We start from the raw sequence: 140672 nt of genomic DNA on the forward strand, positions 1-140672 counted from the left end.
TGCAGAGGCATTCACATGTGGCAGCAGCTTTGGTTTCAGCACATGCAGACAGAAGGCAACAGAGTGCCACTTCCCCCATCACCTGGCTTTCCAAGGTCTCCATTCCCTGTTTTGTCACACCTCAGCTCACCAGGATTTCTGAAAAGCAGCAGCTCCTCCCAGGCAGCTGGCCCCACTCCCAGCCTGCACCCTTTCTCCACCCCAGCCATTCTTTCACAGGGTGGAGTCACTTTCACACACTTCCTGCCCAGAGCATTGCTCTACCAAGCTCTTGGAAACAATCTGCCATCTGCTTCATCAGCACCCTGTTATCACCTCTCTCCCCCAACACAAAAACCTGCTACTCCAGCTGCATCTTCCAGCCCTGCCTCCAACCACGCTGGGCAGGACCAAGCACCTGGAGCAGCTTCTGAGCACAGCAAGCCAGGAAAAGAAGGGGGCAGAGACATTTCTCCTTCTGTCTGTTTATTTGTAATAGAAGAGCAGCCCCATCTGACAGGGCCTAGCTCCTTCACCTCCTCAAGGCCATCAGTAATGTTTTGGTTACAGCCAGAGCCAGCAATGGGCACCAGGCCCAGCAGAGCTGCTGCACTGCCCTGCTGTCCATCTTCACCCAGGCCCATGCAGATCCAGAGGCAAGAGGTGCTCGCTGTTACACCACAGCAGGGCATGCTACAACCATCCTCTGCTGTGCTCATGCTGGGCCAGACCAGGTCTGGGCCCAAGCAGGAGAGAGCCCAGGAGGTGATTCTAGCAGCAATTATTGCAAGTCTTGAGTTTGCAGGAATGGAAACGGTCCAAGACAAGGCTGAGCTTGGCCTCCCCGACTCTGGAACAAGACACCAGCTGCCCTAGAGGATCAGCTAAGTGTGGCTAAAGCACACAGTGAGCACCCAGCTTGGGCAGAGGAAGGCAAGGCAACCTGGGCTTGTTGTGTGGGGAAGGCATTTCAGGCTGTCACAGCCCCTGCTAGGCACAGGGTATGTTGTACTGTACTAGGCAGGTCTGGGCCCTCAAGTCCCACACTCACTGCCACTAACATTCTCCACAGCCCCACTTGAGCACAGCTATGCCAGAGCAGAAACTCCCACCTGGGTGCACAAGAACCAGAAGGGGCATGCAGCACTGTGGCATGGCACAAAGTGGCACAAGGCATGGTAGAGCAGGAGCACTCACACTTGAGCTGGCAGCAGCAAGCAGCCAGGGACAAGTCTGCTCATCCCTGCAGACTGATGAGACAGGGAGAAGAGGACACCAGGACAGGAATCATTATCTTCTTTTGGTCCTACTCAGAAGGAAATGGCCTCCAGACAGAAGGGCCAGATGTAGGCACTTGGGGGAAGTTCCTTTGGAAACACTGGAATGGGACTGAAGACCCACAGCTGTGATGCAGGCAGCTGCCTCTCTGCTCAGCAACACTGAGAAACAGCACAAGCCCTCCTGGGAGAAGTTGCCCATGGCTGCTCAGAGCAGAGGGGCTGAGCATGCAGACAGGACAGCAGGGCTGGGCACAGGGGTACAACAGTCTGTAGGCACTTGACTTGGCTAGTGACACCCAGGAACAGGGGAACAGGTCCCAGCTGCCTCTGCCCCTGGGCTCTCATTGGCTCTGGGAGGGCCTTGCCCTCTAGTTGGCTTTGACCTTGCCATTGGTGATATGGATGCTGCTACCATTGTGCTGTGCTGCTTGCTGAGCCACTCTAGGCAACCGTTTGCCCTTGGTGTAGGACTGGTACCAAAAGTTGGAGAACAGGATGAAGAAGATGGTCCCATAAATCCAGATGAGGTGGATGAAGATGGGGAACTGGTACTGGCAGCTGGGCATGAAGTAATACTGAGAGATGTGGACGGAGACAATCACAAACTGTGCCTGGGAGCAAGGCAGAGCAGAAACAAGTTATTCATAGGAGCAGGGTCAGGGATTCCACTGAGACCTGAGTGAAGCCAATAGGCTTCTCTCCCACTCTGAAGTAGAGATCCTTATAGTGAGGCACAGGCAGCAGCAGCTGGCAGAGAAGCACAAGTCTCCAGGCAGCGTGCACCTCCCACTCTCCCAACATGGCTCCAGCCCCAGGGCAGCAAGCTGAGCAGTACCTACACCCTAACAAGGATGGTAGAGATGTCAGAGGCCCACAGTGAGCCAGAGCTGCTAAAAACCCAGAGTGAGAGGCTAGGGAAGAGAACTACAGCTTCTGGCTGCACCTTTCATAGGTACAAGTGCTGACCTGACAAGCAAAGGCAATGCTCTGCTCCACAGCAGACTCACCAGCTGGATTGCTGTGATGTGTTTCTTCCACCACAGGTACTTCTGAAAGGCAGGTCCGGCAGCCGAGAGCCCATAATACAAGTACATGACAACATGCACCATGGAATTGATCATGGCATGGAATGAGCCCATTCCTCCTGTAAAGACAGACTGTCATCAGCATAAGTTGATCCTCTGCAGCAGTCAAGCATTACAACAGACCCCCAGGAGCCCAGCAGGGCACAGCACGCTGGGGCTACTCTGACCCTTTCCCCAAGCTGTGCACCAGGACAGTTTCCATCTTACCTGGACCAAACTTTGCTCCCCACCACCAGCTCCAAGGCAGAACAGAGTGGTGGAAGAGGTGAAGGAATGTGACCTGTTCGTTCTTCTTCCTCAGGACAAAGATTATCTGCAACGAGAGCCCAGCAGCATCAAGGACATGCAGCCCTGGAAGAAGCTAGAGCAGGCTAGGCCACTAATTCAGTGTCTGATTTCAGTGACACTTCCTTCCCATCCAAGCTCACTGCCACCACACACTAGGCCACCCTACAGCTTCCAGAGATACAACATGCCAGTAGTGACCCAGTGCAATAGCCCAGAATGGCCTCTTTGGCAGGGATGCCAGACAAGCCCTACCAGATAAGACTGGAAAGGCTGAAGAAAGCACCTATCTCAAAGTCACTGAGCCCCAGCTCCCTACCCAGCCAGCAGTGACACAGCCTCAACAACTCACCGTATCTGTCAGTTCGATGAACTTGGAGAAGACAAAGAGCCAAGCAACACTGACCATCTGTAACAGAACAGGTTAACGTTAGAATCCCATCTCAATCTGAACATGCCCAGTAACCCCAGGCTGAAACCAAGAGCCAGAGACTGTTAAGTCCTCCACCTCAAAAGAGAGGCAGATAGCTGCAGCCTTGCTATCCAAACAGAAATGCTAAAGGCCATTCCCATCTATCAGCAGGGATACAAGAACTCACCCTGAGGGCCTTGGGGTCCTGTGAGAAGTCCACAGGGTCACATCGCCAGGTGTACCCAGTAAGCCACCCTGCCATCAGGAACTGCAACAAAAGCATCATCAGGGTGAGACCTGACATCACTGTACTTCCCAAATCTGGTGCAGAAGGGTAGGAAACAGCCTGCAAAAGGGCTTCCCATCACCCATGCACCTTGCATGCACTGCTTTATATATGCCAGATAAAGCCTACTGCCAGCAACTCACCTCATAGACTATGTAAAGTGAGAGTCCCACTAGAAAGAAGTTGTATAGCACCATGAACTTCTTCAGGTTTAAAGGCTTCCTGTTGGCCATTATCCGAGGACCCAAGGACAGTACAAAGTAGACATATGCCAGTAAGATGCCCAGCACAAGGAATGGGGACTGCATCAGTGGATAATCAGCGATGCGGGGGTCTGCAGAGACAGCACAGAGCAGTTAGCACTTTTACCCCAAGCTGCTGCCAGAGTGGAGGCAGGGACATGGCAATCCTGTTCTCTAGGAAAAGAGTGGGGTAGGGAAGGCAGTCTGGGAGTTCAGCAGAGGCTGATGAAGGGAGCCAAGCTCTGCAAGGTACAGGCTGAAACCACTTGCAGGGTAGCCTGAAGATCTGCTCAGGAGGGCACAAGTGCCCCTAAAGGGCCTGCAGAGGCACCAAGGCAAGACAGCCTTGGAACAGGCAGCTCAAAAACCCCAGAGCTGCATCTGCGTCAGGTATAGGCAGGATGCAGCTAGACCCAGACTTCAGGGATGGGCAAGTTCTGTGCCTGTGGCAGTAAAGCATGTAGTACTACCTGCCCTGCAGCTGGGCAGAGCCAAACATTCACCTGCTTTCTTCATGAAGTCCTGATACATGGTCACAAACCCCTCCATGGTGGTGGTAGTATCTGTGTGGAGAGATGAAAGGTAGATCAAGGCAGTCATCTTCTCAGAAGGACAGCCTGCAGAGCACAGTCCTGCAGACCAGCAAATTTCAAGCACAGCTTCAGAGATACAGTCATGTGTATCTGGCAGGCATTGCTCTCAGATTGCACCAGCATTCACTTCCCAGCTGTGCCACATGGTCCCAGCCTCTGTCTGAGCCCAGTCCTGTCTCCCTAGCACTTCCAGGAACAACACCAGCAGTCATTCCAAGGCAGGATCCTAACATTCCAAAACAGCTAAGAAAGCTTCCAGCCTCAGCACTGTCATCTCCAGCCCGTAAAGCCTTGCTCCTACTGTACAGGCTCAAGCATTATCACCCACAACCACCATGATGTTGCCACCAGCCCTGCCACCCATACCCACCCAGCACACTGTTCTTCCTGACCCTGGTATGAGGTCTCCAAGGGAGATGCAGAGCTGGTCCACAGAGCAGTGCTTTTGTGATCAGCACTTTTATGATCAGCTCTGGGCTCCTTCCCCTGATCCTCATCAGGGAAGCAACACAACATCACTGGAAGACCCACTGTATGAGAAAGGAAAGCTTTATGTTCAGAAACACACACCAGTTCCTGGTGTCAAGAGTTCCCAATTTCACATCCTTGCACAACACCCTCCTGACAAGAACTACCACCCTACCTGAAATGAAATTTGCACTCCCCTTTCTGACAGAGGATAGTATCCCCAGGAAGAAGCAGAAGGGTATAAGGCTGAAGGAAGGACTGGGACTCCTCACACCTGCTCAGGCTCACTATGAGCACACATCAGACAGTGATTCAGATGAATGCTCTTCAGAAGAGCAGGAAAGGCCTAGGCTCTTGCTGCTGCAGGCAAGTTTAAAACATCCTTGCCCGGATCCCTGTGCTCCCCAACCTATCCTGAGCCCACATGATACCGGAGCAGTAGGAAGAGAGGCAGAGCACAGGCCCAGCTTCACCTGACTCACCCACCTATGAGGGAGGCATTCCTCACAGCTGCTGCCAGACACTCCACCTACCCCTTCCTCCAGAAGATGCACAGAATCACTGCCCAGACACAGGCCTGGGGCAACAGGCCCTCAGCCCAGTTTCCCCAGAAGGCTTACTGCTCACAGCCCCTCCCAAACCAACAGCCAGAAGGCTGAAACCAGAGTAATCTTCTCAGTAAGGTCCCAGCTCAGAGTGTCCAGCAGCCACTGCCACCTCAAGCCTTCACCAGCCAGCACCAGCATTATTCCATCTTCACTGCAAGGGGTTGTGCTCAGAAAAGTCCTCTTTGCTCTATCACGCATGACAGCAGCGGACACTACCTGTGTAGTGCAACCAAGCACCTGCATGACAGGCTTTGCTTGGAGCAATCACCAGAGCAGCCTGGCACACCATTCTCTGTAAATCACTTCAGTGCAGCAACAGTGCTGGCTCTGTGCCTGCCCAGTCATACCCTTTGTGCTCCTCCAAACTGCGGAGTGTCATTCAGCCTCTCCACAACAGCAGCAGCAGGGTTAAACAGGTCTCCCCCTTCACCCCCATCCACCCAAGGTACCCATTCCTCCAAGAAAGACTCCAAAGCAGCCTGTACAGCCATGTACCCCAAGGACAGAGCCCAAGTAGTTTTTCTGTGCTTCAGAAAGCACAGAAGGTGGTTCCTCATGCCACCTTGGAGGCAGCTGCAGCATCAGGGCAAAGCCCACTCTGGACTTAGACCCATTATCTCCAGGGCACCAGATCACCTTGCCAACTCAAGGTTTCCAAAAGTTTCATAGCAAGTAATACTCACTTGTAATATCACTGTGACACTGTTTAAAGTCCTAGGCACTTCCAAGATTATCCAATCTCCACAGACACAGCAGAGGCCAGAAAAGTGTATCAGAAACTACAGCATCCTTGAGAGCCGCTCAAGGCTCCAGCTGCATGAAATGCAGTAAGAACAAGTCCTGAAAGCTGCTGAGCTTTATGTTGCTTTAATGGCTAAGAGCAAGCACCAAACTTGTCTGTCTAGTTTCAGCTTTCAACCACTAAATCCAGCTACACCTTTATTTGCTAGATTGAAGAGCCCTCAAGAGCTAGTTCCCAGCACAGGTACCTGACTATTCAAGCTCCATGTTTATCTTATCAAGGTGGATGAGTCAGTCTTAATACAGGTCCAGGGCAAAGACAGAATTCCTGTGGAGCCTATTTTGGGCAGGCTAGGATGAGACAAGAGCATCAATTGCCCACAAGCTCAGAGCTGTACCTCACACTTCAGGGAAACTTGTGTTTGTGCACTACAGATTATTTAGCTGACCCAGATACCAGCAAGGCTCCAGCATCACTGGCCGACTAGGACCCCAACTCTAAACAAGCTGGGAATCCCAGGACACTGGGGACTGGGGTGAGAAGACTCTCAATACAGCCTGACAGATCTGCTGAAGGCTGCACAGCTCAAGCATCATCCTGGAAACAGCCTTTAGCACCCATCTCAAGCAGCAGAAGAAACTCACTTCAACCCAGCACTAACACAAGCCCCCACCAGTGTGAACACCAACAAGCTCCTCTTACTGCTGTGCCCTGTGAAGCACCTCCAGCACTCTTACAGCCATGCATGTCACAGGAAGACATGAAACATTAGATGTGTCCCAAACATGGGCTCTGGGAAAGTACTAGGACCACTAGCTGTGCCCTGGTAAAAGAATTGTGCTACAGGCCTTCACACAAAGGACCTATGCATTATCCACAGCTTCTCTAGACAGAACATCCTGCTGCATTCAGCTAACAGCCACCCCATCATCTCCACGGAACCCCAAAGGTCTTTAGGTCTTCACAAAATCTGGTATCTACCCTGGCCTGTATGAGAGGCTCAGGGCCTTGCCAAGTTCACTCACTTATCTATGCCTCAGCCAGGCACCTGCTCTTACTGCCCTCCATGCTACAATACACATCACACTGCAAGTGTTTAGAGCTCAGTGGCTGTTATCTGTTCTCTCTGTGTAGGGGAGACATTCTCCTTTGGCTCCTTCTGAATCCTGATCCTTTTGGGCAAGGAGATGGGAGGAGATGGGGAACCCAAAGTTGAGACTTCAACAGCTGAAAAGTCAAGCACACATTCAAGCATCCCAAAGCACTGGGAGCCCTTGGGGCCCAAACACACCCTGCACAACACTTAGACCTTGCAACACACCTCCTTCCACTTCTCACCAACAGGGTGTCATTTCCTCCTTTCAGTGAGTTCCTACTATTTGCAAACCAGAGTATCAGGCCCCATTGTCCCAGCATCAAGGATTAGATACTTGCTTACGCCAAGCAATGTGTACACTGCCTATTTCAAATGAGCTATACAGCTAATTAGTGCAACTTCAGCAAGAACAGCAAGGCCCTTTATCACCAGCCCTAGCAGTCCAAGAGCAGCCAGACCACAGCATTGTGAACCACACAACACTGAGAGACTAGAGCTCAACCAACTTAGTTTTGTTAGCCTCACTGTATGCCTCTCCCCACATCTGCAAGTAGCAGACTCAGCCCCAGCCATTCAACACCACTCTCATCCCATCAGCATTCAAGTCAGAAATCAGTCCTGTAATAAATGTGATAGCAAGCCACACTAATCTCCCCACTAGTTTAATTACAGACAGCACCAAAACAGCCTGGTAGGTGGCCAGAGAGCTGTCTCTTCAGGGAGAGCTGGCACAGAGACCTGGCTGAACTGGCTAAAGCAGGCCCAGCCCCTGCAGGGCTCCCAGGGGAGTAGCAACCCTCAAAGGTCAGGAGATAATCAGTTGGCCAAATATGACACTAGCCTGTATCCCTGATCTATAAGCTGGCAGCAAAGTTTTGTGCCTGATGCAGCTCTGAGCTCCACAGCCTCTCAGGAAGAGGCATCTGCCTTTCACAGGTCCTCACCACAGCATGTGTACAGCTTCCTGGAGCTCCAGAAAGTCACTGTAGGGTTCAGCAAGGCCTGCATGCAGGTCCATGCACCCAGGGAGTCTTTTTCTCAGCAGAGCTATGGGGATGTGTAGTTCAAAAGCATCTGCCAGCAGCACATGTCACCATGAAGAGTGGGACTGAACAACTCAAGGTCTGGTGGCCCCAGACCAGGTATAGACAGGGCTGTGCACAGTACACAGAGGCTGGCACCTCAAACCATCACCAAGAGCTGCCAGTCACAGCTCCAGAAGAAGCTTTCCTGAACTTATGTGCAAATCCAGCAATATGAGGAGAACAAAACCGTATCTGCCCTGAACAACACAGGAATAGAAAGGCAGAACAAGACAAGAGGGAAAAGGAGCTCAGCCAACCTGGGGCAGCAAAACCCTGTCTGTTTAATCAAAGATGCTGCAGGATAACTCTAAGACTAAAGCTTACAGCAAAGCATGGGAAACTGGATTTGGATCTCATTCTTCTGCCACTGTGCCCAGATGAAAGGGAGAGATGCCTATAAGACTGGGCACACTTGCTTCACACAGGGCATATTGGGACTCCAGCTCAAGGACATGAGGAGAGCACTCAATAGGACAGCTGTATTCTAGGCCACCTTATAGTACTGCTAACATGCCAGCCATCTGACTGAAAGCTCAGTTGAGACACTTGTCCACATGCTAAAATCATGTTTTTTCCTCAAGAGAAATCACATCCTGAAGAGACACCTGGGCACTACCTCAAAGGGCACACAAGACCAGTCCAGCAGGAAAGCATAAGCTGCTCTTTCAAATATAGAAAATGATACCAGCAGATGAGGGCAGAGCAGAAAATTAGTTTTTAGCCTTGGCTCTGAGAATTCAGGAGAGATTCTAATGAGAGTTTGAGGAAAACCAGTCCCCGAACTCTCAGCTCACAATATAAGTCTACAAGGAAACCTCTGCTGAGTGCTAGGAAGCTGCTAACATCACCAGATAAGTGTTCCCAGTTGAATCACATCCATTTGTCACTTCCTCTGACATTCAGCATGAAGTAGTTGAGACAAAGGACATAGCTAACAGCCTGGTACCATACGCCCTGCATCAGCATACTTTGAAGTCAGTAGAGGATGATTTGCACTCAGAGAAGGGCTGCAAACTCTCAAACCCTTGATATGTAACAACTCTTACAAGAGCTGCCATTGCAGATGGTGCAGGAATCACACTGGTTCCAAGTGGCAGGAAGTGACCTGTCTGAAGCTGAGGAGTTTCCCCATCCTTACCAACTGTGTGTCAATACCCTACCAGTATCTCACACAGTAGCTGTAAAACCCTTAGATTTCTGGATAGCATCCTACTAACAGAATAAAATTCTCCCCTTCCCATGCTCCCTGGAAGCAGGGATAGCAAGAGAAGACTCCCAGATTAGCAGGAAAAGCTCTGCAGAGCCTAAGCAGTCAGTGTGATACCTCACAAGCTTTCAGGGAAGGAGTGAGCCCACAGCAACACTGGTAACCTTGTGCAAAAGTGAAGGCAGGTAATCAGACTTCAAGGTCTCACAAGAGCTCTCACGTGTTGCAGTAAGGTCTATATACACAGCACCGTCCCCAGCTGATCAGGCAAGCTTAGAGCCTGCTTACACCCTATGACATTCAAAACCAGCAGCTGCATATTCAAGGCAGGTACCTGAGAGCACTCAGGAAAAAAGATAGGGAAAAGGCAACGCTAGGCAGAAAGTCTGGCAAAGCAAGGAACAAAAAAGTGAAGGAATAACAGAGGATGAGATACCCACAGAAGTTGTATTGCCTTTCCAAGCTAACCACACTGAATGCCACTCAGCACCAGGTGAGGGGGTAAGGAGGCAGAGATGGCTGAGCTCCCTCTGAAGGGATGGCACCCAGCAGCACCCCAGGGTACACAGGGGAGCACACTGAGTGTGGTGGTTTGAAACTGTCTTTTTAATTTTTCCTTGCAAAGTTCAGAACAGAGAAAGTGAAAGAATGTAAATAAGTCACTATTGGGTGTAAGAAAGCAAAATAACGATTGTTCTAAACACTTCCATTGGATAGATAGACATGTTTAAGAACTATTACCCAAAACAAAGTAGGCATTCTGCACATTCTGCGTTCGGCAGTGGGGGCAGTTGCTGGGCTGTCTGGCTGCTGTTTCTTCTTCTCTTCTGGCTGAAGATAACACGTACTGACCTTGGCAGCTAAGTTAACAACTTTCTGCTCTAACTAAACTCTGCTTCTCTGTCCAGGGGGGTCTGGGGGGAAGCTCTTGGGAGAGGGAGGCCCCTTTGGGAGGGTCTCCTTGGGGGGAAGCAAAGGGAGATCGGTTGTGCTTTTTCTGTTGATTGTATATATTTGTGAATGTTGTGAATTTTGTATATTTGTACATATTCATTGCATTTCATTGTAGATTTTAGACTCTGCTTGTAAATACAGCTTTTCATTTGCTTCCAGACTGGGCTAGCCTGGTTATTGTTGGTGGGGGGGGGAATTTCAGCTCACACCGACACACTGAGGAAGGACAGAACTAGGCAGGAGACAGGAGGGGAAGCAGGGCTAGGCCAAGCACAGCCAACTCCTCACACTTGCTTCTAGAAATAGGTCAAGGCTTCTAGCAGAGCAACACAGAGCACCCTTATCTGGAGGTCAGACTGTACCAGAACTTTCATCTCTGTTGTTTTAATCATTACATGAATGCCTCACTACTCCTTCATTCCCAGAGCAGTGTCTTGTAATCATTACACAGTAATGACTACCATGCTCTTTTATCCTGAGCTGCATCAAAAGTGTGGCCAGAAGGTCAAGGGAGGTGATTCTGCCCTTCTACTCCAGTGAGATCCTCACCTGGAGTCCTGTGTTCAGCTTTGGAGTCCTCAGCACAAAAAAAAAAAACCCAAACCAATAAACCATGAACCTCTTTGAGCAGGTCCAGAGGAGGGCCACAAAAATGAGCAGAGGGTGGAACACTTCTATGAAGAAAGGCTGATAAAGCTGAGGTTGTTCAGCCTGGAGAAGGTTTCAGAGACACCTTATTGCAATCTTACAATACTTAAGGTGGCTAAAAGAATGATGGGGACAATCTTTTTAGCAGGGGCTGTTGCAACAGAGCATGGGGCAATGGTTTTAAACTGAAAGAGGGGAAATTTAGACTAGATAAAGAAGAACTATTTTATGATGAGGGTGGTGATACACTGGAACGGGTTGCTCAAAGAGGTGGCAGATGCCCCATCCCTGGGGACATTCCAGGTCAGGCTGGATGGGGCTCTGAGCAACCTGATCTAGTTAAAGATCCTGCTCACTGCAGGGGGGTTGAATTAGACCTTTAAAGGCCCCATCCAATCCAAAATATTCTATGATTCTACATTCTGCCCCACCCAGGCCTGTGCATTAATTGGACAGGCACATCAAGACAAGATAGACATTAAAAGTCCACAAGGCAAGACGCAGAAAGGAGACTACTAAAATCACTTCAACATGTTTGTTTAGACCATTAAAAAAAATCTCAACCCAGAACCACTTCTCACTGAGACAAGGATTCACTGCCTGGAATTGACCATTACATCAGCTTTGGGCCTGCCACTCCCTGCACCAAGGCAGCAGTGCAGTCACACAGCCACCCTCCAGCAGTACAGTATATGCACCACAGATCCCAGCAGGCATAAGCTTCAATAGGTATCACACCTTTAGGAGGATTCACAGCCCTCCACACACAAAAAAGCATTAGACCTGATTATCACTACACAGATGTAGATGGGCCACTCCAAACTACAGCTGTTGCTCCTACTGCTAATAGTGTACAGACAGGAAAAGCCTCTTAGGGTTAAATAGAAGCAACATTAGACAAATCTCTGTGTATACAGAGCAGATTCATTACCAAATCATGAAAGTAAGCTACCTGATCTGATCCAGAAGGGAAAACCACTGCTTGCAGCAAGGCTTACCACCCTGATCCATCCTACAGGGAAGAATCAAGAAGAAACTAAATATGCTGAGAGGCAATCAAGAACCATCAGACCCAGTTACCACCTCCACCATCCCCAAGCCACTGAAGTCTCAAATAGCATCCAGACAGGCCTGCTGGCAGAGACCTGTGACAGCTGTCATCTGAGCAACAGCAGCCTCAAAACTCCTGCAGGGAAGAATCCTGGCTCTTGGGGACCAGCTCCTCCCTGCAGGAGCCCAGGCTGCCTTACCTGTTTGACTGGCAAGAACCAGACTTTCCAGCCCAAGTACTCCCACCATCTGACAGCCAGTAGGACACATACTAGAACAAACCCAATAAACGACAGGAACACATAAGAGCCCTTGGGCCATCACAGGCACCACTCAGTATCTCCTATAAACTTCTTCCTAAAGAAAGGATCCCAGCCTTAGTGTTGTATGCTGTAACCTCACTAGTAAAGGGGAAAGCGTTCACCTACAACCTCCAAGGACAGCACCAAGCCAAGCATGCAGCAACACACCTGCTTCTGATGTCAGCTTCAGAACTTTCTGGGGATGCAAAGCTTTTCTCCATGAGGAGAAAGGAGACACTATGCACCTTGAATATGCTTATTTTCAACTACAAAACATGGTGAAAGAAATCTAGGGAATATTTTCTACTCCACTAGCCTCAGTTTTAACAATGCTTTCTATCGTGTTATATTCCTGTGCTGAAGGACCATGTAATTTCCCCTAACAAGCTTTCAAGAAACTGAGGTGAGAATATGATACGGGGCAAAACTGCAGAGACACAGGCTGTGTGGGAGGCATAGTTTAATCCCCACAGCAAGGAGATGCTGCAACAGCTGGCATTGCAATACTTCTCATAGGAACAGACTACCAGCAGCAGCTCATACCCATGAGCTAGAGGGGTTTCCTCAGAAAGATAAGACATCAGCCAATTGCTTGACTCTAGGCCCTCACAGAACAGCTGCCCAGTGGACCTGGTGGGAAGGTCAGCTCCATCCAGCTAGGATGCCTGGCTGCGTTCTGGCAGAAAAGAAGGTGGTCAGCAGGATGGATGCCCAGGCAAAGCTGGCCTTTGAAAACAGAAGAGATGCTCTGAGAGAATGCACTAGCAAGGAAAGTGCCTGGTGTTAGCCCACACTTCCCACTGAGCACAGAAAGAGGTATTCACTCCACTAAGTCCTGACCTTAGGACACCAGAACCAGGGTGGTCAGTCATGGAGAGAGTACTTGACCATCTTCCTCTGGGAAACGGCTGAGACAAAGACTGCAGCCCCCAATGCCTGTCCTCCTGCTGCCATGCCTATGTATTTACACTGTCTTATGTTAAAAGACCAAAAAAGATCAGCTTTCCCAACTGTCTCTATTACAACACAGGCACAGGCTCACATAAGAAACCTACAGACCAAGTCTGGCACTGTCTGTGGAAGATCAGATGAGCACCTGGCTATGGTTAATAAAACTGCAGTTTCCCAGCAAGTGCAGACCCCCGTGCATGACAACACCAATCCACAGTGAGCCTTCGACCGGGCTACTGCTGCCACCAAGAGGGTGACAGTGACCTCCTCCTCCTCCTCCCACTGGCGTTCCAGAGTCAGGGCCAAAGGGAGGCCAAGCACCTACACGAGCCAGCACTCAAAGCTAACATTGTGTCACAGCAGCGGGGGAGGCCTGGTACTGCCACCCTGCCCAGAGGAGGAGGGAAGAGCCATCTCAATGGTACATTGATGCTGAGTGCTGTGTAAGAGAAAACTCTTCGGCTGGAGCAGACAGCACTGCTACTGACCGAGGCAGCTCTTGCACTGCTGTGGTGAAGCCCCGGCAGGCTGCAACCCTCCTCTGCTGTTCAACAGCCCCGCAGCTACACCAGGATGGAGCAACCAGGGCACCGAGCACAACCGGGGCTCTTGGGAAGGGCCTCACATGGGCCTGACTCCCGGCCTCAGCAAGCCAGCGCCAGCACAGGCCCCAGCCCCGCGTCCTGCCGCTGGCCTGGGGGCCCTAAGCGCCGCAGGGACCCTCGCCCGCCGTCCCCCAGCCTGGGAGAGGGAAGCGCGGGCTGCTGGCAGGGCCGGCAGGGCCTCGGGGTGGGGCCCCTCTGAGGCCTACCGCTGCTCCCGGTCCCGGAAGCTGGGTGCCGCGGCCCGTCCGGACCTCGGAATTGCTGCCTGTACGTCCAGGCCCGAGGGTGTTGCGCGGCAGGCGCCGCGGGGAAGGGCCACTGCGTGACACCACGGCGGCTGCCGGGCCCAGGGAGGTCCCGTGCCACCGCCGAGGTGGCTGAGGAAGTTAAGACACCTTCCAGCGAGCCTTGGCCTGCCCTGCTGGACCAGCTACATCAGCTGTCCCCAGCCCCACCAGAAGCATCAGCACAGCGATGCCGATCCCCTTCCTTGACGTTGTGCAGGCTCCAGATCTTGACACGAAGAGGAAACAAACCAGTTACTCGCGGCCTACCTCTGCCAGAAGCAGAACCCTTTTCCCAGAACATCCATGAGGCAAAGACCTGTCAGGCAAAGGTGTTTGTACCCTGGTGCACACCTATCGAGGAGAGGCAGTCCTTTCTCCCAGCAGGCTAGGAAACGTCCCAAGCATCAGACTGAGACAGTACAAATGGGATGGCTCTGTCATACAATTGCCCCAAATACAGTAAGCCTGGCTGAAGGAACAGAATTGTGCCCTTCCATGGGCATCCCATAGGGTGCTCCAGGGCAGCAGCACCAGGCCACAAACTGAGGAGCACTGAAGCTCCTCACATCATCAGGACCCAGCAACTGTTATGAAACACTTCCGCAACCCAACTCAGACTCCACTTATCTTCCTCCCTCTGGCCCAGGTTTTGCATACTGCTAGCCTGTCACAAGGATCCACACTACTGTATGGGTTATTCCCCCACTCTGGGAGACGACAACCTCTGTTAGCGCCATCCCACCTCCCTGGTGGCTGCCACACTCAGTCCCACCACCTGCCAAGAGCATGTTGCAACACCAATTCCGCCCATCAGGCCACAGTCTCCCCAGACTTATCCCTCCATCACTATGGTAAGGTGGACACCACCCACCTCCTCCTGTGCCCCGGAGCATCTCGGGTGGCAGGGACAGAGACATACGCAGGAGCCTCCTCCATCCTCTTCCACTCCTACAGGCTGTTTATAGCCAACGCCAGGCCAGAACACGGTCTCACCAGGCAGGACCACCACCCATGACAGGCAAAGCTTCAATATGAAAGAAGCTAAACCCCACCTAAAACTCAGCACTCTCCTACTCTGCAATCGCCTTCAGTAAACAGCCTCAAAAGCCCTTCCAACACACACCGACCGCAAACCCCAACCCACCACCACATCTCACACTTCCCCAACTCTTCCCTCCCCCCCGCCCCCCCTCAACCTCTTCCCAAAAAAAATCCAAGAGGACCCTGGGAAAGATCAGGCAACCCCAGCCCTACCAGGCAAGTCAGGGCTACTTCCGCGCGCCCTCTCCACGTGCAGGCAGCACCCCACAACCCCAGAAACTCACCACCAGCCGCACCCCGCTCTGCCCGCCACCACGGCGGCCCCCTCCTTAAATAGCGCTGCCCTACCCCCTTCGGCGCTGCCGATTGGCCTCGACGAGTGAGCTCCGCTTCGGAGGGCTGAGACCAGCCCCCGGGACCAATCGGCGCTGGCGCCGCGCCCGCCCATTGCGTGCCCACGCCCACGCCGGCAGCATCGCGGAGGTCTGGGGCGCGCGGAGCCTCGGCGTTTGCTGCCGGCGTTTGGCGCGGGTATTGCTGAGTTCCAGGATCGGGGCAGCTGTCTAGGGAGGCCGAGGGTGTGGAGGGGCAGTAACAGGAGGCGGAAAATGGCTACTGGTTGAAAAAAGGTTATGGATTTGGGCAGCCTCTGGGTGGAGTGTGGAGGGTTGTTTCAAGGATAGTAGAGAGGGTGTCAGGGAAGTGGCAGAAGGATTGCCCTGGCATTGCTCCAACACCGACCTTTACTTTCTCTGCTGCTCCTGAGGTGGGTCAGGCCTGTTGCAGTCCAATGTCATCTCGATATCTACTTCAGGTGGGAGTCCTCCTGCAGTCTCAAAGTCTGGCCATGATCCACCTCAGCAGGTGAAACAGCATCATCGTGGGCATAGAAGCCTGGCAAAGCCTGGGTCATCATCTGTAGCCAAGATACAGCTTCCTGGTGATTCACAGGTGGTGGAGCACGCAGCTTCATAAGAGCTCAGTGTCAACAAGAGGCCTTCAGCTTAGGTGGTTTAGATGTACTCTTCCAGCCTCACACTTTAAAGAAACAAACAACTACAGATCAATAAACAAAATTTCCCCCCAGTGATACCACAACAGCAGCTGCAAGCATTTGGAAACACAGGACGGAAGGAAACCCCAGAGACAGTAAGTCTGACTGCATGTTGTTTCCAGCACAACTTCATCCTATGTTGTCTTCACACACTTACCAAGCTTCATCTTAAAAAGTAACTGGGCTTTGACTCTTGCTCATCTGATCTGAAGGTGGTTTCAGAATTCACTTCTCTAATTGCTAGGAATCGTCTTGTTTCCAGTTTAATTTGATGCACAGCCAGCTAATATCGATTTGTTCCTGTGCCAGTGTTGTCTTTTATCTCATGTAGGTCCCTGCCTTGGTATTTATGCTCCAAGGTGTTTGTAGACAGCAATTATACCCCTCTCAGCCATTATGTGGAAGACTAAACGAGTTTTTCCAGCATTTTCTTACCAGCCAGCCTCTCCCTGCACCTAATGCCACAGTAACTCTTCTGCCCATGCTGCTGCTCATGTTCTCTCATCTAAAGACAGACAAGAAGATTGCTCAGAGACTTTGCTCTCACCTGGAGAGTATTCCCTGTCCGGGTGCAGCCACAGCTGCATTTGCCCTTCTCAGCTGCACTTCGAAGTGACAGCTCAGAATCACTCTGTGGCTGGTAACTTCCTTAACTCCTTGTCTTCAGGTGTTTGCAGTTCATAAAGTTTACAAAATGAAGTAAAGAACTTCACTCATGGTGACTTTCATGCCTTTTTTTGGTAGAACAGCATTCCTTTACTTTCCCCTACAGTGCCAATACCACACATTCTGATTTCATCGGATTATACCTAGTGGTTTTGTCAGTCCGTAAGGACATCAGTTTATAAGAACATCCACAAAGTACCTCAGCAGTAACCTTCTGCATGTCCTGATGTGCTCCCTTTTGTCAGGTTTTGCTTTCATCTTGACCTTAGCCATTCCTTCCCACAGGAAATTCCCATGCTCATTTCTGCCCCAATATCTACCAAAGTTCCCAGCTGGTGCCAAGTTTACCAGCTGCTTCCCTGGAGTCTACACAGCTTTATAGAAAGTTGGTTTTTTTTTTTAACTATCAGGTTTGTCAGACACAATAGTCTGTATTTTATCCCACTTTCCATTTCCTGTCCAAGTACTGCATTACTGTTTAACTAACTACCGTTAACATCAGACTGGCAGGTTAGCAGCTGTCTGGATTACTCTTTATCTCTCATTAAGTGTACACATAAGTCCCATTTGCCATTCTTCACTTCTCTTTTTTGTCCTCCTCCCATTACTCTTATTTTTACTTGATTTGTGGTCCAATTCAGTGGAAATCTTGCTATATTGTTTGTCATGAAATAAGAGATGACCAGTGGATTCTTTCACACTCCCCTTCTAGATATATTTCCACCTTGTACCATATCCCATAGCTTTCTCCAAGCATTCCTTCTCCTGGATCCACCCTTGTTGGCAGGCTTGTGAGGCTCTAACAATGAGCACCAAATTGCACAGCCCAACCTCTTCCTGCTGTTGGAATAAGTTTCCAGGTCACTCTTTTCTGCTCTGAATGCAATTTTTCTCCTCTCTCAGTCCTGGACTCTACTTCCCTGTTATCTGCTGTTTCCATCATTTTTCCTGTGCAGTATCTGCTCTTTAGTTTTCCCTTGCTACTGCATCTTCTGTTTCTCTCAATCCTCTAACACATCAAATACATCTTTCCTGTTTAATTTCTCCTCCATTACTTGGTTTTCACACTGACTTGCTTGAGTTACCTTTGTCTGCATGTTTGCCTTTTTTTTACTTCTCATGCTCAGTGGGTATTTGCAGTTCCTCAGTGTTCCCCCTTCCCATCAGATCCCTGGAGCTCCAGCAGCCTGGGCAGGAGCTCCAGCAGCCTGGGCAGGAGCTCCAGCTGGCACAAAGACCCTGATCTGCTAGAGCACCCTGGCTGCAGATGAGTGGATCCAGCACTGTACTGGCCCAGTTATGGCTTACTGAGGGATGATGCAGAGTCCCCTCTTAACCCTTAGGGACAGACCTCCAGGAAGAGCTTGACTAGTCTGCTGCGTGTTGTGGATCTGGGTTTCTGCCTTCCAGCCTTTTTAGAAGCAGGGTAGCATGAGCACATGTTGCAAAGAAAAACTCTCATAATAAAGGAGGTGAGGGTAATGGAGAAAAGGCCAGAGTAATGTTACCTGTTGTGTACAGCCTCATGTTCTCAAAGCACCTGGAGAGAGACTTACAAATGGATATGCTTCTGCTTCTATCTTGAATCCTGCTTGCATGACCTGAAGTCTGAGAGAGAAGCTGTTGCAGACAGCTGAGCATGTAGCAGACCGCAGTCTGAAACGCCCAGCCAGGGATGATCATATCACACAGCTGCATGAGGGTGTCCTTCCTGCACCAACCCCACCTGCACATGGTGAAGTCCTGTGGGGTCACTGACCCTTCACCTGCAGTTCAAGAGACAACCTGACTTTTGTGCTCTTGGTCTGCAGCAGGCTCCAGTGTGGCAGAATGGCTCCCTCCTCCACTCTTGAAGAACAACGCGTGATTTTCACTGCATCTTTAGTGAGAATCTGGCTGATCCTTCTTAACATGGAGACCTGATCAGATGCAGGTGGGTGTGTCTGCACTCCTTTCAGTTTTACCCTCCACCAGTCCTTGTCTTCTGCTTTCTCCTTGAGTCTTGCAGAGCTAGGTGTGCCTCTCTTTGCTGCTCTGTCTTAGTGCAAAAAGCAGGCGTGCACTAATGTAAGTGGCTGAAGGCACAAAGATGGAAGGCATCATCAGTGCAGAGGATTATCAGACTATCAGATGGGAAGGTCTGGAGGAACTAAGCAATGAAAAAGGAACAAAGTTCAATGCAAGGTTATGACCTTAGGGATTAGTAACATTAATTTCTTCTTTGTGTGATGAGAGATGCTGGTGCAGTTTCTCACTGTTGCACCTTTCCTGGTGTCAGTCTTGAAGAGTGGCTTAGGATCACTGTGTAGCTGGGTTTTCAGCCCCTTCCAGGTGTTAAGTTTCTCTGTTTTTCTGTCAGAGATAGAAACTCTCAGAGTCCTGACTTTGGCTCTGTAATTTTTCAGTAATGTATTTGATATACATATTTAGCTAACTCATCTACCTTATTACACTTGGTAAGTGAAAAGACAGTTTCCAGATTCTCCCTTTTATTTTTAATCCTGAAAAGCCAGAATTTTTGCCTGTGATCAGATAAAAACACTGATTGTAAATTGGTTCTCTAATGTTGGTTGCTCCTTCTCCCTTTCTCCTGAGGTCTCCCTAAAGCACTACCAACCTCACATCACTGCTGCACAATGTCTTTGTGAATCCATGACAAAAAACCAAGCTGATTATGTTGACAACTGCAAAACAACCAAGAAATGCTCTTACACCACCTCTATTTATACTGAGAGAACAAAACAAGGCTTTTGTGGCCACTGAAAGCGTAGACAGGTGACATTAAATGCCATAACGTGAGTTTGCAATGGGAGATGAGCAGACTGTCCACATCCAAGCACCCCTGCTTTACTAAGCTCAGCCTGATGGGTTGCCTGCTTCCACAGTCACTACCAACAATAAGTGACTCATCTTGTGCAAAATCTTCCCTGTTATTTATGCTGATTAAATCATCCTGGCAGTAAAAGAAATTATCCCCTCGATATCAGAGTTGTCCTCTTCCCCTTCAGCCAGAAGAAATACCTTCAGTCCTGGCATTTGAAGTCCACAGAACCTCCCCAAGCTACCAGGAAACAACTCACAGACATTTCTATAGCCAGCAGGCATGAATCACCCTGCTGAAATCTTTGCTGTAACATGATTGCTATAGTTTTACTTGCCAACATCATCTGAAAAAAGGCATACTGTGAGATAAAAGCATCACCCAGAAGCTTGCAGGCTCCATGGTGGTGAGCTGAAGCACATACACTTTGATGGCAGACTTTCAACCTGCTGGACTTTCCCTGCCAGCCAGATGGACAGCATGTGTTTTCCTGCCAGAACAATAATTCTTTATCAGCTGCATAAAAACCAGTAACCTCTCTGTCCTGAGCCCTGACATCCACCTCTTTGGGCTGGTAACACCACCCCAGCAATGTGTGACACCCTGTGGTCCTCCACAGACATACTAGAAATCTCAGCCAGCTCTGGAACTGCTAATGCATCCTCATGTGTTTCTGTGACCTGTAGGATAATAACCTTACAGAATAATGGTGCCTGTTCCAAATCCACAGAGATCCTGAGTGGGGAACAGGCAGCAAAGCCATGGTGCAGCAAGGTGCCTGAGGAGACTAAAAACCTGGAGAAATGTGTTCTTCAGTGTCTCTCCCTGGTAGCAGGCACAGCAGGGCCAGCTTAAGGTTCAGAAGGGACTGGAAAGGGTCAGGACATTTAGGGGCTTCAACAGGTGTCCTTGGTCATCAGTGCAAGCATTTGTGACTGTCCACATGCAGCATGCCATTGCAGAAGACCATGGCAGCTCTCTGGGCTCTGTCTCCTGTAGGGACCTGAAAACTACCTGTCTGAGGGAGATTTCAAGGCTGTCTCCAGCGCACATGCTCCTGAAGAGAGAAAAAGCAGGTGGTGGGAAAGCCTTGGTTCTGTTCAGTCCCAGAATCTCCCTTTCCATCTGAAGCCATTTCATATTATCTCTGTGATTTAGAGCCCACAGGATCTTCTTCAGCAACCTGTCCCAGACTGCCTGGAACCTGAGAGAACAGCTTGGCAAAACTAGGTGACTTCTCCAGCCCCAGTAGGTTACAGTCAGATTTGGTGACTTGACATCCATAATTTCTTCCCAGGACTGCTCTCCTAATGTATGGTGTAGCAGCACCATGCAGCTCCATGAAGTAAACAACACCAGATGAAAACCCCCTCCCATGTGCTTCAGGCTTTGTTGGAGTCTTTCCTGGGAAGACTTCACCTTGACCTGAAATGGCCACAGAGTTCCAAGCAGAGGCTGCCCTGGCCAGGGGGTCCAGGTGCTCTCCCTTGGCTGTGGGGCAGCAAGGCTGTAGGCAGGCACTGGTGCAAAGCTGCCAGGCGTCAGGCTGAGCACACTGCTGGTCACTCTGCAGAGACTAAGCAACAGAAAGGACATTGTCAGAGTGGAGGATTGTTCTGGGAGAACAAGCCACACAAAGGGGGATTGTTTTGCTGTGAAATGAGGCCGTGTTTTAAGCTTTAGCCAGGGCCAGGCTTTGCCTGCCCATCTGGGCTGCAGGATGGTAGGGCACACCGCCTGTTCCTCAGTTGCTGCCATCCTCCTCAGCCTGCCTGGTGTCTTCTTTGCTTCTGAAGTTCTCTACCAGTGCAGTCAGCAGCACAATGCACACCCTGACATGCAGTGGGTGTGGAGGGAAAGGAAATTGAGGGATAAGGGAACTTGTGGCTCCTGCACCTGCCTGGCAGATCCAAGGGGCACAAAGGCAGGGGAGCGCAGCAATGGGGCAGCTCCCACGGTGCTGCAGTGGTTCTTCCAGATAACCAGGAGCAACTGTCCTCCTCAGAATGGACAGATATAACCAGGAGGGAAGCAGAGATACACAGTAAACTGCTCTGAGATAGTGGGCAGGGAATGTAATGGCCTCCTTTCTGCACACACTCCCCTTTCAAAAGTGTTTGTTGATGGTGAACACCATGAGCCTCCTTGGGTACCTTCATGCATGCAGTGTGCATGAGGACGCAAGCATATTGCACTCGAGCTCTAATAGGACACAGTAGGGAGCACAGGACATGAAGAAGTGAAGGCCAGGGAGAATGCTCAGAATGTGGGTGGGAGCATTTCTATTAATTTTTTTTTTTTAATTCCCTATATGAGTAAATACAAACAGTTGAGAGTGAAAGCGAGCACAACCACAGAGGCTTCGTGTGAGTCATTCCTGGCTTGGCAGCTGCAGTGGGGCTTCAGTACCCCAGGGCTGCAGGTCCTCTGCCCACAGACCCACACTGCTGAGCTCTCTGCCCAACCCTGAGCTGTGCAATATGGGGCTGCACATGATGTGTGCTCCCCCAGAGCCCCATGCCATTGAGTCAGAGTCTGGTGCATCGTTCTGCTAGCAGGGGCAAACCAGGCTGTGCTACGATGATGGTCACTATGGCTGCTTCTATCACTGCAATACCCATGGGAACCTAAATATACAAAAACAAGTCAGCCAAAATTATGAGTCCTTGGCCCTGATTATGCAGAATGCATAAGCAGGGGGGATACAAACTGGTCCTTTATTAGCTATTGCCCTTAGTTCTTTAGGCAGTGCTTTGAAGTCCTGCCACGTTGCTGCAGCAGAGCAGGAGACATCTATTCCATACTCCACAGCAGGACTCTGTTCAATACTGCATCAGTACCAAAAATAAATTCCATGTAAACATTCACTTCATGCTTCAAAGCTGAGTTCCAACAGGAGCAGCACACCTCCATGCTGCATGCCAGCAGCATGACAGTGGGAGACAGACATGACCCATGAAGGCCAGCTGTCAGTAGGCATAGAAGGGGAACATCTGGGAAATACTGCAGCTTCAAAAATACAACTTCAGATGGTAATGATGCTCCTTTGGCCCAAAGCATGGCCAGCAAACACGCAATGAAAAAAAAATAATGCAAAAGTACCCTGGAGCACAGTCTTCACTCAGGAAAGAAGCTGCCACGCCAAGTGGGACCTTAGCACCACTGCTAATTCAGTGCAGAAACTCCTTGGACATGATGCTAGCAAAGGGAAACATCTTACAGCAAGTGGGTAAATCAGTTACAAAATCTGGGCAGCAGTGATGAGATAACCACTGCAGGAACCACAGCTCTTGATCGCCTGACTTTGGAAAATATGTGTCTCAGAAAAACGCTTGCAGTAATTTCCCTTCTTTAAAACACACACACACCAAAAATAACAAAAACAAACAAAACAAACAAATAAAAAAAGCAAGCTTCTCTTTCAGAGGAGCCAGCCAGCATACTTTGCATTACTCTTATGTTCTTCTTCATGAAGAGGGTTACCCCTGAGCAAATTGCAGAAGGTTTTCATTAATCTCTAAGTGCAGGTTTCCGTCAAGGCAGTATTCATGGATCCAACCAGAGAACTACAGTATCATAAGGACAATAAATAAACTGTGCAGTCACAGCAGCCTGAACTATTTTGATTATGTATATACATACAAATGCATCCAAACCTCCCATCTGAGTGTGTACTTTCACTACGACAGCATCTACATGAGTTACAAAGTGGTAACATTTCGGTTCTAGGTCAGCCGAAGATTTACTGTGCTTGGCTGGAAGAAGGAGCTCCATGGGATGTTTCCCAAGTGCCTGTGTACTTACTTGGAGGCACCAGCTGTCACATAAATATGCTCTGGCTCTCCTGGGGCCACGAAGCTCATGGTGGGGGAGCCCAGGGGAAAATGGACAGCCAACCTGGGGTGTCTGCTTCTACCACTTGGCCATTTCTGCCTTTGACTTTTAACCAGTTTCCACGTTTTTCAGTGGCTGGTTTAGAGGCACATTTTGGTGCTGTTTTCCTGTATATGTCTCTCCTTTGAGAGCTGCAGGTGAAGCTGGTTTGGGAGTGATGCAGATGAAAAGCTTGGCTTACTGCCGTATGGCAGCATGCACCCCTTTGTGTTGCTTCTTAACAAAAAAACCACAGACTCCCTCAACCCAATCACCAAGGTACTTTTCCTTTAGTCACAGATAATTCTGTCAGAAAGGTTTTATCCTAGCAGGAGGATGGGAAGGAGCCCCACCAGCCCATACCAAGACCTTGCCTTTCTGCCATAGCAGAACTGCAGAAGTTCCCCTCCTTCAGCTGTACCCCTGATCATTTTGATCACATTTCCCTTCACACCTTATGTACTTCACCTCCACTGTAAAAGCTTAGTGGCACTTAAAAAAACTGTAGGTTAACAAAGCAAACAAAAGTGTGAGGCTTTTTCTTTCTTAAACAAAATAAAAGACCTGTGTGCACCTCTCTGACAAGAGAATAAACATGTGGCAGATGTTAGCCGTGCAGATCAGTGGAGGCAAAGAGATATGGGGAAGTGGTGGCACCATGCCAAGCTTTATGGCTTCCAAAGGCAAAATGGCCCAGGGCAGCAGCAGGACAGGCTGTGGGCACCACCCAGCATGGCTGGGTATGTGTTACAAGCTGGGAATGGTGGGACTGCAGATAGCTGGGCAGGAAGGAAAAACAACAAATATCTCCCTCCTGCATTTGGGAGGAAGCCAGATGAAACATTCCTGTCACAAGGCTAAAACACTTTCCACTCTAACAGTAACTCAGGAAGATGTTAAACAACAGTTTCATATGGCAAATGTTAAAAACTCAACAGTCTGGATATCCTGCATCTCAAAATTTGAAAAAAAAAAAAAAGTCTGTTTTTAAAAAGACAAATTATTAATGCTGTCATTCAGTAAGACAAAGAACCCTGGGGAAGCTCCAAAGAACAAACAAGTTGATGTTATGCCAGCATTTTAACAAAGTAAACAGGATGGCCTTGTAAACAGGTGTGTCTCATTGATAGTTATCCCATACAAAATAATGACCAAAAAAAATGTGATCCTATCGATAATGACTTAAAGCCAAGAAACATAAATACCAATCATCAGGGATTAAATACAATAAACCTGTCAAACTAACACGATAATTTTTGTGGAATGGTATATCAAAGAGCAAGCTAGCTGATACTGTGGTGTGTGTGATCAAGGCACAAAGGCACCAGCCACCTGGTCAAGTATGAGGCAGCAGAGGAGATGCTCCCCAGGGCATTGGCACTGAGGATGTGTTTCTAGCAGGGAGTGACAAATAGTGTAAAGTTGATGACCTGGAAGGAAACAAAGTGATCACAGGTAAAGCATGCTGTCCTGGGAATTGAGAGCATGTCAGTGACCTGGAACCCCTGGGATCCTTGGGGCAGCAAGGGCCACAAGGGTAAAAGGTGTCTGTCCTCTGTGCTACAGCCCAGCTGGTACCGAGGACTGAGGCCAGAACAAACCAATGTCCATGTTCTTCATCCCACTCTGGGTCTAGACATCCCAGCAGCACCTGCTCTACCACTGTGGCTGGGTCTCCTCCCTGCCAAAATTATCCTACTAGGAAGTGACAGTCCAGAAAAGGTTTGGACAAGACAGGGAAAATCACCCGAGGTCTCAGCGTGGCAGCACATCCCCTGCTCACAAGGAGAGTGTGCTTTCCCAATTGCTTGCTTGGCCCCTGCAGGGCACAGACTGAGCCTTTGCTCCGACCCGGCAGGGCTGTACTTTAATTCTGACACAGCACACCAGGAATGGTGAATCCCTGATGGACTTGCAGGCCACAGTGACAAGCAGTGGATCATGAATTTCCACCACGTCTTTACGGGTAAAAGGCCTGTTCCTGTTCCCTGTTTAAACGTTCAAGCACTGGCAGCAACCGGATAAGTGGTTAAAGTGACTCTGCATTTGAAATTCCCCTTCCCCACAATTAGAATAGTGTGTCCCAGTCCAGTGTCCCAAAGGACACAGATACATAGGAAGATTTGGATGTGAGCCAACAAGTAGAAAACAGAAAATATGCCTTAAAGCAAAAGAGACTTTCATCTGCTCAGTTTATTGTAAAAAAGTATCAGGAAAACTTGGGTCTAACAACTCAGAGACTGACTCCCTGGCTGTGAAGATCCAATGACTTGAAGGGAATTAAAGACATGCAGCCTCAATATAAGGTGCAAAAAGAAAATTAACTTTTAGAACAACCTACAGGCTGCTGTAGCAGAGAAGTGTTCAGTTCAAGACCAACTGGTTTCTTTTTCACAACAGTGCTCTAATTTACACAAGAACTAATTGAGGGCAGCCTGTGTCATGCAGGAAGTTACGCTGACGAGCCCAGCCGGCCTCCCCAGCTCTATAATCTATGGAAAAAACCCTGCCCGTATTTCCCTTCCTCCCTTCCAAGTGTGTGAAAGGTCTGGCCCGCCCCGCTGGAGGCGTTTCAGGAGAGCCAGGTTGCGTGAGTAACAGGCAGCCATGCCTGCTGTCTCAGGCTGCCTGGGTTGCCCTGGCCAGCAGCTGGCCCCAGCACAGCAAACATTTTAGCTTTATAAGGATGCCGGTCTGGGGGAATGAAGCAAAGCAGCATCCTAGAGCTGAGGCACCATGGACAATGAGTGCCAGGGATCTGAATCATGTTCCTCTTACAGTTTTCTGTCCTCCCAGGCAGAGCAGGGACATGATGCAGAGCAAGGAACAGCTGTCCCAGCATTACTCAGCCCATCCCAAGGCACAGCCCCACAAGCCCTGACTCCCCTGCTACCGGGGCTCCAGGCACTGCACAAAACCCTTGCACCAGAGCCAGCAGCATGTCCCCCACCTTCAAACCATCTCCTCACTTCTGGAGAGAGCCAGGAGCTCCATATTCATTATGAGCTACAAGCAATCCCATCAGTCTGGCTAGGCTGGTGCCACTGCAGACACATCACTGGGCTCATTCATAGTGGAGTGACTTTGTTTATTATATAAGCTGCTTGTGCTTCCAGATCAACTTCCTACTTCCCAGCTCAGTGCTTTTCAAGGGCCCACACGTGAAAATGGGTTGGTAACTGCCCTAGTCACAGCTTTGCAGAAAGTTTTGTTATGGGAGAACAGGCCATGGCCTCCACAAATAAGCAGGATCCGATTAGCTCAGAGGCAAGCAGTGCAGGAGCAGCTGCAGGCTGTATCTGCTGAGTGGAGATTTCCTCACACATAAGATTGCTGACAGATGCTGTTGAGTAAAATACAGTGCTCGCTTTCACCACAAGTTAAAAGGGAAGTCCAGGCAAGGGCAGCAAGAGGCACAAAGGTTGGGTTTAGGATAGTGCTGCAAGTAGTGACATGCTCTGTGGGCATGTGTCTCCACCCTTTCTTCCCAGAGGAAACCTTTATTAGGCAAATTGCATATTACAGCTCAAGGGTAGAAAGTAGAACAGGGATGTCTTCACAATGCCTAGTTCCAAAGAGAAATGGGCCAGATCTCACAGCCTGGCCAATTCAGAGGTGCCACAGTCCCAAGCAGACTGAAATATCTCTTGGAAGTGACAAATTAATCCTGAAGTAGCTAAGAAACTTTATAGGAAACCAGAACTATGGATCCAGCTGGGAATTGCAGCAGCATAAGAATACAAAAACTCTGTGCTTCTGTTCCTGAAATGCTGCCTTCTTCCTTTGGGCCTTTTAATGGTCTTTTCTCAGTATTTTTCTTTCTGGTGAATAGTCATAATAGGTTTACAATGAACTAGATGTTTACTGCTTATGTTTGTACTCTGCTGACTCACTTTTTAACAGCTTTTTCTGTGCAAGCCTGCAGCTCCAGCACTCAACATTTTCTGTGTAGATTGGAGCTTCCTTGTAGCCTTATCCAAAAAGGAAATGAGAGTCCTGAGTCCTTATGACCAGAGAGATGGACACCAGTGTTTTGCTGCATGAATAACAAGGTCTTTATTCAAAAAGGAGTAAAGAAAGAACATCCCAAGTGAACAAGTAGAAACAAGGAGCAGAGTGTTCCATGGAGCTCTTCAGGTTCTGTATCAGGAAAGGGTAGTTGTCTACCAGGACAGACCTGAAGATGGGATCAACACCAGAAGCAAAGTTTTTTGCTCTCATCAAACAGAGAAGTAGTTGTATCCAGGAGACACGGCCACTAGAAGCTCCACAAAGCCACCCAATGCTAAATAAAACCCTAGGAAGGCCTCATAACCCCTGGCGCCCTGGATATCTGAAGGGACTTGGAAGACCTAGAAGGAATCCCAGATGGTGTGGTTGCAGCATGAACAATGTTGGTAAGTGTTGTCCCTTAGGTCTGGTTCATCTCAGCTCATCTCTGATATGGATGCATTGAGGCAGATTTTATATTTGTTTTTATGCCACTTGGCATTTTTCCTGAAGAGAGAAAAAGAAAAGGCAGTGCAAAACTGGCTGTACGAGAGGACATTTGCTCAAGAGCATGCAAGACTCACAACAACTCTGAGCTTCTCCTGTTCCTCTCCAGGTGCCACACTAGGCTTACCTGCTACAGCATATTCCAGTGTCTGACCTAACACAACCTCTTCCACAAATTGGTATGCTTCTCTGTTGAGACACTTTCTTGACAACTCCTGTGTCCCTTTGCTATCCCTGCGAATTCTATCCTTAGTCCTTTTTAAATAAGCCTTTCTCTTTGTCAGGAGTGTGGGACTTGTTCAGTCTCACAGAAGTTGCTGGCAGCAGCACTCACAGAAGTATGCAGACTGATCTCCACTTCCATTCCAGAGGAAAACACAACATTCCCTTCCATGTAACATTATTTATCGTCAGGACATATATTTAAATTACTAAGCCTCTCCCAGATCTCTTAATTTCTCTTAATCACACCCCCATCTTGGGTATTATTACTCTTTGCTCATACCAATCCCATGTGGGAAAATGTTCAAAGACATTGTACTATCAGCTTACAGTAAGTGTACAGTGCTAGTCAAAACTAAAATGGTCAGAAAAATAAGCAAAAAACCCAGTGATTAAAGACAGCATAGAGATATTCAAAGAACACTTGTTCAGAATGTGGAATTAGAACAGAAAAAAGACAGCTTCTAAAAATTAAAGTTGTGGTGCAGGAGGGCAAGAAAAGATGTGATGAGTGAATAGCTAAGAAAATAAAGATTATTTAACTTTCTCAAGCATATCCAAAGCAGGCCATTGACAGGCAATCTTGTATCACTTCTGTGCTAACAGACAAATACCATTGGTCATTAATCCAAAAGGAAGAGTGACCAGGACTGTATGGTTCACCCATATCTGGAAAACCATGAGCAGTTCTGATGTTGACAACAAACAGAAAAAGCGCAGGTAATAGTGACAAGGATGGTCCAAGATATAATTTTCACACAAAGACATATGAACAGAATATGACTGATTAGCTGAGAGAAAGGAAAAAATAAAAGATGGAAAAATAGGTAATGAACTTTGGACTAATATTGTTACTCAAGCTGATTTCTGAACATCAGTCATTAAAAAAGCATGAAAACACCAATTAGGATATCTGATACCCAAAATCTCAATTAACATGAACATAAGAATGACAGTACAGGATTAGGGCTGCAGGACCAATCCATTCCTGACAACAGAGGACATTTAAGGAGGAATATCTGAACAGGGCAAACCTGCAGTGATACCTCTGCAGAACAGCCCCTCTGCTTCTAACATACTGCAGCTCAGGCATCTGGAGTCAGAGATGGTATCTTTATGATTAGCAGATGACTGATTTTTCATCCAGAAATTTACCTACTTACTTTTCCATCTCATACAAACTTTATCTACCTATCACACACTTGTCAATCTGCTCTACGGTGTAATCATTCAATATTCAGAGAAGCATCTCTCTTTTGTTCTCAATCTTCAAGCTGGTATTTTCATCGCTGCACTTTCTTCAATCCTTCTGTACTGTCAGAAATGCTGAACAACTGTTCCACATTCACCTCCTGTATACAATCTGGGGCTTCCCTACCTCAAAGCTATCCCCAGCAGCAGAGAAGAAATCCGAACTGCACATGATATTGCAGGTATGGGTGCCCAATGGATTTATACAATGGTCTAATGCTATCCTGTTTCTCTGTCCCTTTCTAGTAATTCCTGACATTTGGGGCAGTTTTGGCCCAGCTGAACATCCAATAAATGCCTTTACAGTATTTCTTTCCCAAATACTAGTAACTGGGCTAGAGTCCATGTGCCTATGTGTTTCACTTTATATTTAATAGAAATATAATCTACTATTATGAAGTCACTTGTGATATGAAATTCTTCTGTGACTCTTTACAGACAACTTTTAGGGTTTTCTTACCTTAAGTACATCATCACCAAACTTTTCTACTTCACTGCCTACCCACAACTTAAATTTGACAGCAAAACCCCCAACACAGATCCCTACAAAACTAGACTGTGATCTCCCCAGGTATTGATTTGTATATTCACTAAGTCTATGATTAAAATAGTATTGCAGTGTGAGTTAAGAAACTGACACTGGATGGCTGGGATCCATTTCAACCTCTGAGCCAATTTTAAGCAGGTATTACTCCACTGTTAAAACCTGACTCAAGCTGTTAAAGCTGGAAAAGAACCTCTTACTTGGTTATATCTAAAAGGTGACTGGGGAAGAATCTCTGCATCTACATTTGTTTTTCTTACTCCCTGCATTGCAACGGCTCTCAGATATGCAACGTTTTTACCTGGCTGTCCTGCTTGTGCCATCTGCACTCCGGCCAGCATCGGCTGCTGCTGAGCTGGTGCACCTGACATTGGGACCTGCTGCATGCCTGAAGCACCTGCGATGATGGCACCAGCCCCTGGCTGGCCTGACTGGACAGATCCTCCAGAGCCAGGGGGCCTTCGGTTTGACAGTCCCTTCCCAAAGGCCACAGCTGCTACCAGTGCGTTGGTGTCTGCAGGGTTGAAAGTTTGCTTGTTCTGTCGTAAACCTGTACAAAAATGAGTGATTTTTAAGCATTTTAGCTATCGAGTCTAAAAAGTAGCATAGCTGACCCTGAATCTGCTTTTCTGCTTTTTGTGCATGTAATAGAGAAGAGCTTCTAACAAGTTGTCATGCAAGAGTCTCAGCAGGGTCAAAGAAGACACAAAATCCAGGGACAGCAGTGACTGAACAGCTTCTCCACTGAGAGCAAAGCATAAGCTGCTCAGGGAAGAAGGACAGAGGAAGGCAACTCCTCCATGTCCATGAGAATGTTCCTACTAAAGACCCTTCCATGCTAAATCCAATGGCAGGTAACATGCACTGTGGTTTACATAAACAATGGCAACATCCCCTTTTGGACCCTCGTGAACAGCCTGGTGTCTGCAAGTTTTTCTGCCACATACCTGCACAGTTATACCATTAATCCCAGAAACCAGACAGAACCTGTACTTCAGTCCTTGGTCAAACTATGTGTGTGTCAAAGATGACCTAAAAAACCCTATTACCTTTGGGAGTCAGGACTCCCAGGAACAGTGAATAGCTAATGGCAGAGACCAATAAAATCATAGAATCAACCAGGTTGGAAGAGACCTCCAAGATCATCCAGTCCAACCTATAAGGTTGGATATCCATCATCAAAGTCAGAGCCAGAAAAGGTTGACCATGAGTCTGAAGCAGCCATCATCTAGAGGATGTCACAGAATCATAAAATCATTAAGGTTGGAAAAGACCTACGTGTCTATGAAGTCCAACTGTCAACCCAACACCACCATGCACACTGAACCAAGTGCCATGTCTACACATTTTTGAATACCTCCAGGGATCAACACCACCACCTCCCTGGACAGCCTGTTCCAATGCCTGATCACTCTTTCAGTAAATAAATCTTTCCTAATACCTAATCTAAACCTCCCCAGGCTCAACTTGAAGCCATTTGCTCTTATCCTATTGCAAGTTACTTGGGAGAAGAGACTGATCCCCACCTCACTACAACCTCCTTTTTGGTAGTTGTAGAGAGTGATAAGGTCTCCCCTCAGCCTCCTCTTTTCCAGACTAAACAACCCCAGCTCCCTCAGCCACTCCTCTCTTAAGACCTGTTCTCTAGATCCTTCATGAGTTTTGTTGCCCTTTGCTGCACACACTCCAATAACTCAATGTCTTTTGTATAGTGGGGGGCCCAAAAGTGAACGCAGTATTAGAGGTGCAGCCTCACCTGTGCTGAGTACAGGAGCACAATCACTTCCCTACTCCTGCTGGCCACACTATTCCTGATACAGGCCAGGATGCTGTTGGCCTTCCTGGCCACCTGAGCACACTGCTGGCTCCTGTTCAGCTGGCTGTTTACCAGCACCCCCAGGTCCTTCTGCTGGACAGCTTTCCAGCCACTCTTTCCCAAGCCTGTAGCATTGCCTGGGCTTGTGACCCGAGTGCAGGACCTAGCACTTGGCTTTGTTAAACTTCAGACAATTGACTTAAGCCCATAGATCCAGCCTGCCCAGATCCCCCTGCAGAACCTTCCTACCTCTGAGCAGATCAACACTACCACCAAATTTAACGTCACCTGCAAACTTACCGAGAGAGCACTCAATCCCCTCATCCAGATCGTTGATAAAGATATTAAATAAGACTGGCCCCAAAACTGAACCCTGGGAAGCACTGCTTGTGACTGGCCACCAACTGAATTTTACTCTGTTCACCAAAAGTTTCTGGGCTCAGCCATCTGGCCACTTTTTAACCCAGCACAGAGCACACCTGTGTAAGCCATGAGCTGCCAGCTTCTCCAGCAGAATGCTGTGGGAGATAGTGTTGAAAGCTTTACCAAAGTCCAGGCAGACAACAGCTACAGCCCTTCCTTCATCCACTAGGTGGGTCAGCTGGTAATAGATGGAAATCGGGTTGGTCAAGCAGGACCTGCCTCTCATGAATCCATACTGGCTGGGCCTGATCCCCTGGCTGTCCTGTGTGGGTTTCCCATTCACTGCCACTGCATTTTCACAGCTAGTTTTATTAATCCAAGTCGATTGGGAAATGTCCTTGGTAAATACTTGCCACCTCCTCAAAGGCAGATATGGCAGAAGATTGGAATGACCTTCCTGCCACACATATAGGTCACACAGCAGGACTCATTGCGCCCACAGGACCCCTTTTCAAATTAGGAGGTTCTAGGATAGCTAGTCTTGCATCTTCTGGTACTCTTTTACCTATGCTGTTTATTTCTCATGCTTCAGTCTCTTTGGCTTACCTATTTTGCCACTACTCTCTCAAGCCTACTGCTCAGTCCCTGAACCCCACTTTCACCTCAGGCACATACCTCCACTTTCAGATTCACGTTCCTCCTTACTGATTTTCTCCAGCAGATTTGAGCACATTTTGTTCAGACTTTGGATCTGTTTCTGCAAAAGGAAAACCATCAGAAACTGCCAGGATACCTCCAATGCAGGTCAGCAAGGTAAACAAACAAGTTTTCTCTTCCCAGGGCCTGTCTAACCAAACATGAGCATTTTGGTAGCAGGACCTAGAGAGGTCAGTGGTAATGAATTCAGGATGGTACTATGGGGACAGGATAGCCTCCACCTTTCTCTGACATCTGATGGCACTTCCTGTGAACAGCCAGTGAGCTACATTCCCTTGGTCAATCAAACTGTGGAGGAAACCAAACCCCAGCTAGGGTCAGCTGGAGAAATCTCATACAGAAAAGGACACTGCTTAAAAGAAAACTGTCAGATGGAAGGGTGAAGGAAGCAAAGTTAAAAGGCATGTTGTGCCCTAAGACTAAGAGGGAGATGGAGCAAACCTACCTGGGCAACATCAGGACTAATTCGAGCTGCATCTGTGATCAGCTGTTTCTCTTGCTCCTCCACCTCAGGATCAGGCTTAGTTCGAAGATGGTCAGGCACAACCTCATGGCTGAACACTGGCACACGTCCCTCTGTCTGCCGCTGCAACAGTTGGACAAGCCATGCTCAGAGTCTCTTCCTCCAGCCCAGCACTCACACTGCTGAAGGCCAGAGCAGAGGCCAGTAGCAGACTGTGAGGAATCCTTGATCTGGGGAGCATTAGGAAGTTCCAAGAATTCGTCTAGGAATTTGCATGACGCCTGCAACCCATGGGGGTCCCCCATGGGGAGTGCAATCCCACCAGCATGGCCGTGATCAGTTGAAACATTTTCTCACTTAAGGAGAGAACAAACATTTCCTGCACACCCTGAAGGTTCTGTAATACAGCCTGTGTTGGTCAGATGACAAACAGTGCATACCTAGGTGCAGATGTCTGACAGAAGGCTGAGCTGTGGCAGAGAAAGCCGGGAGATTGCAAGGAGACCTTCCAGTTACACATCAAGACACTATCTCTTTCAGCCCCAACATCACAAACCCAACATCTTTGCAAAGAGGAACACCTCCTGTACAGTGTATCCAGTGTAAGTGCTTGTAGGTGAAAGCCCCTCAGCAAAGCTTAACTACTCATCACCATTTCTTTGTACTCAAAGCTGAGCAATGGCAAGCACAGGGAACAGCAGGCTGAAGCAGAAATGCAAGCACTTTCTCACACTCCAGGGCCAGCACTCAGAGGGAAGTTTCTTACCATGATTTCCTCATCACGGTCTGGAGACAGCACTAGTGGTATGATAACCTGGTTTCGCAATAGTGGCATCTTCTCATGCTTTAGCACTTTATTCAAGGTGTTCAGCTGCCCTGAGAGCAAGGCAAAGCTGTCCAGAACCGAAGGCCTGGGAAAGCAAATAAAGAAGACAGAACATGGAAAGGGATGCCACAGATGGCTTTTATTTCTTCTTTACTCAAGTGGCTGAGAAGTGAGGAAATACCACTATTCTTCCTCAAATTGGTCTACACCAGATGGTAAGCAGAAAAAACTTAGGGCTGAATGTGCAGGTGGGGAAAAATACCAGTCCCTGCTGCAAACAGCTCAAATGCTGCAAACAGCTCAATTTGCAGCAGTTCCACTGGAAGTGGCAGTTGTTTGGGATTTCAGTAACATACACAGAAGCAATACTTCCCTTATCACTAACTCTCCTGGGGCAACTCTAGGGCAAGGTCTGAGAAACGATATCACTCCTAAGTAGTACCGGCAGGAGTGACAATATTGATAGCTTGGCTATTCAGACAAAGCAACAATGAAGCAAAATAACTGATAATCTTGTCACAGAGGTCACCTTCAGCTTCCTCTGGGAGGATTTGTCACTTCTTCTACCTTCTACAACATTAACTATAAAAGCTAACTGCCACTGCAGTGGCAGACACTGTCCAAGATACTGTATAGTTTGTTTAGCTGTAGCTGTAGCATCTTTGTCCTCCATCAAGAAGAGAATGCCAGCTTGCAAGTCTCTCAAACTGTCTGGTAAAACACAGAATCAGCAAAATACAAGAGTTCAGTTTATATCAGAGCCAAGAAAAGCCAGAAAAAACATTGCTCATTTTATAGCATATGTAGGTCTCTAAGATACTCTGTTTGAGAAGCTTCAAGTCACTGCAGATGCAAGCATAGTTCTTATAAAGTGTCTAGACTAAAAGTCGTTAGCATGACTTTATTATTATACAGCATGAAACCAATGCATTTCAACTATTCTTTTGAAGAAAGACATGCAGTGGTTCCTCCAGAAATATGAAAAGCAATTTTAAACCTACTGACAGTAATAGGTTTTAATTATACTTTGTGGTCCTCTGAGCTGAGCCTGAAGCTGCTTCAGCAGTGACCAATATAGTGCCCCCAGCTCCGTGAGACACCTTACCATGTGAGTCGGTCGTACTCATTCTCCAGCTTGTAGATAAAACTGACCAAGGAGTTCTTCAGATCAGCCACCTGACTGATGAGAGCCTCCAGAGTCAGCTCCAGCTGCTTCTCCTCTCTCTAAGAAAAGGCAAGAAAGACAAGGGATGAGGAAAAGCTTAACGCCTTCCCAAGGTGTTGTGGATCCACAAACACTGATCCATACTTCAGTGTCTCCTACAGAGTCTCCTTTTCGGGGGAAGCAGAGACTCTAGAGATAAAAATCCTGTGGTTTCACACTGACCCTTTTCCCTTGGGTTGGAAGGCTTTGACATGAGGCTTGTGCCAAAGAAGCACAAACCCTTGGTTAGTTGTGCTCTTTAAGATCTAGATGAGCGTAGGGAAGACATTACCTCTTACATCTGCTTTTTGCCACATCAGGCAAAGTCATTGAAGTAGCTCGTGCCACCTTTGTGAGCCATTTAAGTTAACCCACCTCAAATTAGATTAGCATTCCCTCAGCCTTTTCTGACAGCACACGTGGGCATGGCAATGCGTTCATCCAAAACATCCCTCTGCAAAATGAGTATGGCCTAAAGATGCCAGCTTCTGCCCTTACCTCATTCTTTACTTTCTTCCTGTCCAAATGCCACTTACAGCTGCTAAAGAAACCACCAGTTCCTCTTCTACTTGTGCCTTACCGGCTGTGGGAGGCCCTCCACATACTGATATGCGCACACGTCAGCTCCTGCCTTTCGTTCTGGAATACCTTGTTTAAATATACTCTTTTCCACTGACATCCCTAGGTGAAGGAGGGTGGTGACAGGCAAAGTGTCAGGAAGAGGAATCTGTTGCCAAAGACACCAATGCACATCCTTGACTCTGTTTCAAAAACCCTTTACAATCTTATCTATTCCACCTTCCTCATACTACAATATTGCACAAAATATAATTAAAGTCCCAGCCCTAATGAACTACTCATGTAAATTGTCAAGAACTGTACAGTAGTGATCCATGGGGAGGGTGAGACAAAGCAATCAAATAATAGAAAGGGAATGACGATTGGGAAAGCATATAGAGTAACTCAAGCTGTTGGCATGTTTGCTATTTGGTTTGTTGTTCTGTTTAAATACACTGGATCACTCAGAGCTTCACAGGAGAGATTATCAGGTATCTTCCATGTTCACAAGAACACAAAATTAGATTCTATTTTATTTATAGTCTGACAAGAGTATAAAGGCTTTTTTTAGTAATCATTGATCACTTAACCAGTGTTGAAGAAATGGCTGAGTCAACTCTGTTAAATTTTGATTCCCAGTGCATGGAGTGGATTCACAGAGTGGCTTGCTGGGTGTTCCACCTCAAGATAAAAGCACTCTCCTCCATCTTGTGATGGAAATAGCCAGTTCTTGTGCAATTAAGAAATGAGTCTACAAGTGTTTGTGTGCACTGTGTTTGTGCAACAAGATTAATGAATGCCTGTATTACACGTTGGGCTGGTAGCCAGTGTTTTACTCTGGGGTGCCAGGCACATGACCCCACAACAATCCATCTGGCCTGCTGCCTGTGCTTATCCGAGAAGCCCTCAAGAGGATGAATGAAATCCTATTGCACACACCTTGCTCTTGTAGAAGCAGTGTACTCCAAGCCTCCTTCTCTCATAGGCTCTGTCCAAAGCTATTAAGAGCTGGAAGCAGATTTAAGCACTCCAAAGCATGCATGCAGTAAGACTGAACAGTGGTTCCAAGAAATGCTGTGCCTCTCACAGTTGTGTGCTGTATTCAAGCGGTGCTTTAAAGAGCCTGTTAGCAATACTAAATTGCCCCAAGGTAGTAAAGACAGGGCTTAGGGTCAGGGTTGATGAAGGACTTCCTGATATAGAGCAACAGAGGGGTAAAGGTGAAATTCAGAGTAGCTAAATATCAAGCAACACACAACCCCAATCCAATCCTGGCTTTCTGTACACAATGACATTCTCTGAGCTGATAATGTTATCACTCAGAAACAAGATCTTGGGATTAGCTGAGGGTTGCCCATGAAAACATCTGTCTAAGGCTCAAGAAGCAGTCAAAGAAGTAAAAGCGATAATAGGATATTAGGAAAGCAACACAAAACTAAGCATTATGTCATTGTATGAATGCATGCCTCATTTGCATCTTGAATACTGTGTCACTCTTTTCCTTCCAACAGAAAAGGGATATAGTAAGAATATGTACAAGTAAAGGCAACAGTGATGATCCAAGAATATTCATGAGTTCTATAGATGCAGCAACTAAAACAGACACTTGTATGTGTGAACAAATGAAACAAGGAAAGACAATATAAACAAACCCCATAGATGAGGAATTGCATGACTATCTATTTTCACTTTCTTTTCTGGTAGGAACAACCAGGAGACTTGCATGAAGCCAGCAGGTAGTGGTTTCAAACCAACCAAAGGAGATGAATCTTGGCAACATGTTAACCTATCATTAACCTCCACAACTATTTTCCATTGCACATCATTAAATGCGCACGGTGCTTCAAAAAGGAACTAGAGCAATGAAAATTCATTCAAGACTATTAAACACAAGTGATGTGCTAGCAATACTTACACAAAATTACACCAGTAGCTTATTTTGCTTTCACAGCTTCTGGGTGGGGGCTTCTTAGCTAGTGGCAAAGTTAGGCTGCTGGATAGATGGACCTTTGGTTTGATGACTCTTACCAAGGGCACTATGAAGGGGCGAGAGGAAAGGGGGCACTCGGAGGCTCACCCTACAGCCGTGCAGCAAGAGGAGGTGGTTGCACAGGAAAGTATTGCACCAGCTGCTCGACCGCGAGCTCCGTCTCCCACCCAGGCTGCTTCAGCCCAGGGAGGTTTGACGCCTGGGAAGTCGACTGGCCGAGAACGGGCAGGAATCACCGCCGCAACCGGCGAGCGAGGGAATCGCCGTTCGACGGCCGCCTCCCCAGCCCGGGTCGGGCTAAAGACGGCAGTGGCACTGGTCGCCGCCTCAAGCCGAGCCCTGTGGAGCTCGCGGCACCCGTGGCAGGAGCTACCCAAACGCTGGGCCAGGGCCCGCCACGGAACGGCTCCGCAGGCCGCGCCGGCCTCCCGCCCGCGGCAAGGCCCCACCAGCTACCCGGGAGGGCTTGCGGCGCCTCGCTGGTTCGGCCCGACACCTCCTCAAGCCGGCCAGCGCCCCGAGGCCTCCGAAGAGGCCGCAGCCACGCTCGCTCAGGCGCGCTCAGGCCCCAACACCGCTCACCTGCATGGCGGCGGCGGCGGCCCCGTTGCCACGGGAGAATGGTGCTTCCGGGTCAGCCGCGGAGGGCGGGGGGCAGAGAGCGCGGGGCGGGGCTGCACCGGCAATGGCGGCCGCCGAGAGGCCCGACTCGGAGGTGGGATGCGGCTGCGGGGAGGTTTGAGCTGGGGAGCGGGGGTAGGAGCGACGTGAAGGGTAGCCGTGGTGCGAGGGACAAGGCTGCGCTGGGGAGCGGGGGAGCCCGGCCCGAGAGGGAAAGCGAGCGGTGCGGGGCTGAAGCAGCCTGGGGGTGAGCGGCAGAGTGAGGTGCCGGCCGGGGGGCCCTCCTGGGGTGCTCGCCTATCCCTGGAGTGACTTGGGCCGCTGTGCTCCCGCCGCAGGTGGAGGAAGCAGGGCACGTCTTCCTCCTGATGAAGAAAGACTATCGAATCTCCCGCAACGTGCGCCTCGCCTGGGTTCTCAGCCGACTCCATCAGGTCATCTGGGCTGTGCCTGAACCGGAGCTGGTGAGTTGGTGCCCAGGGCTAGTGGTGTCACCATGGCCGGTGTGGCAAGCTGGCTGTGTACCTCGCTGGAGCAATTGGAGTCTGCAGAAGATTTTAACCTTTCTGTGATTCTTCTAGATTGACTTGATGTTCTCTCGCATACTATTTATTTGCTCTTACAGGTAAAATCAGAAAATGAACTGGATGTTCTCAGCATCCTGCCTAACGGGTGGCAGCCAGATGAGCCTGTCCAGCCCAGGCCCTATCTCCTCGTGCCCTCTACACGGGTCACCTTCCTGGCCCGTCAGTACCGATTTGTGATTGAACTTGATCTTAGCCCTTCCACGGGAATTGTGGTAAGTGCTGAAGCCGCCTCTTTGGAGTTTCTGCATTAAAAAGTTGAACCCATCTGTATTTGTTGAGAAGGCTTATTCCTCTCCCTGTTAGTTCTAACTTTTGCAGGAGTCTTACTTTTCTTGGGAGGGAGATACACAGTGCTCCTAGCTAGGCAGTTTAATGGCAGTTCCTGTTTCTCTGCTGAATGCTCAGTATGTGATTTCCATTTACAGGGAGCTGTCATTCTCATCCAGCTGTCACTGCAGAAGGATGTTTGCCATTGTCTCGGCATAGTGGGGTAACCAGCAGTGAGACTGAAAGTCCTATAAGATGAAAAAGCTCTTCCTTTTCTCTCTTTCTGTAGGATGACTCAACAGGGGAGATAATTTTTGATGAAGTATTTCATGCCCTTTCCCGATGCTTGGTGGGATTGTTAAGACCTTTTCGTATCCCTGGTTCAGACATTATCTACCAGCCAGAGATTTTTGTCACCATCCAGGCATATTCCTCCATCATTGGCCTGCAGTCCCATCAGGTAAAGTTCAGCCTCTCCCTTGGCATCTTGAGCTGCTCACTGAGCTTCCTGTGAAGACAGAGGAAAGTGGGGGCAGGTGGTAACTGGGCTCTGTTATCTGTGATGCTGCAGATGTGTCTCATTAAAATGTGCAGCCTAGTGGGGTGGGGAAGTGTATGTGAGCAACTTCTCCTTTCTGGGCAGGAAGCAGAGGTTTCTTCTTTGGGAAGCAGGGCTCAGCAGAGAACACTGCCCACAGGCTCAGAGTTGGGCCAAAAGGAGTTTTTCCCTCCTGTTGAATGTGTGCTTATTGTTGTTTTGGCTTTGTTGTTGTTTGTGGTTTGGTTTTTTTTTGTTTGTTTTTTTTTCACTCCTGTTGGCTAATTCTTCTGTTAACTATAACCTGTTGTAGTTAGCTTGAAGCTAAGACCTGGTGTGTCTGAAAGCTTGTCTGTGTGTTCCAGCTGTGTAGCAGTGGTTTATTCAAATATAATTGCTTCTCCCTACAAAATCTGGTCTCTTTTTGCACTGCTATGAATATGCTTCTCCTTACTGGAAAAAGCATCCAGCCCCAGTATTGAGATCATCAATGGGATTTTACTTGAGGCAGGGCAGGTCTGTTAAATAAATTGTCTGGTTTGTGATACCAATGTAGTTTTTGTATTTTATCCTTGATCCCTTCCATCTCACAGTATTTTTCACATTATTTTCATGTTTCTGAAGGTGTATTTTATCCCTTTGCTAGTACCAGGGAAAGTGTCTAGTAATAGGAGAAGCCTGTTAGTCTATGCTTGTTCCCTTTTTCTCTCCCCAGCCTGCCTCTGCCCAAGCCTTTTGTAAGGCTGCAGCATTTAATGGTCTGTATAGTGCCTGACAAATGCAGCCCTCACTTTGGTCCATTCTTACGTCCTACCAAAGTAAATGAAGCAGGAATTTGTTTACTTACAGTGGTGTTTTATGTGTAATCTTGTCCAGCCGTCCTGCAGACAGCATCACGCTTTGCCTTGGTGTCTCCCCTATTTACACTAAATTGGGCGCTCTGAAGGTGCTATGCTTTTCATCGTCAAATGTCTCTAAAGATGCATTTACTGTATGAGGCCAGGAAGAGTAATCTCTGCGTACAGCTGGATAAGCTTTACATTCCTTTTACAGAGGAAAAGACATCTACATGTATCTCTCATCCAGGAAAATCTGGGTATATTGTAATAATTGACTTTTCCTATGTCACTGTGAGGTTTGCCCACTTGAGGCTGAGGGATTGTGAATAGCATGCAACATCCCACTTGTCTTCCGAGTTCTTTGTCTGCATGTTGTATCTTCTTTGCTTCCTGGTCATGGACAGAGATTTCCAGGCATCTGTAAACACAAGCATCAGGCCTATCAGCTTGGGGAGTTTCTGTGGTGGCAGGCTCACTCTGTCACATCAGTCATCCTCTTTTGTAATGTCCAGTCTAATTTTTTTCTTTATTTCAATTTGGTGTTGCTTCATCCAGCCACTTACTGGAAGGTAATTGGACCTGTTTATAGGTGAGGTAGATTAGAGCAAACAGGGCTTCCTTAGAAACATCAGAGCAGTGGCTTCTAACAAGCATCCCACATTGATTTCTCCTGACAACTGCTGGAAGAAGGTGAATGAAGTAGAAATTTCTTGCCTGAGATTTTCCAAAGAGTTACGTGAGCATCTGCTGTGAAACACTGCCGCTCACAGGCGGTTAGCCCTGAGCAGACATAGTGAGAGGAGACCTGTGTTGCACCTGTACTTTGTCAGGGACTTGTCTGAAGTTCACCATGCAGAACTGTGCTCCTGAGTACCGTTTTGGGAGCTGGTACTAATAAAACCTTGACTTGATGACTGAAATGTGTGCCTTTGGACCAGGTACTATTCCAGGGCTGTCAGCTGGATGAGACGAAGCGAGAGGCCTTTCTGCACCAAGTTTACACACAGCTATGTGCCTTTGAGAACAAAGTAGCAGAGATGCTCCAGCAACAGTATGAACCCAAACCACAGGTAAGGAAGGCAGAGGTGTTTGAGTCTCTTGGCTCCCTGGAGATTTGTACTCTGAGACCCTGAGCAGCTAAGGAATTTGTAAGATAACTTCATGGGACTCAGTAATAAGATGAGCAGTGAGGAAAGCAGAACCAGTAAATCATTACAAGGGCTGATGAAAGGATTACCTTCCTCAAGATTATTGTGCAATAAAGCAGCACGAATTTTTGTATATTGTGGGTCAAACTGTAAGATGTGCTTTCTCTTTGACAAAGGTGGTGGAAGAGGTGATTATGACTATATCATTAATCTGTAAATAGCTGTGAATATGTGAATACTTCCTCCTTCCCACAAAAATTGACCATGAAACTGACTGAACATCAAGTACAGTTTCTAATTCTCCCGGAAATCTGTGGCAGATGAAATTTAGTAGCCACAGATAAAAATATCAGCAATTTAATAAGAGTACTATAAAACAGATTTTAGGATGAAATTAAAAGTGAGACTCTGCAGAGATTCAGAATGTCTGTGGATTTCTTATCAAGATCATATCTTCTGATCTTGGAAATGAAGGAATCTGAAAGTTATATTGTGACACTGACATGTTCATGTAGCAGTCACAATCATCTGTGGGCACCCTTCTTGCAGTCAAAGGCACTATTGGCCTGGCTGAAGTTAATTAGTTCTTATTTAGAGTTCATTTTTAGAGTTGGGCACAAAGGAAAAAAAGTTCTGAAAATCATATGAGAAGGAGAATACTGGTGATCTATTGTAGCTGCATACCTGCAGTGCTTCAAATCACATACTCTATCTGAAATTTATATCTTTGAATGATAATACCATCAGTCCTGGAACAGAAGGAAGATTGCAGGAAGTAAATACCTTTACCAGTGTGTCCAGCTGGTGTTTTCGCCGTGGTTTGCATGCATTCCTGCTTGCTGTAGTATTTCTGTCATGGTAAACTACCCTGTAACTTCCATGCAAATGGGGGGAAGAGGTGCACTTGGAGGCCAGAGGGACCAGTGAGTCCTGCCACAGGCTTTGGGGTGGAGGTGAGAAGCCCCAGGGGAAGGGCAGGGACTGAAACGTTTTTTACTTTTGAAGTCGCATTAGCTGTGTCGTTGTCAACAAGTGTCTGAATTTAAGGCATCTGGCAAATTAAAGTGATTGCTAGTCAGTTTTTGGATTTTTTTTTTTTGCTCACAGTCACAGACTGCTCCCATTTGTGCAGAAAAGTTTTGTTAATTCTGAATTTCTTTTCCCAGCTCTGTCATCTGTAGCTTTGCAGGGAAGGATCTCACCCATTCTCTGTATTAGCAGTAAAAGTGAAGCAATAGCTTATTACAGGTTTGAACTGCCAGAGTCTTCTCGAGGCAAGGTGACTGAATACAGTAGGTTCCTTCCTAGTGTAATTATACAAATTTTTATGCTTTCCTTGAGGAGTGTGTTTCATGGAAGATGCAGGAGAAGCCTACTTGCATTTGCTTGTACCTGCCCTTCATAATGAGTGCTGCTTGAAAAGAGCATATATAAATATATCAATGTAAATATATATAGACTTGTCCTTATGAGGCTCTTCACTGCATTGGCTGCAGTGCTTCGTAAGTGAAACAAGGCTGTCTCTGTCTCTCCAGTGTTTCTGGACTTTACTTGAATAGATGCTGAGTAGCTGCAATTTCTACTAAAAGACAAGGAAAATAATTCTATTAAATGACTGGGAACTGCTTTGTGCTGGAAGGGAGCTTTAGTGACACCAAAGTGTCTCATCTTTCCCCTTCTGTGAGAAATCACCTTGTTATAAGGCTCTCAGCATGTTGTCCCCTTCCTTCACCCACAAGCAGTCTTGCCCAGCTATTCTGAGGGGGACCCAAGTGGCCAGGATCTGAGAACACCCGGAAATGAAAGCTGGAGCCTGCTGAAGTGTTCCAGGGCTGTGGTACCATGGGGCTGCAAGACTGAGGGCTGTTTGGGAGAGTTGGAACTAGAGCTAGGCTGAAGTCTGCCCCATGAGATGTTGTGTTTTAGTTTGTTTTTTTTCCGCTTTTCCAGGTGGATTTGTCACCCCTGAGTCAAGAGAGTCCTGGTGATGTCCAAGAATCATCTGGGAGGAAGCCCAGTGTGTCTGTTGTCACTGCTGATGTTGGCCTTGTCAGCATGGTCCGTCAGGGGATCCTAGCACTGCAGCTGCTGCCCTCGAACTCTAGCGCAGGTTGGCTTCGTCCTCTGGGTTAAGGTTTGCCCAGTTGTTTGTGAAGTGTTGTATTCCTGCTGCCTTAGGCTGAGGTTAATTTTATAAAAGCTGGTGTGCGGACCCTTCTGTTAGGGATAAAATTCCGACAGCAGCTTTGGCTCTGCACTTTGAGGGTAAATTGTGGTGGTGGGAATGGAAAGAAGAGCACAGTGCTGTGTGGTGTGTGTCAAGGTTAGGGAGTTCTGAAGAAGCACAACTGACTCGTGCTCAGAACAACCCAGGGTGTGCAGAGCTGTGCCCTGCCTTACTGTTTCTCTGTGACTAGTCAGGAAATTTGCCAGCTCCAAAAGGCCTTGGAAGCTCTAAACCAGCATTGGGATTTTTCTTTCTGTTTTTCTGCCTAAATTTTATCTTTGGATATACTGGGAGAGTGGTAGCTGGTTGAGATGGAGTATGCACTAAGATACCACCTTGTTCCCAGGTATAATAATAATTACGGATGGTGTGACCAGTGTCCCTGATGTGGCTGTGTGCGAGACTTTACTCAACCAGCTCCGCAGCGGCACAGTGGCCTGCTCCTTTGTGCAGGTATGGCTGCTGTTAGCAGGGAGTGTGGGGGTGCTGCATGCCGGAGGAAGGATGGTTGCTGTCAGTGGCATTCACCTCTGGAGGAAAAGAGGAGACTTCTCTATCTGAGGCCTTTACTGGTCCTCTGCCTTCTCCTTAGCACTAATGTATTCTCTTAGGCATCTTCTTCATCCATCCCGTAGGTGGGCGGTGTCTACTCGTATGATTGCAGCTTTGGCCACGTTCCTAATGTGGAATTGATGAAATTCATTGCCATGGCCACCTTTGGTGCTTACCTCTCCACATGCCCTGAGCTGGATCCCCTGAGCCTGGACTTGAATGTGTATCACAAGGCATTTCTGCTATACTCCTTTCTGCATACTGGGGAGTCTCAGAATCCAGAATACTACTGCGGTGAGGAACGTGCATGTCTTTCAGCTGATTGATGTCTTACAGCACCTCTCATTAGGGTGACTCACTGAGGCTAGGTTATGCTGATGCTTTCCCTTGTTATCCTCTGGGCCATACCTTCTATTGGTATGGCACTACTAGGTCATGCAGCCTCATTTGCATGTGTTTCCTGATTCCAGGAATTGGGTAGATTGGAGAAAACTAATGTTCAGTTTTGCACTGTTCTCCTTTCGGTGGACTTCACTCATCAAACTGCAGTTAGACCTGCTGTGTTGCAACTTGGAGGGGATGAGAAGCTCTTTTCAACCTTTCCTGCACATTGGCTAGCTCATGGTTGGGTATATAGTCTAGAGAGCTTGTCCTAAGTGGGCTTGCAGATGGCAGTTTAGATTGAAAAACTAGACCCTGAGAAATGTCCCAAATGCCTCTCCTGGTTGTACTTATTTCATGGATGTGTGACTGAGAGTATGTCAGGAGAGATCAGTTACCAGTAAAACATAGCAACACCCTTCCGTGCCGTGGCAATGTGCTGGTGCCATCTGTGCTTACTGTAGCGTGGCAGCAGAAGCTGCATACAGTGACAAGTTTGAAGAGAGCTGGCCTGGGACTTTGAAATGCTTAATCTTAAAAAAGATTGTGTGTTAATGGTTTAAACTCAAGGCTTCCACATCCTGATACCCTTCTAGAAAGCACCCGGGAATTGAAGGTTTTCCAGGGAAAGGGGTAAAGCCCAAAAGTTAGCTGTGTGACCACTGCAACACCTGCACAGTTTCTGCCTGTCTAGGCTAAATGTATAACTCCTGACATGTGCCTCGTCACAAAGAATGTCCCAGAGGAAGCAGGGCCTGGGACCCCTGTCCATCCTTCCAGGTCTCTTGGCCGTGCTAGCAGACCTGTTGCCTGCTTTGCAGACACAGGAGTGGATTTAAGTGGTGCCTGAAGGACTTAGTGTTTCTTGAGGCCAGTGAGTGTTCCTGGCACCTTTGGTAAAGCACTTTGGAGGCTGTGGAATGAGGAGGGGAGTTGTTCCCTCACAAACCCCATCTCTGCCATTTGCAGTGTCTCAGCACAGACTGTTCAATGAGCACCTGGTGTCTGCAAGCAGCAACCCTGCTCTGGCGATGAGGAGAAAGAAGCACACTGAGAAAGAAGTGCATGCTGACCTTGTGAGCATTGTCTCAGTCCGGCTGCGTGAGGGCTACAGCATCCGTGAGGTCAACATCACAAAAGGTGACTGCAGGGGCATTGGGGGTTGGAGGCTCAGACTCTGTTCTCACTTGTTTAGAGGAAAGTACAAGGTCTACCATCTTAGCAGAGTGGAGAAAGGAGGTATTTTCTCCAAAATCCAGGTTTGTTTTTGTGAATAATTACCTGATGCAGGACTGTCCTGTAGTGTTGTTCAGTTCTGCACTTGCCAGGCTCCTCATCTGTGGCCACAAGTGCCTACTGAGTGACAGACGGATTATCTGTATTTTGGAAGTGTGTCTCCATGGTTGCAGGAAAACTAGTGGCAGAACTTGGGGTTCTGCAGAATTTTCTGGGATTTTATCTATATATCTCCTTTTGTCATCCCTTTCTAGTCCTTTTATAGAATCACTGCAAATTATTAACACAAATTTGAGCCCTTTGGTACAGCAGGTTTAATGCCTTGAAACTGCTGTCTTCCAAAGGAAGTTGCGGGGGAAGGGATGGTTGTAGGTGAAAATGCCAGATCAGACAGAACCTTGACCAATACTAGAAGAACATAAAGCCATCCAGTGATCCTGTTCTCTCATCTGACTTGCTAGAGATCATGAAATATGGAGTATGATCACTAGCTGCTGACTAGGGACCTTGATGGATTTAAAATAGATACATCTCAGGAGTGTATCTACTTGAATTTACATCTCCAGCTGTGACTCATGATAGTGCTTTAATTGAAAGAGATGTAAAAAATGCAAATGTAAGTTACAAATTGCAAACAAGAGGAGGAATTACTCTTGACTGTCACAATGACCAGCAGAAAGCCTGGGGGATAGGGTTCTTAAAACACAGTGTAATCGTGCATAACATGTGCTGATCCAATGTCTTCACTATTCTTTTGGGGGTATCGATACACAAAATATGTTTTATATCAGCAAATCAAAAATCTGAAAGTATTTTTAAATTGTCACGTGACAATGTGACATTTCATGTGACACGCCGCATGAATTTATTGTGGTCCATCTTAAAACCATGTAAATATCTTGTGCCACTGCTCTGCTTGCAAGATTGTCCAGGAGTTTCATTGCTGTTTCTCTAGCTTCCTTTCTAAACTTACTCAGACCAAATTAGACCTGTATGACTTTATTATCCTTAATTAAGTTTATCCTCCTTCTCTGCCATTGCATAAATGTATCAAGAACAATGACTTTCTCCTTGTAACCTCCCATTTGGCAGGTTAAGCATCCACTGTTTCAGCCTCCTATTGTTAGGGCAAGGCTTTCTGCTCTGTTTATTCATCTCAATAGCATTTTTCCCCCCTCAGTAGTTTACTTTTCACAGCTTGGTCTCATATTTCTTGATGAGATTGTTGTAAATATGGTTTTATTGATGCCTTGGTCAGTAATGCTAGCACTTCCATACTTCTGAAATAAAATACCATATGTGGTAGATCAGGAACCAGATGAGCTTTCTCCACAACTGCATTGCATTATTAGCACAGAAATCCTGGTATCTTTCATGCACCTTTGCTTCCAGCTGATGAACCATTTGAGGTGTTCTGTTGATCTTGTTTGTTTGTTTAGTAGTCTCTAAATGTTCTGTTCTTCACATAATGGTACTCTTAAGTTCATCTCAGCTCACCTCACTGTTCCTGTGTGATGACTGTGAGTTGCAGTGCTTTTGGCTTCATGCTTCTTGTAATCTAAATGGATCTAAACCATCTTTTTTTGGGAAGGTTGCTAATTAGTAGTAGGTGGGATAATTTCTAAAGCAGGTCTTCAGAAATGTCCTTAGTTGTTTGTTTCAGGAGTTTTCTATTAAAAGTAAGAATCTGCTAAGGTTTCCCATTGAGACAGCTCTTCTAGTAATGCTTGTAGATTGATTTTGTTAATCTGTAGGTGTGTCATGAGATGCTTCCTTTAAATTCAGGCAGATTATATCCATTGCACTCTCCTTGTCTGGGAATGTCAGTGAAACAGCCTGACAAGTCTGTTCCTGTCCAGACTGTGCTCAGCATTGTGTTTTTTATCCTTCAGTGAATCAGTTCACTTAAAGCTTGAACTGCACAGGAGAAAGGACATTTCTTCAATCTGGCAGCAATGGTGAAGTGCTCTCAGTGACTGTAAAGTCCTATATAGAAATGTTGGAAGAGATAGCAGGTGTGAATCATTCATGAAGCAGTTGGATGAGTACTTTTTGCACAAAGGTGTAGCTACAACTCTGGCTCATGGTATCATAAAGCAGCAAATCCCTGCACCCTGCAGGAATATCTAAGAAATAACACCACATGTTCACCATGCTCCCTGCACTTTTCCTCTGGGTAATGTTCATGCTGCCTTTTAACCCTTTAAATGCTAAATGGATTTGTCTTCCATTTTTACAAGAGCAGAGAATGGATGAGCAGCTGCACTGGGTCAGTTACCTTCTGTGGTGAATAGCTATGGCAGGTGCACAGGGGGAAGTGAGAAGGGGATAAACATACACAATATCTCATTTCTCTCTTTTTTTTCCCCTTCTTTTTGAACACTGTCTAGCTCTTTGCAGCTCGGGGGCTCCTTGAGGCAGAAATGCTTTATGTGTATTTTGATTATGGTTTTTTAGAAGGAATTTAAAAACTAAATGTCTGAGCTATTGAAAATACAGTGTGCATTTCTAGGTCAGCCTTCAGAATAGTAGCAGATGTTAATTATATTTTGAAAAGGCTAAATGGTCTGAGGAATTGCTGGCTGTCATCAGAAAAATTGTTGAACTAACATTTTAAATGTTAGATTTTACAAAAAGATGGAGACATTTAGACATTCAGCACTGCCTTTGCTAAGGGTGCCAATGTTTGGCTAATCAGGGCTCTTTGGGCCATTCTGTAGAGAAGTGTATAACAAAGAACAGTTAATTAACCTGGCTTGCCAAAAGCTTTTGCCAAAAGTTGCAAACTGAAGGCTGTTAAGTAGCCAGCTGGCTGTGAAGCAAGAGGGGAGTACAGTTGTGGACTTTGACACTGACACTTTTCTGCTTCCTTTTGCCAAAGGCAAATGGAATAAATAGCTAACTTTGTGCTCAGAATTGCCTGGAGGGGTTTTCTGTGATATTTATAAGTGCTCTGGTTGCCCTCACTATTTGAATTTGGGTATTTAGGCATTGAGAATGCTGCTATGCTTAGTTAGGAATGCAGAAGTGCATGTGAAAGGAGGAGGACTGGAAAGTACGGAAGGAAGAGAAACTTAGCTTGAGAAGCTGTGGGCCATGGCTCAACTCTTCTGTTTCTTTCTGGGGAAAAGTGAGAAGATTGCCCTCCAGAACCAAACAAAACAACAACAAAAAAATCAAGATGACCATTTCATGTTGCTGTGTGTTGAGGAGAGCCTGGAGGACATTTTCAAACCTCATCTTCCCCTGTGAATTGATCCAGCACTAAAAACGGCCAGGCACAGACTGACCAGTGGGAGTGGCTCTTTACAGTGTCAGAAATTGGGGGAAAAAAGTGATTAAAAAACCCAAAACAAAACAAGACAAAAAAACCAACCAAACAAACAACAAAAAAACCCCAGTGTTGGTATTTATGAAAGAAATCAAAGCAAAAACTTTTATCAGCTCTACACCAACAACCAGAAATAGATTGCGTTGCAGTAAGAACAAGGTAAAGATTCATCTAGGTGTAGTTTCAAACTAAGCAAATATTATATCTGTATTTTCAGTTTTGCTTATGTAGGATTGAAGCCAGGATGAATAATGGAAATGCAGGTGAAAGTGGAAAATATTTTCATTAATGTTCTGGTCAGAAAATGTAGGAATTTGGTTGTCATGTTTGCTGCTGCTGCTGAAGTAGAAAGGCTTTGTTATGAGACTGAAAATATTGTGCAGAAAGCAGTGGATGAGCACTAAGGCTGTAAGAGTGAGGTGAGAGTATGAAATGGAAAGAGACATTCATAAATTCTTGTTTATCCTCTCTGATAAGCTAGACCGTCTTCGTATAGAAACGGCAAAAGTTACAACCCTGGCAAACACATGCAAAACATACATTGTGGAAAATAATAGTGATGCTAAATAAAATCCTAGTAATCCCTGAGAGGAAATACAGGTGAAATATAGTATACACCTTTGATCATCTTTGTTCAGGAAAGGTGAATTTCTGAGATGCAGGTAAGTGTAGGACTGTTAGGGAGAATGGCTATTCTGTTACAGGCTGCTGACCTTGGTTTAATCTGTACAGTAACAACTGAAACTGGGTAAGGATTTCTTTTCCCTTAGTGCACGCTTTTTGTCAAAGCTGTGGAAATGGAGCTTCTGAGAATGAAATTAACTTAATTAAAAGAACAACCAAGCATGAATTTGGCATGTTACTTCTAAACACTGACAGAGGAAGCCTAGCAGCAGGGACCATGGAGCAAAACAGAAGCTGGCTTTAAAATGGAATGTAATCAAGCTGTGAGGGGGGTGGCATGATGTGCCTATGACAGCAGCAAATGCAACTCTGTGGAAACATGGGATCCAGGCTGATGACCTGTTCGGACAGTTTCCAGCACATCCAATCACTTACCTCGCAAATGCTGCAAGTCCAGCAAACTATAGAGCAGGCTGGACATCAGAATAGATGAGTGAGCAGTTGAAACAGCAGCGTGGCACTGTTATAGAAAGTCATGTGTTTCCTGGGTTGTTTCAGTACAAATACACATGCATAGTCAGCAAGAGTGTGACAGCCCTTCTGGCTCAGTGAGGCTTGCTGTCAGGTGTTTGTGTTAGTCTTACTAGAGATGCAATGGCATGCTTAAAGGAAAAGGTCAATGTGCAGTTTGAAGAATGGGTGAATCTTTAACTTCTTAACTTTGGGAGGAGAAAAGAGTAAACATGGTGAGAAGCTTTTGATGCTTGAAGTTGCAGATTGTGTGAAATAATGTCTGTACAGGAAGAACATGGAGTTTAATGCAAGAACTGGGTCTCACCTCCAGGTTGTTTATGTCCAAATGCCCATGCTTCTGCAATGGGATAGATTAGCTCTGTAGGGTGCAGATGAAAAAACTTTATCGTTTGAAGACCTTGCTCATCTGTGCAAAGCAACAGTTTTCTTGGTAGCAAAGACGAGACTCTAAAGAAGAGAGCCTGTTGCAAATGTTACCACCTCCTCCTAGTTTTAGTTGCCTTCTCTAATGTAGATACTGCAGGTACTGTAGAGTGAGAACTGTTCACCACATGCTACTCTGTAAGCAAAGCCTCCCTCTATTGGGGAGAAGAGAGAATGACTTCAGCTAGAGTAAATGTTGTTGGATTACTTTGTCCGTCTCGTAGCAATTTCACAGTACTTGGGAGTCCCTGGTTGGAGGAAAAGCTCAGATGTGTACCAAACAAGCACTTGAACTTATTCATCTGCACCTGTGCAGGTGGATCTCAACTGGAGGTGAAACTAGTGCTGCTTTGGAAGCATAACATGAGGATAGAGTACTTAGCTGTGACACCCTGGCCCCTGGACCCATCAAAGCGCAGCACATGGGTGGAGGTGACGATGGAGGGAAGCTATGACATCTTGCATGACATAAGTTGCACCATGAGGAAGCCTATCACCAGTCTGTACCGCACTACAGTCATCCGGCGCTTCTGGAACACCTTGCAGAGGTGAGCCAGACCATACTCATCAGTTCCTCATATCTGGTGTAACTGAGAAATTCCTTCTTTGGCATGCTGGAGCATGGGTTATGCAGATGGCCATCCCAATTGAAGGTCCCAGAGGAATGTGCTCTGAGGAAGAGGCGTCACTGGTGACAAGTTTGCCATCTAGCCAAGGAAAGGTCTCAGACTGGCCTGTGACCTAGTCAGTGAGATTGCTTCATGGTGAAAGTATTACTGCCTTGAGTCCTGATCCTGTGATGCAAAAATTAACTCTGGCTGCTGTCCTGTGGTGGTGGTGGTGGTTCTTACAGTGCAGCCTTGCAGCTGTACTGCATGGTCACACTAGGAGAAACACTTCACGTCTCTAGGTTTGAAGGTTATAACTGTTTCCTGGACAGCAATGCTCCCTGCTATTCAGCAAATTCCTTTCCCAGTGTTTCATTCCCAAATGATCATTCTCCTCATATATTAGGCTGTTATAATTGAACTCCATTAACATGCTCTTTGCAGTCAAGCATTGAATCCCAGCATTGCCCTAGAAAGCTATGGTGGTGTAGGTGGGCTCCCAATATGTACAGAATGCTGTGTGTGCAGGCACTGGGCTGACTGGGGCAGCAAGGGGGAGAGTGTGGGCTTTTGTGCCTACCTGCCTGTTCTCTTTCAGCATCAACCAAACAGACCAAATGCTGGTTCATCTGCAGTCTTTTGACACAGTCCCAGAACACTTCACCATTCCTGAGAGCACCAAGAATGGCGTGCCCCTATTCTACATCCCACCAGGCTCCACGACGCCGGTATGTTCCCTCTCTCTCACATTTAATTTGGGGGTAGATTGCCCCTCCTACCTATTCTGTCTTGCACCCAGGGATGTTGATTCCCAACAGGCAATCAAGATCATCTGTAATTCTCAGGCTTCATTTCTTCCTCCTTGTCCTGCTTGGTAGCAGAGTCCAGGTGCAGTGTAGTTCCTGTGAACGTCCCTTCCCATACTCTTGCCTTGGAAACATCACCCCATGTCTCTTGCTGCAGCTACACCTTTGAGACCCACAGCAAGTCTCCTAGGTGTGCTGTGAAGCCTTCTGCAGTTGTGATGTGAAAGACCAAGGAGGAGGCTAACACATTTTTGCCATGCTTTTTCAGTGGATACATCACATGTGTGGGGTTGCTGCTGGCAGTCTTGTCCCCTGGCAAGGTGGCTCAGCACCCTCAGATGATGTGCTCTGTAGTATTTAATAGGCTTATTGCTCTGAGCACTCACGTGGAAGTTGCAAGAGAGAGGCCTTGTCATCTGCACAGCAGAAACTAAACTAAATATGAATTAATAGTTTCCACTGCAAAATTCAAACTCATTGTAGCTCACTGAGCAGAAACGCTAGCATAGTATCTATTACCTGTTAGCAAAGTCCTTGGCAATGGCAGAAGATGACTAGTGGATAAAAAAGCCAGGGGAGCTTTAATTGAAGAAAAACGTCTCTTTAATTTTATTTCTTAAGCCCTTTACTTCTTTAGCTTTGCCTAATAAATTATCACTGTGTAGGGTTATGTATCCCATGGTATATCTAGAGCATCTCACCTTATGGCTAACTGACACTATTTCTGTGTCAGCAGAGTTGCTGTGGTTGGTGGAGTCACAGTGTTACCATATAAGTATGCTAGAGTTGCCCAATGCCACCCATTGCTGGTACCCTGTTTGCATGAGCACTGTCAGATGAGTTATGTGAGTGTTTAATTGCTCTGGCACAAGCCATATATCCCCTCTCTCAATCAGAAAGCACACCATTACATATGCTCTATTTTCCATGGTTGATTGACTTGATGCTAAGTAGTTAAATTCCTAATTAACTTGACATTTCAGGGACCTAATTTATTTTTGCTTCCATGGTACTGCTTGTTTCAGTGTGAACACACTTAGTTATTCTGCTGAGGTGCAGTTACCAAAAGCCAGGGATGTGGCCAGCCTCCTAGGCTCCACAGCTCAGCTGCTGGAGAAGTTCCTGGTCTCTCTGGGTGGAACCAGACAGTTTCTTGCTGAATAGTCTATCATTTTCTCAGGTACTATCCCTGCAGCACAGTGGGTCTGACTCAAGCCATTCCCAGTTTGCCTCCTACTGGAAGCCTATCCTTTCCATGGATGCCAATTTCTGGCAGAGGTGGCTACATATGCATCGTATAGTCCTTCTCCTGGAGCATGACACGTATGTAACTTGCAGGGCTGAGCTCACATGCATGGTGTGGGCCAGCCTGAGAAAGCAGGGCGTTCAATTGAGTCTAGTTGTAGAATTGCAGCTGTCTTTCAAGTGCCTGTGGCCAAGTAAAGGGCTTTGCTAGTGGGACCTGGTGGGTAGTGAAGGCTTATCTTTGTCAAGAGTAGGGCTTTTCTCAGGAGCATGAATTTTTGCCAGTCCCTCTTGGGTTTGGATTTCCTGATTGCATGGGGTGTGGACCGTCCAGTTGGAGCTATCCCACATACTTTCATCTGCTGTTGGCAAACATTTATTTCCTGAGGCTGGTCCTAGTTGCAGAGTTATGTAAATTATAGCCATGCATTGCATGGAGGGAGACAGAAATGATGCAAGGTGGAGAGCAGTACCCCTGTGTGTTCAGGAAGCGTGGCTTTCGTTGACAGGCACAAGCAGGTGAGGTGCTTGAGTATTGGCTGCTGTGGAGGCTGATGTACCAGTCAGAGGATGAGTTAGAATGGAGGTAGCAAAGCCTGTGAAGAAGAGAAACTGTTTTTTAAGTTGCTCTCTGCCACACTCTGCAGGCCTGTGCCCAAGCACCTGCACACACCGGGCAACAATGGCCGCTACAGCACCATCCAGTGCCGCATCTCCCACTCAGCGCTCACCTCCTTGCTGCGGGACTGGAGCAGCTTTGTGCTGGTGGAGGGCTACTCATACGTCAAACTGATAAACAGGTGAGTGGCTCTGAAGCAGTCCTGTGTGGGGAATTGGGCATATGGGCAGACCAAAGATCCAGTTAGATCAGTAACCTGTGATGGGCCAGAAGCAGTTATCTAGAAGAAAGCAATAACAAGACAAGTCGATATGAAATCCTGCATATTCTGGACTGCTGCCATTCTGTTGGGTGTGTTCTGCAGGCTAGAACTTGACATGTGTTGCTGCCAAGTTGTGTGGGCTGTTGAATTTTGTGGAGGAGATCTCCATGTGGTCTGAAATAATAGAGCAGCGGGGTCCATGTTTTTTCAGCCCTGTCTTAATCCCTCCTCCCTAGCCCCGAGGATCCAACACCTTCCTCATTTTATGTGGTGCGGATCATCTCCAAAGCTCCTTGCATGGTTCTTCGGCTGGGGTTCCCCATTGGCACACCTGCACAGGCCAGGAACAAGGTGAGAGCTGGCTGGCTGCTTCCTAGGGTAGGAGCAGAGCAAGAGTTTTTTAAGTGGTGGGTAGATCACAGACCACACTGTGTGCAGGTATCTTCGAATAACTAACTACTACATTAAGGCTTAAATGGATGTGTAGCAGAAAGGGTCAGCTGAACTAAGCTTTCTGTGTTAAGTCAGTGAAAGATCTAACCCCAAAGACTTGAAAGTCAATAGAATAGAATAACTGGTCACATGAATGTTTTTCCTACTGCTTAATTCAACTGTGGGGCTTGAAATGACTCAAAGGTTATCTATTCTGTCCTTGTGACCAAAGCACAATCGATACTGTCTGTCAGGAACAGCAGATACTTGTCTGATTCATCTGTAAATAAACCACTTCTCTGAGATAAACCACAGAGGAACACTAGATGTTCCCTAGGCTATCAGCTTCAATTGGTGGAGAATTGTGCATGTGTATTTTATTGCTTGGGGATTGAGGAGTTAGAGTTAAAATGTGCACAAGGCTCTGCATGAGCAGTACAGGGAGAGAAAAAATATAATACCCCCCCTAAAAAAGGATTTTAAAATATTTCATTTTTGCTGGACAGACTTTTAATAATCTCTTTGTATCAAAAATAAATGGGCTGTCCTAGTCAGATGCAGAAAGTGGGAGCTGGGTCTCTTTAGTTTGGAGAGGAAGAGACTAAGGGGTTTATAAGTATGTAAAGGTTGAGTACCAAGAGGATGGAGTCAGGCTCTTCTCAGTGATGCCCAATGACAGGACAAGGGGCAATGGGTGGAAGTTGAGGCATAGGAAGTTCCATGTAAACATGAGGAAAAAAGTTTTCACTGTGAGGGTGATAAAACACTGGAACAGGCTAGCCACAGGGGTTGTGGAGTCTCCCTCTCTGGAGATATTCAAACTCACCTGTGTGCGTTCCTGTGTGTTCTGCTCTAGGTGATCCTGCTCTGGCAGGGGAGTTGGACTAGATGATCTTTTCAGGTCCCTTCCAACCCCTAACATTCTGTGATTCTATTCTGTGCACTGTTTCTCCATCTCCAGTTCAGAAAGAGAAGGTCCTTCCAATGTCTGTTAGCTTCTGCTCAGACTAATCTAACACTAAAGCTAAGTGCGACAAACCAAAGATTTGAAGACAGAAGACTAAGGTTTAATGATAAACCTCATGCACAACAGCAGAGCTTAATAGCAGGATGTCTTTCTCATACTGTTTAATCTAGGAACGCTGAGACCTGTCTCAGCCATTAGAGATGGAAGTCATTTTGAAAGAATCTTGAAAGACAGTAACCTAAAAAATAACCTAAGCTCTTGAAACCTTTTATTATAGATGTTTATTATAGAATGTGATAGGGGATGTAGGAAGAGTCTGTCTCTGTCTTATATGTACTAGTTTACCTTTACTATAGGCTATTGAGGAGGGGAGGAGTGAGGGTGGGTACTGAGACTGCTTCTGTGGAGGAACTGGCATGGAGTTAATTTGTTTTTCATCAGTGTTAGGGGAAGTGATTTCTTCACCTTGGAATCACCTTTGGGTTTCTTTCACCTTTCTTTTGCTGTTAAAAATATTTGTTGTTAAAATGTGAATTTAAAAGTCTTCTGTAATTTTGATCTCAGTCTTGCTAATGTTTCAGAAGTACAATGACCTTTAACTCTCACTCATCTCTATATTCAAGGAGAATATATTTCTTTTAGTCAGGCTCTTGTTCTGGAAGGTTATTTTGAGTAGTGTATGTCTCCAGGTGGTCACATTTACCTTTTGCTTTTGCCATGACAGATAGTGGAGGAGTTGCGGGACCGAATCTTGCAGCTGCGCTTTCCCCACAGGGTCCAGAGCAAGGAGGCAACTCCAAAAGCAAAGAGGAAAATGTTTGGCAGCAGTTCTCCCTCCAAGTCTCCACCTGTAGCTGGGGCCCAGTCAGCCCTCTCAGACAGACCCTGCCTCGTTGTTCTGCACAAACCCCTGGAGAAGCTACTCATCAGGTAGTGATGGAGATCCAGGCTATCAGCACAGCCTCCTTGCCCTGGGAAGTGGGAGAGAAGAGAGGCTGTGAATGGTGCTGCCAGTAGCAGGATGAGAATGTTGTGAAGCTGGTGCTTGTTGGGCTTGGTTTGAGTTGTGAGTGGCAACTGTAGGCTAGGAGGGCTGTGACTTGAAGCAGGGGGCCTTGCTGTGTTGGGCTAACTTGTTACTAATATGATGTGGGAGTAAATTTAGTTACTGCTGTCTGAGCAGGATCTTGTGCTGGGCTAGCCATGTTCTGCTGCTGGAGGGCTGTGTCCTGGGCCCAGCAAGCAAGCTGTGAATCCAGATAGCTCTGGCCCTGAGCAGAGCATTCTTTCCTCCTCAGCAAGCCACAATTCTGCCCTCTCCTAGGTATGAGAAGCTGCCTTCTGACTACCGAGCCCCCTTCATTCTCAACCTGGAGCATCCCCCAGTGTCTGGCCCACTCACTATGGTGGCCAATCGCACTGCCTCTTCCACCTTGGCCTCACTGTCCCGCTACTTCTATCACCAGCGCTGGATCTGGAGTGTCCAGTCGGGGCTGGCACCAGCTGTGCCCATCACTGCTGTAGCCCAGCTCCTTTCCACACTCACAGAGTAAGTTGCATGCCTGGATGGGTGTGCTTTTTACAGCTAGTCCTGGGGACGCAGAGAAAGCAGAGTGGATCTGAGGTCTTATTATAGGTAACAGCTGAAGCTGCTGTGCAGAAGGTTTTGATCCTGTACACAGCTTCTAGGGCTGCTTGGGCCAATGCTTTACCCAGTTCTGCAGCTGAGGACAAAGAAAGTTCGGGAAAACATGCAAAAGGGCAAGAGGTGTTACTGTGCCTGGAGAATGCTGATCTGCACAGAGACACATATCACATCTCCCCTTTGTCTGTGTGTAGCTCCTTATCTTGGGAAGGAAGGTGTTGTGGGATGAAGGATACAGTCATTCTTGTATTAAAGGCTTGCAGTATGGGTAAAGAAGTCCTCTATGTCTGACTGCCACTCTGTTACCAGGGTCCGTCTGTCAGAGGGTTTCCACTTTGCATCCAGTGGCGATGGAATTATCAACATGGTGCTGGAGCTGCCCATACAGGTGAGTCTGGGTGCTGTGTGTGAACATAGTCCTTCATTGCTGCTTCTGAAGTGGATTCACCTTCCTGCAGGGGGATTTCTTACCTGCTTCTAGTACATACCCTTGGTATATACTGGGAGGCCTGCCTCCATCCCAGAAGTAAAGCAGTTTGTAGGTTGGGCATTTTTCTCTCTTCATCTGCAGTTAGAGACCTGCTTTGCTGGTAGCCATTCATGGAGCTGGGATGGGCTTCCTCTCTTCACTGCAGCTAGTGGAACTGGGCAATGAGGCTGTGCTGTGTAAGGGTGTGGGCTGTTACTGCTAGCTGGGTTCATGCAGTGTCTCTCTTGCAGATTGACTCAAGTGAGAGCAGCAGTGGCAGGGAGAAGCATACTTGTGTTGTTCAGTACATCCTCTTCCCGCCCCACTCCACCTCCACCAAGGACAGGTGAGGCTGTTGCCCTGATCCCAGGGAGGGCTGGCAGTGAAGTCACAGCTCCAGACTTCCCCTTAGTAGGTGGTGTGAGAAGGAGGGAGTGCCCCATCAGCTAGTACAGACAACTAGATGTTGTGGATGGCTAACCAGTGAGACAGGGCTTTGCTTGCAAACCTAGAGTTTCATGGCTGCTTCCACAGCTCTGAGAGAAGCTGCAATGTGCTAGCTCTGTGCCATCTCACAGGACTTGCCTTATGTCTTTCCTCCAGCTTTTCCACAGATGATGACAATGATACAGAGGTAGAGGCCATTGAGGTGGACACAGAACTGAACCTGGTTACCGAGTGCTGGGTAGAGCCACAGAGTGGCCATGTCCACAGTACTGCTGAGAACTGGAAGCACCTCCATGGCTTGCCCTACCAGAAAATACCTAAAGCAGTGAGTTCCTGAAGGGGTAGGGGGTCTTTTGTGGAGAAGGGTTTATTGCAAGTGCACCACAGCACTGCAGGTGACTTATTGAGGGCCAGAATTGATGGGACTGATGTTAATAAAGAGCCTGAGATTTCTAAAAGAGGAACTGGGATACTGAACAGAAGAGGTTTCTGGATTGCAAGGCAGTGAATGCAGTGCTGCTCTGGGATAGACTGGGATAGATAGAAAAGCACAAAATACAAATTTCTATGTCAAGACTCGTTCCATTTGTGGGGAGCAAGCTGGACCAGAGTGGGGAATGCAGACAGTACTGCCAGTATACCTCCTGAACAAAGCAAGAAGAGGCTAAAGGGCTGGTGGAGAAGGAGAGAACAATGAGTGAGAATAGGGCAAGTCAGGACATGGGATTATGAGTGCTTCCCCTCCTTGCTTTTAGACTGTTTTCTCCTGCACTTGGGGATAATAATTCTGCTGCATGCATCTGAGCCTTGACTGCTTATTACAGCTCTATCCCCGGGACCTTGCGTGCATTGCCACCATGCTGACCTTCGAGTACATCAGCCAGTTGTGCCAGAACAAGGAGTGGGTCTGTGCTCCTTCAGACAGTAAAGCTACTGAAGGTGAGTCCAGCATGTATGTCCTAGGAGGTTTGATGGAGCAAGAGGTAGCTATGACCTGAATGCCTTCACGCCCGTTAGAGGTTTTTGGAAGGTGGAAGAGTATTTTTGTGACAAGTTTCTAGACTTCAGTGGCTGTGGGTCACTTTGAACTTGTGCAAAGCTGCCAGAAAAATATCTTCATCCTGGAAGGCCAAACAAAGCATTGAGGTTCTCTTCCCAGGCTGGAGAAGTGACTAAGGTCTGCTTGAGCAGAAGGATTGGACCATATGACCTGCATTGGTCCTTTCCAACCTCAACCATTCTGTAATTATGTGAGAGACCAGCTTCCAAAGCAGATGGAAGATACACTCACCTGTACAGTAATGGGCAGGGTATGTCAGGGCAGTTGGTCATTCAGAAGTTGTAAATGATGTGAAGGAAGAGCTCCTCTGTCCTCACTTGCAAGGTGCTTGCTTTCTGATTGCCCTGTTCATTTCTGGACCCTCTGTGAATGCTCCGTTAGCCCACAAAGGTAGGAAAGAGAACCTTAGGAATTTTCATCTGTCCTCTTCCTTCATGATAGGATTGTGTATCTGATGTGACATGATTAACAGTTCATTGACAGCTCCTGGAGTATGGAGGAAGGGGTGTTTCACCCTTGTCAGGCAATCTTTTCCAGAATCTCACTTTTTCCTTTCTTTTTACTAGTTTGCCCCATTCTAGATCTTTTATTTCCTTACCTTGCAGTGAGTAACACAGCAGATGAGTGGGTGTGAGAGAACCAGGATCATCCCAAAAGCTGAGAACAGGACCTGAAGGAACCCTGTTGGATCTTATCACTGCTGCTGTGGGAGGGGTGGAGGGCCAGGAAAACTCAGGGGCTGGAGGGAAGAGGCTCCTTCCTGAGGAAGAGGACAGGAAGCACCTGCAGGGGTGTGCAGAGCCTGCCAGATGGGAGATCTCTCCCAAGAGCAGAGAGTCACTGACTGCACTGCTTATTCAGGCTGCCTCTGGTCCCAGCATGGCCATTACTCCCCAGCAGTGTAACCTGCAACGCTGATGTACTGATCATGTTCCCCAGCAGCTGTGGGTCTGAGCCATGTATGATCTCTTGGTGGCTTCTTGTCCCGCCTTGTATCAAGGTGGTGATAAGCCCAGGGGACTCTCTCAGTGTGGTACCTCTCTGTAGGTAGCTCACAAACTGCTGCACCTTCCAGCAGGCGTTGCCCTTTCTTCACATTAATTCTCTTTGCTTTGGAGGGGAGAGGGATGCAGAGGGAGTTGAGGCAGTGTTGGTGTGTAACTTGTGCTCCCTGTTGAGAACTGGCACCCTAAATGCAGAGGTGGCCTGAGGCAGGGCTATGTGATACCCACAGGCATGTTGCATTCCCAATTCTTGTTGCAGATCCAGACATGGGGGCTGGTTTTCGAGTGCATGAGATCCCATTCCAGTTCAACCTCATGAAGCTGTTGCCCAGGTGTCAGCAAGTTGAAATGTTCTTCCTAATGCTGACAAAAGGTAAGGGGCTCTTCACCACCTACTTCCTCTTGTACTTCCTCTGTGGCAATGGGCATCTTGTGTGCTTGTCTCCCTGGGCAGCAGGCACGTGAGAGCTGCTGTGGCTCTTTCAGTAGCTCAGTGTAGTTGTAGTCTTCCTGCCTCTGTGACCCCAGGGCTGTGCAGGTATATTGCTGTCTTTATTGGGATGATGTTTTAGAAGAGCTGCTTTTGAAAACATTAAACCTAGGCTGTTGCTCTTTGATGGTGGTTTCATGTCCTTAGCCCCAAACATCTCCAGAACAGTTAGGGTAGGAGGGTGAGTCAGTGCAGGTTCACTAATGATGCTGGAGCTCCAGGGTTTCCTCAACAGCCCTCCAAGTCAGCCTCAGAGAGTTGCTGGGGGAAACTCCTAGCTGTGTTGAAGCACTGCTTTGCAAAGTGCTGTCTTCTGGGGTCCTGGGCAGGTGGTGGCTGTGGAGATGCTTTCTCTGAAGCTGCCATGGTTCTGTTTTGGAGCAGAGAATGAGGAGGTGACCAAGGACTCTTCGTTTGTGCCCAATGAAATGCTACTAAACCTCTTCCATGGCTGCCTGCAGCATGACCTCAGTGACCGAGAGATCCCCATGGCTGATGCTGATCATGTGGCTTTCATGGAGCAGGTTCTGCAACGGGATCGTGATGGCCATCAACCCCCCTTCATACTCCCTGTGATCAGAGGTAAGGGCCAGGAGTATAGCAGCAGTGGCATCGTGAGCTAGGGTGTTTCAGGAGCCTTGCTTTTAAGTCTGTTTCTCAGCTGATGTTTCTCAGGTTGATTTCTCTGTGCTCTGTTTCAGAAGAAACCCTGAAAGCCTCTGGGACCCTGGAGCAGCAGGATGCTTCTGCATCCTATCATCTTGCTGGCAGCAATGGCACCAGAGATATGACTGGCTCCACAAGTACTCTGCAGGTGCAGCTACACTGCTACTGTCCTTTTCCTAAGCCCCCTCTGAAGGCAAGCAGCAGCTGTTGAAGAGCAGGATAGTTAGTGGAGAGTTGAGATTAAAAGGCTCGTGGTTCTCCCATGCTTGGCAGCAGTTGAGGCTGTAACCTGTGGCTGAAGTCAAGCATGAATCTGTTAGATTGAGTGCACCCTCAGCAAGTTTGCTGATGACACCAAGCTGTGTGGTGCAGCAGACATGCTGGAGGGAAGGGATGCCATCCAGAGAGACCTTGACAGGCTGGAGAGGTGGGCACAAGCCAACTTCATGAGGTTCAACAAGACCAAATGCAGGGTCCTGCATCTTGGTCGAGGCAATCCCAAGCACAAATACAGGCTAGGCAGTGACTGGCTGGAGAGCAGTCCTGAGGAGAGGGACTTGGAGGTGCTGGTGGACAAGAAGCTCAACGTGAGCTGTCAATGTGCGCTTGCAGCCCGGAAAGCCAACCAGATCCTGGGCTGCATCAGGAGATGTGTGGCCAGCAGGTCAAGGGAGGTGATTCTCCCCCTCTACTCTGCTCTGGTGAGATCCCACCTGGAATGTGTCCAGAGAAGGGCCACAAGGATGATCATAAGGCTGGAGCACCTCTCCTATGAGGACAGACTGAAAGAGTTGGGGCTGTTTAGTCTGGAGAAGAGAAGGCTCCGAGGTGACCTTGTTGTGGCCTTCCAGCACCTGAAAGGGGCCTACAGGAAAGCTGGGGAGGGACTTTTTAGGACATCAGGTAGTGATAGGACTAGGGGGAATGGAATAAAGCTGGAAGTGGGGAGATTCAGACTGGAGGTGAGGAACAAGTTCTTTGCCATAAGAGTGGTGAGAGCCTGGAATGGGTTGTCCAGGGAGGTGGCGGAGGCCCCATCCCTGGAGGTGTTTAAGGCCAGACTGGATGAGGCTCTGGCCAGCCTGATCTAGTGTGAGGTGTCCCTGACCATGGCAGGGGGGTTAGAACTAGATGATCCTTGTGGACTCTTCCAACCCTGACTGATTCTATAATTCTAGATGTGTGGATAGTTGCACTCACCATGGGTCTAGCCTGTTACAGCAGCACTGATGGTGTGCTGCAGATTACTCACACACCATTGGCAATTGCTGCCTGGGGATCAGAACTGGCCCTGGCAAAACTGGCTAAGTATCTCCTGACTGCGTGTGTTATGCTTCATGGAGCCAGGCTGCTCTGAGAATGGTGCAGAGGGTGGCCAGGGTGATTACAGCACTGTGCTGAGTAGCAGTCTTGGAGGAACTTGCTCTGTGTGGTTGCTATCTATTTCAAGGTATGCCTCTGTCATGCATTATGAGCTTATCTAGCTTCTGCTCTTTCACCAGAGCCTCGGCAACACAGAGCTGCCTGAGGATGATGTGACCCTCAGTGACACCACAGGACCCTTTCCCCCACAATGGCGATGCTATGCCAAGCTGGTCAACCAGCAGCATGTGTTCCTGACCTTCCTGCCAGCTACCTTTTCAGGTGAGGCCGCCTGAGGGGGGCGGAGAGGAAGCAGAAGTCCCAAACACCTGCTCCGCAAAAGCATGATCAGCTCTGGTAGGATGGAAAGAGAGAGGAGTCTAGACCCAGTCTTTTTCCGCCATACGGCCAGGAATAGAGCAGTGCAAAGCACTGAATGTCTTGTTCTTCTCTCCTTGGACATGGTGCTACCCATATGATATTTTCAGGCAGGGAATGTGGCTTTATGTTATTTGCTGTCTGCAACCATCGAACCGTTTTCCTAGTAGGGTTGTTAATGAATGGAGTAGAGACTGCTGATAGATTGGTCTGGGAGAGCACTGCTTCTGGGCGCTGATATAGGTCTGGCTGCCACTGAACTGCTGATGAACACTGCTAGGTTCAGCTGGAAGTACTCTCTGGAGCTGCTCTTGCACTCAAAGAGCAGGGACATCTGCCATCTTGGGAATGTAGAAGGAGGAATGAAACTGTTCTCACTGGGCAGAGGATGATTTTTACTTTTTTTTTTTTTTCCAGATGTACAGAAGCTGATGGCTTGTGGGTTGGATAAACCTCCAAAAGATGAAAGCCGATCTGGAGAGGATACCTTGGGACCTGTCCATGCAGAGCAAGCGCAGGTTGAGTCTGAAGAAGGGGATGCTGCAGTGCCATTGCCTACCCTCAGCATAACACCAGCCCATGGTACTGCCCTCAGGACAACAGCTTGCTAAAGTATTAGTATTGGTGTCTTTGCTATTCCTGAGCACACTGATGGGCAGATTGAGGTAGGAGGAATAACGGGCTGCTCAAGCCTGTCAGCTCCTGCTTGGCAGTGAGCAGAGTCAGGGTCAGGGCAAAGAGCTCTGTGAAGCCTCAGCCAGCTTTCATGATGCTCACAGAAATGCCCCTGGTGCAGTCAGCCAAGACTGCAATGAGGATGGAGCGTTCTGCTGCTGCAGAAGGTGATGGTGATGAACAATCATGGCTGCCCAAGAAAACAATCAGTGTGGTGAAAAGATGGGGCTGAGTGGTTGAGTGCTGGGTGAGGGGTATGGCTCCTGAGGATTGAGTGGTGAGAAGCTGTAAACCCAATACTTACCTGTGAGGGCTGTGACCTCTCAGACCAGGAATGAGAATCCCACTGAAGGCCTTTATGTCAGAATTGTTTCTTTTGCAGAAGTGAGCCGTGACCCCGGAGAACAGGGTGGCCCCTCACGGAGAGATGTCCACATCTCCTTCTGTCACCAGAACTCCCAGCTGGGCGAGTGCCATCGATTTCGCTGCCCCGTTTACATCTACAGCTGCTCTTTGGAGATGTTACGAGAGCAGCTCATCAGCCCACGGGCACACCGGCCTCCCCGGGATATCTTCTTCAGGTAACACCAACCATGCTTGATTCCTAGACAAGAAACAGAGGAGCTTGCTTGGAAGTGGCTGGCTCTAGCCCTGCCTTATTCTCTTGGCTTGGCCTCTCTTGTCTTACAGCAGCCACTGCCTCTGCAGGCCCTGGGACCCTGATTTATTGGTGCTAGAGCTGTTTATAGCCAAAAATGTGCTTACGTGTGCTGATGGCTGTGGTTTCTCTTTTCCAGATCCCAGTCTCTGGAACGTCCTTCTGCTGCTGCTTGGCTAGACCACAAGCATAAAGAGTTGGTGAGTTACTGCACACTGCTGCAGGAGCACTCTCACCAGTGCTATGTAAAAGGTGAGGAGCAGCACAGCAGGAGCTGAGGCGGAGTTGGGGTTGGGGCTGGACCCTGAATCTTCTTTTATGAAAGCAATGTCTCATTTTTATTGTGAATTTACATTGAGTAAAGGGAGGAGCTGTGAGATTGATTCCCCTACCAGGGGGGATGTAAAGATTCCCTGTGGGCCTTGCATAGGCTGTTTCTAGACCCATGAAGTGCTGTGGAAGAGGATCCCTGCTTTGTCTTTTTTCTTTCACCTTCAGGGTGGCAGATCCCTAGGGCTCTGTGGTATGACACAAGCTCATGCTAACCTGTAGCATTAGGCATTCTGGCTGAGTCTTGTCTTCCAGCACCTGCACTGACTGCAGCTCTGTGTTGAGACTTGGTGAAAATCTTTGTGACTATTGCCTGATATCCATGGCCTTGCATCCTGGTGATGGTGTGCTCAAGCACTGTGTTTAATCTGTAGGGCTGTTCAAGAGCCTTCAGCAGTCACACAGCATCAGCTCTCAGGACCTGCTTACAGCCATGGACTACTGTGAGGAGCTGCTCCAAGAGATTGATATCACCAACTTCCTGCTGACAGTGTGCAGCCACGTCCGCTCATTCCGAGAGGGCCACCAGCATTTCCATACACACTCCAAGACAGCCAGCTTCCAAGTGGGCAGCATAGAGCAAGAAGAGGAGCAGAGCTCTAGGGAACGGGGTGTCTTGGTCTCTGAATCAAGGTAGGGATCCACCTTTGTCTTTCTTCTGTTCTTAGTATTGGACCAGGACAGATCTTTCTTCAAATACCTTCTGATGCCTGCTAGAAGGAATGTTATAGGGCAGAGTCTAACAGAGCCACGCGTAAGAACAGATATTTCCAGTGAGATACCAACCTGGTATGATGTTTGCCAAGACCTTCTCTCTTATAATCTCTATTGACATCCACCCTTTCACTTTCTTGTGTATTCTTAGCTTGCTCCATGTGGCCTGAGCCGAAGGGTGGTTTGTCTGCAAGTATCTTTCAGACTTGTTTCTGGAGAAATTATGCATCTCCTGCTGCTTGACTCATTCGAGTTTGCTGTTGACTCTGGTGAAAATTGCATAGTGGTTATCTTTTTCTGATGAATAAAGTGTCATTTTTTTAAACCAAAACTCTAGAAAAGAATTAAGAAATGTCAAGGCAGAAATAGAATGTGCTTGATGCTAAACTGTCCTTCTATTCCTCAAGGCATTTATGAGATTTATGTTGCCTCTGCAAACTTAAGGAGGGGAGAAAGTACTCTACTATGCCTCAGTGTCTGTCAGATAAACACCACCTTTAGGTCCTTTTCCTCTATTTGCACTTGACTATCCTCAATTGCTTTATGTGAATTCAGTAGCATTTATTGGGAATCCCCAAACCTATTTCTTCCTATGCTGTAAGTCATTGAAATGAGGCTGTGGGTTGAAAGACCACTTCATGTTTGGAAAGTAAGATGACTTCTTCATGTCTCTTTCTCAGAGAAAAAACTGTAAGAACCCTTTTTGTTTGTTTGCTTTGTTTATATAATACATCACCTATCCCAATGCAGATTGTATAAACTTTACTGAAGGATGTACAGCTAGTGACACACTGCACCCAGTTCTGCCATCTGTATTACTAATTCAAGTACCTGGGAAGTACTTTGGCCAGCTGCCATCTCACTATCCATATTGCTTTTCCTGAGTTTTAGGGACTGATTCATGGGCGTGAGCTTTGCACTCTGCTCTGTGCTGCCAAAACACTAGGACTCATGGTGCTTTTGCTGTGAGGTGCCCTGGACTAGGTGTTGGTAATTCAAATTGTCCTGTCTCTATACTCAGCCACATCTGTTACCCTAGGAAGGTTTGTAGCATTGTGTAGTATACCTGGCCTATGGGTTCAGCCTGGCTTCAGACATCATGAGCACTTACCTGGGTTGGTGGGTAGCAGGAAAGTTTCTGGGGCAGTAGGGGTTGGGGCTGTACAGGTCACATTGTATTTACACAGATGAGGTGTGGGGAACTGTGAGGTGGGATGCTCACGGATGGGGTAGGTGATGTGTGTAGCTACTGTGGTTTCTTGCTTTGCCTGCCTGACCTGTCCATAATCCTGTCAGTGCGGAAATGGAGGACTACAGTGAGCAGGATTCCCATAATGTTGCTAGCCCCACAGAGGAGCCAAAGAGCAGTGTGGGCACCAGCTGCTGTTCAGAGTTTCCCCTCTCGCTGCTGGAAATTGGACAGCCCTGCCAGGCACACCCTGACTTACATAAAATTATCCAGGTGAGAAAGCTTTCCTTGGCTCCTGCAGGTGGTTAGAGTGGAATGTCTGCTTCATGGTTGGGATTTTTCTTTTAGGAAAAATTCCTGGAAATTGGAAGTTTACATTTCAAGCCAGTGCCATCAAATCCTCACTATTTCTTCTATTGCCCACCATCAGCCAAGAAAGAGGTAGGCACAATGCTGCACTGGCAGTCCTTGTGGAGGGAAGTAGCTTTACGTGGTGTCAGATCTGAATTTGGGTCTGGCAGACCCCTCGTGACTAAGCCCCTGGGGACGCCATCCACAGCCTGCTTCACTGCCTGGCATGGTTCTAGTATCTGCCCTTCTTCTCTCCATCTCAGGAAGAGGCATCTCGGGATCAGGCAGACAGGAAGGGCAGTGAGGACATGGAGGGGTCAGAGGCAGAAATGGCAGCTGAAGAAGGTAAAATTTGCTTACTCTATTCTGGAGAAGAAAATGTCTTTAGTCTTTCTGTGGTGATGCCTTTCAGAGCTTGGTTGTGTCTCATAAGGTCTCTGGGGATGCGAGTCTGGTTTACTAACAGGGAATCTGTATCAACAGGAACTGTATCTGGATGCTGCATTGCCACAGAGAGTGACCCAGAGCTGGAGGTGGAGTACCGTGAGAAGCTGGAGCATGAGTTCCCAGACACAGATTCCCTCTCAGACTCCAACACCGTGAACCAGGATGATGACTCCTTCAGCGTGCTAGGAGGAGGCTCACTGAATGAGCAGGAGTTCCTGGAGGAGGAGATGCCCCCACTCTTTGTGCACCTCACCTGCTCAGTGAAGCTGCGTAGCCAGCACAGCTCCATGCCTGTCCAGTCCCTCCCAACTTGTCTAGGTAAGAGCAAGTCTTGCTGTGACATTAAGGGATAGTAGGGCTTCTGTCAGGTCCCTGATGGGTGAGCAGCCCCTGGAACAAACATGCCATGTCCTAAACTGCAGTGCCTCTGGACCAACCCTCCCCATAGAGGGAGTCTCCCAGCGTCAGACAAGGGATTTTTCACCTGGTCTCCCACTTGCTGTGGGATTGATCATGTAAGGTTGAAAGGATCATGATAGAGGGTGGTGGCTGTCTTGAGCCTTTCCAGGCACGTTGGGACAGCCACCTCTTGCAGTCTCTGTATTTGCCACTAGGCTGTGTATGTGTGTAAGCAGAGCTGTTGCTTAATTCCTGTCATCTGTAATCCTCCTCAGGGGAAGTTCTGAGCTGCCTGGAAAGCTGCCAGGGCCTGAACACCATTGACTTGGGTGACCTCTGTGTGACTCTGGACATCTTCGTGTTGACACTGCCCCTGGAGATAGAAGTTGTGAATGCAGACATTCTCCACAACAGGTAGGTGGAAAAGGGCCCAGTCACTCACCCACCTTGTGCTTGCCTTTCCCAGCCAGCCAGTCTTGTCTCCTCTCCACATGCACTCAGGATTCTCCTCACACATGCTGCCACAGCCCTAAGAAAACTAAATTTTCTCTGAGATAGGCGCATCTTCGCTAGACATCCCTTTTCCCCCTCTTTGGAGCCTGTGTCTGTTTATCCTCAGTGGCTCAAACTCAGCCTGCTCTCTCTCTCTCTGTTCTGTGGCAGGTGCACCTCAGAGAGCAGCGTGTCCTTCACACGCTCTCCAGGGCAGCCATCCTCTTTCCGCTCTGATGAGGATATCATGCACAACTTGGAACGGCTCCCATCCACAGGAGATGAGAGGTATGGTGCTACAGGTGTAGCAGGCCCCTCGTGGGTTCCTTTTGCTGCCTGGGAGCTGCAATGTGGTAGCTCATGGATAAGAATGACTGATTGATTCTTACTCTTCTCTCTCCTAGGCACCCTGCACTTTCCAACCTTCCTGGAGTACACAGGCAGGCTGTTGAAGCCACTATGAATGAGGTAAGCCAGCCTTGCCTACTTCTTGCTTCTCACTGGAGCTATGTGGCCACAGCACATAACTACTGTGCCACACTTCATATCTTGCTCCAAGGTATAACCTCTGTCAGCTGAGCAGGCCTTGGTGGTTCCACACAGGCCATTGGACTTGTGCTCTCCAAAAGTGTGGAATTACCCTGACGAAATTCTTACTGCAGTTAGAGTGAGACAGGCAGAACTCTCTTCTAAAGGCTTTTTCTTAGGTACATTCAGAGGGAGATGAGGGATGTAGGTGATGAGAGGTGATGCTCTCATCCCAGTGGGTCTTGGATCAAAATTGGGGCAACCTTGCAAATGCAGGTCACCTAGGTCTTGTGCTGTGTCATTGCTCTGCTCAGATTCGCTGGCTTCTGGATGATGAGATTGTGTCTGCACTGCGCCACTCGCAAGTCATCAGCGCCTCCATCCTGCACCGAGTGGCCACTCACATCTATAACTCCAAGGGGCGACCCAGCTGCCACAGTGAGGTGGTGCTACTCCAGTTTGTCTTTGGACCTGAGCTCTCTCTGGAGAAGTTCAAGGAGGTAAAGAGGAGGCCCCGATGCAGTGTCATACCCTTAGCTGGTGGGGATGCTTATTCTTCCCTGTGTTGCAGGAGTTCAGAAGAATGGCTCTGCCAGGCTACATTCTTAATGCAGAAGGCAGTGACTACCACTACATCTCCATTAGCCGCCTGCACTCCAGGCAGGCAGCTTCAAACACTACGGGGACACCTTGCTTGCAGCAGCCAGCTGGAGCAGGCACCAGGACTGCCCTGAGCCAGGGAGGCCAGGAGGGGAGCAGTGAAGCAGAGGCAGAGGGCTCTGAGTTACACCATACAAACTGTGTCCTCCCAGAAGAAGCCCGAGGTCTCTGGGGGTGGCCGGAGAGTGAGACATGTGTCATGCCAGACACAGGAACCCCCACAGGTGGAGGTGGCCACACACAGGACGAGGTGAGTCACTGAGGTGGTCTGTAGTGGGAAGGTTTGAGACACTCTGGTAACAGAAGGTAGAAGGATGCAAGAGGATGATGGAACTATTCTTGGTGCCTGTTTTTTCTAGTTATTTTTGCAACTTTGGCTTGTGTGTAGGTCCCAGAAGAAGCACTGAGCCTTGAGCAAAACAGAGTACTGGCTTGTGACTCCCTGGAGGAGGCAGCTCCAGAGACAACCATACAGTCACTGCCATCCTCATCCTCTGAAAAGGGCAACAGTGAGAAATCACCATTGGTGACACCATCTGCAGCAAGCCTGGCTGACTCCATAACACAGGGCAGGGAAGGTAGGAGCTATGAATGTGGGTGAGATAGACCTCAGCTTTTAAGGGAACTTTTAAGGGAAGAGCCCATTTCTAGCTGTGGCATACAAAATGTGACAGCTACTGCTGTTGCAGTCTCTGAACACCACAACTGATACCCAGAATTGTTGATCTCTTCCTTTCCAGGGTGCTGGCAATTCACTGCTTCACAGTATCTAGGGTACTAGGCTGTGCTGCCTCACTGATATCCCTTAGGACATGAAGTTTCTGCTGACTCCAGTCCCATTCTGAGAGCCCCATTCTCTAGCACTGCCTGCTTATCCTGTGGTGTGATGTTTCTGCAGCACATGGGGCATGTGGAGGGGCTTAGCAAGTGCTTTCATGATCAAAACCCTCTTCTCTTTGCAGGGTCCAGCAAGCAGCGTCCCAGTCGCGTGCAGAGCCTAGTGTCAAGCCAGGGCAGCATGGACTCTGACCACCTGGGTGAGTGTCTTGGAGCAAGGGTGACTGACAGCATGCAGACGGAGACCAGCAGTGACATAGTGGTGCAGGGCTGTGGAGCAGACTGTATACCTGGGGTGGGGTAACCCCTGAGGACAGGGCTTATGAGTGGCTCTCCCAGAGCCTGCTGTGCCCAGGAGGGAGGCTGGCTTGTCAAGCCTGGGACTGAAGTGAGGATATATTGCAGGTTATGATGGGGGAAGCAGTGACTCGGAGTATGAGGAAGCACTAATGAGTGACCAGGAGCCCAGGTGTCCTCTCATGCCAGATTTCTGGCTCATCATAAAAATCCAGCAGGACCGAGTAGAGGTCTATTACCACACACGGTAAGGAGGGTCCTCTGTCCGCTGTTTCTCTGTACCATGACCTTATTGCCTCTCACTCGTCTCCAGACAGGATCTGCTTCCTGCCCAATGTGGGGAGTGGGGAGCAGCATGACTAGACTGGGATGGCATCCTTCCCCACTCCTTCTCCAAGCACACAGGGACAAGTGTACTTTCTGCGTACTCTGCTGACCCCTCTCTCCTCTTCCCTGTAAAGCAGCCTGAGTGTGGAGAAGGCAGCATCAGCAGAAATGGAAGAGGAGCCACCAGGGGAGTGCCAGAGTCTCAACCAGCTGGTGGTGAAGAAGATCAGTGAAATCTGCAGAGTTGTCAATCAGGTAACAAATCTGCAGAGGTCAGGGACAGAGTAGCCAGTCATGAGATGGCTTAGTTGAGAAGGGACTTCTGGAGGTTGTGTGGTCTGGGCCCAGCTCAGAGGGAGGGCCTGGGGAGCCAGTTCAGCTGGTGCAGTCACAGCTTGGGGGTCAAAGGCAAAGGGACTCAGTCTGGCTCAAAGTCCTTTTTGCTGTCTTCTGTGGGCTCTGCAAGCAGTAGAACTTTTTTTCTCATCCTTTGCAGCGCTTGCTGCTGCAGGACCTACATGACAGCCACATATGCAACTCATTACTGGTGGCAGAAAGTGAGGAGGACATCTGGAAGAGTGAAACGCCCTATACTTCATACAGGCAGCGTGTCATGCCCACAGATGGTATGAGTACTCCCTTGGCCATATTTCAGCAGCAGTGCTACTGCCGGCCCGTGAATGATGAAAAAGATGGTGACTTGCATGCTACGGCCCCAGCTATGTCCTATGTTTTTTGTAGATTACTCTGTAGAAGAAAGCTACCAGCCCCGGGACTACCTCGCTGCCACCATGCAGTTCATGCCAGGGCACTTCGCTTGTGATGTTGTGTGGAGCACATTCATCCATGTGCACTCACGCCTCAAGATGGGCCCCAACATGGGGGTCTCACGAGGTGCGTACAGCCCAGATTCCCCTCTCATTTTGTGTGTCAAGAGTCTGGCTTTTGCCTGGATTGGCGCACCAGAGCAGGGTCTGTTGGATAGCTTACAGCCCATGTTGCCCACAGCTATCCAGGCGCTCCGCTCGGTGCTCAACGCCTTCTCTGTGGTGAACAGGAAGAATATGTTTGTCTACCAGGAACGGGCCACTAAGTCTGTTTTCTATCTCCGGTAAGAAGCCAGTGTCACTTGTTGCCCTGACCCTGTCCTGCTACATGTGTTACACCAGACTGAGAGCTCCCTGGAGCAGAATGTGTCTATCTAGCCTCAGGGACCCTGCTGTGGCCCAAGCAGCAAGTAGCCAATTTCTGATGAGTCAGAGTCACATCAAACCAGGCCCTTCCCACTCTCTCTGTGCTAAGCCTTTACATGGGAAGCAAACGGGTGATTTTTTTGTGAGAACCAGAGAGAATTTTTTTCAACAAGCTCCATATCATAAGGGCTAATCCCTAGAAAGTGCACAGGGAAGAGTAAGGAAGATGTGGATCTTCTGTGGAGGTATGATGCTGACATCATTGTGAGCGGAGGCTGACATGTCTTTCTCCTGTATTCAGCCTGACTGAAACCACCTACAGTGGGAAGGTGTGGGAAGCAGAGAGTGTCCCTAGTCCCACATCTCGCTCGTTGGCACTGACACGAAGCCAGGAGCCCATTTACACTGAAGATCTAATGGTGAGTCTGCTGTTCTCTGGGAGTTGATGCTTTTGGTCACAGGAGTGGTGTGAACTCAGTAGTTGCAGCATCCTGGATTTTGTGTAGGATAAAATTTATATTGTGGATGTGTGGAGCTGGGTAGCAGTGAATGGATTCTACCTGACCTTGCTGACAACCTGGGACAATGATGAACTTAGAATCCATATGGAAACTGCATCTGTGTGGCTGTTTTTTCTTCTCCAGGGTTCTCGTTCCTCTCTGGACACAGCCTCGTGCCGTAGTGTGGACTCTGCCCGCCCTGTGGGACAGGTAGACAGGCACATCCAGCTGATGGTCCATGGTGTTGCCCCAGCAGGTAGGTGTTGCAGCACTTGGCAGCAGATTGACTGTGCTGTACTGATGTAAAGCAGAGGAACAGAGCTCTGCTCCCTGCCCTCCTTGCTTGAAGAGCAGACAAGGTATTACCCTACTGAGCAAATTGCTCTCCATAGCCCAGAGCTCCTCTCTCTTCTGGCTGGATGGGAATGTGCAGAGAGAGGATCCATGGCCTACAATGAAGCTTCCTGACCAGGTGGCTTTTGGCTACTTTCCCTGTGCAGGAGTGCATTTGCCTCTACCTGCTGGACCAGCAGTCTTTTGTGATCATGAATGAGCAGAAAAAGATGCCTGAAGAAAGTGGTGGTGGGGAAATCATGTGAGGGTGATACATCCTGAAACAGGCAGGGAGGGGTGGCTGTGATCATTAGGTGAAAAAGCTGCTTGTACCTCTGCTCACTTGAAAGGGCCTGAGATCACAGATGAGCTGGTGAAAGTGCTGCGCAGGCGCCTGGATGAGGCCACCCTAGATATCATCACGGTGATGCTAGTGCGGAACTGCAAGCTGACCCCAGCAGATGTGGAGGTATCTCACTTGATGTCTGCTCTGCTCATATCAGAACCCATAACACTTTCCTGCTTTTTGACCTGTCTCAGCCTCTCTTGCCCCTGGGTAGGGACTGCCAAGGCAGTTTGCTGCATCCCATTGACTGCTCCAGAGCTCACTCAGGCTAGTGTTCACTGAAGTATATACTGTGTGGGTGCCAGCGTAGGTGCGCAATATCCTTTTCTGGGGTTTGCAGTATGCCAGGGCTTCCCTCTGAATACTCATGGAGTATCTGCCTGCATCTGTTTCACGGTGCTGTCTATGGGCTTGGGTTCTGCCCACCACACTCTCCCTTTCATACAGCCAGCTGGCATAATTTGGATCAGTATCAGAGCCCCAGGGCATCCTGCTAGCCTGGCTGAGTTTTAAAGCCTTTTCTCTACAGTTTATCCAGCCCCCTGGAACACCACCCACAGAGGTCCTGCAGTTTGCACTGCCACCCTCCGCCCTGTCTTGGCTGCATGCAGTGGCCTACTATCTGCGCCAGAACCTGCTCATCTTCCTGCATACCCCAAAGTACACAGACAGCAATGTGGAGCACCATTTCAAGGTGAGGAGGGCTGGGAGCAGGGATAACAGTCTGCCCAGCTTCCACCTGCTGCTGGGGACATTTGTTGGGGCAGTTTAATCACCATGTTCCTAGCTCTGCCAGGTAGTGTTAGGGAGAAACTGACAGTCCGTACTGAAGCCTGGAGGAGTTTTGCAGGACTGTGAGCAGTTCCTATTTGGCCTGCACAGGTCTTGCTTTCGTGCAAGCAGTCACTTATGCAAAAGGCAGCAACTACAAAATTCATGCCCACAGTCATCTCCCAACAGTGTGGGAAAAGCACCCCTTTCCAAAGCTGAGCTTGGCTTCTTGCATGGCTCCCTGTGGATCTAAGGACTGAAACATCAGGATTAATAAAAGATGAGGAGTAGCTACCCAGCCCCTCAGCATCGCTGTAGCAAGGATAGAGGGTGAGGCCAGACATGTACTCCTGTATAACTGCATAGAGCTGTAGAGGCTTACTTCAGCCCAACAGTGGTGAAGGCTGTGCTGGCAAGCGTTTGTAGGAGGTTTGGGGATGAGCTCTGCCCACACTTGGGCCTCTGCTTCCTATTACGGCAAGTTCTCTAACCTGTCAGTATTCTTCCTTGCTCTCCTTAGCACTACTTCAACCACAATGGGAGCATTCCTGACCAGGATCTCTATCTGTACAACAAGCCAGGTGGCCAAGGCACTGGTGGAAAAGGTATTGTGCTCAACTCTTTATTGAAACAGGGTTTGGAGCTGTGTGTTGGGGAGTTGCTTGCAGTGTTGGAGAGCTCTGAGTGAGAAGAGCCTGTGCTGGGGTAGCATGTTCCTCTGATGGCTGAGAGGTGGGCAAGGTGTGTGCCTAGAGGACTGCTCATCCTCACATGTATGGTGGAGTGAGCTAAGGCCTCCCACAGAGCAATTTGCTAAGCTTGGCCTCTTGCTGTAGGAAGCATCTCTAGGTTGCAGTAGCTGTGGGGTAAGACACAACAAGACCTCAGTAACTGTGGGGCACAGAGCCTCTGTGGGGCTGGAGGTGGGAGCAGGGACAGCTGTTGCAGGAGCCTTGCTGCAAAGGTGTAGCTGCATTCTGCATGTAACTGAACACAGGCTGTGGGGACAATGTCATTCCTCTTTGGACTGCTGGAGGAGGAATTGGCTAGACCCCATCCTGCAGCAGTCTGTCATGTCATGTTTTGTCCAGGCCATAGGGTCTGTCACCTAGCCATGGTGTGTCTTGTGCCGCTCGTGCACTGTCTGTATGTTCTTCTGTTACGTAGGTACCATGTCGGACCTTGTGCAGCACCTCTTTCCACTTTCCCACTTCCAAGGTAGCACCTGTGGCTCCACGTATTACTCCAGTTTCCTTTCCTGTGCAGCTCCCCAGCCCTTCTGGTCGTTGCTGTTCTTTTCCTTGTGTTGTGGCTTCAGCACTGACTCCTCTGTGTTTGTGTGTGTCTATTTTGCCAAGCCTCCTCTTTCTTACTGGCTGGATAAATGAGCAAACAGAACCTGTTGCCCTGGGATGGCAGCTCTGCAGTCCCCAGCTGCTGAGGGTCTATATGCTGCCTTGTAAGCTTGCAAACAGTGAACTCCAAAATCCTGCACCCTGTTTTCCCACAGGTCCAATCAGGCATCTCTTCCCTGAGGAAGACAGGACTCATGATATTTCAGCTGTGGTTTCATGCTTTAGGTGCAGCAGCATCACTCTCCTCAGTCGCTGTATCCAGGTGTGGGGGCTTCCCTTGCATAGCAAGGGGCTACAGTGACTGAGCACTGCTAGATGTGTACTTTGTATTTCAGTGAGTCTGGGTCAGAGGGGCCTCAGAGTCCCTCACAGATGGGAGGTTACAGCTCCCTGGTACCTCACCTCTCCATGGCATGCAATGGATGACTGTGTAGCTAAACTCCAGTGAAATGGGCTGTGAAGGCCTTGGCAACTTTTGCTAACTTACCTCTTCCTATAGCCCAGAAGTCAGGTCTTGAGTTTCTCTGCCCAGAGAGACAGATCCAGCTGCAGGGTGCTTAGTACTTGACACTTCCTTTTGAATTTCTCCATTGTTTTCTGGATAAAGGGTTGTTCCTGTGTGTGTCCCGGGGAAAGATGTTGAAGGCTGTTGCAGAGTGCCTCTGAGACAAGGCAACTCTTGTACTTTTCTTCGAGTGGAGGGATACTCATAGTTTTGTTTCCTCAGTGTGAGTGGCAGTGAACTGCCCTGACTTGAATGCCCACTTCTCTCATTTGGAAGCAGCTCTCTCTCCCAATGCCCTCTCTCTTGCATCTGGCTTGTCTTGGAGGAAAGGCTGCTGCAGAACTTACACTTCCTTAGGAATGATGGAGAACAGGTGGTTGTGCTGCTGATTAGACTTGGGCACAAGTCTGAACTTAGTACAGGGAGTGCACCCATCTCCACATGGTGTTGCAGATCCAGTTGGGTGCAGTTTGGTTGCTCTGTGACAGCAGAGTCTGGTGTCACTCCCATCCTTGCAGAAGGACAGAGTATTAGCTCAGCAGTGCTGTGGGGCTGAGGTTGTTTGCATCTGGCTGCATCACCTTTTGGCAGCGCTGGACCAACTTTGCTATCCAGGCACCTAAGTGCTGGCTTAGTCTGTCCAGGGCCTTTGAAAGGGAGTGGAAGCATCTAGGACTACTGCATGGAATTTGGACCTCACAGCAGCATCTCTGCTGCTCCTTCCCTGGTTCTGTGGCCATCAAGATGGACCATGGGGAGTGAGGTCCTGTTTGACTGTGGGCTGTGAAGCAGGCACCACACCGCCGCTCTGCATCTCTGTCCCATTGTGCTTGCTTAGGGCTCAGCATAGGAAGGCTACAGATGGGGCCTGAATTTTACTCTGTAGCAACTCCAGGCTAATACTAGGACTGCTTTGTCCCCAGTTCTGCTGATTGGAGTGCATGGGGAGGACACCTGATCTTGTAGGGATGTACAGAGAGGAGGGGGCTGTGAGTGTAATTTGCCACAAGGTGTCATGTATACAGTCTTCCTCTGCAAAGACTCGAGGTTCTTCATGGCCTGGAGGGGACCGCTGGAGAGTATCTGGGCTTAAGAGGACAGGGATGGTAAGCTCTATTCTGCATCTCTCTGTATAAAGGCCCTCCTGGAGCAAATGGAGATACTTCTCCCTTGCATATGGGGAAGGACAACCCAGGAAGCTCCTGCAGGGCAAGGTGAAAGCTGCAGTGACTGCAGAAGAGAGATTCCCAGTATGATGGGGACACACTGTTCCAAACACCATGCTTCTTACCCTGGCTTCCCACAGGCACAGCTAGGCTCTGCTCCCTTGGCTGCACCCCCTCCTATGTGCCCTGCCTGCCACATGGCGCTGTGCAACCCAAGTGATGACATGATGGTCCCAGGTGCAGCATCACAGGCTGTAGGCAGGGCTTGTAGAGGCACACTTGTAGAGGGCTGACAGAGGTTCTCTTGGGTTCTCTCCACAGGAATTGCATGCATTGCACTGACATTTGTGGATGAACACGGCAGCCCCATCTCACTGCCCCATGGGGAGAGGCCTGACCCTCTGAAGCTGCATTCCTCCTCATCCATCATAGGCCTGCTGCAGGACACCAACTTTGAAAGCCTCACTGCGGTCAGCAGGCACCAACCAGAGGCTGCCAGCCTGCATTCAGGTAGGGAATGAAACAGGCCACAAGCCACTGATTCCCTGTTGCCTCTGCATCCCCTGGGGCACCTAGGAGAGCTGGAGATGGTGAGGGTGCAGAGTCATGCAGGACTGCTCTTTCCCCCCAGAGCCCTGTGTGCTGGTGCGCCTGGATATCTGGGAGAAGGGCAACATCAGCCTGCTGCAGCTGTCAGAGAAGCTGCGCGGAGCCCTGCGCCACGCTCTCTGTGATGCTGTCATGGAGTTCCTTGTGCTGCCAGCCCCACTCTGTGTGGAATCTCTCTGCCCCCTGGGTCCTGCAGACCTGGAAGAATTAAGCTCTGCAGGTGAGATCCTGAATCCCCAGCCAGCCTCACTCCTGCCTGGCCTGTGGGAGCTTGGCTGTGCTGGGTGTACTTGGGTTGGGGGTGCTGGAAGGGAGGAAGATGCTCTTTGCAAGCTGTGCTGTACAGCACCTCATAGAAATTAGAGTTGGAAGAGATCTGTGTGCTCCCCAAGACTCAATCCACTTTGCTGGATGTTACCAAGGGCTCTTTACCTTCTCTCTAGCTGGGCTTTGTCCATCCACTGTGGGGGACATGAGCAGTGTCGCAGCAGGAGGCTCTGGAGAGTCTGATTTACTCTTGTCTCCATAGGAGGCCTAAGGAGAACCATGTCAGAGACCAAAGGCCTCGCCCTGGCTACTGGTGGGGCTGGAAGGAGCTGTCCTCCTCCTTTGCATTTTACTTCTGCCCCTTCACCCAGCTCTGGGGAGCCAGTGACACCTACAAGCAAACTGGGACGCCGCAGCTTCTGGGACATGCTGGTATTGTTGCTGAGGGAACAGCTGGGAGCAGGGCCTACTATGTTGTGTTAGGCCAGGAGGAGCAGAGAGGAGGGATCTGGCTGAATTCGGGAGGCTAGGCTGGTAGTGGGGACTTCCAGATCAGGGCACTAGCTGGGCTGTTCAAGTGCACAGCATTAACTTACCCCCTTCTCCCCAGAGCAAGGCAGAGTCCTCAGAGTTGGGCAGCCCCAAGACTACTGATGACATTGTGTTAGAGAGGCCAGAAGAGGCTCGCACGAGGCGACGACACAAGACTGAGAGTGTCAAACAGCACCTGAGCCAGGATCGGGCCACAGTCACAGCTGAACTGGAACAAGCACAGAGGCAAGCACAACCTGCAGGCCAGGCAGCCAGGCTGTTGTTCCTTTCCATGTGCTGTACATTGCTTCATAACCTGACATCCTACTGGCTCTGTATGTGTCTCACCCCTCTGGACTACATCCTCTTTCCTTATACTTTCTCCTGTATGCGGCCAGTTAGGGGAGCTACCTTCCACACACAACCTCAGTCCTTGTTGCTGGACTGCTGCTAGGAGCACTGTTGGTTCTCTCCACCAGATAGCCCTTGCCTGTGCAATACCTGACACCCTTATAGCTACTGACCCAGAAAGACAAAGCTTAAGGGCTGTAAACCCAAAAAGGGGGCTTCCCAGGCTCTGCTCTGGAGCTGGGAGGCAACTATTGCACTTTTGTGCCTTTGTTGCTGTTGACTGCTCTGGTATAACCGTGCCTTCTTTCCCTTTTCCCAGGCGCCGAGTCTGCCAGTTGGAAGAAGGGGATGTAGGTACCATGCATCCACTCTTCAATCAAACCTGCCAGCGGTGGATGGCATTCATGAACCACTTGGGTATGTGTCTCAGGCCCTCCAGATGGGCTGGAAGTGGGTCATTCTACCTAGAGCTCTGAGGACAAGGCCTCATATGGCACCAAGATACGTGTCTTCATCCCTTGCTTTCTTTACCTAGTCGTGCACCCTGTCCCTCCGCGAATCTCACCGGCGTCCCATTGGCCTCACACAGCATCAGTATTACAAGGCTGTGGCGTGTGCCTGCATCTGAACACACCTGCTAAGGTTGCATCTACCATACTCTAAATCCAGGACTAAACTGGATTTGGCTGCAGGTGCTTTAGAGAGACCTGGACTCCAATGGCATATGTGGTAGTGATTTAGCTCCTGGACTTATCAGGAGGGAGGATCTGAGCTTCTGCCACATGCTTTGGGGCTATAAAGCTGCACAAGAGACCCTCACTCTTTCAGGGAGCAAGAGGAGGAGAGATGACCTTCATACAGTGGGGATATGCGTCTGTCTGCCCTCCTGTTGCTTTATGGATATCTGTCAGTGTTTACACATCCTCCCATACCTCCTCCTGGCAAGGCAGAGCTGTCCTTCTCTGACAAGAGGAAAACCATGGAACAAGGAATAAGTGGGGGAATAAAGTATTGTGCTCAGCGCATGCAGAGAGTTTGGTCCAGGTCCGACTTCAGGTCAGAGCCTGAACCCAGGAGTTATTTCTGCCCTTATCCCTTCCGTATGAAGTCCTTGTTCTCCAGCTTCTGCCTGGTTCAGTCCTAGCAAGGCAGGAATTCGGCCTGCTCTGGACAGCAGGCCTGTAGCAGGACATCCTTAGCCCTCTGTGGTGCAGGCAGGTCAGGGCTTGGCTCTGGGACAGCTTGGCACCTTGTTCTACAGTACTTCTTCCATGCAGGGTGCCCATCAGTGCAGCAGTGCTCAGCAGAGATTGTGTCCCGTTTTCTCCTGTCTTCCATTCTGGTGGAAGTGGTGAGCCTGGTCACTGCCCTCGCGAGCGACACCACTGTCAAGGTGTTTGAGCGGATCTGGTGAGTTTGGCACCAGCCAGTCAGCTGTGGCAACTTCTACTCCTGTGGCTCTGCTTATCTGCTTACCTTCAGGTCTCTTTGCAGCTACCATCAGGACACTGCCTTCCTGCCCTATAAGCCTGGCCAGAGTGGCAGCCCTCGCCCTGCAGCTGTCAGGCACTTCATCCTGCTGGGGCGCAACTTCCAGCAGTGGCGGTGCAGCACAGAACAGGGTGAGTGCTCAGCCATGGTCCACGAGAATGTGTGCTGGAGGCTCTTGGGGTGGGAGATGTATGAGCAGCGTTCACCTCCTTTCTGCAATAGACTGCTTGTGCCCAGAGGTGGGCAATGAGTTGTCTGCTTTCAGCTCCTGAGCCCTTACTCATGCATGTGTTTGTAACTGTTTATTTCAAGACAAGATGAGCAGTACTGTTCACCTTAATGGCACGTGGGATGTAAGAGCTGGGATGAACTGGTACTGAAGGTCCTAACTCTGGCTTCTTCCAGTTCACAAAGGGCTTCAGCGCTTTGAGGCCATGGAATTCACCTCAGCAGAGAGAGGCTCTGATGCCAGCCTTGTTGGACGAGACTTGGCACCCCGGCAAAGGTTCCTCTTCATGGAGATCATCGACAAAAAGGTAGCAATGGACTGTGTGAAGTTGTCTGAAAGAGACTGGCCCAGGGCTAGAAAGAGGAGAGGAAGAGTGGCTGTGGAGGCAACCAGCCTTCCTTAGACAGAAGCCCTCCAAAGCAGCCATGCAGGATGACTCTGCAAGCAGAGCTGGCATTCTCTGCAGCACTGTGGGGAGTGTTGAGGCACAGCAGCCTTTGCTGTCTCTGACTTCAGCTGCCCCACTGTGGACTATTATTGCCTTTTCTCTCACCTTGACAAAGCCCACATCAGGTTAGACACCTGTGCTGCCAGTGCAAGTACCACCACCACTGCGGTGGCTGTTAACAGAGAGGCTGTGCAGGAGCTGTTGCCACCTTCCCTGTCCCAACCTTGTCATCTGAAACTGGCTGCAGCAAGTACCACCCAGAGCACTTAGGGAAGCCTGTGCCACCATGTAGATCCTCTCTGAGCAGGTTCTTCAGCCTTTCTTCTCTCTCTCCAGCTAACACTTTACACCTATAACTGGTCCCCAGACCTGGGAGCCAACCTCAACTGCTCGCTTACTCGCCTGCTGCAGTGGCAGAATGCCCGATCCCACATTGTGCACTGTCTGATCAGCCAGAAGCTGGGACTCTTCCACCACCACTGCTTTATGGACACACCATGGCATGAGGACAGCAAGCAGGTGGGGCACCCTGCCAGGCAGTCCTTTCCTCTTCAGGAGGGACCTTTGGCAGCTCAAGGGTCTGAGAAGGGTTGTAGAAAATGCTGTGCTTTTGTGTGCTGCTTGGCAAGGCATCCTCAGACACTTCTTGTGTGTGACTGTGGTCATGTCCATCCAGGGTGTTGCTGTCTGCTCTTGGAGACAGTCACAAGTGAGAGCGAAGCAGATTCTGTGTCTAGATTATTATCTGTGACTAGATAATTTAGGGTGAAGGAGGCTGGGGAACAGGCTTCCCACTGCACGTTAGGGCCATGCTGGGCTAACACCTGGTCTCATCAAGACTGGTGATGGAGGTCAACAGATATGTTTTCTGGTGGCCAAAATTGAGTTTACTCTGTTCTTCTGGATCCTTGCTCTGAGGCTGGCAGTAAGGAGGCTTTCGTGGCTGCGTTTTCTTGCCTAGGAGCCAAATCCTTTCCTGAACTCCACTTTGGAGGTGGATGCACTGATACGGAGCGCCAGTCCCCCACCTAGCAAGGAGCAAGGCCGCCTGAGCAGCTCTGCCCGTGGCCTGCCATCTCTGCACTTCCACCCTGATGTGGTGCCCTTTGACGAAGCTCTGCGGGATGTTACCGCTGTCAAGCGCATACCCCATGGGCCTGACCCAGGACCCTTTGACCCTGTGTCTCGGCATGGGGCCCAGTTCCTGGAAATCAAGAGCATGGAGAGGAAAGGTAAAGCAAGGGGCATGATGTCACAGGCACCTCCCTAATCATCTTGCTCATGGAAAAGGAGCTCAGGAAGAGCAGAACACGAGTCCTAGCAGAGGGGACAGTTCTCTGTTCCCCCATGAGAGAGTGGGTTATGGTGTGTGTAGAGTGAGAGTGGAGGAGCAATATTTGGGGCTGTGGCTTGATACTCCTGTGACTGCTTTCTTTCCTGCAGAACTGGAGAAGCAGATGAAGATTGAAAATCTCTTTGTTACCTGGCAGCAGAGATCGGCGCAGTCCAACATGCCTATCAGTGTGAGTGCAGCCCACGCAGGTGGGCAGCAGGCTGGGTCCTCCTCCAACACCAGCTTCCTTGTGGGAAAGGGGAGCACTGGAGCTTAGAGCAGATTGTTGGGGATGGTGTTTGGCAGTGGAACAGTGCCCTCTGCTTGAGCTTCTTGGGTGCTGGGCTCCAGCACACTTAGACGTGCTGCCCAGCACTGGATAAGCTGTAAAGCAGGGGGTTTCTTTCTATTGTTTGATCTCTGCTTCAGTAGCAGTGCTGTGTTTTGGACAACTTGTTTCCAGGCTTGATGAGAAGTGACTTCTGTAACTGTGTTCTGCTTGTGCTGTGCAGCTTGCAGACCTGGAGACCTTGAAGCAGTCCTCACGCCTGGTTCACTACTGTGCCACCCCTTTGCTCTTTGACCCAGCCTTCAGGCAACAGATACAGACTGACCAGCAGGGCAAGGCAGAGGGGAAGGTGAGTGTCAGCAAGCACCTGTGGTGTTGGGCTTTGTGCACTGGCGCAGGGGATGGCTTTGCAGTTGTTTTTCACCCTGCATTACAGGATGAATTTGGACCCTGTAAAATGGAGACTGAGAAAATCCTTGGGTCCTTAAAGCCTGCAATCACACCATCCCTGGGGAAGACCAACTTCCTTGTTCTACCCAGGGAATTCAGGGCAGAGTCTAGTGAAGCCATCAGACAGTGTCATCTGATACAGACCTGTGAGAAATCAAAACTTCCCTTTATGCATTCAGCAGCCAGACTTGATAAACCTTGCCTGGACCCAGCAAATAGCTGAAACAATTGAAAGCAAGCAAGCTGAATCCTGAGCAGGTTGTAACCTGACAGATTCTAACTGGTGCAGATCCTGTATTGGCTGCTCATGGTCTGTATATGTGTCAGAAGGGAAGAAGAGGTTGTTGTAATTTATCTAAACGTCAAAAGGATTCTGACAGAGACTTTAAGCAGAGGTTGCTGCAGAAATTGAGCGCTTGCAAGTGAAAGGAAAGGTATCATCGCAGAATGAAAACTTCACTTTGTTTTTGCAACTGAGCAAAATGAAAATTGGTTAGCCAATTTGAAGAACCTGGCAGCAGGGGCTCCAAGGTTGTGTATTGGCTTCTGTATCTCCAGATCATTTATCGCAGTACATATGAGATGCCAAGCTTTGGCTGTTCAGATTGTTCAGAACAGAAAAAGACTGCAAGGAACTCGAGAGGGACCTGAGTAGGCTGTGAAATGAGAGGTATTGTGGGAGGTGGGACCTGCTTCCCAGTAAAACACAGCACACTGTGGAGAGAAATTTGAACTCCTCCTGTATTGTACACTAACTGCAGAGCCTGTACAGAGCCGACAGCTCAGTGGGTTTCTTCAATTCATGAACAGTTGGATACAAAACGCAAACCATTTAGAGATATATCAGAAAGGGTTGTTAGTATTATGGGTAATATTCCAATATGTTTCTAAAATACTAGTGTGTTAATGTCCTCATCTAGACATTAAGTGTGGGACCAAGCATCTTATGGCAAAGGCAGTGAACTAGACAGACTCAGGGAAAGTCAGAGAGTAGCCAGAGAGACCCCAGATAAAGAGACTGCTCCTGGGGTAGGTGAATGAAAGAGGGGATAGAAATATGTAAAAGACCCACAGGCCTGAAGTAGAGAGATCAAGAAAAGAAACCTCAGTCTCTCACAGCAAAAAGCAAGGAGTTTTCAAGACATCAAAAGGAGTGTTGAAAATGGTTAAAAAGAAACACTATTCCTATTCAGTGCCACTCAACTACTGGGAAATCCTGAGAAGTCAACAGGATTCATAAGAGAATTGGATTTTTACCAGGGCTGTAGAAGCTAAAGCTCTGTTGAGCCTTGTGTGAACCAGCTGTGAGTCACTAACACTTTGTGGAAGCCATCCTGTGGCTTTTCCCATGTGGATTTTCCTCTTCTGCCAGGGCACAGTGTCCTTCAGCCTGCTGCAGTGCTATTAGGTCAGTCCACAGCTGGATAAATCTTGGATCTCATATTTCAGCACATGCACTAGGACAGTATTTGGGAAACCAGCTTGTTAGTGCTCTGTGGCAGAGGGAGGTCTGCCCTCTGCTCAACCTGAGCACCTGTTGGTGTCCCAGTGAGTGTCACCTGCTGGGGCCAGTCAGTGTGTCTCCTTAGGGAATTATTTTCTCTTCCAGAAGCGCCACCGCTCGAATGACTCTACCGCTTCAGGGAGAGACCGCAGCCACAGCTGTGACTCCATGGAAGCACTGCCCTGCAAAGGGAAGGAGGAGCCCTGGCTGCAGGAGATGTGCAATGCCTTCTTGCAGCAATACATCCAGTACCTGCAGAGCATGGGCTTCATCCTGGTCCAGGTGCGGCCTCCTTCACCCACCACTCGCAGGTCAGTGATGTTGCAGGAACCCTGTTGTTAGAGCAGGGCCAAAAGCCTGAGCTATGCCTTGGTTTGGCCCAACAGCTATCAGCTCCTCTGCTGAAGGCTGTCTTTGCTGTCATTTCCAGTAGCACAAGCCGGATCCGAGCTCTTGCATCCATGGGTGTGGAGGGGAGAGGGTCTTTTTCCTACACGAAGCCAAAAGCAGAGGGGAGTCCAAAGGTAAGTGCATGTCATTTAGAAGGGTGGAACTGGGAATGAACTCAGGCTGTGGAGTGGAGCAGTTCTCTTGGTTAGCTTCTGAATCATTTTCATGGAGAAAGGATGAGAGAGAACAGAAAGCACTAAAGCCAAAAAAAGTCTGCCTTGACCAGGACCATCTTTGGGATGTTGGTTCCCTCCTTGCCCTCCTGTGTGCCTTCCTGCAGTCCTCAGAGCCCCTTCCTGGGACTAGATTGAGCTAAGGAAAACGTCAAAAGAGAGAGCAACAACTTGGAGGGGACTCAGAAGAGGAACAGGGTGACCTGGGACCCAGACAGATGCCTTGTGATTTTGGAGGTTTACCTGTCAGAAAAGCCTCAGCATCTGTGGTTAAGGGCAACCCTGGGGTAGAAGGATCATTAGCTAGAGTGAGATGAACACTGAAGTTCAAGAGGTCAGAGAAGATAACCTGGAATGGTTCTACTGTGAAAACAGGCTAGGGTTCCTCATTTTTAAAGAAGTGCCAACTAGGACAGAGCTCTACCAAATTACAGCCTGGAAAGGGATTGAATCCTTGCTGTCTTATTTGATACAACATCTAGGCACCATTAAATCAAAGTACTGAGAGCTAATTTCAAAGCTGCAGGCTGATATAAGCTCAGTTGAGGAGGCTCCTCTACTTCCACCTCTGTCACAGAGCCTTCTGGCAGCCTCACACCCTGGTATGCAGGCTGCTCTCCTGTGTCTGAAAGCCTCTTCTCTTTTGTCCTTCTTTTCCCAGAGCACAAGCCCTGCTGTTGCCACCTATCATCTACAGAGGGCTCTTCCAGGTGGAATTGTGCTGATGGAATTGGCCTTCCAGGTAAGAAAGTACAAAGTATGATCTCTGGGTGTTCAGGGACAATATTCAGAGGTGACAAAGGGAGTGATGAGGAGGAGTGCAGCAGGGCCATGTGATTCTTCATTTCTGTCCTGCCTCTTCCATGAGCCTGCAGGAGTGTAGATCAGCTAGACAACATTCTGCAGGGCTCAGAACAGTAAGAATTGCCTGCAGGAGGGTAATAAAAGGTGCAAGGGCTCAGCACCAGATAGAGTGCTTTGTGCTTGGCCATGTGTTGGCTGGGCTGGCGTGGTTCAAACCGGGGGGAGCAAGTGTTTGGGACTCAGCCCAGGGAGTGAAGATGGGGGGATGCTCTCCTTCCCTGGAGAGACCCAAGGCCTGTGCTGTGCTCATATGCTTTCTCCTCCAGGGCTATTACTTCTGTGTGAAGCAGTATGCACTGGAGTGCTCACGGATCCCTATGGGCCAGTCTGTAAACTCCCAGGTAATGGCTTTGCAGGCACAGCTGGGCAGTGCCTTGTCTCTCTTCCCACTGGCTCTGCATCTCTCCATCAGGGCACTCTTACAGCCGGAGCTCACAGCCAGAGCTGTATGGGACCCAGCTCCATCTCTGAGCATGCAGTACATACCACTGGCTGCACTTCCACTCTCCCTGCCCTCAGCACCTGGCCATGGGAGCTGCCTCTTGCCTCCTTTGCCAGTGCCTTCCATAGAAGTACACATCACAGTGGGCAGCTCAGCCTGGAAGGAGGATGGTACAGATCCCAGATGCTGGCATGGGGGCAGGACCTTGTGTGTTAATTGCTTTTTGCCCTGCCTTTCATAGGGCAGAGCCTATAGGCTCCTCTCTGGGCTCATCCTGGCTGTGCAGGTTGTCCTCTGACACGTGGCAGCAGCAGTAGAGGTTGTACAGAGAGTAAGGGCAGCCTGTTATCTTGCCAATACCTCCTGCCTGATGCTTTTCCTTGTTTGCCCCTTTCTTAAACCAAGGAATTATAGTGTGGGTCAACTGCCCAAAGGTGTCAGAGAACCAAAGATTGTGGGCTGTGGCATGAGGGTGAGGCTGAACCAACTTGTTCCCTGGCACAGCAGCTGCAGTTGTGCTGGGAGCATAGCCAGGGTACTGCTGCCGCAGTGAAGAACTGGCATGCTGGGCACAGCTGTGACACACTGCTGGATCTGGTATCTCAGCATCCAGCTTGGGTCCCCGTTAGTTACTGAGCACAGGGCATTAGCAACTCTGCTGTTGCCCATCTCTGTGTTCAGCCTCTCCCCACGGGCCCCTGTGTTCCTTCCTGCTCTCAAGGGACGTTCAGGGAGTCAATCTTTGCCTGTAGATCCAGAAGTTGCTGGGCTTCAGCCCCAGTAGGTCCTGTACCGGCAGTGCAGAGCAACACTCAGCTGAAAGGGGACTGTGTCCTTCTTCATAGTCACATGGCTTTCAGCTCAAGGGAGGGATGAACTTCATGCCAAAAGGGAGGCAGTGCCAACTAGTCTGTGCTGCTACTGGAGACCAGGAGTGGGGTCAAGCATGGAAAGAGCCACCAAGCTGGATTCCTTGGGGCCAGGCCTGTAGTTGTTCTATTTGCATCATGCCTGCAGCTTCTTGGCTGCATCCTGCTCCAGTGTCATGGCAGGGATGGCTGCACTGGCTCTGCCATGCCTTACTGTCAGCAGGGCTTTGCAGGAGGGTGTGAAGTTTCTACTAACGTTCCTGTCTTGACTCTGTGTCCCTCCACAGCTCTCTATGCTCTTCACAGAGGAGTGTGACAAGGTGCGGGACCTCATGCACGTGCATTCATTCAGCTACGACTTCCATTTGCGTATAGTCCACCAGTATCTGCTGGGCTCCCACATGACTCTCCGCCAGGGCTACCATCTCACCAGCTTCCTGGAGGATTTCATTGCCCACCACACTGACATCCCCAAATTTGGCCGCAACCATGTTTTCCAAGGTGTGTAGTTCAGCATGTGATCAGTGTGGGGTTGATTACCAGCCCATAATTTGGCACAAGGTTGCCAGGTGCTTTACAAATAAACTTGACCTTTGGAGTGTCCAGGGAGATGACAGAGAGACACTTACATGAGGGGTACAGCTCTAGGGGAAGTCCTTCTTGCCCTATTGTGGAAGGGAGGTGGGTTGCTCTAGAACTCTGTCCCTGAGTAGTTTGTGAGACACCACTTTACCCAGGTAAGAGACACTGTCTCCTGTGATAGCAGTGTGTGTCCTCTTCCACTAGGCACGCTGGCCCTGCCCACCAACATGATCACTGCGCACCAGCTGTACAATTACATTGCTGACCATGCCAACACCTACCACATGAAGCCCCTACGCATGGCCCGGCCAGCCACAAGCAGTGACAGCAAGAAGGGGACACCAGGCACGGAGCAGAATGAATATGCACTCGTCTCTATTTGGAACAGGTAAGTGCATCTACTGCAAGTTCCTGGAGCTGCTAGGAGTTTGTGGGTACTCGCCAGGCCTGGGGACACTGCCCCAAGGTGCTAACAAAGCTGACTGTTGTACAGCATGCCAGGCAGCAGTTCTGCTCAGCTTTTCTGAGATGGCCAACAGGGGTGTTGTGCATGTGTACACATGTGTTTGACATTTCTTATAGTACTTCTGAAGAGCCCTGCTGTGTCAAATTCCCGATAGTTCTGTTGTGACCAAGAGCTCTGGGGAAACAAAGTGAAGTTCCCTTCATACTGATGTGTTTTTTGCTCTCAGCTCGGGCTCCTACAAGGACTCTGAAGGTCTGCGTCATCATGATGACTTTGATGTGTCCCTCCTGGTATGTCACAGTGCAGCACCGTTTGAGGAGCAGAGTGAGGCAGAGAGACGCATGCTCCGGTGAGCACTAGGGACCCTGACGCAGTCACCAAAGCTTCCTGGCTGGGGAGGAGGGCTCTGGGAGGGACTGGCTCTGTCTGCAACATGACAGGCAGGTTCGGTGGTGGCTGAGGAGGGTCCTTGCAGAAAACTGGGCAGTGTGGTATCTGTCCTTGTCTGGACAGAGAAGAACCCTTACTGGAAGGTTCAGAGACCCATGATTCATTTGCAGTCAGCTGACAAGCTCTTCCCCAGGTGACAGGTGTCTCCTTGCTCTCAGCTTGCGTTTCTATGTCATCATGACAAGCCAGCGGGAGCTCTTTCCCCGGCTCACGGCTGACATGCGACGCTTCAAGAAGCTGCCGCGCTTGCAGCGGGAAGTGCTGGAGCCTGTGGTGGGCCGTGCAGCCTGGGAGGCAGCAGAGCCAGAGACAAGCATGGGGCGGCAACAGCCAGCAGAGCAGGAGCTGTGGCAGGACATGGAGGACAGCAGCGAGTTCTACGCAGGGGGCACGCAAGTCAGACTTGGGCCAGGGCTCTTCTACACCTCGCCGCTCTTCCCCTTGCTAGCCTCTGAGGTGGCCTCAGCCCAGAAGCAGCTCAGCAGCATGGTGCAGCTGGCCAAGTGCCACTGCCGCAGGGACAACCTCTGGAAGCGCCTCTTCCTTCTGGAACCTCTGGCATCTGACAAGCTGAAGCTGGGCAAGCTCTCACTGGTGGAACTGGAGGAGCTGCTTGATGCCGTGCATGGGAAATCCATTGCTGACGTTGATCCCCAGCTGGTGAGCAGCAGAGTTGGAGTCATGGTGCATATCAGCTGCTGTTCTGGTCTGGGGATAGAGAGGAGTGTTGGGAGAAGGGCCCGCAATGCCCTTGATGGGAAGACAGAGGTAGGAACATAGCTCCTAGCTGGCAGGGGGAGGGGAAGGCTGCATGGATCTGTCTACAAAGAGTTGGTTCAGTAGGTTGTGAGAGAGGTGTCTGATTTGGGATCCGAAGGCTGCTCTAGTGTTATGGCTGCTGGTGCCATGGCTAGAGGGAGGCTGAAGTCATCCCTTTCCCATATCCACAGGGATGCTTCCTCACCATGACAGTTTCCTGGTACCAGAGCCTCATCAAAGTGCTGTTGAGCCGCTTTCCCCAGAGCTGTCGGCACTTCCACAATGCTGAAACCGGCACCCAGTATCTGGTAAGACACAGCCCTTCACACCACCTGAAGCCTCTTCCCTGTCTAGGGCCCCTGCCTTCTGTGGCTTCTCACAATGTGAGCCCAACATCATGACGTTGCTTTCCACTCTGCTACTGGTGCAGCGTGAGGTGTGTGCTCCTGTGATACCACAGTGTCTGTTGGTCTGCTCCCAGCCAGGCAGGACACTGCACCTCTAGAGCCTCATACCATGTATAGCCACATGGTTTGGCAGTGTCACCTGTGAGCCGGGCGGACTTGAACCTTCATGGTTCTATCACAGCACTTGTCCAGCACAGCATGTCCTTGGGTGGGTGTTGTTTGTATCCTTGTCCTGGGGTTTGTAGTGTCTGCTTTCCAACCTGTCCTGTCGATTTTTTGGCAGGTTGTGCTCAACCAGAAGTTCACAGATTGCTTTGTTCTTGTGTTTCTCGATTCCCATTCAGGAAAGACGGTAAGAACTTGGGGATGTAGTACAGCTATATTGGCTCAGGCCAGGGGTCTGTCTGGGTACATCCAGGCTGGTGCACAGTGGGGAGAACGAAGCTTGCTGGTCAAGAAGCTTGTAACACCTTTTGTAAATACTGTCCAAACATCTGTCTGACAACCAGTGGCTCAGGCCTGTGCTAAGCTAGAAGTGACCTTTGCTTTTACTTAATAGCCTTCTGCAGCTTTGTTTCCTTTGGTTAATTTCTGACATCCATGATTTCCCCTGACTTGCAGCTTCATGAGGCAATTATAATCTAAGTGAAGAGCTACCTTGGCTTGCTGTTGAATCTCTTTCTGCTCTTTTCACGTGATGCCCCTTTGCATTGGAAACAGTGAGCAGATGATCTTTCCCTTCACAGGACTGCTTTTGGATTTTGTTCTCGAGTCCTCTATTCAGTCCAAAGTCAGATCGCACTATGTCTGGCGGGGAGGGGTCACCAGTGCTCCGGGCTGTTCCTACTTGGGCAGAAAGGAAGGGGACCTACAATGTGAAGGTCCCAGCAAAACTGCATGGGCCTTGGCCTTCATTAGACTTGAAGGCAAAGATACTCTTTCAGCTGTGCTCCCAGACGTAGAATGTGTGACAGCAAACACAGCTCCATGTGAGGGCAGGGGATCTACAAGATTCTTCACTCCACAGTGAGGCTTTTGCAGAGACTGCAGCATAACTGATCCCTTTATGAATAAATCACACACCATCTTAAAAGCAGGCAGGGGGGTCAGAAGAGGTGGTGCCTGGTGGAAAGCTGCTCAGTGCCTCCTGCTGCCTGATAGTGAAAAGCCCTTCACGTTTTGTGCTGGAGCTTTTGTTGTGGCCATTCTATCCTCTTCATGACAGTGGTAGCTCAGAGATGAAACTGTTCTTCACTGTGCCCATACCTGCTTCCTCCCTGGTCCCTTAGAATCATCTCCATATGTGAAGGTGGAATTTTTTGCTAACTCTTATATTGCAGTGTTCAGCAAACTGAGCTTGTAAGCCTCCCTTTGCTTCCTCAATGGTGTCATTGTCATTCAGAGCCCCTCAGGGCTCGGGTCAGCCTTTGTAAATACAGGTGTCTGGGACTGCACCTGAATTACTGAGGAGACTCAGCCAAGCCTTCTGCAATTGCACTAAGACTTTTCTGTCCATGACACTGTTACAGTATCACAGTATATCAGAGTTGGAAGGGACCTCAAGAGATCATGAGGTCCAACCCCCCTGTCAGAGCAAGATCACTTAGGGTAGTCTGCAGAGGAACGCATCCAGGTGGGTTTTGAAAGTTCCCAGAGAAGGAGACTCCACAACCCCCCTGGGCAGCGCTCCGTTACCCTCACTGTAAAGAAGTTTTTCCTCATATTGAGGTGAAATCTTCTATGTTCTAGTTAGAACCCATTATTCCTTGTCTTATCACTGTGAACCACTGAAAAGGCAGGTCCTTCTGGTACAGTCCAAGGTGCTGTTTGGTTTTTCATGATCATGTCTCACTGGTCATAGTGTCAGCTTGTGGTCATTGATATGATATACCTAGACCCTCCATCACCTCTCCTAATGACTTCCATCTTAGAACAGAAATTCTTTTGTTCCTCACCTTGTATTTTGTGCTTAATATTCATCCCATTCCTGTGGCCTCTCAAAAGTCTCTGGGGCTCTTTTTTTGCATTATCCCAATCCTCTTTTGTATTAGTGCCTCAAATTTTATCAGCATACTCCGCATCTTTGTGCTAGGCTCATCAAAGTAATAGGCAATGTGAGTCCCAAAACCTGTCCGGTAGGAACTCCATTTGTAACCTCTCTCCTGCCTGCTACCTCCCCTTTCAGCACTACTATCTTCGCCTTGCAGTTTTTGTGTTAATTCCTATCTTTTCAGCTTACCTAAATTTCCCATGTGGCACTAGAACAAATCCTTCCTGAAGCTCAGATAAGATATACCATGATTCCTTTGTCTAGAAATATTACCTTATCAAAGAGAACTCTAGCGTTACCTCATCACTTTGGTAACACCAAGCTGCATTTTCCTTGGGGTTCTTTCTCTCTGAGCCTGCTGTAAAGCCTTGCACACTGCTGGAGTTAGTCTCACAAGTCACTTTTTCTTCCCTCATAAATGATGGTGGTGCATTTGGTGTTTTGCACTGACATAGCTGTCCTTGTGGCTTTGAGTTTGTTAGGGGATCCTGGCTACTAGATGTGCTGCATTTCAGCTCTGGATAATGTGCAGTCCCTGTGTCTTGCCTCCATAATACTGAGTGCATTGAGTTACTCACTTTTTTTTTTCTTCTGCTTTGGCTCCTGCAACCTTCTCTTCTGAACCCTGTTCTCTGCTTCCCTCTGCCCTTGCTGTGCATTGTCTGTACAGTCACTAAAGAGAATGGAGCAGCCAGCATTTATTTTTAGGATTGCAGTTATTATGTTTAATCTCCTCCCCTTCCCCATTTGTTGCACTCCTACTCTTTACCTTAGAAGTAGAAATTTCCCTCTAATCTTCCTGGAAACCCCTATTACTATGGAGGCAGGAGCATGTCCTCCTCTCCTGAGGTTGCTGCTGGAGTTGGAATAACTGCAGATGCATGGAGGCTGTGATAATGAGTGGGCAAGTCCTTGCACCTAATTTCCACCAGGAAAATGGGGAGGAAGCTCAAAGATGCTCTGTCACAGGAGAAGGCACTGCCATTGGTATTTTGGGACTTCTCCCAGTATCTGCCTTACACACCTTGACTAGAGACTGTGCAGTGCTTGTCTGTGTCCCCTGACTCACTCCTCATTCTCAACAGAGCCTCACCGTGGTTTTCCGGGAGCCGTTCCCAGTGCAGCCCCAGAACAGTGAGAGCCCTCTGCCACAGCTTGTGTCCACATACCACCATCTGGAGTCAGTGATCAACACTGCCTGCTTCAACCTCTGGACAGGCCTGCTCTAGCAGTGGCACCCACCTCCTGGAGCAACACGTGTACTGGACCTCTCTGGGTGCCATGGGTGACGACGGGGAAGAACAGGCCTCTGGGCGGAACCTGGGCTATAGCACTGGATGCAGCGCTGCTAGTGGCACGCACAGAAGCCTGGGGAGATTCATCTCCATCGTTCACTGGCTGGTGTGGCTCTTGCTATGCTGTTTTCAAATGGCCTTGAACCCAGCCACACAGCAGGAGCTTGGCTACTGTGGCTTGCCTGAAGCAGAGCGACTCAGGGACAGGGCTTTGGCATCTGCAGGGGAGTTCTGTCTGCCAGGAAGGCACAGAGGAGCACACACAGCACGTCTTCTGCACAGAGCATCACACTGCACAGTGCTCTGGCTTTAGGCAGAAAGACTTAGGGACTTCAGGGCTCTGAGCCAGTGAGGCTGCCCACTTCCAGCCCTTTGCTTTTCATCAGGAGAGCACCACATGTCACAGGAAGGGTGAACTGGACCAGGGCAAGGTTTTATGGAGGTGTACATTAAAGCCATCAGTGTATCTGTAAAATAAACAGAACTGGATCCCCATTCATGTGCCATAGGCAAGAGTGTGGAAAGCCTCCTCTAGGGGATGCAGAGGCAGCCTTGGCTGTGGTGCTGATTGGGTTTGCACCAGTTTCACACTTGCTCTGGAGCAGGAGCAGCAACAGCAGGGCAGCCTGTTACGTTGGTTTGGGCAGCTGGCAAGGAGGGTGCTTGCTTCACTTTTCCCACCTGCTACAGGGTCAGCACTGGCTAGTGGGAGCAGCCTCAACAACGGCAGGACTCAGAAGTCTAGAGCCTTCTTCCTACAACTCCAGACACCAGCTGGAGTTGGAGTGGGAAAACTTGCACTCTTCTCAAGGAGGGAATACGTCCCTCAGCAGGAGAGACTGGAAGTGAAAGTTCTCCTGTGTACCTGAAGTCACCTACAGTGCTGCCTTCACCAGCCTCAAGCATGACAGACTGCAGATGCTACTTGACTAGAAGAGGGTCCATCTACTCCACCTGGCTCCATAGGGCCTGGGGAAGGGAAATGCAACACAGACACTCCTAACATCACTCTAGGCATCATTCCACCCACCACCACCACTATGTAGTCATAGAGAAGACAGACATGCTCCTCTGTTAAGCCATTGCTTTGCCTTTTATTCCAGTTGTTCCTTTGTTTTACTCTGTAGCCTTGGTGGTCCCACCATGCTGCAGCCCTCGGCTCTCCCAGTATGAGCGCAGCCATCCCAGACCTTCCGTGGTGTCTCCTGGAGTGACAGACAAGGTCTCTGCTCTTAGCCCAGGCATGCTCGAGCAGCTGCCGCTCTGGGCAGGGCTCTTGTCCTTAGGTGTGGACTCTGATGCCTACTACCTGGCAGCCAACAGGACCTGCCCATCTTTGTACAGTCCCCAGCCAGCTAGTCCATGCTTGGACCTGCCAGTGGGGCTCAGACCATCTCCAGGCCCACTCACCTTTCGGAGCATACTCACACCCCACGTAACCAGTATAGCCGAGGGACTCCAGGAGCTTGAAGAGATAGGGGAAGTTCAACTCCCCAGGACTGTCAGGCTCATGCCGCCCTGGCACCTGTGCAATCTGGATGTGACCTAGGGAGGGAATGGGAGATACTCTGCCCAAGGCAGTCCTGCCTGCAGCCTTCTCTAGACATGAGACAAGATGACCCAAAAGCAGCCCTGTGCACCCAGCCAGTCACAGCAGAGCATGGGGCCAGAGGGACCCATCTCAAGTCCCTCCAGCCTCATGCCCACAGAAGAGCCAGTTTGTGTGCAGGGCATTACCAATGAGTGGGAAGTATGTTTCCAGGTTACGTGACAAATTCCCATCCATGATCTGGCAGTGAAAGAGGTCCTGTGGGAGAAGAGAAGAGATGGATGGTGCTGCTGTTCAGCAGTGAGCAGTCAAAGATGACTGTGCTATGGTCCGTGTCCTTCCACATGTCCCCAGGAGGGCATAACAAGCCTACAGTCCCTGGGACAACCCTGGGGACTGCGCAAGGTTCCTTTGTGGACAGTGGACCATCAATCCTGACTCACCAGCTGCAGCTTCAGGTTGGGCCGTCCCACCTTCTCCAGGATGGCAGCAGCTAAGGGTGCAAAAGAAGAGATCATTACCCCTAGGCTGGAAGCTTCATGGTGAAGCCCTCAGAACCCCTTCATCAACTGTGCTCGCTCACCATCTCCCTGCAGCTGCAGCAACCTCCTGCTTTTCAGAGTTTGGGGATCCTTCTTGTCCCCAGAAGGAAGCTTGGGGGAGACTGCCTGCCTTACCTTGGTGTGGGGTGTTCAGGTAGTAGCGAGGGTCCGTGATGCGGTTGTTAATAGGCTCCACCAGTCCAATCATGTCTTCCTGTAACAAAACGTCACCCTGCAGAGCATCCTGTCGCAGCTGCAGCTGAGTGCTTCTTCCTCATGCTAGGCTGGTGGGGGATTCTCCATGCTGGGTACCCAAAATGCTGCACCCATAGAGCCAGACCCTTTCCCCACTTACCTGGGCCAGGAGGTCAGCAGCATATCTGAGATTCTCAATGAAGGTGGCTTCCATCTTGCCTGCCACTTCTGCTCGGTCTGCACCCACAGGAACCCGCCCAGCCATCAAGTGAATCCTATGGATGCAGAGACATCAGCCACAGTTGGCAGCTCTGGTCTTCAAGCAGCTGCTCAGATTTAATACACTTTCCTCTGCTGGTGGGAAATGGGGCCAGGCTCAGGGAGCAGACACAGGAGGGTGTAAAGGTGTTATCTCCCATGCAGGGGCAAGATGGGCAGAAGTGAGCTGCAGGGATACACACCATCTCCCCTCAGTAGGCTGCAGGATGTATTTGAACCTTTTGCCTGACAAAGTGCAGACCTGATTCTTCCTAGCCCCCTCCAGCTCTTTCACCCCCAAGCTGGTGGTGAACTGGGACTGCTTGAGGCCAGTACGATGAGCAGCAGGTGTGCTTGTCTCTGCCAGCAGCAGGTCAGATGCCCTGTCTCACTGCTTGCTGGCTTAGAGCAGGGAGGGGATGGTGGCCAATGCCAGGCTCTATGCAGAGTTTGATGTCCAGGCAAAGAGCAACGCTCTTCAGAAACTGTTTGAAGAAGGTGTACAGTGGAAACAAAACCCTTGTCCATCTGCCTGTTACCAGAGAGTGCAAATGGTTCTGGGCAGCTCTTGGCCTGCCTAGCTTGTGCCCTCTGCAGGACTTTGGATTGCATCTCTAAGAGAATGGTGCAAAGTACATGGAACAAAAGGGCCATGTTAAAGGGGTTGTGCCAGGCTTATTGCATCTTTTATAGTGTCTCCACTGTGTTGTAATCAGCGTGGCTTTCAATACAGCTACTGTTGCAGTGTCCTGGGGAAAACAACTGGTATAAATGGGAAGGAAAGGGGGACAGTGTCATGGACACTGCAGTGTGGAGGTGCAAGTGAGAAGCCTCCACAGTGAAGGGTTAGGGAAGGGTCAGACTACTGCCTGGCAGCTTTGGGTCAGCTCCCAGAGAGCACAAAACGGCCACGGGGTCTGCAGCGAGCTGGCTCCTGCCCAACGGAAGAGCGGTGCAAAGGGCGAGTTCCGCTCGGAAAAGCCGGATCAGGAGGGCTGTGAAGAGCGCTTTGGTGCCGCCGGGGCCGGGAGCACGGTTCCGCGAGGTCTGGGAAAGCCAAGGCGCCGCAGTGGCGGGGGCTCTGCCTCGCACCTACCTGGGGCAGCCCACCTCCTTGGCGTACTGCACCGCCGCGGCCAGGCCCTGGCGGAAGGCAGCCTGCCGCCCGGGCACGGCCGCTAGCCCCATCTCGCCCGCCTCCGGGTCCCCTAGGAGAGAGCAGCAGCGTCAGCGGCACCGGGACACCCCTGCGCCTCCCATCCCCGCACCCCGGGGAGCGCGGCGGTACCGGGGGGCATGTTGAGGAGTACGATCCGCACCCCTGCCCGCTCCGCCGCGGCCCGCAGCGCCTGGGCCGAGCATCCCGCCGGCCAGGCCGCCTCTGCTGCCCGGAACCCGGCGGCAGACGCCGCCTCCAGCCGGGCCGGGAGTGCCGGGAGCTCCGGGAACAGCCACGAAAGGTTGGCGGAGAAGCGCAGCGACATGGCGGGCGGCAGGCCGGTGCCGGGCGGGGCTGCCCAGAGCCGGGGCGGGGCTGCCCAGAGCCGAGGCCAGGGGTGGTACCAGGGCTGCGCGGCCACCGGGACCCGTCGGGGCCGCGACGGTCGCAGACAGTGGCGGTGTGGCTGTGGGGCTGGTGGGCGGCCTCTTAGCGAGGGCAGTGCAGGAGCGAGGCCCGTCCGCAGGAACTCACGGCTCTGACGCCGGTGGCACTGTCCTGTGAGCGCGTAGCGCCCTGACAGCGCCAGTCCGTGCCCACGGCCGCGCCAGTGCCTGGTGCCCCGAGGCAGTGTGGAGCAGCAGCCCCACAGCAGCACCGTAAGGGCTGCTGTCCGCGGGCTGCGGGCCAGGGGTGTGCCGCGGGCGGCCGTGGCGCGGGGCGGCTGACATCCTCCCGAGGAAAGGTGTTTCTGCCTGACCCGCGTGAAGCGCTGTGTTAATTGGTTTCCTGGGGAGCTCTTCTCTAACAGTGCGAGAAACGCTTTTCCTATGTCCCACGCTCTGCATATTTTACCGTAAGATGCTCATCTTCACTTTCTCAGAGTAGTGGCTCCCGTGCACAGGAGTGTGCACCTCTGTGGTGACTATGACTGGCCCCACGTCCCCGGTGCCTGCCCCCAGGGCTTTCTGCACCTCCAGGCAGAGCTGGCAGCCGCTGCCCCCCGCGGTACTGAGCCTGTGCCTGGGGGCCCTCACCTGCCTGCCCTCCTCTGGGAAGCTCTGCATGCTCTGGCTTCTCTGTGACCGTGGCTGAAGCCTTCCACAGCTCCCAGCCCCGTGGCCTGCTGCAAGGCCCAGCAATTCCCGGTATAATGGGAGAGCCCAGCAGCAGTTCTGTCTCCACAGAGGCCAGCCACAGCCAGAGGTTTTTGGTAGGAGGTCAGGGCAGGTCCCGCCAAGAGGAGAGCAGCAGTGAAACTATCCATTAAAGAGTCTCAACTCAATTAAAGCTATTGATTAATCAATTAGAAGAAGCTTGATTCAACTTCTCAGTAATAATCCAAACTGACCTCAGAGACAGACAGTTGTGTGTGGGGTGGCCCATGTCCCCAGCACACACATCCCCAGTGCACATGTCCCTGGATGATATCCCAGTGCATATGCCTAGCAACACGGTCCCCAGCACACAGGCTACTCCCTGTTCACAGCTGCCATGCCATGGGACCACTGCACCTTCCACATGTCCTTTTAGAGCCTCACTCCATGGTGCATGGGGGTTGCTATCCTCTTCAGTACTGCCCAGAAGGTGCCTGGGTGCACTAGGCTCAGTACTGGCTGGTGGAAGAGCTACACAGACGCCAGGAGCCACAGAACAAGAGGTGGTACCTGCTTGGTCTGGAGGCTGGCCACCAGGCAGGAGCAAAGTCCAGGAGGCAGCAGGTGGGAGCAGGATAGCTTTGCTGAGGGGAGCAGCAAATAAACACACAGCTAAGCCCCAGCATGCAGGTGACCTGAACTGGGAGACAGGAATGCAGGGAGCTCTCGCAGCAAACCTGCCCTGCTGACAGCAGGCAAAGCTGCTGGGCTCCGTACTGAAGCCTTAAGGGCATCTTTATATCTCTAATAATACATCACATTGATTTTCTCTTGTTATAACTGTGGTTCCTGCATTGCAGGCCAGTGTTTTTTTAACTTTACCTTGACAGGGCACTGTGGATTTACTCCCTGCCATGCTACTTACGGCTCTGGAACTGTGTGTCATGCTGGTGACAGAGCCTGCACCCAGTACCTGCTGTTTGAAGGAGATGGCATGAGCAGGGGATCAGACTGGCACCCCTGCACCTCCAGGGCAGTAGGGAGGATGCTAAGCAGGACACTGGTGCAGGAGGGCAGCTTGGTGCTGAGCATCCCTGTCACTGCCTGGGAGTTTGACTGACCCAAAGCAAATATAGCTTCTCCGTGTTTTGTTAGCAAGCTGACATTTTGGCACAGACCAATCTGTGGCCTCTGATGGCTGGAGTGAGGCAGCAGGTGGTCCTCGAGCCCCAACACAGTTCCTTGGGGTGCCCTGTGATACCCACAGTGTCAGCCAAGCCAGCTCCCCTCCAGAGCTCACTGCAGTGGGGGCACCAGTCCTCAGAGTACCCCATAAATCCTCCAGATCATTGTGCTGCAGGGAAGGGTTTATCTTTCTTTATGAAACATGTTTTAATTTAAATTGACATTTCTGTATTTTAACTACCTGTCCCTGGCCTCCCAGCATCTTGGCTGGCACCCAGGGGGATGGGATGGGAGGGCTGAGGTGCTGCAGGTTGGGGTGGCTAGATGTCACCATTTCACCAGGGCTGGTGGCATCTCTTCCTTCTGGACATCCCCAGATCCATCCTGCTCCCCCTGCACCTCACAGCTATCTGAGGCAATCCAGAACGGGGGCTGGGAGGGGTTCCCCCAGCATCTCTTCACTGCTGGGCTTTCTTCTCTGCTCTAAAGCACCCCAATATTTTACAATCATGTAGTTGTGGAAGGTGTCCCTGATGTTGCAGGGGGGTTGGTACTAGGTGATCTTTAAGGTCCCGTTCTACAATTCTTTGATTCTGTGTGTGGGTTTTGGCTTTTATAGGTGAGTAAATTCTAGCCTTTTTATGTGTAGAAAAAGGCTAGGAAAAACAATTCACATGTGACCCAGCATCTCATGGAGGCAGCTGCAAGAGCTTTACTTCTGTTAAATCTCATGATTTTTCACCAAAGATGGTCTTCCCCAAACCACTCTCTCTGGGTGTGAAGGGGCTGAGATGTGAAAAGCCTCTGCAGCAGGGCCCAGTACTAGCCTAGCCCCTCCTCCCTACCTATGTCACTGGGGTCAATGTGTCCCATCAATGGCCATGTCCCTGGTGGTGTCACCCTCAGCTCCTGACAAGACATTCCTCAGGCTTTGCTGAGTGGTGTGACCTGAACAGCTACACGTGTATCCCCAGCTCTCCTCCTTGCCCAGAATCCCACTTGAATTTCTTGGACCTTCTGTTTTCATGGCTCTGGGCACCACTGGGACTTTGGCTCAGGAACCTGGTACCAAAAGGACACATCAGCCCCCGATGTCCATTGGGGATTCTTTGGACACATCCTTCTCCTCTTACATGGTGCATGCATACTATGCAGAGTGAATTTGTTAATTAGCATCTTGCTGCAGCTGAGCTCCCTGCTTTACTGCCATCCAAGTCTGCTGAACCCTTTGCAGCCACTTCTGCTGCTCAGCAAGTTTCCCTCTCCTGAAACAAAGAACCTGCCTGGGGTGAAAATGGCTAATGATGGGGTGCAGCAGGGCTGTGCCACAGCCAGGGCTTGCCCTGTTCCTGTGGGGTCCTCACCTCGTGAAGGGAGCCCCGAGTGAGTGGGAATGTGATATAAATCCCAGTGGAACCAGGATGAGGAGGTGAAGACCAAGAACCCCTGCATCCCTGCAGCTCCCAGCACAGGCAGGATCTTGGCCAGACAGGATTTTCTTGCTTTTCCAAGATTTCACAGAAAATTAATGGGGAGGCCAAAATCTCCTCCAGCTCTTGGAGGAGGCTGGGGCAGGCAGTGCCTGGACCCGCTGAGCTGGCAGATGTTGTTTAACATTCCCAGCAGTAATTAATAGATAGCTGCATTGTTATGTATGATCAAGCATGTTGTCCCTCTTCTCTCCAAATACGGAGCAGAAATATTTGTTAAACGTGGCTGATGTTTTTGCCTGAGCATTAGTGGTTGAGCAGCTCCAGCAGCTGTGGGATTTATCGCCTTGCTAGAATTTCTTTTGGCCTCACAATGCCATTGCCAGCTCCTCCTGGCAAGAGGCTCCCTTTATCACTTTCCCTCTGATTTATGTCCTGCCAGTTGCAACCTTTCCTTTACACCACGCTTATGGATTCCCCCCTTTTCCATTCATTACACTGCAGCAGAATGGACTTTACTGAACCATCTCCCTACCCGGGAGCACCCAGTGAAGCTCATCCCAGCAAGCCTCTGCAGGGGTTGCTCCCACCTCCTGGCACCTGCAATGGGATGTAGGGGAAGGGTGCCCCTGGAGATGCTTCACCACCTCAGTGCCCAGGTGGGCTGGCAAGGCCACCCTGAGCAGTGACACATGTGAGGACACTGCCCAGGATGAGTTGGACATGGAGACAGCAAGTGGTGGCTCATAGAGGGGCAGAGCTGTCTTGAGTTGAGGTAGCAGCCTATTAGCCAGTGTCGCTCCAGGGAATCACTGCAGACAAATTATTAGAATCCTCTAACTCGTCGTCACTGTCAAACAAAGCACTCCCAGGAGTGCCCTGCTCATGGCAGTGGTATGGCACAGTCTCAGTCCCCATGCCCAGAGGGGGAACATGGTAGGGACACAGGGAACAGGCACTCAGCAGGGCAGGAAGGTGTGCCCCAGAAAGGGAAGGGAGTGCTCACACTGACACCTGCTGGACTGAGCTGGGGCTGCCAAGGTGCTGAGGGTGAGGGCTCAGCCCTCCTCTGGCTGGAGAAGCAAGGGTCCCATGCAGTCTGGCCTCTCCAAGGCACAACCTGGCCCTGGCTCCAATCCCTTCCCACAGCCCCACGGAGCTCAGAGACCAGCTCCAGCTCTGCTAACCCTGCCACGCTCCAGCCCCATGCCCCATGCCCCATGCCGTGGGGTGCGGGAGCTGTCCTCCGTGGCACTCCTTCCAAGCACAGTCCTCTGCAGCCCGGTCACCGTGTTAAGCCATCTCTTAATTAATCAGGCTGATTGCAATGTGTTTTTAGGGCATTAAAATTCAATTGTGGAATTCTCCGCTGGCTGGGCTCGCAATGAATACAGAAGTTTGCCTAATTAGAGCTGACACGCAGCCGGCGGGAGAACCAGACAAACGGCTCCGCCAGGGCTGCCTGCCTCACGCCCCTCGCCCGGCCCCCAGCATCTGTGTTCCTGCCGCCGCGGGGACCAGCACCGACGACAAACCCTGCCCTGAGCACAGGGCGGGCAGTGCTGACTGGCCATGGTGTCCCTGGGGACAGCCCCAGCCGTGCAACCGTGCCAACTCGCTGGCCGGGTACCAGCCAAGAGCAGCGGAGATGTTTCCTTATCGGCAGCATCAGGTCTTCACTGTCATTACCACAGCAATTATCATCTCATTTGAAGTCTTTAGCTGCCATAATCTGTCTCTTGCACTGATTTATTCCTCGGGCCTCTTCCCTAGCCATGCAGGAGGGAAGGAGCCATTAATAAGGAGGCAACGAGCGCTATCTCCCAGGAAAGCCTTTCCCTGGGCAGAGTGGAGCACAAGTGCCCCTGGCCAGGGCATCCTCCCAGCAAGAATAAGGCTCTCTCAATAGCAGCACGTGGCCAGGGCCAAATTGAGACCTGCCACCTCCCAGAATTTGTTTGGAGCCAGCTACCCAAAACCTTGTTTATTATTTCAGCTGATGTTGGCATCAGCAGATGTGGGGCTGAACTGGCCACTCACACGTGTGGGCTGGGAAACAGAAGGTGTTCACTCTGTGGAGAGGGCGCAGGGATGTTGAAAGCTGCAGCTTCCTTGTCTTCTTCCTGTCTCTAGACCAGGCTGTTGCTTGGAGCTATTTTTCTCTCCATTTGCTGCAGTCGGTACCTCCTGTGACTCTGCCAGTCACCAAGAGTTTCACTGAGACTTTGCTCACCTGTGATTGCTGACTGCTGGCTGCTCTCACTTCCACATTTCCCTGGGCTCTGTGCAGATCTCTCCTTCTCTTTCACCTCCCCTTGCAACTAGGACATCTGGGGCTGGGAGCCCCAGGGCAGTGACAGCTGCTGGGCAGAGTTTCCCAGGCATCATAAGCTGCCCCAGAGGAGGGGTGGAATGATGGGACAATGCCAGGTGACTGACAGTCCTGAATGGGTTCACTCCATGACCAGAGTTGCCTGGGGGCTGCTGTGTGCAGTTGCTGTGGCACCCTGGACTGGGTGGGGCATCACTTTTGCCTGACTCTGCCACACAAGATGCTGTGGCTGTGCCAGTAAAGCCCTGCTCCTCTCTGTGTACCTCTATGCCTCCCTGCCATTCTCTCCAGGCCTGTCAGGAGTGAGCTGTGCTGGGACAGGTGCAGGGCAGGCTGGGGACCATGATGTGGAGCTTGGCCCTGGGAAGGGCCCAGCTGTGGCAGGTGACAGAGGGGCCAGCTGCTCACATGGGTCAGCACTGCTGCTCGTCTCTCTGTGGGCACCACTGCCTTTAGCATCACCCTGGGGCAGGTCATGAACCCATGAATGGCCAGTCCAGCTCCCCACACATACAAGGGTCCCCAGGCATGGGTGCTGGTGGCAACAGTCACACCCACTGCATGCATGGAGCAGGATGGCATCCCTGCAGAGCTTGCAGGAAGGACTCTCTGCGCACCCACATCCTCATTCGCACCCTGAGCATGGCAAACCCAGCACTACAGGAGGCCTGGTGCTTGTCTTTGCACCTACCTGCACCCTCATGTCTGTGGCAGGATGCCTGAGGCAAATGTGAGGTTAGCAGGACAAGAGGAAGCCAACAGGTCTAGGCACAAGCAGGAAGCCACCAGCCAAGCCCATATGCCACAGCTGAGCCTAGCTTCAGGGCACAGCAGGTTGGGGCAGGCAGGGTAACAACAATGCCACAGGTCCTCGCAGCTCCATCCCCGTCTGGCAACATGGCTGCTGTCCCAGCCCTGCACCCACCACAGCTCAACCTGTCTAATGGAATCCATTTATATGCAAAATCCCCAGAAAAAAAGCAGTAATTAATGAAGTCCCTTTCATTACCATTATGCAAATGCGATTAATTTCAGCTGTTATGAATATGCAAATATTACAATTATGATCTAATTGCCAATGCGTATAGGGGAGCAGGCAGAATATCAAGTCTCAGCCTAGGCCCCAAGAGCTTTGGGGTGCAGAGCTGCTCCAGAATGGTGCAGGCAGGAGGGGGGAGCCAGGGAAGGAATGCCCAACTGGGAGGGCTCTACCTGCTTGTGTGGGCTCAACACAAGTGTGTGTGTGGGAACACGTGGCAGGGACATGCCTTGGCCACTGCCTGTCTGTGCTATGGGTCCTTCATAGGCCGCTTCTACATGCTCCCAGTGCTCTGAGACAGGCTTCCCACTATGATGCAACCCCTAACCTCTGTGCCAAGTAAGTCTGCATCAGGATTGGGGCTGGAGGGCTCCCCAGAACCACTGTCCATCCATCTTCATCCCAGTTCAGCCTTATAAGACAACCCTGGGCTGCAGTGAGGAGGAGGAGGAGGAAGGAGAAGGAGGAGAAGGGTTACCAGGCAACTTGATGTTGCAGCACTAGAGGATAAGGAGGTAAATGGCAGCAGGAGGCAGAGACTTGCCATCACCCTGCTCCCTCCTGTCCCAGGTAATGGTGGCCACGTGCCCACACACACTACCTATGGGATGCCACTGCTGTTAGCAAACCTCAGATGAGTGTCACTGGCCCCACTCCAGTATCAGCAGGGAGCCAGCATCACACTCACCACAGGGGGGTCCTGTCCTCTGAGCCAGCTGGGCTCCCCAGCCCTCCATCAACTGTCCTTGGGGGGTGTTCAGCATCCCTCACTGCCAGGGATGCTCTGGGCTCACGGTGGGGCTGGGGGGGAACAGACAGCACAGGCGCTCTAAGGGACATGCCCCAGTGCAGAGTGACCCTGCGGCAGACAGGCCGAGCTGTGGGGATGCCCTGCATGGGACCATGGGCATGTTCTATTTGGAGTTATGGGGTTGCTCTGTTTGGGGTTATTGGGATGCTCTGCGTTGAGGACGCTCTGCGCGGGGCCAGGAGGATGCCTGTTCCGGCTGCAGGCAGGCTTCAGGCCGGCGCTGGGCTGCTCAGCTGGCAGCCAGCAGGCTGTGCTCCTGCATCCCACAGCACGCAGATGTCACTAAGGAAAGGCCAGCAGCAGGACACGGCCATCCCCATGCCAGCTCCAGAGCCGGGGGCAGCTGCCGGCAGGAGGATGCTCTCTGGCCCGCACCACTGCACTGAACCCTCACGCTCCGGCGCGCAGCCCCTGCTCGGGCTGGTGGCGTCCAGGGCTGTGCACAGGGCAAGCGCAGCAGCTGATCCCAGCTGTGCCCGCAGCTGGCAAAAGCAGCTTCCCCGGGGGCAGAGCATCCTACATAAGCCCCAGCACTTCGCAGTCCTGTCCTGCCTTCCCTGCCAGGGTGAGAGCCCCATCCCTTCGCTCACAATGACCCCGCATATCCCCGCGGAGCAGAGTGGGGGGCCCTGCCTGGCCCCAGGTGCAGGCTGCCAGCCCATAGCAGTGCTTCGTGCAAGGGGGTGTTCTGCCAAAGACGATGTCCAGGGAGACTCTCTTGCCTTGGGTTCCTCAGTACCAAAAGCCTTCATCCTATCACCCCTAGCCCCTGCTTCTGACTTTGAAGCTCCTGCCCCAGCCTTTCAGGGGAAGCCCAGGCTGCTATCTCAAGGGAGGAGTTAAGCAGGGTGGCTGTAAGGACACTGTCATCCCCCTGAGGACCCTGGTGCCTGCTTCCCACAGCCCCAGCAGCCTGGCAAGGCCAGCAGCCCTCCATGGGGGCTGGAGAATCTTTTCCTCATCCACCTCCATAACCGGCTTTATAGTGACAGGGACCAGCTAGAATCCACATCTCCCTCCTGTGCCCCTGACACAAGACCCCGCCACGGCTCATGCTAATTTGAACATCGTGTGCTTTAACTGGGGACTTCTCACACCCAGGGAGGAGGAATGAGCAAGGCAACAGGCAGTGGGGTGCCCAGTGGCTGGCACAGGTAGTGGGGTGCCCGGTGGCATAGCCCCCACACCTGCACCCAGCAACCTGGGCAGCCCCTCCAACTTGTCTTTATTCCCTAGATCCCCCAACCTCTTCCCATGGGACGCAGCTAGGAGGAGGAGAAGGTGGAGAGGCTTCTCAGAGCTGCTGCTCTGTTTCCACGGCAATGAGACATAATGGCTGTTCATCCCGGCAGGGTCATCCCTCTGTACTGGAGCCCCAGAAGAAGGGGCTGGTGAGCAGCTGCAGACCCGAGCTGTCCCGGCTCCCCACCCCATCGGGACCTGCTGAGCACCCACAGCCTCATCCCTGCCTGGGGCCAACCCTGCTCTATGCAGGTCAGCGCGGGTCAGGCACCGCTTGGGGATGCAGAGAGTTTCACACAAGCTGTTCCCTGTCACTCACCATCAGTGCCAGGCATGGAGCAGGATGTTCAGTTCTTCAGCACAGCTGTCACCACATGTCCTGCAGATGCTTGTGGGGTGCCAGACCCAGAGTGACCTCTAAGGGTTGCAAAGCAAGAGAAACACCACTGCATGTCGTTTCTCTCCAGGGCAGCACGGGCATCCATGGGGTGGTGTCACCACTGTTTCCAGCAGCCCTGTGGTGACTTGCAGCAGATGCTAGGTGCTCTGTCCTCCTGGGAATGACGAAGACACACAGCCCCATCCCCACTTCCCACACCGCCCGCTGTGTTTTCCCAACTAATTGAATTCAGAGAGACTTCTTCCTGGCAGTGCCAATCGATGAACCCTGTGTTATAAGCCCCCCTGGCCCTCAGGATGGATATGGGTGAGGGGAAAAATTGAATTTGCAGCCATTTTCATTGAGATTTAATTGGGCAGTCTCACCTCGTTGCCTTAATCCCGGGCACTGACGCGTGCAGCCAAGCCAGCAGCTCCCCTTATTTATCACTTTTCAAATATTTGCCTCTTCACAGTTGTGGGAAATCAATGCTCCTGCCTGTGGCATGCCGGGAGCGACCTGGCCAGGCAACTGGGTGGCCAGGGATCCATCAGCTGCTGCCATCACTATCGACAAGGCGATTGGGGTTTAAGAGGCACTTTGATAGCAGAACCGGCACACATTAAGTGCTCGTCATCAGGGGATGATCATGACTTATTACTGCTAATTCTCCCTGCGCAGCAGCAGGGCTGCAGGGCTCTTCCTCACTAATCAGCACATGGCTCCCTGCTGAGGTGCCAGCTCGAGGCTTCCATCCTGCTCTCCAGGCACAGGGCACTGTGCCACCCTCTGCATCCCCAGCTTGGCCCTCAATGCCTTTGGGTGCAGGGTGTTGTTAGAGGGTCAGGGGTTTTCTCTGCCCCCTCACTGCACATACAGCCTGAGGGAGGCTGAGTCCCTGTCTGGCTGGGCTGGTGGAGAGGCTGCAAACTCTGCTTGCCTGTGAAGGTACAAGATGCCTGTCCTGTCCCTCTCACCCCTTGCTGTGCAACCTCCAGCCCCTGTGCTGGCTCCACCCCACCTATCTTGCACTGTTGCTTCCCTCAAGCCATCAGCATCCTGGTCCCTGGAGGTCTCAGCAGGACAGCAGGCAGGAGCAGCACCTGTAAGAACAGCAGCACTAGCACCTGTAAGAACAGCAGCAATGTCAGGGTGACCCTGTACAGCTGTCAATGCCAGCCCAAGGACAGGGAACAGCTGGACTACACAGTGCCTACTTCTCCTGCAGGTTGGCATGCCAGGGAAGCTGTATTCTCAAGCTTGTTTCAGGTGGGTCTTGGTGTTGGTGGTCACAGTGATGCAGACTTGGCTCTGGCCTTATGTTCTCCTGCCCGGATTCCTCCTCCCTGGGATGCTCTGGGACCCCTGAACAAACCTGGGCAGCTTCCAGCCCTGGTGGCCCTGTTCCCTAGTGGAGCTATGGTGGGGCAGTCACTGAGCCCTTTGCCACTGTGGGCTCTTGCTGTGAAACCAGCCAGATTAGTGTCATCCAGCCCTGTTGCTTGGAAGGCATCCAGTAATGAGCAGCCAGAGAGAGAGATCCTCAGTGGCAGCAAACAGACACTGCTGTCACCGCACAGCAGCTCTGGTACATGTGGGCTGCCAGCTCAGCACTAGGAGCAGGGCAAGGGATGGAAGCAGCAGGTGACCCTGTCCTGTCTCCTCTGGGTAGGGAAAGAGGTCATAGGTTCTCTGCAGTAGCACTGAGGCAGGTAGGGAATGATCCTGGATTGTACAGAGGTCCCCTAGCTGTGGTGCAGAGGAGAAAAGTCTTGGACACCAGAACCTTGCCAACATTGGGTAGGCATAGTCAGGAGGAAGGGCACATGGAGCTGGGATTAGCCCTGTGCTTGGCTGCTGCAGTCTCACTGGCATCCATCCATCAATTCCTTGGCTCTGTCTCCAGCCCAGCTTGAGTTTGTGCCCTGGGCAGTTCCATCTTGGGGCTGCACTAGGGCCGGCTGCTCTGGCAGTGAGGACTCTCCTGCTAATTTACAGACTCAATTTATTCATGGCTAGTTCAACCCTATCATCTGTGTGCCAGTGCTATGCTCCATCCCAGCAGTGCTGTGCTCACTCCTGCAGTGTGCTTGGAAGGAGAGAGCCTGTCCTCTCCAGCTCCCAGGAGATGCAGGTCTCCATGGGGATCTCCTCAGATGGACTACAGGATACCTGACACCCCTGCACCCCCTGTTCCCAGAGCCACCCTGCAGTGATATGCTTCTCTCACCAGTCCCCATTGTCATGGCAATGGAAGATCACTTTCCTCCATCCCACAGGGTAGCCCTTAATTAGAGGCCTAATGAAATGTAGAGGCCTAATCGTGCTAGTGACATGCTGTTGACCCCTGGCCCCTATGGTCTCAGTGCCACTGCCACCAGCAATCCCAGCAGGGGTTCCTGGGGCTGTGTTGTTTGTCCTGGGTGCAAGGGGTGGATGCAGCCCATAGATGCTCCAGAAAGGGTGCAGGGGCCAGGTCCCCATGCTGCAGATGCCATGTGAGAGTGGAAGCTGAGCTGGGGTCTGGAGCTTTGCAGGGTGGGAATTGGTTTCTTTGTTAAGCGCTGAGTTTGGTTTTTTCAGCAGCCTGTTTATGGGAATGGAACCACCCCAATGTGAATTATTCATAGCCCCTCTCAAGCTCATTCTCAAAATATCAATTTCTCCCAGTCATGTCAAGCAGCACTTAAGCCTAAAAGCCTTGTTAAAATGAACCCTGAGCAAGGAAAAGGACAGGAGCACTTGGTAGCAGGGCTCTGCAGGGGAGTCCTACCTTCAGCCCTTGCACCCATTATGCAGGTCCAGGAGGTCTGTGGCAAGACGCAGAAAAAACTGCAGGAGGACACCCAGTGGAGGGTGGGCAAAGGGATGGCCACATGAGGAATCAATCAGATGGAGGAGCAGGGACAAGTGCAGGCGCTAGCAGGGGATGCTGCTGGAGCAGGCAGGAGGGGGTGAGCTGCTGCAACACAAACCAAAACAGTTGTGGCCTCAGAGGGCACAGGGATGCTCCTCTCCCTCAGGGTTGCAGCCAGGACACCAAGACCCCACGCACCCACACAGAGCCCTGCTCAGCAAGTCACCCTTGCTTATTGGGGGCCATCAGTGCTAAACCCTCTGCTTTCCTGCTGATGTGGGTAGGATGGTAGAGTGTGCTGGATGAGGCCATTCCTGGCTGCTGGGAGCTCAGAGGGAACTGATCAACACCCCAGCCAGGGCACCACACTAGTACCCAAGCCAAGGGCACCCTTGGTGCCTGCTGGAAGCACCCAGCACAAGGCAAGTGCAGTGCCATGACCCTGATCCTGCCCCAGCATGGACAACCCTGAGCAGCAGCAGCAGGGACCCTGCAGGCAACAGCTGGCCAAGAGTGGTGCTGCTGGTAGTTACTAACTAAAATGCAGATGCTCCACAAACTGCAACTTTCAGTTTCTCTAGCAACTGCTAAATCAAAAACAAGGAGGCTGGGAAACACCAAGTCATGCAGCAGGTGACACTGTGCTGGTGTCAGTATAGGCAAGGGAGTCTGGTCCTGTCCAGCATCCCCTAGTCTGACCATGACATTTGCAGCCTTGCTGCTGGGCATCCAGCTGCTGGGTGCTTCGTGCCAAGCCAGGGGCTGAATCCATGGGGGCCAGCAAGCAGCATCCTGCCTTCCCTCTGCCCACAGCCCCCAACACAGTTCCCTGTAGCGTCTGAGCAGAAGGGGCTCAGCCCCTGGGTAGATTTTCGCCTTTCCTCTGCCCATTTTTGGCCCTACATGTGCTGCATGTCTTCTCCCTCCTTGGTTAACCTCTGGTGGGTCAGTGTAGCCTGCCTCTGCCCTGCATTCACGGTAGTGTTGGGCAAGCAGAAAGCAGTGTCCAGTTTGTGGCCAGACAAGGCACCCCAAAGTGTTCTTTGCCCCCAGCATCATCCTCTCCTGTCTCTGAGAGCAACACAGAGTTTGCTCACAACTTTGCTCACAAGAAGGCAAAAAATCTAGACAAACAGAAAACTCAGAGGTTAACATGCCCTTCCCACAGAGCTGTGTTTTAGGAAGGAGGACACCCCATTTCTCCTTCAACCTTCACCTAAACAACATCTTGGTGTCACCCCTTGCATCGTGGCTTGCTCTGTGATGGAGTTGTGATGCCTCAGCAAACCATTTCCTCCTCTTTATTTCACAAGTCTTCTCATGCCAGTGAAGTTTTTGCATTCTCACGTTGTCTGTTGGTGCAAACAGTAAACAGTTTTGATCCCTAGAGCCTCTCCTTGGCATAGATGGCTCCCCTGGTGCCTGCCCATTAATATAGCCATTTAGGGAATCTGTCCATGAGTAGGTTTTTAATCCATCTACTTTGCCTTCTTAATTCCTCATAAAATAAGTTTTTAATCAAAATGTTTGGTGGCAGTAAGTGAAACGCTGGGGAGAAATCAGTGGTGTTCTTCTGGTGCTGTCACCTGTACAGGCCAGGCTCTGCTCCTGCACAGTGAGGCAGCAGGTCTGTTGTACAGGGCCTATGTTGTTCCCCTCCCAGCTCTTTGACATGACCCCAGATGAACCCTCCACTCTTTTGCTGAGCTTGGCATCTCCCTGTCTGGTCTTTACTTTTTGGACTGTCACTTTGCCATTCAGTCCAGAGGAAAGGGACTCTGCCTTGAGTATGCAGTTTGGGCCAGGCTCCAGGCTTTGGCCACGACTTCATTTTTCCATCATTATAATTTGTCCATATTAGTAGCTGGAGGGTTCATCAGTGTGAACCCTTGGCAATGGGGAGGGTTACCTGCACCCAGAAGACCTGCCCCAGTTCCTGCCACATCCCCTCTCAGTGCCGGGCTGCAGGCTGCCTGCCTGCCAGCATTGCCAGCCCCAAAGCGGGTGCCCGGGTGCCCTGGGCAGAAGGATGTCAGTGTGTGACAGTGTGATCATTTCCATGGCAACAGTGTGACAGTGCAAGCACCCGCTGCTCTGCTGTGTTGATCCTGGAACCCAGAGCTAGTGTGACCATCAGCGTGTTTCTCCTAGAAGAAACCAGCATGGTGTGGGCACCCACTGCTGATGGTGGGATGTGCAGGGCTGCCATGGGTCTGAGCTCCACCCGAGCAACCCATAACCCATCCCTGACCATTGCTCTGCAGAGCAGGGCAGAGCTGTGCCCATGGCCAGCTCAGTGGAGGCAGTATAGAGCCATAGACCCCCTTGCTCTGGTCCCCTTGCTCTGGCCCCCTTGCTCTGGTCCCCTTGCCCTGCAGTGAGGGCAGAATCCACTCGGGAACTTGATGATGCAGGGGGTGCTGCAGCACCCCCCACAGCATGATCCCCTGTCCCTGGCAGGCATAAGGCAAGGCAGCACTCCTGTAAGCACTGCACCCTTCCCCAAAATGAATGCACCAGCATGCAGGTGCCAAACACAGCATCCTCGCTCTGAGCCAAGCTTAAGTAGCCTTGGTGCATGGGAGCCCCCCATGCCCCACATGCAGTTGATGCCACAGCCCAGACTGTGTACTGGGTGAGGACCCATGGGTCCAGGGCTGGCACTGAGTGTGGTGGGGGCTGCCTGGCCAGCTGGGGACATGGTAGGGAGGAAAGGAGGGAGCAAGGCACCCAGCATGTGGAGTGCTCAGTCGTGCTCCTGTCCCCAGCACGCCTGTTGCTCAGAGAAAGCTGCCAGGGAGAATGGAGTGGGCACTTAAACTCTCCCTATAAGTTTAATTAATGGGCTGCAGTGTTCGTTCTGTGCTGCTGCTTAATTGGTACAAGCTGCGAACGCTGTGGAGCCTGGAAAAAAAAAACATTTGGAAATAAAAAATATATTAAGCAGGAAACAGATCAATGGCTCTTAATGAAGCTGATGTGGGCCTGCCTGCCATCAAGGGGCTGGGGACTGGGACATGCCACTGCCACTCAGGCTCCATGGCCCTGGCACCTACCCCGGTTAGTGCCAGTGAATGGCCCTTGGGACAGAAGCAGCAGCCTTGCTCCTGTCTGGAGGAGAGTGACCCAAGGCTGTGCCCAGTCTGTGTGGAGCTGTGGGGCTCTTCCCCTACATTTTGGGGGGCAGCTTGAGTTCTCCTTGCACAGATGGAAAGGCACCCCAAAGCACAGCTGAAAAATTAGCTCTTCACCTCTGCAGTCCCTGGCACATCTGGAAGGGCTACCCACAGCACAGCTGGAAGGGTGACCTCAGCATAGCTAGCCCATGTACTGTTTCCCAGGGCCAGCCCCATGAGCACTTCCAGCCCTGTCAGCCCAGGGTGGGGTGGCCAGGGGCTGTGGGCAGCACTGGCCATGTGTCACGGTGTTGGTTTAACCAGTTTCTCCCTCACACAGGGCCTTGGAGGCAGACTGGTTTGCATGAGGGGGCTGGGGCATAGTGGGCCTGTGCTGAGGGCTGTAATTGCCTCAGCTGTGCACAGCACATTAGCTGTGCTTCCCAGCTATTTACACAGGGGAAAGCAAAGTCATAACTCACCAAATAAACAACCTCCCAGGCACAGCAGTGCTCAGGGAGCGGGTGTCCCCCACACTCACACAGCCACAGAGCATCCTCTGGTATCCCCTGAGGGCAGGGAGCATCCCTAGGGCCACACGTTGGGGGGTGTGGAGGATGTGGGTGCTAGGGTGCAGTGATGCAACCCCCCCAGCTGGGGACAGAGGGGTGAGAGACCAGGGACTAGGTGCAGGCAGAACTCCCACTCCTGTGCTGTGTGGCAACTCCCAGTTCCTCCAAATCAGCGGGGACAGGAGAGTCCTGCAGGTGTCCCATATGCCAATGCATACCTCAAGGGCACCCATCATCCAGGGCCCAGGTCCATGAGAAATATAAATCACTCTGAACCCTCCCTGGAAGCAGGATGCCATGTGGGAAACAGGGACTTCAGCACCTGCCCATTCACAGAATACATTTCATTTAATATTTGACATTTTGCCTCATCTACTTGACAGCCAGCTAACAAATTAGCACGGCATGGTATCAATAGCTCCAGACTGGGTAGATTAAAATCTGTTTAAGCAATAGATCCCAAGAATAAAATAGCAAATGAGTGCAGTGCAGCTGCCAAGACTGGGACTCTGCCAGGGCTTCAGCACAGCTGGAAGCAGAGCAAACTCTGTTCAGGTGACATCCAAGGAGGCCTAGGTGCCACCAGGTGACGAATCAGGAGGACCCTGTGGCTTCCAATGCCAGCAGGAGCAAGGAGGACCCAAGACTCTGCTCACAGCCCAGTCCACCTGTGAGCAGAGAGCATGTGGAGGTGAGTAGCCCTTCCATGCCCCTTAACTGCCCGGCTCGCTCAGCAGTGGGCTGGGGTCTGCAGGGACCACTTTGTTTTCCTGCTGCTAAATATCAGCCCCACTAATGTGATTGCTAACCACACACAGCCCCTAATGGGGAAAGCATGCTGCAGCCTGCCTGCCTGTCTGCCTGCCTGGGACAAATTGCAAATCTTGTTACAGGGTTGCATCCAGATTTTTAACGTGGTAATAGCTCCCCAGCTCAATTGTGCCTTTGGCTCAGCCCCATGATGGTCCCCAAGAAAGGGCTTAAGCAGCTGTACTCTGCTGTGCTCCCGGGGTGAGGGCAGAGGCAAGGGGACAGGGTTGTTTATCCGAACATCTTTATGATGCCCCTGGGCACCCAAAGCTGCCCTTTGGTGGCAGTGGCTCCACATGGTCCCCTGGCCAGGGACACATGTTTGCCAGCCACGCTGCCCCACACACGTCCCCCTGCTCTATGGGTCTAGCGCTCCATGCTAGGCTGGGCAGCAGCAGATGAAACCCAACCCTGCAAATGTTTCCCTCCCGCCGCGCAGGGGCACTCGGCCCCCATCAGGCCTAAGTACTGCTGTGCTGCTCCCGCTCAGCCACGCACGGCTGCACCTCATGGCATCTAGCTAGAAAAGGAGAGGAGGAAAAAAACAACCCTGGATAAATAATTTAAAACATGACATCCTTTGCACCTCTTTAGTGCTATGCACTTTCAAAGCCCAGCATGCCCATTAACTAATGAACCACATCAAACCTGCTCTTGCCTCACATCTTGCGGGGCTCTCTGCCTGTAACAGCCTCTCCTGACTTGCTGCCTCTGCTGTCCCCAACTTTTCCCAGGCCCCCTGGCAAGTCCCCACCAGCAGTTTCCTGTCTTGGGGCTTTGTGGTGGCAGCCCTGGCCGAGGCAGGCAGCCCCGGTGCAGCACTGGGGTGCCTGCATGCTCCCTGTGACTCCCTCCTGCTGTGGGCTGTGCCACTCACTGGTGTCATTGTGGCTGGGATTCCTGGTGAACACTGCAGCAGAGGGATGGTGAGGCTGTCACCTTTCTGCTGTCGTTACACATTCATCACTCGATATCTTTTGCAAGCTTTTGAGCATGTGATGGAGTTAAGACCCTGTTGAGTACAAGGATCATTTTCCTTCTCCCACTTCAGTAATGCAGCCACCCTGCAGCAGGGTGTAATAGCTGTTTAGCGACACGCAGGGATGTTAGTCAGCAGGAGGAGAAGGATCCCACGTCCCCAGAAGGAGACGGATGTGTAAATGTAAATTGCTCAGATTGAGTGTTCATATGCAAAAGTGGCGGGCTGGGGCATGGAGGTCATGCTCAGCCCCACTGTCAGTAAACGCTGCTCTTGGCTTTACCCCTTCTCCACAGCCTTCTCAGCTCAGAAGCCACCCCTGCTCCCAAGGGACATACAGCCATATGACCAGCCAGCCCTGCTTCTGCTGTCACAGCCCACCACAAGAAATGATCAGGGGTCCCCAGCCCTGCTGTGGGCAGAGCAGCAAGAGCAGGCAGGGTTGGTGTTTGGAGCAACTGTCTGGGCATGCTGCCTGCGGGATAGCAGAAGTGGGGTTTAGTCCAAACAAAGAGATGTTTTCAGAGGGCTGAAACTAATAACACAAACCCTAATTTAAAATTATATTAGGCTATCAATTACTCCCTGAGTGTCCAAGAGCTCTGCTGGCAACATCAAATTGCCAGCTGTGATAAATGGTTTTATTGGGATTTCATAAAGTCTGAATTATTTGCAGATAGGAAATTTTCATAGGTTAATTAAAATTTGGAAACGAGATGGAGCAGTTTGAGGCAGTTCTCCTCACAGCTGGCATGGGGCAGGGTCAGGCTCTCCTAAAACATGTCCCCAGGATGCCTTCAGGGATTGCAGTGACAGGGTGGCTCCACCAGTGCTGTGGAAGCATCTCAAGGAAAAATCCTTTGTGTTTGGCAAATTGGTGGAGCCAATTATCAAAACCTGAATGGCTGGAAGATTGCAATGTGGTTGACTTGAGCCAGCACAGCTTCTGCACAGGAGCATCCAGCCTCATTTGTTATGTTAGAGTTTCTCTAATGCTTCAGAAAAGAGCGGGTAGAAGAAAAACCACTCAACATAGTTTATTCAGATTTTCAAAAGGCCTTTAGACAAGATCCAGCACAGGAGGTTACTATAGAAATTAAGTTGTCGTGGAGTGAGAGGCAAAGTAATGCCGCAGATCAAAGGCTCACTGAGAGAGAAAAAGCAGAGAAGGAATAAATGGGCAGTTGTCATCCCAGCATAGGGCAGCCGCAGGGGCTCACAGGCTCTGCCATGGCCCTGCATCATTTAACATATTTGTGGGGTGTCTGGGGAGAAGGAGCAGCACTTTGAGAGCCAAGATGTTGGAGGTATATCAGGATCCAAGAGGCCGTCAGATACAGTAGGCATGGTGCTGGCATGCAGGTCATGGAAGAACCACGGGGCCACAGAGTGCTGTGGCAAACATCCCCTGGGGGCTCCTCATGGGCGAATGCAGCCTCACACCTCATCAGTCCGCCAGTGTCTTGAATCACAAGGTATAAGCTGGGGGGAACACAGCCTGCAGGTGGAAGTTGAGGGGCATGGTGGTAGCTGCAGAGGTGGGGAGCCGGCATTGAGTAGCTGGGCAGACCACCCTCCACGTCCCTTCTTCTCAGCCCATGCCATGCTGCTGTAGTTATCCCACCAGGGTTTAGGGCAGAGCCATCCCTTCTGCACTCTGCACCCTTATCCTGGGGTTCCTTGCAGTGCATCACCCCACTGGGTGGGTGACATCCTTGTTTCTATGGCAGCAGTGCCAGCAAAAGTGCCATGGGCACAGCAAGCCTCTGTTGTACTTGCAGACAGGTCATGGCAAATCCCATGGCGCATCACGTTCTCAGATGGCACCTTGGGGCATGGCTCCTGTATGGGGCACCTGCGGGTTACATGGTGCGTGTGGGGCAGAGCTCTCCTGGCCCCTAGGGGCACTCCTGGGGGGATGCTGCAGGCAGCGCCGGGGCAGGGAGCTCATCGGCAGCCCACGCACGGGCGTGGGCGGGAGCCTGCAAAACCAGCCCCGTGCTCACGTGTTGCCCAGGGCTACAGCGTGCGGTGCCGTGCGCCGTGGTCCCGGCAAACATTTGTTCTCCTCTGGGCTCCGGGAGTCTGCCTCTCCTGCAGCCACCTCTGAATCTGCAGGCCAGGGAGGCTTCCTCCTTCCTCTTGCAGCGCTGCCCGACCTAGTTTGCTGCTTTGCAGTCATTAGACCAGGCAAGAGCCCTGCCAGCGTGGCCGCAGCTCCCTCCCTCCCGCTCCTAGGCAATTACCAGCCGAGGATGAGAGCTGGGCGTTGAGTACTGCACGGCTGGCTGCTCCCCGGCACTGGAGCCTCGCTGTGGGGAGCTGGTCCAGCCCTACCCCAGCTGCCCCACGTGTGGCAGTCGTCCCCATGGCTGCTTCACCAGTGGGGATCTGGGGGCCTGTGGGGCTGCAGGACTGTGGGGTGCAGGTGGTAGCGTTGCATGGGCCCCAGAGAGCTGAGCCACGAGCTCCTGCTTGGGTCCAGCACATGCTGCCTTGCCAACCCAGGCATGCCAGTACTTGGGGGATGCCACAATCACAAGCAGCAGCAGCAGCTGACTTCTCCCGGTTTCTGGACTGCAAACCAAACACACTCCCAGGACTAGTAACCTCTGGGCCAAAGCTTGGCTTTGTGAGCCAACAAACTGGTGATGCCACACTGCCATGCAGTGCTGTCCTATCCCTCAGGTCAGCCTCTGCTCTGCCAGTGCCTGGGGTGGGAGAGGCTCAACACACAGAGGTGCTGCATGTGTCCATCCCTGGACCAGAGCCACAGGCCTCCTGGCTCAGGGGACAGCTCCCCTGCACACTGCATGACAACGAAAGGGATGTATCCAAGGATGCTGCAACCCTACACTCATCCATGGGATCCTTTTGCTCACAAATTCCCTAGATGCAAGAGCAAAGGGGGAATTACACCCTGCCAGGTGAAGCCAGGCAAGGAAGACTGTAATGGGCAACTCTGAGTCACCCATACCCCCAAATTCTGGCCAGAGAGGTGCAGACACAGATGAGGTGTGCTCTGGGGAGCCCTCACCCCTCCCACCCCATGCATACTCAAGGTCAATCAGGCTTTGTCCTGTGGCTGCCTTATTCCATGTCCCTGTCCTGACAAGTGGTGCTGGTCACCCAGGAGGGTACAGGGTCAGTGCTGGTGCCCAGCTCCCTGATACCACCCCTGCCCCCAAGAACCTGTTCAGCAGGAAAGGGGCCCCACGGGTACTTGTGTGCAGATAAGGGCGGGAATGTAAACACCCTCCCGGCTCTGGCATCCCAGCTATCTGAAGCAGCAAGTGCCTCCAGAGCAAATTCCTCCCCCTCCATCTCCTACATAACTGCGGGGCCCTCCTGCCCTGATCTGCAGGGACCTGCAGGGATCTGTGCTGCCCCTAACTGTTCTCTAGTCTCCAATTTTCACTCACCTGACATGTGTGCTTGTCTCCCTCCTCTCTGCCTCTGCCTGGCTCCCTAGAAGCCTCCCAAGGCACCCCACATTGTCACACCATCCCGCCAGGAGCCTCAGTGAAGGGTCACGGATATGCCCCCAGCAGCTCCAGCAGCCTCAGAAATCCTGCTCAGACTGGTTTTGCCAAATCAAAATTCTTCACCATGAAACACTGACAGAGGCCAAGGAGCATTTCTCACTGATTTTGTCAGCCAAAGCACAGCCATGATGGGTGGGAGAGGCCATCTGAGAGGCTCAGGGTGTGGCAGGGTATCCCAGTACAGGACACCCAGCATCACTGCATTGGCTGGTGTCTCAATAAAACTCTCCTTCCTCTCTGAAATCAGTAAAGGAGGCTCCCATCAGCCCCCTTCTTCCTTTCGTGGGCTAAGGTAGGGACAGCCCTATTGGCAGCTTTAGAGGAGAGGATGCTGCTTGGCTTTGGGAGCAGCCACTGGTCCCCACTGCTCCCTCCCTTTTGTGGCCATGAGCTCAGTGTCCCAGCCAAGTCCTCAGCACTGGGTACAGCTGCTCACACTGCTGCCTTGCCATCATGACTGGTTGCTGATGCATGGCAGGGATCTGCTTTGGCATGTTGGTGGCAGGCTGCAAACCAGCAGCACTGAGGTACGCAAAATGCACTTGGGGACATAACCTGGCAGAGCTCTGTGGAGGCAGAGAGGAGAGGGCACCCGAGGGGATGTGGGGCACAGCAGCTTGATGTTCTCAGTGCAGACTGGGAGAACTCACATCACAGCATCCCAAAATGCTGACTCTGCAGCAAGGGGCTCCACCAGAGAACCTGTTGATATGGCAACCCTGCATGGAGGAGTGCCTGCCGTGCTCGCCTCTGCATCCTTCCATGTCCCCTCCATGTCTCCTCTGCATTGCTTCTGTACTCAGGATCCCCCCCACACCTGGTGTCTCACAGAACCCCACACAGTGTCCCCAGCCAGCATGGTCTCTCAGGGCCACAGAAATTGGCTGGGGGCTGGGGGCAGGGGTTGGGGCAGTCAGATGAAGCAAAATGGCACAAAGAGCAGAAAAACAACCCCAGTGCTCACAAGCAACACAGAGCTTTCAATTGCCATTCGGATAAGAGACCTTGACATCCCTCTCTGCATTGTCAGTGATGCTCAGAAAGGCAACCAAAAGAAGAATGGATGCTGGAAAGAAACCACTCTGGCAGCATGTGCCAGGACAGCAGAGCCATGGCCTGAGCAGTGTAGCCAGTGCTCTCCTGGCTTAGTGAGGGATTGAGCACCACCCAGGCAGGGTGATGAGCTGAGGTTAAGTGTTCAGTTGAGAAGAAATTCAGTAGTCTGTGAATTTTCATCAGTATCCACCATGTCTTTCAAAACAAGGAGAGAACCCAAATCAGATGGTTTGGCAGGTTTAAAATCAAGGAAGTATTCTTTTTATGACATACAGTGAAACTGTGGATCTCATGGCTGCTGAGTTTGGTGGGGGCAGAGGGGGCTTACTCCCCACCTGCCCTGTTTCTGCCCTTTGCCTTTTTTCATTTGCAGGGACTGTAAGAGCAGACAGCCCTGGCAGTGCCCTCCTGCTTCATTCAGCCCTCTTGGGTTGCTTTCCCATCCACATTCTTCCACATGTCCACCAGTGGAGTCAGCTTTGGAGCAGTCATTTTCCCAGGACTACCCATGTTTGTAAGGAGATGGGCACCCCCTTCACCACCTCACCCCTCCCTTGTTTTCAGAAATAGTGTTTTACTGACTGTGAAAAGTCACAGAACAGTGAAGAGCTTCCCTGTCCTGCACTGCAGATGCTCATGGTTTCGGGGCAGGCACAAAGCCTCCCCACAGCACTCACCACCATTTGGGAACATTCACAGGTGTCAAAGAAATTGGTGGCAAGCAACACTGAGCATATTGGGTACTGGTTTGCTGGCTGCTGACACCGGTGCTGGAGGGGTTGGTAGGCACAGGCACAGGGGGACAGCCTGGTGGCACTGCCAGCTCCCAGGGCTGGCTTTGGAAAAGGTGCACTTGTGCTCGCCTGGGAGCCACTGGTGGTGGCAGACTCTGGCTCTTCAAAATCAAATGATGCTTAAAATTAAATCTCTTTGCTGATGACTGACTGAAGTTTGATGGCTGAGCAGCATTTCCCTGCATTTCCAAATGAATTTTTGGTGGCAGTTCTGTTGCTGGCCTCCTCACCTGAGATGTGGTGATGTCCAAGCTGCCTTTGGGGACACCCAGGCCACCCTGGCTATGACCCCAGGGAAAGATGAGAGCAGACGTCAAGCAAGCAATTGCTATAGGGTATAATTAAATGAGACAAGGATCAATTCCTCACTGCACATAGTTGCAGTGGGCTGCTTTATAGCATGGTCAGATTCATCTCAGGAGCTGCTGAGCCTTTAATCCTACCTGCTAATCCCCTGCCTGAACCTTTCCCTTCATCTTCTAGGGACTTTGGTGCCCCATCACTGTAGGGTAGTTCTCTTCAGAGAGACTCCCTGAAGTCTGATACCTCCAGCAGTCCCTTTTCTAAGGGCCAGAGCCGATGCTGACATTGCTCCAGAGATTTCTCTGTCATGGGGGCACTGGGCTGTGTGCCTGAGACCCAGTGCCACCCCAGCCTTTGCAGTGACACTCAAGCTGCTGCTTTGTGATGCTTTGGGGTGCATTCACTAACAAGGGTTTTCCTTTTTCCTGCCTCACTGTGACCTGCTGTGCCCAACGTTACTCCTAACCTTGGACATGTTTTAGCAGCTTGGAAGCACTTGAGTCATCACATGGATGCATCATCCAGGCATAGGGTGTCAAAGCCAGCATATGCAGTCAGCGTGCACAGGACAGCCCTGGCACAGGGACAGTGGGCCTATGTCAGAAGGCTTCTCTTAGGTGGCAAAATGAATTTGGATGAAAGGTGGATTGTCTCTTTGCCAGCAACCCCAGCAGAATGGTTGGTAGATGGACTCCTGCTTGGTTTTCACCAGATTCCCCATGTCTACCTGCAGGCACTGGTGTGGCTGCAGAGTAGGTGGCTCACCCTGAGAGCCATCCCAGGGGCAAAGAGCCCTCTAGGCAGAGGCAGCATGTGGCATAAGACGTGCAGGCTGTGGGGGGCTGGCATAGCCCATGGGAGGGGACAGAGCCACAGAGTTGACCTTCAGGAGCAGTGGCAGTATCAGCCACCAGCCCTGTGCAGGAGGCCAAGCGAGGAGGCCATTAGGAGTGTCAGATGTCTGTGGTGTCATTGCACTTGTGGTGCCTGTCTCCACACTCAGTTAATTATTAATGGGGTCCATGCTGCTGCGCAGGCAGACACAGCCAGGCTAATGCGGAGCCATCGCTCTGCACAGTGCCTGCTGCCAGCAGTGAATCTCCCACCAGAGCTCAGCCTTTCCCACTGCAGCCCCCACTGCCTGCGGCACAGCTGCAAGGCAGCCCTCGGAGCAGGGAATCCCGCAGCCCACGGAGGAGCTGTGCCACCAGCCAGGGACAAGCACACATTCACAATAACGCCTCTCTTTTCTCCTCTGCAAACTTTGTGCCTTTTTTCTCTTCTTCTCTCCTCCTGGCTTTACCATATGCAACAAGGAATAAATAAAGAACACTGATTTAAAAAAAAAAAAAAAAAAAGGATCAAGGGCAAGGATGGAAATCCTTCCCTGGGATCTCACTCACAGCTGCCCCAGGGCTCTGGATCTCTCTGCACGTGTGCTTTGCAGACTATGTGGCTGCCTGCTCTGTGCCATTGATGGTGCAGCTGGCAGGGAGCAGATGTAGCTAGGCAAGCACTGGCAAGCCCAGCTGGTATGGTGGCATGAGGATGCCACTTAAGGCCATGGTGGGGACTAGAGGAAGGGAATGACTTTGACAGGAACAAGAGGTGACTCCCACTTTAAGAAACACATTCAAAGCCCTGTTTGGGTGTTTCACAGTATTTTTCCCCACCAAGCCCCGGGTTGTCTTTCAGCTGCTGTTTCAGTGTCTGGGGAGAAAAGCAAACAAGACTTTTAAATTCTGGTAAGAACCCCCTCATATCTTGACCTCCTCCATCAAGGCTGCTCCCCATTCTCTGCTCTCCAGTCTCCTTCACACAGCAATTTACATGGCAATGGCCCCTTCAGCCTCGAGTTAAATGGGGAATTTGCACCAGAGTCCAGCTGCCAGCTTGCCTTTGGGGCAGGGGGCATGGCCCAAGGTCTGCCCCAGGCCCCTGCCCACATCAAGGGTGCAGCAGGGCAGCATGTTGGTTAGTGCTGGTGAAGGCATGGGGAGAGCCCTGGGCAACTGGGTGTGGGGTGCCCCAAGGCCACCCAGCACACCTGTTTGTGTGGGACACGTGGATGGCACAAGCCTCTCCGTGGGACTGCTTAAGCTTGGCACTCAGTGTCGCATCTTGCCAGATGGTGACTGGTGCAGAAAGGCAGAAATGTTTAGTAGATATTTCTGTTCTGTATTTGGAATGAAGAAGGAGGATATATTCATCTCCAGATGATACTGTGGATGGAATATAAATCTTGCCATCTGTAACAATGGGGGATGTGAGGCATGATGTCCTCGAATTCAGCATTTGCAGATCATCTGGACAGCTGATGCTCGAGAGTCTAGAAGGAACTAGCTCGAGCCAGTGCTACAGTTCAACAGACCTTAGAAAAATGGGCAAATTCCAAAAGACTAGAGAAACGTCAGGGTAGTTGCAGTGTTTAGGAAAATTTAAAGACACACCCCAGAGACCTGCACATCAGGTGGTCTGTTCATGAAGTTTTGTGGGGTCTTTTTTTAGACAGATTCGTAAGTCTGGCTGATAAAAGCAGGTGTGCCAATATAGCGAACCTGGATTCCTCAAAGCATTTTCCTTATTACTACATGATGTTTGGATTTAAACCTCCTAGAAGGAATTATCAGGGCACACACTGGATGGACTAGACTGTGTCTCAGACAGATCTCTTGGTGTGCTGATTATTGGGAAGACTTCAGAGCATGGAAGTGTCATTAAGTGAGGTCCCTTAGTGAATCTTTTCCTGCTGCACCAGTATGTATGTTTTAAATCCAGTAATCAATCCGACCATAAAAAAGCTGTGATGGTGAAGTCTGCAGGTGATACAGTGGCTGGTAGGGATGTTAGCAATGAACAAGCCAGGTTGCTGTGCTAGTATATTTGAAATTGCTTGGTAAAATGGCCAGAATTCAACTAAATACATTTTAATACAGCAGCTTGCAAGGGAAGGCATCTGGGAACAAAGACTGCAGCTTTTATCTCCAGGACAGGACTGGGAAAGCTGGAACTCAGAAGGCTCAGGAATGTTTGCAGGTAACTGCCACTACATGAGCTCTCATTTCAGCAGTGCTCTGAAAGCAGCTAACACCATTCTTGAATATATAATGGGAGAATGTCAAACAAGTGGAGGGGAGCAATCTCACCACTGTTCATATTATTGTTGAAATCATTACTATGGATGCTATTGCCAAGTTCGCTATCCAGAATTAAAAACAACACCAAAGTTCTGCAAAGGAAAGGCTTATGTACTGTCCAGGCATCAGAGAAGAAACTGTGATACAAGACAGAAATTATACAAGCTGTTCAGCTTGCTGGAGAGAAGACTGAGAGATGTCCTGACCTCACTGAGAAGAGTTCCTGACGGTTTAGCAGTCTCTGTCTTGCAGAGGAGCAACAAGATCTGAAGACTGAAGCAGAAGTCAGAAAAATTCAGCCTGGAAAGAAGATACAAGATCCTAGCAGGATGGCAGGAGATGATGGAATAGCTGACTAGAATGCAGGAGATTTACCAGTTTCACAAAAAATTCACATATGTGAGATAGGTAAATCCTATTCAGGAGAGGCTCCATAGTCCTGTTGTGCACAAGCTTTCCAGTATCAAGGAGCGCTTCAGCCGTCCTGGAGATACCAAGACTGCCCATGATGGCCTCAGGATGTTCATGGCTTGCATGCCGTAAGAGACAGGAGGTTAGGACAGCAGGTTAGGATCAGGAGGTTAGGACAGGAGGTTAGGATCAGGACAGCACTGATTTTTTTTTTTTTTCCTCTCTCCCTCTGTTCCCAGGATGGAGAGTCCAGGTCAGCAGGGTCGGGCACAGCACACTGGGGTTAGACACCATGCAGAGGTAGTCTTGAATGCTAAACCCTTGCCTGGGGGGCATGGAGCAGAGCCACCAGCAGGGCCTCCACATCCTAGACCACCATCTCAGGGCCTCCACCCCCACTGTGTCACCCAACACCAGGTCCCTGCTTTTTGCTAAGCAAAGCCTTAAGTCAGTAGCAGCACACCTTATGTATTCCCCAACTGAACAATCTCTCCAAGCATCCTGCTCCTCTATGGAAGATGGAAGTGTCTCACTTGGTGAAAAAATACTGTGGATCAAAAGCAACATTTTTTTCCTTAGGGTTTTTGGATTTTTTTTTTTAATTAAGAAAATATGTATCTGTTTGGTTGAAAGAAAAAAGTTGGGAAGTTTGGTGTGTTATTTCCCCTGCCTCTTCTCCCATTTCTTTCCATTAGTTGTTCCTGCTCCTGAGTGGAGCAGAAGGATGGTGGGTGGGGACTGCCTTATGATTTTTCCCTTTCTAGCTGGAATGGGGCCAAACTTCCTCAACTTTGGAGAAATTACAAGAGGAAGAACAGAAGCACTAATTCTGGTGATCTGGAATGGCAGAAGAAGACAAACAGTAGTTTGAGCTTTGGGTTTATTTTTAGTGGTGGTTTGTTGTTTTTTTTGTTGGTTTTTTTGTTGTTTTTTTTAAAGAAGCCAAAGAGGAGAGGGAAGAGCAAAACCATGAAGAAGCAAGCAAAGAAAATGTGGATGGACAAAAATGAGGGGATGCACAGAGAGGCTCAGATTTTCAAAACTAAAACAAATTAAGGAAAAGTCTTTCACTGGAACCAAGCAAAACAAAAACAAGATTGAGATTTTTCCTGAAGTTGCTTTTCCATTCATCTCTGTGGGTATCAGCTAGAGCCCCAGGTAGGGTGGGCACACAGCATCAGTTTGGGAAATCTGTAGAGCCCCTGTAGCAAGCAGCCCACAGCAAGGAGGGTCCAGGAGGCCTGGAGGAGGCATTTCACTACATCAGGACTCTGTGTGAGAGTTTCTAGCCTGCACAGGCAGAAAAACAAATATGTGATGAGAATAGGCAAGTTAGAGGGAGAATTAGTGAGGCAATAAGCAAAATATGTCAGAGCTGTCTCTGCATTGAGGCCGAAAACCAAGGGAATAGGCAGGAGGAATGAGAAGTTCTCATGCATGAAGATGGCTGTGATTTAGCTGGTGTTGCAGAGGCCTGGTGGGAGGGTATGTGACTGAAATGCCGGTGGGGAACCACACAGAGGCACCACCACGGCAGAGGGAAACACAGGGAGGAGTGCCAGACTGCCAGCCCCGCAAGCAGGCATGCTGGAGAGGGGGAATTAGCAATATCCTAGAGACTACAGCAAAGGCAGCCACTATCATTGCAGCTGTGGAGCCCTTTTACACCAGAATGGAGCCTTGCTGCTGATCACAGGGCTCATGGGAGGCTCTACTGTTGTTTAGAAGAAAAGCTCATTTTTATTCATAATTAATTGCAATGCAGATCAGTGGATGCACATCTGACGGGCTTAAACCTTAAAGCTCAAACATAGGATTGTTGAAAACTGACTGACTCATTAATAACAGGCAGGCTTGTATGGAGAAGATCATTAAATAAGTGAGTTACAGAGAGCTGTGAGAAACTGCCATAAGCTGAACCACAGCCAGAGGCTTTTGGGGTGAAGTTCAGCCTGGGCAGCAGGTCAGTTCCTGGGGTGCACAGGTCTGTTGCCTAAAGATGGGGGCATAAAAAGGCTGGCAGGCACCAGCACAGCTCTAAATCCCTCTCTGCAGAACAAGCAGCTATTTACACTACATCATTTCCAAACCAAAAAGCTAAACATGAAGAAAAGAAAGGCAGACTAAGACATTTTCTGACAAGTGGGAGTCCATATTTGCTAAGGTTTTGTTGGAAACGCAAAGTGAAAATCATTTCATATTTAGTCAAATATGCCACAAATGAAGCAGAAAATAATTCTCTGTGGTAGTGGCGGAGTGGTGCCAGGGTGCCTTCTGGCAGAGAGGGCAGAGACAAGAAGACTGCACGTGCAGTGAATGCCAGCAGAGCACTGGCCAGAATTGGTGACTATGTCTAAGGAGATGGGCTTATAGAAATATCCTTGAGATGGAAGCCCTGGACAGTGCTGAACTGAGCCAGCCCTGCCTTAAGTCACTAGTGCAGGCATGGGGTGATGGATATGGGGTGATAGGCAAGAGGTGATGGGCATGAGGTGATGGACATGGAGCAATGGGCCTGGGGTGTTGAGCACATGGGCAAGGGGCTGCAGAGCCAATAGCCTCCTGGAGGCAAGGGAGCAGATACCTCAACGGGACTTGAGGAAAGGCACAGCCACTTCAGAAATCACATTTTGAAAGCAGCACGGGGCACATTAGCTAAGGGAATTAATCAGGAGCCTATAACTATAACAAAGACTGCTTTGCATTTAGAATATAAAAAGGGATAATAACACACAACAACATTTGTCTTTAAACAAGCACCAGGTAATACATTTCCAACAATCTGACCCAGCTGCACCACTTGAGAACCTCTCCTAATTGTGAAATTAGAAATAGTTTTGCTGTAAATGCCAGTGGATGACATATAGGGAAATATTCACCCTGTGCCACTCCACATTCTTTCATTCTCTGTGACAGTTGAGTCCCTCTTTAGTTTAAAGGTTGGTGCACAGAATGTCATTTACATTAAAAAAAATAATCAACTGCAAAGGAGAAACGTTTGCTATAATAGGCTTAACCCTGGAGGATTCTCAGATATCTGGATGGGCTCAAGCTGTCTGGAAAGGGAACACCACATAAAACTCCAAGGATTGTTTACTTCAATGATCTCTCCAAAACAGAAGTAAAAAAAAAAAATCCCACTTTTAAGGGGTAAAGCAAAAATGTAACATAGAAATATAGAAAACCTGGGAGTTATTTGAGAGGATAGGAAATTTCAGATGGAGCCAATTCTGTATTTGTCATTGAAAAGCCAAACTAAGGAGGGAGATGTTTTGGTTTACATTATTTAAATGCAGCTGCAACACATGAACCCCGTTCTGTGAAAGTGCTGTATGACAAGCTGGTTCCCAGCAAAAGGGGGAAAAAAATCACTGTGAAATGAAGGGCATTTGCTTCAGCAAATAAACTGTGAAGAGACAAGCTTATATCAAACTCAACAAGATCTTCAATATGCTATTTTGATGTTGTAGGGGTATGAGAATGCCCTTTGATATGAGTCCTGCTCCTGAGATATTTTACACAGTAATTGCCTACATCTTTAAGGTACAATGTATTGAAGCTATGGTGATTGCTATTTTAAATTGGGCAATGGCTCTAAAAGAGCAGAACCGAAGAGCCAGGAAAGAACTGCAGAGAGTGGAGAAGACACTTCAGAATGAACTTTAAAAGGTCAAAATTTGGTCTAGCAGAATTACCTGTACTGGCTTTGAGCTGAGCTATGATGGCTTTGTTGCCAATTTAGATAAAATAGAAGCAATAATTAGAATGTCTGGCCTCTAGGATATAAAGTGGATCTAGGGAGATTTATGAAAACAATATACTATTTGGCAATATCTATTCCTAAATCTATGGGCAGCATTTCCTCAGGAGAGAGGTGCTGCAGTTTGAGATTGCCTGGCATCAGGCAGGCAGGCAGAGAAGCGAGCACTAGAAAGGCTAAAACCATGGTGATGGAGACCCTTCAAACACACCCAGAGACTACTGCCTGATGCCTGCTCTTTGCAGGCCCTGCCTGAAGTCAGTGGGCAGCGAACCCCAGGTGAGCCATACATGGGCTTAATTTACAAAAGCCAGGCAGGTGTTTGGTGCTGGAGTGTGTTATCATCTGAGCCTTTGTGGGGTCTTTCTCTTGTGCCCAGCAGACAGATGTGGCATGCAGTACATTTCACTACAGGTCGGACAAAAGCAGGGCAGAGAGTTCCATGGCAGGCTTCTGGCTCCCAAAACCTGTGCTGCCCTGCACGTCTGCCTGCACTAGCAGTGCTGAGCATGGCTAAACACAAACCCACTGAGGGTTTGGCACAGAAGGAGGAGCCTTTGAAGACCCTGTCTTGCACAAAACCTGTTCTGCCAGTTCCACAACGGCAAGAAATATTAAAATAAGCTGCAGATTATTTCTTCCTTAGGAAACCCTGCAGTTGCTTAAATCCAAGAGAGACAGCACTGCTATAGTGTCTCTCTAGCACTGCTGCACTGTCCCGAGGGAAGAGCCCTGCTCCAGTTCTGTGGGAGTGTGGGACACCCAGACTGCTCTGTTCCCTTTGGTCTCTACAACCATGGTAATACAATTGCGGTTGTCAGTACCTAAATTTGGGCTAGCAAATGCCTTAAATAAGCATGGCATACATAGGTGCTCATTTCAAAGGATCAGCTTCAGGAGGCATTAAGTGCCAGGTCTTTCCCACAGCAAAGCACATATGCATTGGAATTCTGACATATGTACACTCAGCATCTCACAGAATCATGCCTGTGGGATCAAAAGGAGATAGGTAACATGAAACTCCAGGTTGAATATCCTTTCTTACTGACATGGAGATGCTCCTCTAGCAATGAAAAACCATGCAGGGCTTTCACTACCGCTTTGGTGGCGAGTGGTAGCACATGGAGGTGGTGAGCCCCACACTTCCCAAAGGCAGGGGGTCATCATGAGTGCTCGGCAAGGACTTACCTGTTTTTCAAGTCCACCTCCTTGGAGATGCTGCTGCACCTTCATCAATCCACTTGCTAGACAGAGTCAGTGGGTTGGTGGCAGGTCCTTTGTCCTATCCCCATTTGGTTGCAAGTGGCTGACAGATAGTTCTGTTGCCCTTGGGCAGTAACAAGCAGGGATATGTCGTAGAGGGAGAACTGCGGTGTGAGTGGTCAGGCAGTGAGCATAGCGATTCAAAGATAATCCACAGATATAAAATGCATACCTAGGAAAGCATCACAATCATCATCAAAATTACAGGGCAGAGCTATGAGACAAGAAATAAGAAAATAGCCCATATGTGTGGGCAGAGCCATGACCTATTCACTTGGGCAAAAATGTGAACAAACCAGATCCACATGAAGGCAAGCAAGTGCCAAAACAAGGTATACCTGTAGCAGTGTATGCTTGAACTCTCTGTATTAAACATCCTCCACATGGACAGCTTCATGCTAGTCACACTGCAGTGTTTGTGCATTAGTATTTTTATTTAAAAATAAGAACAGAAGGGCAGAGGAATTAGGGAATAAATCCAAGTCCTTCAACAACTGAAGGCTGAGCTGTGCTGACTCCAGGGTGGTTTGGGTTGGAGAGAACTGGTCTCATCTACCTTCAGTAATGATAATGAAGGAATTCGGGATTCTTCCACAGGAAGCAGAGGATTTATGAGAGAGCAGCTGGAGAGGCCAAGAGCAAAGGATACACACGGAGATGGTAAAAGAGTATCTGACAAAACTCAACCTACATACTGTAAATCTGCAGGTCCAGACACAGTGCGCCTGAGAATTTTAGAAGAAATCTCTGAAGATAATTTTGAAAAATAATCTTCCTTTCATCACAGGAGTTATCTGGGCCCTGGGAGAGGCCAAATGTGAATCCCATTACAAAAAAAGATTGAAAAGATGGGGCAGGAATCTGCCACCCACCTGCCTGCAGCTCTCCAGCAGGAGAGTTTCAGATAGGGTTGGTGTTTTTCACCCCTCTGTCTCCTCCTTTCCTGCTTCTCCTTATAGCTGCTTTACCAAGCCTATGGCCTCTGCCCAGGGCTCCACAAAACTCCTGGGAGCTGGGAGGCAAGGCAGTCTGCCTGCACTGCTCATTGCTCACCTGCATATGCAGCCCTGTTTCAGACCTTCCCGTACATCAGGAGTGGATATGTTTCACTCCACCTTTGCTTCTGTACATGGAGACTTCTTTTTTGCCTAAATCCAAAGGGAGCTGGAAGTCAGTGGGGAAGGAAAACTAACTCTACATCTTATTTTCAAACTTCATCACTTCATGTAACATATAACCCACAGTCCCTGTGCAGTCCCTGGAAAATAAGAATTTTGATAACCTCCATTCTCAGACAACCTGCTGAGCAGCCGCTCATCTCCCTACCTCATGGGGAAGCAGATGTGCTGCCTTCCTCCACATCTCTTTCTTGTTTTGAGAAAGGATTAAGATGTGAGAGAGCTGGTATGACTTGGGGAGCAAAAGCTGAAGGAATTAGTGGTATGAAGTTTCCTAAGGATGGAGAAACTCCCCTTTGCCCAGGTCTTCCAGTACACAGCTCATGCCAGGGATGAATCACAGTGAGCTTTCAAGCCGAGCACACAAAAATGTGGTAATGAGGAAGCCAGTGTGGGATGCACCTTGAGCCTTACAAGCAGCTTGTTGTTTTGGGACCTCTGCAGTAATCAGAGATGCTTTTGCAATTGGTTGCTTCAAGGCACCCCAACCACATCCTCTCTTCAGCCCAGAGGGACATTCAGCAGGTGTGGAGGTGGGACTGCACTGCCTCTAACCCACTCCCTCTCTATGCATTACAATTAATTTTCTTCCATTTTTGAACACATCATCCTCATTGTGCAGCCTGCTTCTCCATCTCCTGTGTGGCCAGTCCTCTCAGGGTTGTTTTTGTAGTGCTATAACTAAGTTTTCTTAAAAGCTGAATGAAAACTTTATAGATTTAAATAATTTGGTGTGGGCTAGAAATTGGTTGATGAATCACAGTCTCAGATAGTAACCATAAAAATGAAACTTCAAAATTGGGAACAATTTCAGTGACATTACCACAGGACCAGCACTTCCATTTCAAGTTTCATTAAACAGAGAATGAGGTAACACTGTTCATATCGGCGTCATCAGTGGGCACTGAGCACAGCCCAGTCTGCCTGGGAAGGCTGCAGCCATGGCTGAACGCAGCAAGACAGGACCCAGCACTGACAAACAGCAGTCTGGAACCTCAGAGAGAAAGAGGAATAGCTTGGGTGGCTGGAAAGCAGTGAGATCAAGGCTAGTGGGTGAGAGTCAAGCAAATACTATATATCCTTGCAGTTCCACAGTCCAGAACAGAGCTGATGCCGTTGAGCATGGAGGGCTGGGAAGAGAGCTACAGCTGTCATGTGAGTGCCTGATCCAGTGACACCGCTCCCTTGGCCATGCTGGCAGCATGGTCCCTCACAATGTCCTTGTGTCCCAACAGCAGCTGAGCACCTGCCAGCTGTGCACCCACCCTGGGGATGGACACCTCTTGCACTGGACTCATCGCTCCTGCCTGCCCATGGGGAGAGGGACCTGAGCAGCAGAAGTGCAGATATCATGTCACAGTGCATCTCTGCTTGCCTGAATGCAAGTTGTCTCATGTTTAAAATATGAAAATAGTCCTTCCATTTTGAGAAATACAGGTAACAGGTAAGTAATAGGAATTATGCCAAGATTAAAGCACATGATTATGAAAGTCTGAAGGAGCCAAGGTTCTATAAATTAGCAGTGTGAAGAGTCAGAGGGGATGTAGTCTTGCTCTATAAATAACTTCAAGGTAACAATATAAATGAAGGGAGGGAATTAATTCACAGTCTCAGAAGATGGCAGGACAGGGAGCCTGAATATAAGGAGGAAAAGCTAAGGCTTGAGTGTAAGACCTGGGCAAGGCACTCAGCTCTCCATGGCACGTAAGGCTGGAATGATGCAGCAGGAAGGATGGCAGCAAGGAGCTGCCCACGAGTCTGCTCCTCAGGTGCTGCTAATTGCTGGTGGATAAGGTCAGAAAGAAGTTTGAAGCTCTGCCTTGCCATCAGAGCAGAGACATGCTGTAAGCTGAAGGGTCTGTGTGTCTGCTGTGCCAAGAAGCTCTGCTGGTTGTCCTGGGGCAGGGACTGTCTCTTGTCCCATTCCAAGGCAGCAGTGGCACATGGCTCCACACTCTCATGGGATATTCAGGTTGAGTGAGCATCTCATTTGCAGAGCAGCCACTCCTCAGGAAGTTGCTAGGATGGGCACTGACCAACCAGGGTGCATCCCCACACCATTGGAGGCAGAGGGCAGGAGAGAGACCCCAGCAAGACCTGCCAGGCATTGCCACCCATTCCAGTGGCCATGTCAGAGTAGCTCCTTGGAGAGTTGGGTCCTACCACCACTGCCATAAATCCAGAGCATATTCTGTCTAGGACAAAGGTGAAGACAAATCCAGTATCCAGTGCTGCCACACAGTGGTGAAGAGGCATTTCATAAGGTAACATCTGCAAAACCACCACGTGGAGAATTTTTGATTGGAGCATGAGACAACCCTGGGTTGACCTTAGGGGACACCTGGGCAGGTGGTGGCAAGAGCTAGCAGCCACAAGCCATATCTAAAGCTATTTGGTGGCCAGCTCAACTCTTCCCCAGTGGACACAATTCCTTGCAAGGTGCTCCCAAAGACATGCTTTCCTTTCCACCATTGGTGTTTGGGACATTTCCCTCATTATAGTGATATTGCTGTGGGGAATGTTTTGTTATTATTAATTTAAATTACTTCCATGTGATTTCAGACCAGAATTCCTGTTTATATCCTCTCACATCATCCAAACCAAACAGCATACCACACTGGGCTCCACAGACTGCACAGACTCACAGCTCAATAGTTTGTCCTCTTTTGGCCATGACCATGGAAAGTGACACTATACAAACCTAACAGATTCCATAACAGGTAGGTTTTAAATGTTGGTACTCAAATAAGCAGAGAAGTACCAAGGGGGACTCTCAAGATAAATATCCAGTGTCCAGCTTACACCTTTTTGCAAGGCTCAGAGCCTTCCAGCAAGAACCCTGCAGAGATTTGCCTTAAAAACATGATCTCTTGATCAGGCAGAACATATTAATCTTTGAGACACTGAGCAGGGATTAATGAAACGCAGGATGGTGTCAAGTGGAGGGGGCCAAGCTCTTTTTGGTGGCACACAGTAATAAGACAAGGAACAATGAGTTCAAACTTGTACATAGAAGATTTCATCTCAACATGAGGAGAAACTTCTTTACAGTGAGGGTGACGAAGCACTGGAACAGGCTGCCCAGGGGGGTTGTGGAGTCTCCTTCTTTGGAGACTTTCAAAACCCACCTGGGTGCATTCCTGTGCAGACTAACCTAAGTCCTCTGGCAGGGGGGTTGGACCTGATGATTTCTTGAGGTCCCTTCCAACCTCTAATACACTGTGATACTATGTAGTACACTGATATACTGTGATACTCCATTTTCCCACCATCTGAATGACTCCTCCCAAAACACCTATGACTCCCTCCAAAATACTTTTGTCTTTCTAGGGTGTAGCTCACTTACTGTGGTAGCTTTGCCTGTATTGCTGAGGTTCATGACCCTTTTGTATTATTTATCTTCCTTTACTGGTGTGCACAACATCCCCAGCTTTGGGATGATCTACATGCACACAGTGTGCTGTTAACACTCCATTGCAGATCATTACTACAGAAGTTAATTAATACTCTGCCTAAGTATTAGGCCTGTGGCAACCTGCTGGAAACTCCCTACAATCAGCAGGCTGCAGTTTACTGGCTTTTGTTGTTCACACTGCTGATGTCCCACTTCCCCCATTTCCCCAGTCTCAATTAACTTCCAAGGTATGACAATAGCCAAGATTTAGGGAAGCCCATTACCCAGTGGCTGTGAAATTTGATCAAAAGGAAGAATTATTTCAAGGGAAACAATAAAGTTTTATATAACATGTATTAATATATTAATCTTTGCATAATATAGCTATATAAATGTTATTTTATGTAATTATAAAGAGGTCACACCACAGCCAAGTACAGAGGCAATGGGACTTCCTGGCCAGCACTTGGGTACTCGGATTTAACACCCCAGCTCTTCTGGCCCCAGATCATGCTGGCAGCTCTTCTGCAAGCAGTCCTCCACTGAGACCTGCAAGTCCTTCTCAGAGCTGCTACTTCCAAAGTCCACATTCCCTGTTTGTAGCCATCCTTCTTTGGTTTTATAGAAATGACTTTACTATTCCTCCTACTGCCCCTGTGGTCTGGATTGCTTAGCAGATGACTCTTTGCTGTTCATCACCTGTGATGCCTGGAAGGGTATCTGTGGGGTAACAGCCACCACTCCTGGCAGGCACTACAATGGTTCATGCCAGTTGGAGACCTTCTTCCCCAAGGCAGGAAACTGGCAACATGAGCTCTCACTTTCCTCCTTCACCACCCACTTACCCTCACAGGCTGGCAAACACCATTTGCTGGGTTCCCTCGCTCTGTCATGGGCACACAGGTTCTCGAGACATCTTTGAAGGAGTTTGGAAGCAGAGTGAGTAGTGAGATGACACAGTCTGAAGATGATATGAGATATTTCAGGTTACTGAAATGAAGTTAAACACAACCGAAGCTGACTGCAAAGAGTGGAGAGTGATCTCAACATTGAGTCAGTGAGTTTTAAAATTAAATTCAGTGCTTGTAGCTGCAAAATAATACATAGGGGGAAAAAGTAACCTCCATGGAATCACGGAATGCGCTGGGTTGGAAGAGGCATTTAAAGGTCATCTAGTCCAACCCCCCTGCCCCCTGGGCAACTTATTTCAGTCTTCCACCAACCTCATAGGAAAGAACATCTTCCTAATGTTCAACCAAAATCTACCCTTCTCTAGTTTAGAACCATTGCCCCATGTCCTATTGCTACATGCTTTTGTAAACAGTCCTTCCCCAGCTTTCTTGTAGGCATCCTTCAGGTACTGGAAGTCCACCATAAGGTCTCCCCAGAGCCTTTGGTTCCCTAGGCTGAAAAACCCCAGCTCTCCCAGCTTGTCGTCTTAGGAGAGGTGCTCCAGCCCTTTGATCATTTTTGTGGCCCTCCTCTGGACCTCCTCCATCAGGTCCATGTCCTTTTTGTGTTGAGGGCCCCAGAGCTGGACACAGTACTCCAGGTGATGTCTCACCAGAGCAGAGTGTGAGAATCACCTTTGCATCTGCTGGCCACGCTTCTTCTGTTTATAGCCCTGGATGAGATTAGCTTTCTGGGCTGCAAGTGCACATTGCTGGCTCATGTCCATTTTTTCGTCCACCAGCACCCCCAAGTCCTTTTCTGCAGGGCTGCTCTCTATCACATCATCCCCCAATGTGTATTGATAACAAGGATTATCCTGACTTAGGTTCAGAGCCTTGCACTTGGCCTTGTTGAACCTCATGAGGGTTACCTGGGCACACTTCTCCAGCTTTTCCATGTCTGTCTGGATGCCATCCTATCCCTCTGGGATACCTCTTGAATGCTGCACCCAGTTCTGATTTATTCTTTTTTTCATCATCTTTCTTTCCTCCCTACTTGAAGATCATGCCAAAGTATGGGGAGAGGTATACAAGCCTATGCTATCAGCATAGTTACCAGGCATTTGCAAAAGGAAGGTTGGGCAGTGAAATGACAAAATTTGTTGACAGTAGTTATTCACAGTTAAAGGACAAGAACTTAATGTGAAGAGATTAGAAGGATCTTACAATTCAGAATGACTGGACAATAAAATGCCATTAAACCCAATGTAGATACCTGCAAAGTGCTGTAATGAGAATACACACATCTAATTTCAAAGACGTGTTGGTCTGTGAGCTGACTGTTACCACACAGAGAAAAGGTCTTGAGGTTACCACAGAGGAATGCCTGGAAATGTCATCCCAGTGCTCAGCAGAGATGAGAAAAGGAAGTCAGATAATAGAGGAAGGAATGCAGACCAAACTACTAAACATAGAATCATAGAACAGTCAGGGTTGGAAGGGGCCACAAGGATCATCTAGTTCCAACTCCCATCAAGTCACCAAACAACCCGAGCACTATGGGTGCTGGGTGCAGTTCTTGTTCCCATCTGGAAAAGCAGAAAGCAGAGATAGAAAAGAGAGGAGCAGAGTACCAAGGGCAGTTCAAAACCCCAAGAACACAAGGATATAGAGGAACGGTTGAAGGGATGAGGATTCTTTACCTGAACTAGCACAACTATGCTGTATGTTTATAAAGTTCTGAACAGTCAGAAGAAGCTGAACTGGAATTTATGGTTCAGTGTTGCTTTAAATACAAGAGCAAAGCATGAGCAGAGCAACCAGATAGAGGTTCAACACCAAGCAGAGGAGATACCCCTTCAGAGGAGAAGGAAATTATCTGAGGAACTTTGCTGCCAGAGGATGCTGAACATGATGAAAGATCACAGTATTTGAGAAGCAATTTGAGCAGATTAATGAAAGAAAATTTTATCATAGTCTGTATAAATTGGAAAAAAAATTGCTCATCTCTTCTGGTTTAGCAAGAGCCTGAGTTGTGACTGGTGGGATGAGGGAGAACAGACCAGGAAGGCACCTGATGATATGGACTCTGTTTGGACTTCATGAACTTCTGGTGCAATAACCTTCTTGAGGTCTGTGAGAGCACCAAGTCATGGAATGACACCTGTGCAAGGAAAGATTAGGATTATGTATCCTGTAAAAGACAGAGCTGAGGAAATGCCATAGGAGTCTGTAAAATCAAAAATTACATAGAGAAAGGAATCCAAGATAAAGTCCTCACTCTTTCTCACTACACAGAAACTGGTAAGCTTCCAGCTGAAATGGGTCACAGGTGTAAAATGAACAAAAGGAAGTCTTTTTTCCACTCTGTATATATATAAAACTGTGGAATTCATTGCTACAATATACTGCAGAGTATAAACGAGCTTAGAATGGGATTAGACAAATTCACAAAGGACAGGCACACTGATGGCTATGAGACAGAATCCTGTGGCTGCAAATTTTCTTTCAGAAGCCGAGAAGGGCTGATGTGTTAGAGCTCTAGCTAATTCCCCCTTGGCCTGAGTGGCTGAATGCACATTCTTGGCTTTCTATAAACTGTATAATATTCTGTATATGTATTATAAAAAGTATTAAGTGTAAGCTTATGGTTTCTGGTATATTCTTAGCCTTTGATGGAGAATGCAAATGCTATTTTAGGGCATACTGTGAAGAAGGCACATTGCCAAGACAAGCCTTTGGTGCAGACTGTCTTCTTTCATCTAGTACCAGGGCTTTCTGCATTCCAGTATTTCCACAATTTTTGTGCCATCAACAAACTAATGATTAACAATTTACATTTTATAGTTTCTTCACTGCTAAAACTTTCAAAATGTCCATGGGCAGGAACTGATTTCTTTGGGCTCTTTAGTCACATCTCCTCCTGCAAGCATTCCTCATTTACCACTACACTGCCAAACCTGTGTCAGAGCTGTCGAGAAGCCACCCCCTGATTCATTTAATCTTTAGCATGTTTGCTTGTATGTTTCTAATTTATTAGGGAGGGCAATTAGAAGTCTATCTGTAGATGATATTAATAGACTTTTTGAAATTGAACTTGTCAACCATTCAAAGATATATTAAATTAGTTTGGTATTTTCCATAAATTCAGTGGGGATGAGTTATGCTTGCCAGTTTTAATTCTTTACCAATGCACTGCATCAGCCACTTAATTCTTTAGCTGTGGCTAGTTGGCAAGATGAAGGGCCTAGAACTCTGTATCTTCTTAAATATTTGAACAGTATTAGTTTTTAACAGATCCCTGAACTTTTTTTAGTTCTCATACTTTTGAAAACCAACAGTAATCATCTGGACAGCTTCCTGGCTGGCTTCTACAAAATTCTTAGATGCAGATTATCTAAGATAGTGATTTAAAATTGGTGCTATGCATTTGCCTTCCATGATCAACGAGAGTTAATTATGTCTCACCACCATTTAACATGACAATGTCATCTATCTCTTTATCTGAAGGCAGAGGATGATGATTTATTAAAAAGTGTGCTTTTACAATTTCACCATTTCTAGTAATAGACCAATATTACTGTTAGGATTGTTTTCATTCCAAATACACTTACCTCCCCCCACAAAAAAAAAAAAAAGGTTTTAAAAATTAATTATATTAGGCATAGCTTTCTAGTTCCATCCTGACTGATTCTACTTTTAAAAAATGATGAAGATTAGTCAGGATTTTTGGTTCTTCTACGCTGTTTGGCTTGTGATTATGTTCCGGTAATGAAAAATATTTGTCAGCTTAAACTGAAATGATAATTTGAAATAAATAGGAAATGGAAGAAATCAGGAAAATGAAATAGTACTGGTGAGAGATTTCTCCCACTTCTGATTGTGGTTCTGATTTTCAATTTGTCTCAAATTCTCCCTACCTTATTAAAAAATGGTATATATATATATATATATATATACACATAGTTTATTAAATTTATCAGTTAGTTCTGGAAATTGTTTTGGGGAAGGGTGAATAGAGTTGTCAGGAGGCCACAGAGAAGAGCTATGGCACACATCAAAGTTCATTCACTCAGGTGCTAAGCAGTAGGATGGAGGCAGATGGCCACAGCAAGGAGATGCTGGAGGAGTTAGAGATGGACCTTGTTTCTCTGAGGAGGTGGGAGTCTGGCACCAGTCACCCATCTAACATGCAGGGGAGCTACAGCAAGGAAAGACAACTATTATGACTGAAATACATCTAACATCTCAGTCACTAGGTTTCTCATAACTGCCTTACCCAAATTCTGATGGATCTTGAATCCTATCTCAGATACCATTTTCAAACGTTTCATCAAATCCTTCCTGCCATCTTTCATTTTGCCTGGGCATAAAAAAGAACCACTGACTTGTCATACAGCTTTTTTACATCATAAATTTTGCAGAGGTATAACAAGTTGCATTAGAAGGAAACAGTTCCATCAGCTTAAGTGAAGAAGTTCTGTTTTCCTTAATAATGATGACCTAAAGATTGGAAAATTTCAGGTAACTTAAGTGTTCAAGAAATGGAGTTTATTAGCCTCTATGTAATATTAATGATAGAGTTGGCTCTCCTTTCAGTTAAGTTGGTACTTTAAATAATATTGGTGTTTATCACTCTGAAGATGGTCTCAGAAATACTCTCTATGAAATTAGTAGAAATTTTGCTATTGACTTCAATGGGCTGAAGGTTTTACCCCTAGCAATTAGCAGTCATTCTAGTGTATAACATGGCTCCCTGAAGGTCTGCAGAGCTCAGTATAATTATAACAGATTGTGTAATCAGGCTGGCAGGACATGCAACCAGCAAGGAGAACCATGTCTCCCCCTGTTCTGTTTGTTTGTTAATTTTAAAATATTTCCCCAAAGGAAGGGTAAATTTAAATGAATACATTTTCATTATAAATGTCTAAACCACGAGCTAATGATTACGATGAGTTACAGAAAACGATTCAACAAAACATCGTGTTTGAAAATATTTACATGTTCTATTTCGTCTCTAACGAGGGAGAAGATGATGTGCAGTTAAGGCTGCCAGGCCACTCTTCGATATGACTGGCATGTTCTCTGTAAAAAGAGCAGAATAAGAGAGAGAGGAGTTGGGGGAGAAAGAAACAGAAACAAGACTAAGCCCTGTGAATGCAAGAAAG

At 49.6% G+C, this 140672-nt stretch overlaps 4 protein-coding genes across 5 annotated transcripts; 1 reads left to right on the forward strand and 3 right to left on the reverse strand.

The window, feature by feature from the left end:
* Window positions 1-460: 460 nt before the first annotated feature.
* On the reverse strand, window positions 461-4159 carry ELOVL1 (ELOVL fatty acid elongase 1). Of its 2 annotated transcripts, XM_054384041.1 has the most exons (7): window positions 4073-4159; window positions 3471-3661; window positions 3229-3309; window positions 2982-3038; window positions 2552-2657; window positions 2267-2403; window positions 461-1870 (listed from the first exon to the last, which is right to left on the reverse strand). In XM_054384041.1, exons 1-7 carry the CDS (start codon window positions 4116-4118, stop codon window positions 1628-1630), a joined length of 861 nt encoding a protein of 286 aa, XP_054240016.1. In that variant the 5' UTR covers window positions 4119-4159; the 3' UTR covers window positions 461-1627. The 2 variants fall into 2 exon arrangements, with proteins under 2 accessions (XP_054240016.1, XP_054240014.1); XM_054384039.1 differs by lacking the exon at window positions 3229-3309 and having other exon boundaries at window positions 4073-4135.
* Window positions 4160-28007: 23848 nt separating this feature from the next.
* Window positions 28008-36202, reverse strand: MED8 (mediator complex subunit 8). Its single transcript, XM_054384541.1, has 7 exons — window positions 36104-36202; window positions 35425-35543; window positions 34260-34404; window positions 33476-33616; window positions 32989-33070; window positions 30436-30684; window positions 28008-28117 (listed from the first exon to the last, which is right to left on the reverse strand). The coding sequence occupies exons 1-7, from the start codon at window positions 36200-36202 to the stop codon at window positions 28053-28055; spliced, it is 900 nt and encodes a 299-aa protein (XP_054240516.1). The 3' UTR covers window positions 28008-28052.
* A 2554-nt stretch (window positions 36203-38756) lies between these two features.
* SZT2 (SZT2 subunit of KICSTOR complex) lies at window positions 38757-94670 on the forward strand. Its single transcript, XM_054384618.1, has 72 exons — window positions 38757-38786; window positions 39031-39156; window positions 39318-39491; window positions 39836-40006; window positions 41862-41993; window positions 44022-44181; window positions 44645-44751; window positions 44934-45144; window positions 46201-46371; window positions 51696-51927; window positions 52586-52715; window positions 53974-54116; window positions 54686-54838; window positions 55156-55270; window positions 57043-57248; window positions 57643-57867; window positions 58273-58351; window positions 58684-58778; window positions 59036-59204; window positions 59704-59818; window positions 61203-61316; window positions 61818-62015; window positions 62135-62247; window positions 63602-63743; window positions 64897-65095; window positions 65312-65424; window positions 65877-66135; window positions 67513-67678; window positions 67754-67846; window positions 68020-68101; window positions 68240-68521; window positions 68878-69016; window positions 69266-69382; window positions 69499-69562; window positions 69937-70122; window positions 70194-70532; window positions 70671-70791; window positions 71245-71319; window positions 71525-71663; window positions 71881-71998; window positions 72240-72369; window positions 72485-72637; window positions 72752-72854; window positions 73238-73355; window positions 73581-73692; window positions 74120-74238; window positions 74645-74809; window positions 75407-75491; window positions 78234-78422; window positions 78544-78741; window positions 79051-79220; window positions 79399-79565; window positions 79990-80087; window positions 80948-81080; window positions 81165-81292; window positions 81567-81697; window positions 82175-82357; window positions 82803-83070; window positions 83282-83361; window positions 83684-83809; window positions 85520-85725; window positions 85848-85938; window positions 86699-86779; window positions 87168-87242; window positions 88500-88713; window positions 88999-89182; window positions 89487-89609; window positions 89869-89980; window positions 90065-90370; window positions 90661-90777; window positions 91160-91228; window positions 94012-94670. The coding sequence occupies exons 1-72, from the start codon at window positions 38757-38759 to the stop codon at window positions 94153-94155; spliced, it is 10581 nt and encodes a 3526-aa protein (XP_054240593.1). The 3' UTR covers window positions 94156-94670.
* A 667-nt stretch (window positions 94671-95337) lies between these two features.
* On the reverse strand, window positions 95338-98249 carry HYI (hydroxypyruvate isomerase (putative)). The gene is made up of 8 exons (XM_054384436.1): window positions 98054-98249; window positions 97862-97973; window positions 96668-96782; window positions 96448-96526; window positions 96214-96263; window positions 95959-96028; window positions 95632-95766; window positions 95338-95426 (listed from the first exon to the last, which is right to left on the reverse strand). Exons 1-8 carry the CDS (start codon window positions 98247-98249, stop codon window positions 95338-95340), a joined length of 846 nt encoding a protein of 281 aa, XP_054240411.1.
* Between the last annotated feature and the right edge of the window lie 42423 nt (window positions 98250-140672).

The sequence above is a fragment of the Indicator indicator genome, chromosome 10, assembly GCF_027791375.1.
Source record: "Indicator indicator isolate 239-I01 chromosome 10, UM_Iind_1.1, whole genome shotgun sequence".
In the NCBI taxonomy this organism is placed as follows: Eukaryota; Metazoa; Chordata; class Aves; order Piciformes; family Indicatoridae; genus Indicator; species Indicator indicator.

Bases quoted from the DNA above. Each gene is read 5' to 3' on its own strand.
- ELOVL1 (XM_054384041.1), bottom strand. From the start codon at position 4,118: ATGGAGGGGTTTGTGACCATGTATCAGGACTTCATGAAGAAAGCAG. The intron at 3,310-3,470 runs GTGAGTTGCTGG...CTTTTGTTGCAG, and splicing joins CACTTTACATAGTCTATGAG to TTCCTGATGGCAGGGTGGCT. The intron at 2,404-2,551 runs GTAAGATGGAAA...CTGTCTTTACAG, and splicing joins GGGAGCAAAGTTTGGTCCAG to GAGGAATGGGCTCATTCCAT.
- MED8 (XM_054384541.1), bottom strand. From the start codon at position 36,202: ATGTCAGTGGAAAAGAGTATATTTAAACAAGGTATTCCAGAACGAAAG. The intron at 34,405-35,424 runs GTAAGGTGTCTC...TTGCTTTCCCAG, and splicing joins GAGTACGACCGACTCACATG to GCCTTCGGTTCTGGACAGCT. The intron at 28,118-30,435 runs GTAAAAACGTTG...TTCTCTCTTCAG, and splicing joins GGCACAAGCAGGACAGCCAG to GAAAAATGCCAAGTGGCATA.
- SZT2 (XM_054384618.1), top strand. From the start codon at position 38,757: ATGGCGGCCGCCGAGAGGCCCGACTCGGAG. The intron at 54,117-54,685 runs GTATGTAACTTG...CACACTCTGCAG, and splicing joins CTTCTCCTGGAGCATGACAC to GCCTGTGCCCAAGCACCTGC. The intron at 73,356-73,580 runs GTGAGTCTGCTG...TTTCTTCTCCAG, and splicing joins TTTACACTGAAGATCTAATG to GGTTCTCGTTCCTCTCTGGA.
- HYI (XM_054384436.1), bottom strand. From the start codon at position 98,249: ATGTCGCTGCGCTTCTCCGCCAACCTTTCGTGGCTGTTCCCGGAGCTC. The intron at 97,974-98,053 runs GTACCGCCGCGC...GCTCTCTCCTAG, and splicing joins ACTCCTCAACATGCCCCCCG to GGGACCCGGAGGCGGGCGAG. The intron at 96,783-97,861 runs GTAGGTGCGAGG...CTGCATCCATAG, and splicing joins AAGGAGGTGGGCTGCCCCAG to GATTCACTTGATGGCTGGGC.